Source organism: Acipenser ruthenus, chromosome 11, assembly GCF_902713425.1.
Source record: "Acipenser ruthenus chromosome 11, fAciRut3.2 maternal haplotype, whole genome shotgun sequence".
Taxonomy (NCBI): domain Eukaryota; kingdom Metazoa; phylum Chordata; class Actinopteri; order Acipenseriformes; family Acipenseridae; genus Acipenser; species Acipenser ruthenus.
The window spans coordinates 37,517,957-37,645,237 of NC_081199.1; the positions used below are offsets into that span (position 1 = coordinate 37,517,957).

At 37.1% G+C, this 127,281-nt stretch overlaps 3 protein-coding genes across 8 annotated transcripts; all 3 read left to right on the forward strand.

The window, feature by feature from the left end:
- The first annotated feature begins 7,871 nt into the window (after positions 1–7,871).
- Positions 7,872–25,513, forward strand: LOC117427178 (enhancer of polycomb homolog 2-like). 2 transcript variants are annotated; one of them, XM_034045608.3, is made up of 15 exons: positions 7,872–8,345; positions 11,134–11,293; positions 11,804–11,949; positions 13,662–13,868; positions 14,597–14,745; positions 14,835–14,967; positions 15,240–15,425; positions 15,566–15,655; positions 16,013–16,161; positions 16,453–16,781; positions 22,247–22,383; positions 23,021–23,177; positions 23,677–24,010; positions 24,389–24,470; positions 24,602–25,513. In XM_034045608.3, exons 1-15 carry the CDS (start codon positions 8,193–8,195, stop codon positions 24,611–24,613), a joined length of 2,424 nt encoding a protein of 807 aa, XP_033901499.3. In that variant the 5' UTR covers positions 7,872–8,192; the 3' UTR covers positions 24,614–25,513. The 2 variants fall into 2 exon arrangements, with proteins under 2 accessions (XP_033901499.3, XP_033901500.3); XM_034045609.3 differs by lacking the exon at positions 24,389–24,470.
- A 3,732-nt stretch (positions 25,514–29,245) lies between these two features.
- Positions 29,246–71,072, forward strand: LOC117426979 (kinesin heavy chain-like). Of its 2 annotated transcripts, none has more exons than XM_034045269.3 (26): positions 29,246–29,716; positions 39,274–39,361; positions 40,248–40,321; positions 42,095–42,199; positions 43,019–43,067; positions 43,260–43,315; positions 43,523–43,610; positions 44,090–44,214; positions 44,525–44,629; positions 45,207–45,355; positions 51,640–51,788; positions 55,078–55,250; positions 56,224–56,292; positions 57,613–57,819; positions 58,315–58,461; positions 59,504–59,692; positions 59,956–60,073; positions 60,408–60,487; positions 60,844–60,953; positions 61,202–61,303; positions 61,614–61,674; positions 61,934–62,005; positions 62,946–63,050; positions 64,225–64,441; positions 65,142–65,264; positions 68,025–71,072. In XM_034045269.3, exons 1-25 carry the CDS (start codon positions 29,591–29,593, stop codon positions 65,252–65,254), a joined length of 2,877 nt encoding a protein of 958 aa, XP_033901160.2. In that variant the 5' UTR covers positions 29,246–29,590; the 3' UTR covers positions 65,255–65,264; positions 68,025–71,072. The 2 variants fall into 2 exon arrangements, with proteins under 2 accessions (XP_033901160.2, XP_058889829.1); XM_059033846.1 differs by having other exon boundaries at positions 60,411–60,487.
- Positions 71,073–72,278: 1,206 nt separating this feature from the next.
- Positions 72,279–109,786, forward strand: lypd6b (LY6/PLAUR domain containing 6B). 4 transcript variants are annotated; one of them, XR_009330591.1, is made up of 8 exons: positions 72,279–72,524; positions 77,319–77,409; positions 87,984–88,156; positions 106,413–106,558; positions 106,825–106,923; positions 107,268–107,398; positions 107,727–109,514; positions 109,551–109,786. XR_009330591.1 is itself a non-coding variant. In XM_034043423.3 (7 exons), exons 3-7 carry the CDS (start codon positions 88,122–88,124, stop codon positions 107,895–107,897), a joined length of 582 nt encoding a protein of 193 aa, XP_033899314.2. In that variant the 5' UTR covers positions 72,279–72,524; positions 77,319–77,409; positions 87,984–88,121; the 3' UTR covers positions 107,898–109,786. The 4 variants fall into 4 exon arrangements, 3 of the variants coding, with proteins under 3 accessions (XP_033899314.2, XP_033899316.2, XP_058889830.1); XM_034043423.3 differs by having other exon boundaries at positions 107,727–109,786; XM_034043425.3 differs by lacking the exon at positions 77,319–77,409 and having other exon boundaries at positions 107,727–109,786.
- Positions 109,787–127,281: the final 17,495 nt, after the last annotated feature.

A 127,281-nucleotide genomic window follows, 5' to 3' on the forward strand; every position in this document is an offset into this window, starting at 1 on the left:
TAATTTGTGAAGTGAAACTAACTCTGGCATATTCTACTACACACTGTTCCTTTTTTAATATGTTTTTGTACTTGTTCCAAATTCTTACTGTGCATGTTTGTTGATGAGATCAGTGCAGACAACCAGAACTCAGTTCACACGAGTACACCAGGTCAAAGTGAATCCCATGTACCAGGGTTCAAAGGCAAGTGATCTAACTGCAACACCACCTACTCACACATGAGCCACAGTATCTGCTAAATAGTACAAGATAATATGTTTGTATTACTTATGCTGGTATCAACTTTAAAGTTCATCTGCCAATCACATCTCCTTGTCTTTTAAAGGAGATTTAACATTAGAAATGTAAAGTTTAGACCCCTAGAAGCATCATTTTGGAAGTGTTTATATCATTTGCCCTCTGAAAATTTGGGAGCTGGATCTGTATTTTGTTTTCAGAATTCATCACAAAGTATCGTTGAGGAATGTGTGATTGCTGTGCCCCAAATAATTTCACACAAGCCAGTTTACATAAGATTCTTAAAAAATAAATTTTAAAAAAAAAATAATAATTTATGGGATTGGAAGTTGTGGCCATAATACATTGACCAGGGTTATAGATTTTTTTGCTTTTTAAGTCCATTCAACTTTATTTTGTTGCCGATTAATCAAAAAAAGATAAAATACAGTCCTGTGATTACTTCAATTTACAGGAACTAGGCATAATCGTTGCTACATTTTATAAATAATGTGTAATCTACAGCAAGCTAGGTATTTTCATTATTGGTTTACTGCTGTACTCCATTGAAAAACCCACACAATAGCAGACTTGGATCATGGTACACTTACACATAGTAAAACTAAAAGTGCATTCCTTAAATGTGAAGTTTCTCCAAACAGACACATTGCATTTCTTTGTTTGATAGGAACACTTTACAAAGAAAAGTTCTAGGACACACAAGAAGAGCCATCTCAAATATCAAATAAGGAAGTTGTGCTGTGAAAAAAAAAATGTAGATGTTAAAAATACCTAAGGCTAGAATAAAAACAGCATTGAATTATTCCAAATCCAGCTCCCGCTACCTGTTCTGTCAGTGTTCTTCCTCATTTATACCAATAGATTTTAAATAACCTCTTTGTACTTTTCAAAATTTAAATAGCAAAAGTGAGGATTACACAGAGAATTGTGGGAGTCTAGGAACAAACTCCCCAGTAATGTTGTCGAAGCTGACACCATGGGTTCCTTCAAGAAGCTGCTTGATGAGATTCTGGGATCAATAAGCTACTACCAACCAAATGAGCAAGATGGGCCGAATGGCCTCCTCTCATTTGTAACCTTTCTTATGTTCTTATGTTCTTAAGTGACTTTCTTGCCAAAAATGTGCTTGCAACAAAACTTATTAACTGTGTCTGTGTGCTTTTTTTGTCAAAGTTACATTTCCACAGTTCTTCTTTAATTTACAACATGCAGGAATATTCATCTCATAATGCATAGAAAAGCAATCCCTCACTATATTTACCTCTAGAGTCATGTCCTACAGTAGAAAATGGTCACAACACAGTAACACTGTCCTCTTCCTGTATATTTCCCCAATGTTATTACAATTATTATTTCTCTATTCAATTCTTGAGACATTTTATGGAAAACTTTTTTTTTTGTCATAATGCAGAAAATGGCAACGAGTGACATTTAAACCATGACCTTTAAGAAGTATAACATTTTGATTGCAAAATGAATAATACTTATTTTATGGGTAACTCTAATAATTGCAAACAAGAAAAGAAATACTAGGACAAGAATCTTTACTACTGTACCAAAGGATTAATCTTGGTCTCGCCCACAAGGATTACATAAATGGGCAACTTGTAGACACCAATCTACACATGGTCATTATAAAGTAGGCCACTTAAGAATGGCATGTCATAATAAAGGAGCTGTTAATCCATCTGCTTCTACCACCATGTTGACCCAGAAGCAGCATATGGCCCAAGTGGAACACGTGGTGACGGCCAACAGATGGATCAACACGTGGTTTTCAAACAATCCTCCTGACCATGAGATGGGTTATTATTTTTATTATTTATTTCTTAGCAGATGCCCTTATCCAGTGAGACTTATAATTGTTACAAGATATCAGATTATTTTTACATACAGTTACCCATTTATACAGTTGGGTTTTTACTGGAGCAATCTAGGTAAAGTACCTTGCTCAAGGGTACAGCAGCAGTGTCCCCCACCTGGGATTGAACCCACGACCTTCCGGTCAAGAGTCCAGAGCCCTAACCACTACTCCACACTGTTGCCCCTAGGTTGGTAGCGCTCCCTATGGGCAAAGGCACCACCTACAGGATTTAACCTCCCATGCTGCCCTTGTATCCTGAAGGTTGTATGTTCATATGATCAATATAGCGTCTGTTGTGCAACACACATGTCTTCTATCAGCTCTGGGATAGTATGAAACAGTCCAATCAATTACTGGTATCAGGTCTTCCAAGCCAGTTTACCCAGCGCTGGTTTACAGTCCATTTCTCTGTCAGGATTGTAAAATGTTATAGTGAATAGGTTTAGGAGGGATAGACAAGACAGAAGAGGAGGAGGGGAGGCTCAGCATTTTAGACACAACATAAAGGTAAAACCAATGGATGCAAAACCTGTGTGAATCCATCTGGGTCAAGGTTACTGACTCAAGGAGTGTGCTACAGACTTCCAAACATGGATACCAACGACAGTATCCTTTCATACAACAACATTAGAGATGCATGCATGGATGGGTACACCATAATGATAGGGGACTTCAGCGTCCCAGGGATCAACTGGAACAACTCCCCAGATTGTGGAGCAACAGAGCTTGAAATGGTGAAAGTAGCAAATGTTTGCTTCTTAACACAATTTGTAAATGAGGGAAAGTATAGGCTAAAAAAAAATGAATCTATTTAGCCTAGAACAAACACAAATGTGAAAGGACGTGATTGAAGCCTTTAAAATGTTAAAAGGACATAGTTAACCATATCCAATACTTTAGCACAGTGCAGAAACCAGGATCAGAGGACACAGTTGGAAATTAAGTGGAGACATCCTCAGGATAGGTGGAAGGGACACTTCTTCACACAGTTAGTGAGCTACCTAGTCATGTTGTCAACACTTAATCACTGGGATCCTTTAAGACCCAACTTGACAAAGTTTTGAGATCAATCAGCTACTATGAACCAAACAAGCTCAGATTGCTGAATGGCCTCCTCCTGTTTCATATGTTTTCTTCTTCTTATTATTATTATTTATTTCTTAGCAGACGCCCTTTTCCAGGGCGACTTACAATTGTTACAAGATATCACATTATTTTTTACATACAATTACATTATTTATTTATTTTTTTTTTACATACAATTACCCATTTATACAGCTGGGTTTTTACTGGAGCAATCTAGGTAAAGTACCTTGCTTAAGGGTACAGCAGCAGTGTCCCCACCAGGGATTGAACCCACAACCCTCTGGTCAAGAGTCCAGAGCCCTAACCACTACTCCACACTGCCGGCCCTGTTATGTTCTTAAAATTTATTTTTTCATGAACCAATATCACCATCTCTTGAACCTGTATTACAATCATTCAACCCAGTGTACTATCCTGCAAACCTGCTCCACAGCTGGTAATAAGATAAGTACTATTATTTCTAATGGGGTATACTGTAGGTTTCCAAAAAAAAAAAAAAACTCCTGTGCTGACTCTTTAAAGATAGCTCTTATTATTTATAGAAAATCTTGAAATATTAGTAGGTCAACATGAAAGGATATGACAAAATGTAATAACAATGGAGTTTTATTTTCACAAAAAAAATGCAAATTGCATTGGAAGTGAAGACCTTGATTGTTGTATTAAAGTGTGTATTTTAATTAAGATGGGTAAACAAACCAGTAATGATTCCCTGATGGGTTTTAGAATTGAAAGTGGCAGACTCTGGACCTGGAATCCATATAGGCAATGGTGAAGATTTCAATATGAAGAGGAGGTACTCCACAACAATAGGCTTTTCTCAACGGCTGTGGCAGTCTTTTGTGTTTACAAGAAAGACAATGATCTACACCTGCCTCAAGCACCGTTTGTTAGAAGTTCCTTGATGCCTACTATGATGTGTAACATGTATCAATCTGTACAAAATACAAATAGTTGTACAATTCTTCTTTTGAGTAATGTCATAAAAAAGGTTTTATTTTACAAGAAGAAATCATTTAACTACATATGCTCTGATCTGTGGTTTATTATTTTGTCTTTTTTTAAAAAAAGCCAAAGTTAACTAATTATTTTGTTTTACAAATGCTGCCTTTAATAAAATATTTTTTTAGGCTCCTGCTCGGATTTTTATTTTTTTCTACATTCGTTTGGAATCTTGTTGAAACACAACAATGAAAGATATGTTGATTGGACACATTTGGAATTTTGACTCATTTAGCACTTTCGCTTTTTTTAAAACTGAACAAGAAACTGCTAATGTTTCAAAAGCAGAGGCTACTGTACAGGCTGTAACATTAACAGATATACTTAACTTTTAGAAATTAATAACTGTGCTATTATGTGGCCCACATGTAAAATGTTTGTGAAGCCTATGTAAGCTTTTACATTTAAGAGAGAGTATTACATTTCATCAACTGAACATTCATAATTAAATAAGATGATTAAAATTCTGTCTATGTAAATCATCTTATTTATGTTCACCAATTTCTCAATCCCTCTCTTTTAATCAATCAAACAGAAATGTTGGACATTCCAGCATTTATCACCCTGCTGAGTCTGGAGGTAATGTAAGATTTCTGCTGGTTCATTCCCGCAAGAAAATGCCCCTTCCCCAAGAGGATGCTCCAGGATGTGTCACAGTGACTCACTCAAAACTGCACTAGAAAATGGTCCAAATCAATACATCTAAATGCAAATGTGACATACAGCAACCCTCCATCCTGGATTAATATGCACAGCCTTCTGTTAGCTTGGTTTAACCATAGTGCTAGAAAGCAATGGACAATGTGTACCATTCCTGCTTACGCCTAAAACCTTCACTTTGGTTATGTCAGATTCTCGGTTTAATTAGTGTTTGACTTAAACATGTCCATTTTCACCACCATCTGCAGCATTCTTCAAAATAATCACAAGTAAAGGTCTCAGGAGGGCAGCAATTACCATATTGATAGGCACATTAAAGCTGTGTCTTTGCAGAAAACGTGTTTAATTACTAAGACAGACACTATGCTGCTTCACCAGATGCTACTGAAACTCACACTTTAGTTATTAATGTTTTTTTTTATATATATATATATTTAGGCATGTTTGTTAACTATCAGTAAGCTCAGTGAGTGTTTTGAAAATAACAAATCTTGTTAATTATTCACACATTATCTGGTTAGATACTGAACATAAGTCTAAATACAGTAAAACCTCCAGCACCTGAACCTCGATTTTAAGAAATCTGTTATATGAACAGTCCACCTGGTAACCTGTCCTGCTGTTTCACAGAAAGTCCTGTTATATATTTATATATTATATCAATTGTACAGTAATACTCTAATCCAAATAAATAGATTGTTACTTTACAAAACTCTCATGATCACAAACCATACGTAGATTATCTTTGTAGATCAGCTTTAAATATGTGTATAATATAGAGAGCTATATACTTCACATAATATATTTGATGTAATGCAATTGCAACTAATTTTCACAGGCATGCCACCAGTCTTTGATTTGTGAAAAAGAACAGCATCTGAAGTGAAAACGAGGTCTGGCCGAAGGTTACCAGGTTAGATTACACTGCCTAATGTGTGCTGTGTTACTTAATGCTATCACAAACCACACATCCAGTCTGAATTGTGGTCAATAACAGAAACAGCTATACTGTATATAGACTACACTATTCTTGTTAAACCCAATTCATTTCCAATCAACTTTTTTTTGGAACATGCAATATTTAAACTAGATACCATATGAAGAAAACACTTTGTGTCTGGATGATATTAATCATTACAAAAACAATTATTATTATTATTTATTTCTTAGCAGACGCCCTTATCCAGGGCGACTTACAATTGTTACAAGATATCACATTATACATTATTTCACATTATACAGATATCACATTATTTTTACATACAATTAACCATTTATACAGTTGGGTTTTTACTGGAGCAATCTAGGTAAAGTACCTTGCTCAAGGGTACAACAGCAGTGTCCCCCACTGGGGATTGAACCCACAACCCTCCGGTCAAGAGTCCAGAGCCCTGACCACTACTCCGCACATTCACTGGATATGAATGTAATTTACTGTGAAACACCCATATCAATAAGGGGGGTGGCATACAGGAATATCAGGAGCAGCGTTTATAGCATGTGTTATAGGAATGACAGTTTTACTCCGGTTTAACTCGCCTAACCCAGATTAAACGCCCCTAACTCATTGCACTGCACACATACTCCTTTTTAAATGTAACTATTGTGTATCAAAGGGTTAGTTAGCCAACATCATTTACTTAGGAGAAATGAGTGTATTCATTGAAAATAAAAATAAACATGTTGGTATACTTTCTAGTTTAGCCTTTTTAAAATTCAGTATCTGTAAAACAGAAACACATACACTGTATTAATTTGCCACATTTAAGCAGAATTTAAGTTGGTGTCTTCTGTAGTAATAATAACACTTATGTTTATATTCATGAATTAATTTATGTATGTATTGTTTATTCTATTTAAATGTGTACTAGATATCTGATATTTTAGTTGCATTTTCAGAAATATTTAAATTATGAAAGCAGACATAGATTTACACAGACACGTTGGAGATTCTCACAAGGGAATAATGGCCCCTGGATTCCTGTGGTGTTCACCTTTTGTTATTGGAGCTGTGGGGAAAGTGGTGTATGCAGACAGTATTGGTTTTGCAAGTATAATCTCAATATTTATTGTTTACTTGCAATTGAATAAAAAGAAAACTGAAGTTGGTTTCCTGAAACAATTATTACCTTTTTGTTTGTTTGTTTGTTTCTCTGCATTGCACTGACAGATTGTACTTAAAATATTAGCTGTTGGTTCCATTAAGGGAGCACTGGTTTATCTATCTATCTATCTATCTATTATTGCATTGTATTGCAAAATATATCAGTAGCATATACTGTACTAGACATAAAAACTAACACAATTATAAAAAATAAATATGAGAGAGACAGAGAGAATAGTTATATCCAATGAGAATCAAGATTCAGTACTATAAGAAAAGTTGTATGTGTACATAAAAAAATATATCAATTATTTTGCAGTCTCCATCAGCCAATTCATTGTTCTGTGGCAATGTATCTTTCCCACAGTAAGTAGCCAATGAACTTAACTTAAAGCTATCAATTAGACCTTTTCATTTGTTCAATTAGTGATAGCAGATCATTCTGTATTGTATGACTTTTTTTACTGTCATATTCATCACTGGTTTCTGACTCCTCCATATCTGGATCACATTATGATCATTGACACCAAGACCCTGTACAGAATGGTAACATATTTGGCGATGTTGAATAATCAGGACAAATGTATAAAAACACATTAAGTCCCAAATATTTCAATGTGACCCTAACCCTCCTCTTATCCCCTCTTCTCGAGCATATTCTAAAACTACACAGCAGCCACCCGGGGTTTACCTGGGCACTGCGTTTATACGGTTTGAAACTGCAAACAAAAGTTCATGTATCAACTGTGATAACACTGCACACCAACTCCGAACTTCTACGCATTTGTGGTGTATGTCAATGAAAAGCCTTTACAGTCTCTGTCTCCGGTATAGACCTCAAGCATTAATAAATAAACCTCATGCTCTGCGTGTTGCGTTTAATCATTTGTGGGGGTTTGTGTTGCATGTTCTATGTATGAGCTGCGCGCGCACCGCCACGGCCCATGTTCTCCGGGTGTCTCGCGCTGGCTGTCGGGATCGCTTTGCCGCTGTGTGGTAATGTCCGCCATGTTTGCCATGGCGCAGGGAGCGGATCGACCGAGCAAAAAAAGGCTTTAAATCCAATAAAACTCATCTGAAAACGGCTTCCCATACAGGATTCCGAGCCAAAGGGAGCCCATGAGTCCCCCAGTGGTGGAAAGAATCGGGTCCCTATTGGTTTTCAACCGAGTTTTTGAGTGAATTTCGGTGGATACATGTTTCCTTCACATTTTATGTTATTGTGATCGGAGACAACAATGAGTAAACTCTCGTTCCGAGCGCGGGCGCTAGACGCCGCCAAACCTCTCCCTATCTACCGCAGCAAAGACCTCCCGGACCTCAATGACTGCGTCTCTATCAACCGGGCAGTGCCGCAGATGCCGACGGGGATGGAAAAAGAAGAGGAATCGGTATGTCCATTTAAATATTTATTACATTTGTGTGTTATTATTAAGGGAGTACAGTGGGGTGTTGGTATTCTGGACTGCTTTACGTAAAATTTAGGACGTAGGCGCTGGTTGAACTAAGCACAGGCTACCTAACAAGTACGTAAAGTTCGTAGGAAACGAATCGCGAGACCGCCATTTTTACACCATACCCATACGCAAATATTTTGGAGTAAGCTGTTTTTTTTAATGATATGTGACGTACGAGCTTTGCGTATCTGTATCTGTGAATGGTTGAGTAATTGTTTTGTGAAGCGCTTTTTAGGCCTAGCTTGTTTCCCCTGCCTTTGTCCTTACGTAACGTAATTTGCGCAAGGAAGTTGCTAAAAATCAATGTGATCTTAAGTCACGTTAGAACATGTACGTACGTTGATTTTGAAAACATGGTTTGTGCGGAAATTTCCGCCATTTCTCATCATGTGCAGTTCTTTTAGAAATATCGATCTACTGTTTCTAAACTGTAAAACAAATAATAACAGCAAATAACAAATTATTATTAATAATAATAATAATAATAATAAAACAAATGTAAATCTCTTTCCTCAGTCGACAATGACAACATGGCTAGCAGATTTCACTTGCATTTTTATAATGCCTATTAGCAAGACACCGTTGAAAACCGACGGGTTGTCTTGATATTAGCTTGTTTGGCATGAAAGTAAAGTTTATGTAAAGCAACGCAAGTTGCGAAATGTGATTATTGTAAATGTGTGTGGTACTCGTTAGTCCAGGTTGCTAATATGGAGGTTGTACTATACATTTAGCATTTTAAGCTATATAGCTTATAAGAGCTTAAATACTGGACAATGTGAATATTTCCATGCTGATGAGGGATCATGTTAAACAGAAACATTTGTGTCTGTTGTTGTAAGTATGTTGTGAAAGCAAGAAATTATCAATGAAATTCCTCTTTCAACTGAAATCCCGCCCAGCTTTGTACGGATTGGACTATGGCTTTTTTGCAACATGCAGACACATAACTGATAGGCTTTTTATATAGAAGGAAACGCCCAGCATCACTGAGATTGGACTACGAAGAAAATGTTAAGGTGGGAAAATCTGACATGTTTGAAAGATCAGAAAGTGCACCCATATTTACACCAAGTGTAAACGATTGTGTTAGACCGTATTTTAAAACATTTTTTTTTTATTAAAGTAATTTATCCAAACATTTCAGCAAAATTAGTCTCTACCTGTTATATTCTACGTAGTAAAGGACTCTCTCAAATCTTAGAAATGATTGGAAGTCGCTACTGTGTAATGTTTTTTCATCAGATTTATATTCTATAGCATTCTTGTTTACTGAATTGAACAATACATACCTCTATTACAATACGAAAGAAAGTATCACGATTCATCGACAATGTTTCTGACAGGTACAGTTTACAGAAGGTTAAACTATGGGAAAATATTTTAGCATGCAAGTTGGAATTGGAATTGGAATTTTTCAGTGGCTTTCACAAGTTTAAAGAGGCGATACTGGCATTCAGAGCTGCGAAGTATCAAGTGAAATCCCAGCGAAGGGCATATAGTGGAGGCGGGTGTTCATAGTTATAATTTGAGAACGTGTACATATGTCCTTCTATGTAGCACTTATATTTTTGCTTATATCTGGAGAACCAGTTATCCAGTTATGAAGCTAGATTGAAATGTGTATCTGCTGCTGCATAACATGATTAATTTGTGTTCAACATTTGCTCACTGCAAATTAACTTAAAGCTGCAAAATGCAGCAAGATAATTGGGCATAAAGCTTGGTCCTATTCCAACCAATGGGCAAAATGCAATTATCAGTAAACTGTGGTATAAGTCATTGTTGTGGCAGGGAGAGAAAACATGGGAATGTACATTAAAATAAAAATCCCCCCCCCCCCCCCCCCCCACGAGCATTTTTGAAAATTATCCATGAAATGCTATCCTGTGCATTTTAAGTTAAATGAAGCGTCCAGACTATTACATTAAGAGAGTTTGTAAACCAGCTTGCTCTGCTATAGAGCGGCTTGTTGAAGCCATCAAAAAACCAAAAAGAAAGTGTCGATCACAAAATAATTTCTTGTGATCTCGAAATAACCATTCCGTTATCTCATGATCACAACATCATTTAACCCAGGATCCTGAGAAAACGGAAATGATTACTTCCGTTTTCTCAGGATCCTGGGTAAATGATGACACTTAATGATTTATCTGGAGCTGTTATACTTTGTAGGTTTCCCAGATTCATTTGATCATTAACCAGTGATTAATTCAGATAGGCTAGTTGTCCTTATTGTGTCTGAATTAATCCAAATGTTCATAAAAATCTGACAGATCTTTGGCATTGAAGATAATGTAAAACTAAAGCTTAATTTAGCAATTGTAGATATTTACAGGATGCTTTTGAAATTTACAAAGTTTTTTGGTTGTGCACAGCAACTGTGTGTGTGTGGGGGGGTCTAAATTTGAATGATTTCATCAGTGATGCATTGTTTGTTGTGTTCAGTTCAACTTATATTTCTTAAATTCAGTTATTACTACAGAAAGTTTTCAAACCCAGTGTGTCCCAAATAAGAAGAATGAAATGCATTTAAAATCAATAAATTTTAGCCCTGTCTGTTATTTCTACATTCCATGTAACAGTGTTTGTATTGAGAATTAATTAATACCACTGAGACGGGTATATGTATGAGCTATTTTACATTTCTTTGTCATATTCAAAGACATAATACTTACTTATTCCTTCCCTGAAATGAACATTTGATTCTTGCATTTCTCAGGAACACCATTTACAGCGAGCCATTTCAGCACAGCAGGTTTTCAGGGAGAAGAAAGAAAGCATGGTTATCCCAGTTCCAGAGGCAGAGAGTAACATCACCTACTACGATCGCCTCTACAAAGGAGAGTTTAAAGTCCCTAAACAGTACATTCATATTCAGCGTAAGTCTCCTTTGGATGTATTTCTTTTTCATTCTTGGTTTGCCAGCCAGCTTGTTTACTTACGACCGCCCCGTTATCTGATACCAGGGCCATGTATGACTATTCATGAGATACGCCAATTTTTTTTCTTTTTTTTTTTTTCTTTCCCCGACTTGTCTCGGCTCCTGTTGTTCCCACTCGGCCATTGAATGGTTTTCTTGACTTTTTCCGGAGAAAAACGACTAAAACCCGTTTTTTACGTTTCTATAATGATGTCGGACAGGGTCCGACAATGGACCTGATAGGAATAATTGCAATGTCGGACCAGGTCCGACAATGGACCTGATAGGAATAATTGCAATGTCGGACCAGGTCCGACAATGGACCGCAAAGGGTTAATAATTTAATTGCACTATTATTGATTTGAATGTGTAGAAACGATGCAGTGCTGGATATCAGCATTTCATTTTGTCTCCTTTTAAGGTCATGTGGTAGTACAAAGATGCATTTATTTTTACACTTTTCTTGCAGCATTCAGTCTCGATAATGAGCAACCAGATTATGACATGGACTCTGAAGATGAGACATTACTCAACAGGCTAAACAGGAAGATGGAGATTAAACCAGTTCAGTTTGAAACAATGATAGACAGGCTGGAGAAAGCCAGTGGAAACCAGGTATTATAACCTAAAATGTGTACTATTAAATACAGACGTGCTCAAATTTGTTGGTACCCCTCCACAAAAAACGAAGAATGCACAATTTTCTCTGAAATAACTTGAAACTGACAAAAGTAATTGGCATCCACCATTGTTTATTCCATATTTAATAGAAATCAGACTTTGCTTTTGATTTTTTATTCAACGTAATATTGTAAATAATAAAACAAATGAAAATGGCATGGACAAAAATGATGGGACCGCTAACCTAATATTTTGTTGCACAACCTTTAGAGGCAATCACTGCAATCAAACGTTTTCTGTAGCTCTCAGTGAGACTTCTGCATGTGTTAACAGGTAGTTTGGCCCACTCTTCCTGAGCAAACTGCTCCAGCTGTCTCAGGTTTGATGGGTGCCTTCTCCAGACTGCAAGTTTCAGCTCTTTCCATAGATGTTCGATAGGATTCAGATCAAGACTCATAGAAGGCCACTTCAGAATAGTCCAATGTTTTGTTCTTATTCATTCTTGGGTGATTTTAGCTGTGTGTTTTGGGTCATTATCCTGTTGGAGGACCCATGACCTGCGACTGAGACAGAGCTTTCTGACACTGGGCAGTACGTTTCGCTCCAGAATGCCTTGATAGTCTTGAGATTTCATTGTGCCCTGCACAGATTCAAGGCACCTTGTGCCAGGCGCAGCAAAGCAGCCCCAAAACATAACCGAGCCTCCTCCATGTTTCACTGTAGGTATGGTGTTCTTTTCTTTGAAAGCTTCATTTTTTCGTCTATGAACATAGAGCTGATGTGACTTGCCAAAAAGCTCCAGTTTTGACTCATCTGTCCAAAGGACATTCTCCCAGAAGGATTGTGGCTTGTCAATATGCATTTTAGCAAATTCCAGTCTGGCTTTTTTATGTTTTTCTGTCAAAAGTGGAGTCCTCCTGGGTCTTCTTCCATGGAGTCCACTTTCGCTCAAAAAGCAAACTGACGTACTTTCACCTTGGAGTTCAGCTTGTATCTCTTTGGCAGTTATCCTTGGTTCTTTTTCTACCATTCGCACTATCCTTCTGTTCAATCTGGGGTCGATTTTCCTCTTGCGGCCGCACCCAGGGAGGTTGGCTACAGTTCCATGGACCTTAAACTTCTTAATAATATTTGCAACTGTTGTCACAGGAACATCAAGCTGCTTGGAGATGGTCTTGTAGCCTTTACCTTTACCATGCTTGTCTATTATTTTCTTTCTGATCTCCTCAGACAACTCTCTCCTTTGCTTTCTCTGGCCCATGTTCAGTGTGGTGCACACAATGATACCAAACAGCACAGTGACTACTTTTCTCCATTTAAATAGGCTGAATGACTGATTACAAGATTGGAGACATGTGTGATACTAATTAAAGAAACTAATTAGTTTGAAATATCACTACAATCCAATTATTTATTATCTTTTCTAAGGGGTACCAACAAATGTGTCCAGGCCATTTTAGAATATCTTTGTAGAATAAGCAATAATTCATCTCTTTTCACAGCTTCTTTGCTTTATTCTATGACATACCAAAGGCATGCAAGTATACATGATAAAATAGCTTTTAATTTCATCACTTTTCAGGAGGAATGAAGCATTATTTCAATGAGCTGTAAGGGTACCAACAAATTTGAGCACGTCTGTATAACTGCTATATATTTAATTGAACCTATTATGATATGTCCTCATTTATGTAATTGTTTCCTAGCTTGTAACTATTCAAGAAGCAAAACTGCTGCTAAATGAGGATGATTATCTTCTAAAGTCTGTATATGACTACTGGGTGAGAAAAAGAAAGAACTGCAGAGGGCCCTCCCTCATTCCCCAAATTAAACAGGAGAAGAGAGATGGATCGACCAACAGTGACCCCTATGTGGCCTTTCGAAGGAGAACAGAGAAGATGCAGACAAGAAAAGTAAGGATCCTCTTTTTATCCTGCTCTTCAGATATTTGCAGAATCAATCCAATTATTTTTGTATTGATGTGTCCTTCTGGTTAAGGGAAGATGCCTTATTTTAATGAGCCTGGTACTGTTAAAACCAAATCAAAACTTGGTGCTGCAAAGAAATAATTAAACTTTTGCAACATACTAGTTGATTTGCTTTGTTAAAAGCTAGAGAAAGTTAAACAATCTTTTAAAAAGGCAATTGTGGTGCCTCGTCACCATCTCGGTTAATATTTACTGTCAGAGCTTTGTATACTGACTTGAAATTTGCAAGATTATACCGCATGCAAAATGTGTTTGTTACCTTGACATTATCCTCTGTCCAAATTAAGTTCCTTTTAATGTTTTTGTTCAGTAAAAAATAACTGTTTTACTGTCACTGTGCTTTAACCTCTGGCCATGTCAATGATACAGACCACACACTTTGGGATAGTGTATTCACATTTGACACATGTCTGTATTATATTAATTATTTTGTAAAATTCCATTACGATTAGCTGGGTATGATACTGACACACTTGATATCTGTAAGAAATTATTTTGTCAAAATTAATACTGAATATTTGCAAACCTGATTTTTATTTTTATATATGTATGTATGTGTGTATATATATATATATATATATATATATATATATATATATATATATATATATATAAAAATTTTACTTTTTCCATTTGTCTGTTTTCTCTTCTAGAATCGGAAAAACGATGAAGCTTCTTATGAGAAGATGTTAAAATTAAGGCGAGAGTTCAGTAGGACAGTAACCATTCTAGAAATGATAAAAAGACGAGAAAAATCTAAACGGGAATTGCTTCATCTTACATTGGAGGTTGTGGAGAAAAGGTAAATGGACTTAAACACTGTGTTTTAATATTCGATCGTTGCAAAAAGGCATGAAGAAAACTTAATTTGAATTTTTACTACTTGTGTAGATATCAGTTGGGTGACTTTGGTGGTGAAATTCTGAATGAAGTGAAGATTCCTCGACCAGAGAAATCTGTCTACAGCACTCCTATATCTCTTCATAATGGGAATCATCACAAAGTTCCAGAATTTAAAATTAAGGTAAACTAAGTAACTGAAGTCATGCAATGTTTTGTATTTATTTCTGTTCCTATATCACAGTGGCATTTTATATTGGCATTAAAAAATAAAAAGACAGCAATATCAAAAGTTTTGTTTAACTACAGCCGTTACTGTTATCTGTGGACATGCCAGATTATTAGGGATCTCTTCCAAATGTGAGAAACCATGTCAGGGTCTTGACACATTTTATAGCAGAAACTTGTGCTTATTAACCAAATGTTTCTAATTTTGTTCCATTCTTATTGTAACAGCATCCCCACCACATCTCAGTCAAGGAGGACGGTCGTGATTTTGTCCGACCAAAGAAGAAATACCTGAAGAAAACAAAACTGGACATTTCATACCAGCAGCCTCACACTGAGCCACTACCTGCCATTAATAAGAGTGACTTAAAACAATATGACTTCCACAGCTCAGATGATGAGGAGTACCTACAGGTAGGCTATCTTGGGGGGGCGGCGAGATGATAAACATTTCATTCAAATGATCCAAATGATTATAACCCTATTGTCTCTGTAATGTCCAACAAGATTAATGAAACTTCTGTTTTTTTAATGCTATTTTACATTTTTTTCAGGCTTTATCCCCTACATCAGAGCCAGATGAAGAAAATGACCCAGATGGTTCTTTTGTTTTCAGAAGGAAAGCTGTGTGCCAGTACCATGCTGTAAGTATAAATCATTATCAGTAGAAAGCTCCAATCTCATTCCTGGTCCCTTTTTATAAAACTGATGTTGGATAGAAGTAAGTATGGGAACCTAATTAAAAGTTGACCAGCTATATATATATATATATATATATATATATATATATATATATATAATATATATATATATATATATATATATATATATATATATATATATATATGAAATGCATGTATTTATGGGTTATTTATCCAGGGTCGTCTTGTAAAATTAGTAATCTTATACATACAGACTTGTTTAGCTATTTGCTGTAAATCCCTTCTTAATATGTCTATTTTCTTGATCCTCATAAATAATTTGTTGCCCTACATTTGCAGCCTCGTTTGGACCAAGCTAACAGTTTCCCCTGGGAGTACCCTGAACTTGCAGGGTTAGAAGAGTTAAAATACAGGCACTGCCTCACAGCCCTCTCAATACCCAGGAGATGTATAGGGTTTGCGAGGCGGCGGGTTGGGCGGGGAGGCAGGTATGGAAATCTAGTTGTGGTTTTTTGATCAGTAATGTTTAAAGTGTACCATCTGTTTTGCCTTCTCTGACTTATTCGTATCTCAAGTTTTTTAGTTGGATTATAATTGATGTTATTTTTTTATTTTATCAAGGTTATAAAACTATCTGTACTTGTGTGTGTATTTCTGACTATAAATAAATGTAAAATACCAGTAAGTCACTATTTTAATGATGTAAATGACAGTATTCAGGTTTAGCACATTTTGGGTGTATACATATATGTTTAAATGAAGCTGTATTTACCTTGCAGGCTTATTTTGGACCGAGCATCATCTGATCAAGACAACATTCTAAAGCAGTTGGACCCTGAAGTGTTTAACTCCATTCCCAGTAGTTCAACCTCAGACTGTTCCACATGGACCAATGCTTCCAAAACACATTCTGGGAATGCAACGTCCCTTAAGGAAATTTTAAGCAATATTAAAATGTGTCGGTTGCGGTGTTTTCGGCCACAGTCTATACAAAATCGGAACAGTGAAGATGGTAGTACTTCTAGGAAATTGGGACAGACTATGAATAACAGACGGGTAACTGGAGCCTCTGTTGCACTGTTGAACTCTAGCAGGAATGGAATTTCGGGTAAGTATCAAAATAAACCATTTTATGTCCTAAACTTGTGGCTGGCTTTCAGAAAGGAGAAAATAGACTGGTGATTTTGGTGCTACACATGCAGGACAAAACAACCAAACCTAAAAACCCTTGTTTGCCAATTTATGTATTTATATTTGTTTGTCTGTCTTTATAGTTTTACATTTATTTATACTGAGTTATTTAGAAAACTTCCCGCATTTTCTCCAAATGGAATCAGTTTATCACTAATTTCAGATTAAATGCAGTAAACTGTATATTGTCAGGGTATCCTTTTAAGACTGCCACACCAGACGCGATGTGATTTTTGTCTTTGGGCGACATGACCACACACCAGAAGCGACAGAGGCGATGCAACAGATTTGAAAACTGTCAGATCTGTACAACTATTCAAAATTGACAAATGATCAAGACTGGTACATATTCGACAACATTATGTGGCAATTGAGTGTCTTCTCTGACGGTATTTCAACATGTGTGGCAATAAATCGTACACACCAGGCTTATCCAGTTCCTTCGAAATGGACTCATATATTGTCTTTCAAATCTGTATCTTTACAATTGCGATGACCTTTGTCATAAAGCTCTAGGTATTTTTCCACAGCAAGTATTATTGGTTCCTCCGTCATTTTGGATACTGCTTCACACTGCTGGACCATGTGCATTTAAGCTTTTTTGGATGATAATAATAATACAACGATAATGCAATACAAATTTCAATTATATGGTGCTCTTCATGCAAGTATTCCAGGGTGCTTTTCGGTGTTTATTTTTTAGCTATTTTCAAGTTTTATGTAAATTGTTTTTTTTTTTTTTTGGGGGGGGGGGGGGGGGGCTTTTGTTTTTGATATACTGTATGAAATTAGTGTTTTCAGTTACTTTCCAAAAAGCTGGAGCAATTTTTTTTTCTTTGTCAAAATATGTATAGTAGTAACTCGACACTACTTGCACACTTAAGTTCCTTTTCTGTCTTCCACAACTAAATCCCTATGGTCACAGGCACATTCTTCTGGGGTTTTTGTGTGTAGGCATTTTTATTATTATTATTATTATTAACTTATGATTGTAAAGTGACCCCAGAGATTGGATGTGCCTCCGTGATGCATCAACAAACGCTTGCACTGTGTGCATTAATTATTTTTGGTCGTCTGAGCATTTAACTAAAAAATCCCAAACAGCAGAGGGGTTTCGAGACATTTCTTTCAATACAGCTTACACTATACAATGCTTTGCTGTCGAGATGGCGAATTACGCCTCTGGTGAACACGTGCTGGAGGGGGAGGGAGGAGGGGCGGATGGTGCTCAGTAAAATGATTAGTGTTAGCGTATATTTTGTATGTTTCAAACATACTCTACCATAGCAATACTCGCACTGTCTTGTACACAAGGTATTCGGTACATATTTTACTGAAGCACTACAACTGCTATAGGTACCCCCCCCCCCCCCCCCCCCGTGCTTTGGCATAATAATATACCCTGCTTCCTACATGGCAGCAGCGCCATAGAGTTGCTATGTATAACGATTTGGTATTTGAATTTAATACAACAGGTTTTACACAAATATGCATTACACAAATCCAAATATCGAATTTTGCATGAGGGACATTTAATGTGTGATTTATGCAATTCACATTGTCAAACGGTTTCTGTTAATAGAAGAAAAAAAAAGTATAGTGCGTGAATGGCGTCTGACAAACCTTCAAAGGTTTAGAACAATCTTCGAATTCCTGGCTAGCGAACAAACCTTCTAATACAGCCCAAGCAGATAATAAAGATAAGAAGGTCCAAGACCATGTAAGACTTAGGTAATAAGAACTTTAATAATAATAATAATAATAATAATAATAATAATAATAATAATAATAATAATAATAATAATAGCATCATTAGTAAAATGAATGAGATGGATGCAGTAATTGTATCAGTGAAATATGAGATTAAAGCCAAAATGAACCAAGATTATAATTAATTGCGAGATTAATAGTGATATATATATACACACAGTACTGTGCAAAAGTTTTAGGCAGGTGTGAAAAAATGCTGTAAAGTAAGAATGCTTTCAAAAATAGACATGTTAATAGTTTATATTTATCAATTAACAAAATGCAAAGTGAGTGAACAGAAGAAAAATCTACATCAAATCAATATTTGGTGTGACCACCCTTTGCCTTCAAAACAGCATCAATTCTTCTAGGTACACTTGCACACAGTTTTTGAAGGAACTCGGCAGGTAGGTTGGCCCAAACATCTTGGAGAACTAACCACAGTTCTTCTGTGGATTTAGGCAGCCTCAGTTGCTTCTCTCTCTTCATGTAATCCCAGACAGACTCGATGATGTTGAGATCAGGGCTCTGTGGGGGCCATACCATCACTTCCAGGACTCCTTGTTCTTCTTTATGCTGAAGATAGTTCTTAATGACTTTTGCTGTATGTTTGGGGTCGTTGTCATGCTGCAGAATAAATTTGGGGCCAATCAGATGCCTCCCTGATGGTATTGCATTATTGTTAAGTATCTGCCTGTACTTCTCAGCATTGAGGAGACCATTAATTCTGACCAAATCCCCAACTCCATTTGCAGAAATGCAGCCCCAAACTTGCAAGGAACCTCCACCATGCTTCACTGTTGCCTGCAGACACTCATTCGTGTACCGCTCTCCAGCCCTTCGGCATACAAACTGCCTTCTGCTACAGCCAAATATTTTACATTTTGACTAGTCAGTCCAGAGCATCTGCTGCCATTTTTCTGCACCCCAGTTCCTGTGTTTTCGTGCATAGTTGAGTCGCTTGGCCTTATTTCCACGTCGGAGGTATGGCTTTTTGGCCGCAAGTCTTCCATGAAGGCCACTTCTGACCAGACTTCTCCGGACAGTAGATGGGTGTACCAGGGTCCCACTGTTTTCTGCCAATTCTGAGCTGATGTGTCTTTCATCTGCTGCAGTAAGTTTCCTTGGCCGACCACTGCGTCTACGGTCCTCAACGATGCCCGTTTCTTTGTGCTTCTTCAAAAGAGCTTGGACAGCACGTCTGGAAACCCCTGTCTTCCTTGAAATTTCTGCCTGGGAGAGACCTTGCTGATGCAGTATAACTACCTCGTGTCTTGTTGCTGTGCTCAGTCTTGCCATGGTGTATGACTTTTGACAGTAAACTGTCTTCAGCAACCTCACCTTGTTAGCTGAGTTTGGCTGTTCCTCACCCAGTTTTATTCCTCCTACACAGCTGTTTCTGTTTCAGTTAATGATTGTGTTTCAACCTACATATTGAATTGATGATCATTAGCACCTGTTTGGTATAATTGTTTAATCATACACCTGACTATATGCCTACAAAATCCCTGACTTTGTGCAAGTGTACCTAGAAGAATTGCTGCTGTTTTGAAGGCAAAGGGTGGTCACACCAAATATGGATTTGATTTAGATTTTTCTTCTGTTCACTCACTTTGCATTTAGTTAATTTGATAAATATAATCTATTAACATGTCTATTTTTGAAAGCATTCTTGCTTTACAGCATTTTTTCACACCTGCCTAAAACTTTTGCACAGTACTGTATATACATAGATACACACAAAAAGAGTACAAAATGGCTAGTTTTATGTTCAAACCATTATCGAGTAGCAGAGTCATACTTTCATAGAAGATAAACAGTAGATTTGGCTGTGTGTACAGTCTTAATGGCCATGGCCATGTTCAAGTTTATAAGGAAAACAATGTTAAATTCCCCCTGAAAAGCATTAAAAAATTTGCCAAACTTACTGATTCTGGCTGTAATCTACAGATTTGGAAAGTTTCCCTGCTGCCTTCCTCCACATCTAATGCAGTGTTGCCAGATTTAAAAGCCAGTTTCCAGCCCAATCAAAGCTAAAAACCCACGCACAGCTCCCCAAAACAGCCCAATCACTAAGGGCATAGTAGAGTGACGAAGACGACGACCATTATTGTTTAAATAATAATAACAATAATACGAATTTCAATTTAAACAGACTATATAGGCTTATCTATATATATATATATATATATATATATATATATATATATATATATTGTAACGACCAAGCTGGGAAAGAGGGTAGGCAGAGACTTCAGTTACCGTTTCGAATTCACGGTTTATTGGGCACATCAAACAGCAGCTCTGGATGCGAGACTAAAGTGCAGCTTCAATGAGTCGTATTGCTCAACGATTCTTTCCACGCAATCAACAACGACTAGAGAAACTGCAGTATTGCATCTGCTATGTCGTCTGCATTGGCCTGTGGTAGTTCTACTATTCAGAGATCTGTGCTAATGAACTTGTTGTGAACGCTGCTTAAATATTAAATGTATACTCAAAGAATCATTCGAACTGAAATGTCAGTCAGTTCATCCAAATACAACGAAAATGGCGAAGTGCCCAAGTAATTAAGTAGCTGCTCTTCGAAGTGTGGCGCTAGAACTGAATTGATAACTGCCGTACACTTTGTTCTATGCATTTTAAAAGTCCCAAACTCATCATGTAGTATTTCCCCTAAATCATCATTGATGTGTTACAGGCTACATACGTTGCAATCCTTAGCTCCCTCCACTTCTGGTCGTCTGTAATGGCATTGGCATTTCCCGAAGCTGAAGCTGGTGTAGTAAAATGCGTACTAAGATCCCTCGTTGGTGTGCAGCGTGTCTTGTGCCTGTTTGTTGCAGTGTGGGCCTTCAGGTCTTTTAAGTGGGCCCGAATCTGTACATTGCAGTATTTGCAACGGGATTTTGTTTCGTCGCCGATTACAGAGGCAATACAGCGTTTCAGTTCGGGATTGGACTCCCATTCTTTTCGGTATGTTTTTTTTATTTTTTTATATTTTGGCCACTTTGACATCTTTAAGCATTTTTATTGAAAATACTCACACACTCGTCAGTCTTTGAATTCGTTAATATGCTGACAATGGCTGGGTCTGTTAATATCACATGACAGGTCTGCAAGGATTATCCCCTCCCCTTGTCCGTGCATGATTGGCTGTATTCGCTCAGTTTACACAAAACAGTAATACTGCTGGTTTCTGCTAATGTTAATCATTACTGCATGGTTGTGTTAAGGTGGTTTAAAAGTAGCCCAAAATATAATCGCCCGCACAATGCAAATTTTACCAGCACAATGAAAAAAAAAAAAGCCCAATTGGGCGGGAGCCCGCCCAATCTGGCAACACTGATCTTATGTCTAATTTTGAACCATCTGGTTCACTTCTCACACTTTGTATTTATTTATGTGTTTTATGTATTTTCACATTGTCAGTTTAATATTTTAGTGTTTCTGCAAATGAATGGGTATGCTTCAAGGTTCTAAAATAGAATCAGGTTGTTTTAAATTAAGGGCATGTTAAAGAGAAGCTTATTTCCCAAAGGATGTAATGTTGTAACCTGGGTGGAAGAATATTTTCCTACAGTACAAAATACTTTTGGTTTTCAGTTGTGGTCTGACTCTGTTGCTGTACAGTTACAGGTGGCATTACAGAAGAGCAATTTCAGACACATCGACAGCAGCTGGTTCAGATGCAGCAACAGCAGCTGGCACAACTCCAACAGAAACAGCAATCCCATCATTCCACATGCCCAGCACATCCAAACTCACAGGTAATTTTTTGATTTCTAGTGTTTATCCAGTTGTGTTTTGTAAGGGATAAACAACACGTGTTGAATCGGTAAAAAATAACTCCCTGTCTTGAGTACCATTAGTCATGAGTGATAATGACATTTCTGCTGTTCCTGAACCTATCCAGAAGAAATATAAAAAATAAAATTAGAAGGGTGATGTTTATATGGAAGTGAATTTGTGATTATGCTAACTTTTTTTTTTTTTTTTCTGCATCATGTTAATGTATAAATTTTCATCAACAATATGAAATGCCAAACTGAAATCCCAAGCCCTTTTCTAAGTGTGACATTTGAAATGTGTAATGTTATAACTGATTGTTGCATAATAAAATGGTATTCACTTTTCTGTTGAATTGTTCTGACTGGGGTTTTGTTAACGAATCAACTGTTTTCTGTGGATTTGTAGCATAAACTGTGGATTCTTTAATCAACAATATATCAGAGGGAATTTAAATGTAGTATTCAATGTTCTTCCCTGAAAATAATTTCCATATTTTACAAACATTTGGCAATTTGAAACTGTTACCCTTTTCACCAAGATTAAGCATATTTGAGTGTATGATATTACATTGTATAACCCATTTGCAGTATTTTAAGTGCTTGGTTTGTGTTTTAGGTATCTGGCACTTCAGACAGCATGTCAAAAACTCTGGATTCAGCAAGTGCCCATTTTGCTGCATCAGCTGTAGTCAGTGCCCCAGGTCCAGGACGCGTGGTGTCTAAGGACAACAGCGTTCACAGCAGCAACATCAATGGTGTCGTCCAGCCTTCAGGTGAGCGCAGATTCTGCTTTTTATTTATGATCAATTTGGGATATACTTTATCATTTTAGGCTAGTATAAAAAAAAGATAGTGATATTTATCTAGTTTTTACCTCCCTACTTCATAATCTGATCAAGTTTAGACGAATATATTTCATACCAAATGCCAGAAAGTAAACATATATTGTGTAAGTAAAAAAGCACTTTATAAACACATTTTATTACAGATCTATGCTGTTAGGTAAAGAATAATAACTTAGTTGGTTTGGATTGTGGTTTATATTAGTTTTAGCCACTTTAGTGAGCTGAAATGGATGCCTTAGAAAATTAGTTTCTACTGACATACATAGAGTAAGTGAAAACACACTAAGAAACAAAGTAGTGACCCATTTTTGTGTTACACTGAGATGGCATTTTTATGGACGCATACATATAATAAAGGAAAACATTTGATAGCCTAGAAGTTCAGCGGTAAAATGGTTATTTATTAAAAACATTTTATGTTGTACAGGTACCTCTAAAACTCTTCATTCCGCCAGCACAGCTTTGACGCCTACCCCAGCAATCTCTACAGTACAGCTTGTAAGGACTGTCAACCACATCACCACCAACCACCTCATCCCAGCAATGTGCACAAGTAGTCCCCAGTCTTTGCCGGGGAACAGTTCCTGCCTAGCAACTGCAGTTCACCTCAATAATGGTAGTGTTGTTTCCCCTATGAATGTGCATCTCAGCACAAGGACTTCATCACCCTTGCCATCTGCCTTAAAGCTTGCCACTGTGGCTACCAATCTGGACAGGGTGCCAAAGGTGACACCCAGTAGTGCCATCAGCAGCATAGCAAGGTGAGTAAACTGATAGAAATAGAAAAAATAGTAAAGTTGTAGCAATACGTATTTTATGATTATTTTTTCCTTGATGCATTGATGTAATGAAATATTGTAAGTAAAATGGCATAAACACAGAGAGAAGTGCATTATTTGGCAATCCAGGAATACAGTAGTTTTTTTGTCTGTTGCTATTTGAAAATACTTTGAAGAAAGCTGATTTTCTTGGGTTTTTGACTTATGCTTATTTGAAAATAACATCCCTTTTCAGAAATATGCAGGAATGTTTAAAAAATATACTGCCACATGAAGAGTTTTTAACTGTTTCGTGTGGCTATAATGTATGCTTTAAGTAAAGTTGCTAACTAGTATTATCCTACTGTGTAATCCCTTCAGAAACAATGATTTTAGGAATGATGTTTGTTTTGCAAAGCTCCAGCATGTTAAAAACATCCCTACCCTTTTGGACAAGAAAAAGGTAATTTATACAGATACACTTTAATATTTACCAGGGCTAACATTATAACAAATTATGTCTGCATTTCATAGATCACCTTAGAATGGAGGGATGAAATAAAAAAATAAAAAAATAGTGTTTCTTTCTTTTAGGGAGAGCCATGAACCAGAAAGACTTGCTTTAAATGGGATTTCAGAGACCACAGTGGCAATGGAAGTGACATAGCCCAAGCCATCTGGACTTCTACCTGTGAAAAACAGTTGTGGCAGGCTTAAATGTCCCAGAATGAATGCAAAATATGTGTCCCCTAGAATGTGCTCAACATGGACCTAATAAATCGCAGCATATCAAAATATTAAAGAGAATTTGTCATATATATATGTACATTTTGTAAAATTGGAAAGATCACTACCTTGTAAAATAGTATATTTGTATCATTAGTATGTTATTTCTGTTACTTGAATTCTAGATATTTGTCATCATGCTTTTGCACTTGAAATGCAACTGAATGGAGAGGAAATAAACGTGCAACAGTTTGTTTTGGGATCATGAGCATGAAAATGGATCCTATGTCACTTGTTTTAACTATTTATTTTGCCATGTTTACATTTTGTATCTTGTACAAATAAATCAGACTGTCTACAAAAATAGAGATTTGCATAGTTAGCATCTATAAAGTTCTTGGTTTTTTTTTTTTATATAAAAGAAATGTAAGTGTTCACTTGGTAATTGTTTCACAATTTGAATAGATGGTCTTTTGGTAAGAACTTTAGAGGCATATTTCATTAAGACAAAAGTATTTTCTATTACTTTGCAGGGGAAATGGGGATGGATCGATTTTATTTTTATGTTGTAGGCGTTACCGTAAAGTTTTTTTTTTTTAATGTAAAAACATGCCATTGAATCCATAGAACCCTTTTTTATGAAACAAAAAATGTATGCATCTGAAAGTCCAGTTCTACAAATGTTTAAAAAAAAAAAAAAAAGAAAAAAACTTTTTAATGAAATATTTGCATTTTAAAACATACGGGGGGTAAAGTCAATAAATCATCAGGTATGGATAATTTTATCTGTTGTGTCTTATATAATCTTACAAATTATTGGAGACTCATCAAACCATCCCTTCGGAGAGGGGAGGGTAAAACTACAAAAAACATCTCTTCAGATTTTTTTGTAATGTTTCCTGTGGCCACAAGGCAAATAACAGAAGGAAAAACCTGTCTGATAAGTGTTAGCCTACCTTTACGTAGTGGAGTAAGCTCGTGTTAGTTATCCAAACATTAGTTTACGCATTACTTCAGACAAACTTTCCCTGTTACATGTTCTTGGATAAATGAATATATATATATATATATATATATATATATATATATATATATATATATATATATATATATATATATATATATAATATATATATACACACACACATATACACACATATCAAAACTTTGGTTTTGATGTCTGAATTTTTTTTAACTGAAAAGAACATTTAAGATGGCTTCCAGTTTTTTTATTTTTTATTTTTGCCTTAATGTCAAAATATAAGTCTGCAGTATTAAATTATAGTATGCAAATGGAAGAAACTGCCAAATTCAGCCCCTATTAATACACAGATATGCAGTATCTTATGCACCACCTTCCTGCAATGTGGATTGATGGACCTCACAGCTGGGTAAGGAAATGGTTTTTCAACAACTGAAATTGCTGCCACCTAGTGGTTCTCAGGAAGTTTACAATTTTATGCTAAAGAAGCAACAACAGTATTATAATTTTTAGTTTGAAATACTGTCTCTTATTTGTACTTATTGCATTGCACCTAAACTGACATATCAAATGTCCCAAGTGCTAACAAATACCAGCTTTATTTGTTATTTGCATCTTATTTTGCATAATATTTCAAAAAATGCTTTCTCTAGGGATCCCCCAAGAATCTTGCATTCCCAATATGGGGATGAGGCCCCATTGTAATTAAGCATGTTCTTGTGCAGGGGTCCTTTTCTGTTGATGCTTTAAAGTATTGCTAAAAAACATTGCCCGTAATGCCACTTGCTACTACATGCAGTAGAGCTAATAAATGGTGGTTGTTTTTTTTGTTGTTGTTTTTTTGTGGTTCCTAGGATAGTTTCATAAGCATGTTAACAGCAGTATAAAATAAAATTGAGTAATATGCAATAATTTGGAGTTACTGGTTGAATTCCAAGTTTACAGAGATCTTATTTTTCAATATGAACCAATGAAATGTTGAGAATTTGGTGGTTTGTTTATGACATTTTTTTTGTCATAGATCACTATATGCATGTGTTATTCAGTATGAAGGAGAATACTGTATTGTATTATAGGACTGTTATAGCAAGAATGATCAAAGTATAATTAGAACTATAATTTCAGCGACTAATAGCATGAATACAAATAGAGTGGGTCTTCCTTACATTGTTGATATGTTTTAATAAAAAAAAAAATTATAAATTAAGTTCAACTGATTTTTCAAGAAAATAGACAGTAAGTATGGTAAAGTAATGTGATAGTTGCCTTTTAGGCCAAAGATGAAAATAAAGTAAGGTGAGTCATGTCCCATGCCTGTTTTTTGTCAATTATTTTTTTTTTATCCATTACTGTCTTCAGCAAATAATGCTTATGGGGCAACCAGCTTTCTGAGGTGCTTCACGCTGTAAACATTGACCCACAATAGCTGCATAACTATTTTCTTGATTGGAATACTCTGGAATATGTAACCACCCAGGATAATAGAACAAAAATGCCTACTTGCTGAAGTGTATCACTCATAATCTGATATGCAGTTTAGAATTGATTCTCAAGATCTCAATGTATTGTGTACTAGACAGTGAGAGCAAAGGTCACAGGGATGTATGTGGTTATGTGCTTTGCAAATTATTTGGATGTTTTATATCATATTGTAGAATTCTGATTGCGCCGTGTGCTGGCAGTTAAACTGATTGACATGTATTGCCTGTTACCCATTGTTCTACTGCTAGCAATACTTTCATTTGGTACTTGCAGCAGATACATAAAAAGGGGTGCTGAAACAGGAGCAGTAGTCTACCAGGTTCATTATATTAAAGGCACTGTATGCCCACAACTCCAGTCACTCTGTGACATTGGCAAGACAGTACCAGCCTGACATTGTACCAGCAATATCATTATATGCATTAGCTTGATAATCTATCCAAATGTGTCTTGGATATCACATGCCAAAACTGGATTTCTTTGCACAAGAAAGACCTGCACAATATCAGCACAGACCCAGGGCTGTACTATGACAGCTCAACAGCAGGTATAATTGGAATGGCAGTACTGGCCTATTTTATTCAACATTTCATAAAGAATCATTTAAATAAACTTAATAATATTGCAAAAAAATAAAGTTGTGTTACACATACTTAAGATTTATAATAAACAATATCCATAATCTAATAATTTTGTTTATTGCTCATGAGCAATAACTGTTAAACAAAAAAACAATTCAGCTCAAGCATTCAATAAATGAAACAAAAAAAACCCTCCACATTTATTTATAGATCCACAGCAAATTGCAGCTCTTGTTTAATTTTACAACCTCATGTTAAAACAGTAAATTTGCTGTTTCATGATATGCTGACACAGCAGTTCTATACATTGAATATGTGGAATGCATTTGACATGGAGCTGTAAAACTGAATTAATAGAACAGAGCTTTCAAGGCTATTTTCCCAAGCATGTGTCATTTCTTTCCCTTCTCCTAAAACATGTTGCTCAGAATGATTTGTAGCATTTTTTTTTTACCTAGAGATTTCTTTTTACTATTAGGTGCCCTTTGGGTTTAGGCCAAAAACAATTAAAACTAGCAGAGAATATTTGAAACACACAGCCAATATTACACCCAGCTCCAGATTTCATATTTTAGATTTTCAGTTATTAAACAGCTCTATGTACCTGAGAACATTATTCCAGTTTCATTAAACAAGCTACTCCTGGAAGGACCCCTGATGCATTATTTACCACCCCTAGGAATGTATGTGACCATGGGCATGTGCTTGGAAATCAGAAACAAGGACATACTGCAATCGTCCATAAAGATTCTGATCACTGTGGTAGTATAACCTGAAGTCATATGACAGAGCTCCAGCAGCTGGCGGTTATCTGAGATCAAGCTATTTTCAATGTATATCAAGCAATACAATTAAAAAAGCAGCACTGTTATTGTGTTTCAACAGCAACACTGCTTTATGTATTCAATTATTTGACATAAATTCAGTTTGGATGTGTCGGTGGTTTAGTTACTAAGCTTTAGTAGATAGATTTGCCCTTTGGCCAGGCAATCAGAATATTAAACACTGCTGAGAGACAACATTTCCAGGCCACATTGTGGTATCAAGGGCCAGTATGCCATTAAAGATTAAAGATGCAGCCTTTAGGGTGCTATGCAAAAATCTAAAGATATTATTTCTATGCCTACTAGCAGACCTCTGAGCTGATGCTGGAAATACATGAGTGGGTTCCACTCTTTTTCTACTGCAGGGTTAAAAGCAGCACATCTGGTCCGAATCAATCATCTTCTGGAAATCGTACCATCGCATGCATTCTAACTTTAAAGTTGCGATTAGTTGTTATTATCTCTGGTTTGTGATGCAGAGTGAAAATAGATTTTAGCTTTAATCACTGAATTTTAAATACTGTACCATGCAGATACGTGTTCGGATAGGAAGAACTACAATCCCCAGCATGCCCACGTCTTCTCGTGTGTTTGAGTGTTTTAAGAACGGGTGATGTAATGCAGCGAGATCAGAAAGCGCTGGGTGGGGGGTTAAAAGTGAATGATGCTGATGCTGATGCTGATGCTGATGCTGGATGGCAGAGCGTACAAGAGGATGTGATTTCTGAACTCCTATAGCGAAGATTGGCTTTTTGAACTCTGTTTCTGCACAACTGTAAAGAGTCGTTGCAATATTTCGTTTTAATTGTAAAATCCATTGTGAATGAACCGAACAAGGGCATCTCTCACCGAATGGAATGCTCTGTTGCAATTGACTGCAATGCTGCTGTGACAATGGTTTGCTGAGGTTCCTTCATTCTGCTGAATTGACTATAGAAGTGAATGTAGTATTTTGTTTTCTGTTTTTTTCTTGTTTGACTAGACTGAGATGGCGGATCAAGCTGAATGCAGCATAAAAGTAATGTGCCGTTTTAGGCCATTAAATGAATCTGAGATTGTAAGAGGAGACAAATACATTCCGAAATTTAAAGAAGATGACACAGTGGTTATTGCGGTAAGTTTTTTTTTTTGGGGGGGGGGGGGGGGGGGGTATTTTTATGTTGTATGAACGATCACAATTCTGGTTAATTTCGTTAAGAATCACGTGCTCGTGTTACTTGTTTTTCTGGCAATATCTTATAAAGAAAAAAAACAAAAACAGGTAAAAAAATAATTAAAATAATTCAGGCATTATTTCTGTTTTTTCTGCATCGGGTGTACAGTTACTGTATTGGTACCGTATACATTTTTTTAAAAACACATTTCACAAACAGTAAGCGGTTTTATTTTTTAAATACATTTAAAACTGTTCGCCTTAATTCTTTGCACCTCTGTGCAAATTGTACTGTTAAATAATGTGCTATCCTTATGGGCTCTCGGTGTCCACCATCAGTTGTGAACGGGTCTTTCCAGACGCCAATTACAGGTTATTATTTTATTTTTTTTGTTTGTTTTTTTGTTTAAAAAAAAAACCCAAAACGGTGTTATACAATATGTACATGATTGCACATATTTTGTAATATTGTAAAATAAATTAATAAATTAACGAAATCCCTAAGCAGTTTTATTGGGTAAATGAAAACATTATACAGTATATTTCACACTAGAGTGTAAGTAAATGTTATCATCAACTTGTTCGCTGTATTATGAAGGAAACACCCTTTTAAACTTCTGACATTGATTATTGAGATTTTACTTTATGTATTTCTAATCCGATCAGAAATACATAAAGGCTGGGGGTTATATTTTATTTTACAACAATACTGTTAGGTATAATAGGCTTATATAATAGGGTAAGTACTGTAGACAGGTTCTAGTTTATATTCGTTTTGCGGCTGCAGCGTCTTTAGCTCGCTGGTGAGAGTGATGTCATAGAGAACACTGGGCGTGCTTGTATTGGTGGGCGATACCACCACTCATCCTCGTATCGTATTGGTGGGCGATACCACCACTCATCCTCGTATCGATTCAATACCAAACGATATCTGAAAATGGAGAGTCTGGATCACCTACCACTGTTTAAAACGAAAGGCGGCCCATAATTATGTTTCTAGTTCTTGCAGATTCAGAAATACTACATTAAAGCATAATGTACAGTACTATAAATACGGTATTATTTATAGTACTGTATATTGACTCAACAGGATTGAGTCATGTGAGATAACTGGTTCAACTTAATTGTATCTCTATGGGGTTGTTTAGTATCATGCAAATGCTAGCTTTAACATGTTTGTAATGTAGCTCAAGTGGACCAAATACTGGGGAGGTGATTTATAGTTCCTCATGTGGACTAAACTTCCATAATATTCCATTTCAGTAGCAACTGACTCAAGGCGGAGGTGTACTCTTACTGTAAATGCAGCATTTTGGCATTGGGATTTAATGCACCGCTGTCCCAATGCTGAATAATCTTCGCATGCATATTGCTGAAGATGGATATGCCTGCCTATCCAAAAATTGATGGATTGCATTTCTAACATATTGCATTGAGATATTCAATAGTTTTTCTTCACATTTGTTTTGTTCGAGTGAAATGTTGTGGATCAAGCCTGTTAAAATCCCTACCCCCTCACTCCCCTTGGGTTGGCTTCTCTTTAAGAGTGGGTCTGTGTTATGGATGTTACATGTGAGGGCTTCACATTATTTTTATGGATGGCAAGGTCATCTGTTGAAATCTCTCATAGAATAAAGAGTAGCTTGTGCTGAAGCAACTGATGATTCCCTTACCTTGAATGAGGTGCTGACCTAGATTACTACCCCTTGGAAATGTACAGCTGGCGAGATGGGGAGACGGAGAGTGAGTAGAAAGGACATTCTGTAGAGAGAGAGTGAAGATGGAGGAAGAGAAGAGAGAATACCTGTTTACAAATGAATATGCTTTATTATTCAAAGGCTGTGTAGACATGGGCTCCCAAATGTTATACTGCACTGCCGGAATGCTGCTGGAATGAGGCTGCCACTCATTCATTGTGGTTATCAATGCAAATGTTTCTATAACAATGCGCACATTTTAACCATCTTCTTTTTTTAAGCCACATACTTGTTCCCTGGCATATCAATGAACAACACAAGTTTTGAACCTCCCAGTAGGAAAAAAAAAATGAATACAGTGATTTCTGGGGATGTGGGTCCTATTCATGGGTTTTAGGACTATTTTTTTTAAGCCTAGAATAGTATTGTTGTTGTTGCTATGAATAATAATAATAATAATACTAATACTACTACTACTACTACTACTAATAATAATAATAATAATAATAATAATAATAATAATAATAGCATCAACATCATCTTTGCTTTGGAAATCAATTCCTCTTAAGACTTTGTATATGGCTAAATTCTTCATACTTCAGTAATGGGAATATAGTATGTATTGCAAATAAAATATATATTGAGCCCAGCCTCATCTTGTGTAATTGTATTGCAAGTAAAATCTGTTGAATTTACACAGCTATCATAAACCAAAAAAAAAAACAGGGAAGGGACTATGGAAATTAGAAGCCTGTGCCCTTAAATTGGGTAGCATCTGATATGAGCAAGCAGAGTGCAAGTGAAGCTGGTGGGATGGATTCACACTCCCAGCAGTTTGTTTTTTTGGCCTGGCAAGATAACAGTGAGATGCTGCTCTTGTTATCAGAGACTCAGTAAATTCATCCCCTTGATTCCCCTGCCAGTTTTTCAGCAGGACGCTGCCAGACCCAGTTGTAGAAAGTCAAATTAAAAAGTATTTTTCATCACAATCAAAATAATTTTATCCTTCCAGGGGCAGTCGTTCCTGACACGTTTTAAAAGGACATCTGATTTCTTTTCCAGGAAGATGACTCTCACACAGTGTGTCGTCTTCCCTGTGGAATTTAGTAGTGGTGCAGTGTATGCCAGCTTGTTGGTACCATTCAACCAGCTCTGCATCAAAATACTCAGATGAGCTACATAGCAGCAGCAGCCTGTGTAGACCAAATGTGTGTGCAATGACATCCTGCTTTGACTTTGGGGAGGAGCTGTAACTCCAGTTTCTCCGTTGCACAATGTTAAGGATTTGTATTTCATTTCTTCTCTTTTTGATTTACAGGGTTTTAACAAAATTAACTACTGTTTCAAAATGTAATCCACAGATAATATTTAATTACATTTTATGTGTGAAAGTTTTTTTTTTTTTTTTTTTTTTTTTAGATGCATTAAGTATTAATTATGATTTGTAAAAAATAAAAAAAGGTTCTAATATGTGAAGCATTTTTAGGATGCTTTTAATGAGTGTTTGCAATGGGATCATCAGTTGTTTCACGATGGTTTGCAGTCTAACAAGCAATTGAATAAAATGACAACAGCTTGCTAATTAACCTAACAGTGAATCAAAATGTCATAACTCGGCTTTAATGACAAAAACTGTGTTTTTGTTTGTGGGGGAAGCTGAAGCAGATGAATTGTGTTAACTAAAATATTCCTAAGCAGGGGTTTGTAATTTACACTTGTATTTGGTAGTTTATTAAACATATTTGTTGGCAAACGTCCCACATGGAGATATAACTGCCTATCGTTGTTCACTGTTCCTTAACAAAGAACAGAAAAAATTATAGTCTGGCTTTCCCTTCCCTGGCTCTTGGGAATTGATACTGGCTTTGCAGAAATGGAAATTAAACAATTAAACCAAAACCAAATGAAAAGAACAGCTGGTGTAAATTGAGATGATAGAATGCATCAGGTCAGTCAGTCAGTCATGCATACCTTAATCTTTTGTCCTACACATGTAATTAAACAGGGAATTCAAGACCTAAAAATATGCTCAGCGTAATCCCTTTTCACCAAGAATATCACATTTATGATATTTACTGTAACAGAAATTGTGTGCTTCTAACAAGGTACGTTTGCCATCCTGGTTTGCTAGCATTTCTGAAAAGTCATTAAATATAATTATTTTTAAAATGTGTTTTTTTATAATAGATTCATTCCATTGAGCTTCTTGAATTCTCTAAAAAGGGAAGTTGTTTGTCACAGACAGAGAGAGTAGATTGCAAACCACATATTTCTGCAGGCGCTGCGTAATAACACCCTGCAGTGAACTGGTGTTGCTGTGAGCTGACAACATGCTGAAACGTTGCTTAAACATCCAGTTGTATCCATTAAACTAACAAGACCAATCTCTGGACCAATGGACCTTATTAGAATGATAGTGCTTTAAATGGTTTGAAGCACTATCCAACGTAACAAGATGCACTATTTTGGTACTCAAAGCTTTCGTAGTTGGTTCGCATACATCTTCATTATTCAGAACAATTGTCCTTGCTTTATGTACAGTACAGTAGCTGTTAAACTGTATGTTTTTAGTTGGCTAGTTAATTCGTATCGATGCTCTTGGTATCAGAAACAGTATTTCTCACATGTAGTCAGAAGCTGCTTCTCTGTCCTTCTGTCTTCTTCTCTATAACTGCTATAACGTGGTGTCCTGGGTTCAGTAGAGTTTAGTCAGTATTAAGAAGTGATAAATTGAACAGTTGTAACATCAGAATGTTGGGACATGCTGTGATGCAATCGCATTTTCTCCTCTGTTTAACAAGCTAGAGGCTATAACTACAAATAAACCCAATTGTCTACTGACAGCTGATTATTCCACTCTGTGTGTTGATTTGCAGTTGTGGTTTTGGGGTGTCACTGTGGTCTACACTGCTCTCTTCTCTCTTGAAACCTAATGTAACATAGCCCATATTACCATTATGTAGAAGGGTAAAATAGGGGGTGTGTTCATTCGCTGATTGAAAGGAGGCTGAGACCGAGGCTACAGTTGACACGCCCTGTAGCGATGGTAGCTCATGGAGGACATACAACAGATTGTACATCAAGCAAAATAAAACAGTTTTCACAAAACACTTAAAACCAAAGGTACCATTAATGCAGCTTGTGCTTACTAATAATGGTAGGTCCCGCTCCTATACCTTGGTGCTCTACTGAAGGGGGATCTACAATCCCAACCTAATCCTTGTGCTTTTCACATCCACCAGCACCCCAAACCCAGATATACACGCGGTCGCTGGCGGCGTTGGCTTCCTTTTTCCGGAACAAACCTGCCCCCGGTAAAACACTGTGGTCGGACGATTTCAGCTTTTACATCCTCTTTGAGCAGCGCAGACTGTCTGTTGGCTTGATGCCCTTGCAGCAGCCCTGAGGTGTATCTGCGGGACCCTTTAATACATGACGCCCTGTGACAGAGAATTAATCTTGGTTATAAATCTCCCTCCCGACTTGAAAGGTTGCTGCGTAAAGGGAACAGAGTGCCCCAGACTGGATGGTCGGACAGTTCATTCCAAGGGTTAGGTGGAAGTTGGCCATGTACAAAGGGGACGGAGCGACGGTACACCAAGTCATTGCTCCAGAGGGAAAGGGATGTGGCATGCGCAGATTTCAGGAGAAACGGTTGCACTCGCTAACCAAGGGGGCGTGACTGGCGGTACAAAAGGGGACGTGGCTAGGTGTTCTGTTCCTTTGTGTTTGTTTGTTTGTATCGTCTCATTGTACTGTTTGTTATTTATTAGAGGGCTAACACGATCCGGAGCTGTTGCTACAGGCCAGCACAAAACCGGACAACACTGCACCACTGTGCATGTGTAAATTGTATTTCACCACGAGCACTACTGACCGTGTCTGTGTTTTGTGTATGTGTTTAATATCGTGTATTGATAGCCCTCCATTTCTTTACTGTTGTCATCAGACTTTTGATCATAAATAAACCACCATTTCACCAGTACTTTGTTGTTTGTCACTGTCTTGAGCACTCCAAACCACTTTGCCACACGCCCCCTGCTGGTTAGGGATTGGCAACTGGCCACACCAGCTGCTTTTCCTCACAACCAAACAAATCAGGTAGGATGTCATAGACGGAGCGTTCGGTTCTTAAATAATTATTTACATAAATAGACACACAATTATTTAAATAAATAAACACAGAATTAAATAAACATAATAATATTTACAACAACAACTCAAAAAACAATTTTTCATGCGTAGGGCTATCGTGTTTGTAGGGATTTGTCTGAATTATCAACCTTTGTTTTGGACTTTGATCTTTTTATGTCAGGATTGAAACCCATTGTTTTACCAATGCACTCTGCCTGCTGTTTTGTAAAGATAGATGGAATTAGGGGGCATTTAGTCTTTCATACTGCATACTCTCGTATTTTTTTTTTTTAAACAAGTGTGTACCGAAATATTGTTATGTGCCTCATGTAGCCTATACAATTATAGTATATACAATCTTGTATTCAGAAGGCTTACAAAAACATGAATCTAAAGACTGCAGTTGAAATTACCACAGAGAAACAGAAGGCGGATGTAGTGGATAACACAAGGTTGCATGAACAGCTTGAGATATATATGCCTTCCGATTCTGTCTCAATAATGTCTCTTTGGGCCTTTAATTGCTTAGGGATAAGTGGGATGGATGCATTTTCTAATCACGTGTCATGGTTTCCATGGCAACTAGGGCCTAATGTATACAGCCTTTTCTCTTAACTGTGTCTTGACCTCCACCATCACAATTGGCATAAAAATGCAGTCTGCTCTTTATTATTGTGTGGAGATTGGGGACAAGTAGAACAGTGATTTTGTAGTTTTAAAAAAGCATTTATTTGATATCGGTTAATACTCTCCAAGAAAACTGTTCACCTTTTTCTTATTATTTAAAATAATTACTAAATATGACTAGCAAATGCGATTTATTAATTTGCATAACCAGCCAAAGCAGACAAAACAGAGGCTACCTAAATCCAAAAGCAGTCAACACTGGGCACTCTCAAAATGAAGCAAGGCATTTTAAAAAGAGCCCTCTGCAGTCGTCTCCTAAAAGTTTGATCTCTTGATCGGGATTTGTGTGTAGTGATCCCTGGATTCAGATGGAAAGCTACAGTACAGTCACCTTTGATAATTTCTGTTGACATGGAGCAGGTAGCGTTCACTCCGCTCAGCCTAAAAAGCAAAGTCTAAAAGAACTGCAATCAGCATTATCTTATTTTTTCACATCTACGTAATGGAAGAGAGGAGGCTCTAGCGGCAATACTCCAGGGGGTTTGCGTTACCTTTTACCTAAAATTGCTTAACCCTCAATTCTGGACCATCCTTTACTGAAATAAAAAGACTACTGTTTGAGTGGAACAAATGTGCAGGACTGCTCTGTCACTTCATGCTGCGGATTTAAACATTATCTTCTTTGTGCTTTTTCCCCACCCTTCTGACTAAATATGTTGTTACTGAAGTTTTGAAGATCGTACGGGCAGAGGCCTCTTCCCCTGTGAGCCCCTTGATTACATTTAAGTTTGGGTTTGTGGTAGAATTGTTTAGGTTCATGACCTCACAGGTCTTTGCAGATGGAGTCAAATTGTAGTAGTGTTATATTTTACATTTAACGGGAAAAAAATGCCCCCTGCTAGTATTGCTATACTAATAATGTATTCCCTCCAAGCCTTGGTGTTTAATATACTAATACTTTTCCATAAGAAAACATTATGCTTATTTGAACAAAATGAATCAGTAATTCACAAAAATCCATATTATTTGAAACTCCTTTATGCAGTAAACTATTTGTCTCAACACCATTTTTTGTAAACTTGAGCGGCCATATTAAAGATGTTTAACTATACATGTTTTCCTCAGTTCAAAAAATGTTTATTTAGTACACTGAAGAAGGCACAAGACAGACATTTGTCTACTTGAGTTTGTTATAGTATGATGTTAGAATTGTGATTGGGTGTTTTGAAGTTTTGAATGATTTATTGAGCATTAGCAGGGTCTGGAAGGCTACATAAACCTCTGTATATAAATGTATCTGATTGTTTGAGTTCAACATGTTTCTGTTCTCCTAGCTCAGGATTATTTCACTCATGGCTAAGTCCGGTCGCAGGCTTCTTCATACAGAAATGACAAGCGTTTCATTATGGTGACGTAATTGCACACTGGGAGTGGAGTGGATCTCTCTGCCTACCACAGCCTTGAGCTTTCTTACCAGTTAGCACACATCAGGTGCATACTAATTTCAGTATAATGTATAATGAGCACAAATTACGAGTTTATAAACTGTGAGGGGGTTATTGGTGTCACCCAAACCTGATCAAATGAATAGATTAGTATTCTGAGCATAAAAATGATAGACCCTCCGCGAATGTCATTAAAATAGATTTTATCTTAGTGCCACATGGGGTACTTATGGCAACGCATAACAAATATTGATTTCTGATCAAACTGTTTCAAAAACTTCCATAATGAAAATGTATGGAAATACCTGAAGATTACATTTATTTGTTATTACAATTATTATTATTATTATTATTATTATTATTATTATTATTATTATTATTATTATTATTAAATATTTAGTATTAAGCCCCTTGCAAATGTTCAGAGAACCATACGAGACAGGATTTAAACTGGAGTTTAATCCAGTGTGATGGGTTTGTGGGTATAGAGGGGAGCCAGTTACTAAAACTCATTTCATAGAGACGCAGTTAAAATGCTAGAAATGTGACTATACCCCCAACCTAAGAGTCCCAGCCAAGTGTATTGATTTTGTTTTTTGCTTTCCGTCAGCTGATCTGCGCTCTAATCAGATATTTCCCCTTCTCTTCACCTCTTGCCCCAGTACATTGTCTCTGTGCTGCGATGAAGCGAGGCTGCAGTGTCAGCTTTATTAGAAGTTGAAGCAGGTGACTGATGACTCACCTCACCAGAGACATTATTCACCTGCTGGCCGCTTGACATGTTGTTGATAAGGAACACTTATAGGAGCCTGCCATTGGGCTTGGCACTTCACTAACAAATTCATCAGACACTGAAGCATGGTGCTGGAAAAGGACACAGGGCAAAACTCAATATTAAAGGGACACTTCATACCATCAGCATTTACTCTATACAGTATTTCTTACCTGTCTAACATATAATATGTGTGTTCCCTTTCATTCTCAATAGTTTTTGCTTCGATTATTACCTATCATACTTGCTAACATTTTTAGAAGCAGACAGCTGGTGGTTTGAAAAATGACCAATAGAGGTGTGCAGCTGTAATATAATAATAATATCTTTATATAGTGCCTTTCATAGCGGACCACAATCACAAAGCCATTTACAGAGGTAGGCTGTGAACTGTGCATTATATGGACTTTAACCACTGGACCACACTGCCTCCTTAATGTCTCCTCTCCAACATAGAGATGTTCCATTTAAAACAACAACAAACCCCCAACCTGCATGTAATCTGTCAGTACTTTATGGCTTAGTTTCATTCTTTGTTAGAATTATTTGAGAATATTTTGTTTTTCAGCTCAAAAGCTACAATAAAGAGAACAGACTATAGGTTAATAGTTTTAATGTTTTTTTAACCCTTTTATTTCCCTGTGGACACTGTGGTAGAAAAAGGAGATTCCCTCAACTGTCATTGCGTTGTGTTTGAGGACACACTTCAGAAGGTACAGTATGTGTGTTGAAAGTCAACATGCATTGAATCGTTTTCAGGCTGATGGTTTCTCTGGTGTCAAGTAAACAGGGTTAAAAATGGGTGTATGATTTAATAATGATTTATCCCTTCTCATTTGACAGGGCAAGCCCTATATCTTTGACAAAGTGCTCCCACCTAACACTTCACAGGAAAACGTTTACAATGCCTGTGCAAAGCAGATTGTTAAAGGTAGGTCTACATTATAAATAAATGGTGATAGAACATTTAGTGCCAAATTCATGTTAACTTCTGGAGAAGGCACATTATCCTTCCAACTCTATCAGTGACCCGGTAATCATGAATGGATAACATCCATTTCAAACTCTTTGACTGTTACTTCATGTTTACTTTGATTTAACTTGGTTTTGGCCACTGGGCACTGCAAATTGAATCCCAACTATTCATGCTGGCACACAATTCTCAGATATATCACAGAATCTACTGAGATCAGAACTACATTCTAAAAATCAAATTTGACCAAAATCACAAATTATGTTTTTCAGTCCCGTCTTGCAATAGTTAGAAAGTTAACATGCAGTGGCAGCATTTGGGCTGGTGAGGCTATAGTGGACAAGCCTGTACAGTATGATGGAATATATGTAAGAAATAATACACAGCAATTATAGTACGAATGCTATCTAAATTCGTACTATAATTTACAAGTGCACTCAACTACCCAACAAGTGTGCATATTGGTATGTGTTATTACACTTAGAAAATGACTATATCAAGAAACTGTACAAAAACACAAATTGATTGTTGCTAGCCAATCAAGTTTGCCATCACTGGGAAGGAATCCTTTCTCCAGCTGAGCTACCATGAAGCCACTTCCTGTATCCCTGACGTTCCTTATTCATTAGTACTGGCCGGTATAAACCTTGCTTAGCTTCTGACATCTGACATCAGAATCCATGTTGACACAGTTTAGTAACATATCAGGTGTGCATACAGTAAGTACACGTGTTAGCCAGTGCACTTAGTGCTAACTGTATGTGCATTTTCAGCTTACTGCTCTAATGCTTGTATAGTAGTGTGGTAGATACCTTCTCTTACTAGTCATCATCTTTTCCCACAGATGTTCTTGGAGGTTACAATGGAACCATTTTTGCTTACGGTCAGACCTCCTCAGGAAAAACACACACCATGGAGGTAAGTGCAGTCTGGCAGCCTACATTTTTTTAGGTAACAACAAAAACAAACAAAATGGAAATAAAGTGAAGGTGTTTTTTTATAGTATGTGGAATATGTACAGGTGATCTAACAGTGACAGTCGTCTATAAAACACAAGGGCTCTAATAAGGGCTCTACATAATACCATATCATGTAGTTCGGGAAATAATCCTTAAACTTTTCAATATGTAATAGGAACCTTGCTTCTTTTGTTGCAATCGCTGATGAGCAGAATTGATGCATCTGTTGTGTGAAAGTCTCCAAATTTCTTCGTAAGATAGGCTTGGCTGCTACCAGCACTCCCTTGCATGGCAGTGCAAAGGGGTTTCCCAGGAGATCAATTATGATTAAAGCTGAACATCTGCAGGACTGTTTCTGGTGTGAACTGTACTGCACTGCACTGCACTGTACTGCACTGCACTGCACTGCACTTTACTACACTGTACTGCACTGTACTGTACTTTACTACACTGTACTGTACTGCTCTGTAATGTACTTTACTACACTGTACTGCACTGTACTGTACTTTACTACACTGTACTGTATTGCACTGTAATGTACTTTACTGTACTGCACTGTACTGTACTGTACTGTACTGTACTGCACTGTACTGTACTGTACTGTACTGTACTGCACTGTTCTGTACTACAGTGTACTGCACTGTACTGTACTGGCTTTTTAACCATTTTTTCAATTTCATTCCTGTGTCTCAGAAAGGAGATTTTATTTTTCTCTCTTGCATTGTGCAGTAAATTAGAAGTCTTCACACATGAGATGTAAGAGCATTAGAATTCTAAAATAAGGTTATGATGAGGCCTATGCATTGTGAGTGGGTATTATGATAAAGCAAGGATTTCACTTAGACATTTCCCACTTTTCGCATAGCTTAACATCCCTCAAAATCGAAAATGATCTGGTTGTCCTTATATTTAGCAGTGATTAGCGAAGTACAAGAAAGCTGGAACCTGGGATTATAGATGCATTTGTTTCTGCTGGAGGTACAATGTTGCAGGGTCTCGGCTCTTAAAACACTCCTGAAACTCCAGCATGCTTTGTGAAACCGAAGGAATATTTGCCTGACGTGTTATTTTTTGTGTGCATTTGCTGTGTTTACTGTAATTGCAAATGACCAGATTGATACAAAGCAAAGGACTGTGGGTTGTTGTGCTAATAGCTGGTGTTCCCAGCATGCATTTCAAGATGTAATTATCCCTTCAGGCGAAACTGCAGGGATCTCGATTTAATCACCATGAAGGGAGCGTCGGGTTTAATAGAACATATTTTTACCTTTGCTGAAAATTGAAAACCGCTTGAAATTATTTTTCAAACCCCATTTTTAAGTCTCCACGATGCCTTTTTTTCAGTGCTGCTTGTTGCATACCCATTCAGATGAAAAGATGGCCCCAGCTGAATGGGTTTTACATTTTAAAATGGGCTAGAATGAATCATGCCTTAACAGGTTGTAAAGCTTTATTGCATTGCTTAAAGTTAATGACATTTCACACAGCTTATAGACCAAGATACTCCATTCAGTATATGCAGTATTGTGCCATTGTATATTCTTTTAGGCATAGGTTATGAAACATAAACATATATGGAAGACACTTAACATGCCACTGTATCTTGGTTTGCATTGGTAATACACATTCTAAATTAAACGTAGTGTAATTGTCTATTAATCCCACAGACGCCTCTTTTTGAAGACGGTTCTTTTGCTTTAATAATGTAATATAAACCCCTTTTTCTTTCCAGGGGAAGCTGCACAACCCTCAGCTGATGGGAATTATTCCTAGAATCTCACACGACATCTTCGATCACATTTACTCCATGGATGAGAACCTAGAGTTCCACATCAAGGTAAATGCAGACTGATGGCTTATATAAAGTGTCTGGTCCAGCGAGGGGTGTGTGAGGGCTGAGGCAGTTATCAACAAACAGCAGGGCTAAATAGCTCTGACATAGCTGCCCGCTAAAGACTGTCACTTAGAATCATCCTTTGCTAAGTGACACTAGCAGTAGATTTTAGGAAAAGTTCAAATTCTCCAAATATTAACATTAACGTTACACACACCGGTTAGAACTAGGAATATCCAACTTAATTCTAGCATTAGTTAGTAGAATTTGTTGGATACTGTAATTCTATAATTATAAAATATTCAATAGTAGGATATGAAGAATATATTTAGTCTAAATGTTTGTCAAGGAATTTCTATTAAATCTAGCATTACAGTATGAAGTCATGTATTTTTGACAATAGGTCATCTATACTTTAATAATGTACCATATGCTCTTCTGCAGAAACAGAGAGATATGGATGCAGTTAATTGTACCTCTCTGCAGCAGTTTTAATCTAATTTGTTACACTATGGGACCATGCAACTGCTGATTTGCTTACGTTGCAGAAAGTCTAGACCAGACCACTATCTAGGTGAAGACTTTCAGATAATTCCGTTCTATGATAACTGCTGCTTATTTTTATCTTTAGTGGATGTTTTCAGATCTGTATCAAGGCCTTACTTACCTGTTATAATCCTTATTGAAGACATGTTTGATGCTCACAAAAATTAAATTGCTAAATGGGTTTGACTTGAAGGTGTTACTGTAGGTACCTTTGATAGGTCTGTTTTAAAAAAATAGCAACTGAATGATTAACCTCCCATTTCTCTCTCCCACTAGGTTTCTTATTTTGAGATCTACATGGACAAAATTAGAGATCTGCTAGATGGTAAGTAGTTCAGACCCCTAGCACAGTTATCTTATGATTCACAATATATACAAAGAGAGTAAACTGAACCCCTTTTCGTATAAACAGCTTATTTGATGTCTTTCGCATTCTTTCACAGTGTTGAAGTCTGGTTTAGGGGGGATATTGTAATCTTTCTCTGATCCCATTACTTATATCTGTGTGTTTTTGTAGTTTCCAAGACCAACCTAGCTGTACATGAAGACAAAAACAGAGTTCCATATGTGAAGGTGAGATGACAAAGGATGATTCTGTTACTGAACAAAAAATATTGTAACTAGCAAAAAACAAATCAATTTAACTCCAAGTAAAATAACAAACTTTATTTACATGATACAAATATAACGTGCTATACCATATTTTTTTGGTTTTAAATGCTGTGCACTGCCTAGATATCTTCAGTTTGTAAAACCTTTTCTCTGATGCTTGTTTGTTAGGGTTGCACAGAGAGGTTTGTCTCCAGTCCCGAGGAGGTGATGGATGTTATTGATGAAGGAAAAGCCAATCGCCACGTTGCTGTTACAAGTATGTAGCCCTCCCTTACATCTCTCTGCCGTTGAATTGAAAAAAAAAGAGTTAACACCATTCCTTTACAATTATGTATTTAGATATCTGCAAATAGGATGTTGTTTTGCCCATCATGCCACGATTAATAGTTATAGAAAATATAAGTTGTGTAATAAGTTAGCCACATGCTGTGAATTAAAGTAATGCATTGCTGTGTATGTAATGTGCGATTTAAATATGCAAGATATTGAAACAATGCTTGAGTTTCTAAACTGACTTCAGTCACTGCACGCTTATGGTGCAATAATTAGTGCTGCTACCTCACATGCTGTAAGAGGGTGATGTGGAAGTGCTGGTACATATAGGTTTTCTAGTGGTACACACTAGGTTAAAGTGATTTACATAATTGTGTTACATTTCTTTGTTTGGGCTTTACTCACTATACTGTAGAATGCTGTTGGACCCAAGTTTATACTCAGCCTACTGTCCCCACACAGATATGAATGAACACAGCTCCAGGAGCCACAGCATCTTCTTGATTAATATTAAACAAGAAAACGTGGAGACAGAGAAGAAGCTGTGTGGGAAGCTGTATCTGGTAGACTTGGCTGGTAGCGAGAAGGTAAGCGTTTATCTTCACCCGCTGTGTCTAGTGTAGCCATTGCCTGTGTTTTAAAAGTTTCAAAAGCTATCACGTAATGCTAAAGGGTCTATGTAAGCAATGGTAAGGGTCCTTATTCACAGTCTGTTCTGTTCATTTTTATGTGAGTGAGCTTGCATTTCTTTATTGTTCTAATACATCAAACACGTGGCAATGCACATACAAGGCCTATTGGCTTAATGGGATGTGGGTGTGGAGGAGGTGTATGTTCTTACAGAAGTAAGTTCTTTCTGACTAATCCTCTGCGCTCTCTATTGCTTGTGTTCTTCAGGTCAGCAAGACTGGAGCAGAAGGAGCTGTTCTAGATGAAGCTAAAAATATCAACAAGTCTCTGTCTGCTCTGGGCAATGTCATTTCTGCACTGGCAGAAGGGACTGTAAGTTATCTGACTATTCAGTGATCCACTTTAAAAGGACTTTCTGTTGCATCATTCGTTCTGAATCATAGTGAGGCAACCTTTGCAGCTTTTTGATGAGGTCACTTTTGCATGCTTTTTTGCACCTTTCTTGAGGGGTGGGTGATGTGTGTTTGTGTGTGACAGCAAAGGTGTACTAAGGACTTGATCTTGCCAGTAGTTTAATATTGAAGACTGGACTGTAAGTCTTTTTCAGTGTTTTCACTAAGCCACTTCAGTACCGATGCCTTTCTTCTCATATCTAACCCCTGCGTTTTCTGCACCACTGTTAAATAGAGGAAGCCTGACTTACAAGATAAATTCAGCCCAGTTATTACCCTCCTAAGATTATTCAAATAGAAAGTGGCAGGGGAATAATTTCCAGCTGAATGAGTAATTGCTTAAGTGATTTTATGTCTGTTCTAATTTTCTTTGTGGGGGGGGGGGGTGATATAAATATTTGTCAAGAGCTAAAACATATACATACGGAGTAGCTGGGGGGTTGAGGATGGTTCTATCATATTGTTATTTGTATTCACTGTGCTAATGTATTTCCTAGAAAACCCACGTACCATACAGAGACAGCAAGATGACCCGTATTCTCCAAGACTCTCTGGGGGGCAACTGCAGAACCACCATCGTCATCTGCTGCTCCCCTTCTGTCTACAATGAGGCTGAAACCAAGTCCACCCTGATGTTCGGACAGAGGTGGGAGCTGACCTTCTCTCTATGTTCAGCCACATTTATCATGTCTTGAGGAAATACTTCAAAACTAGATTTGTAACCCTTAGTGATTTTTTCTGTCATGACTGGACTTACCTGTTAAGCAGAGTGAACACAAAGCCACTGTGTAGCTTGGCATTTGGCTTCAGGAGACTAGGTTTCAGGCCCACTGCATGGCACAGCAGGGGAGACACACCCTCAAACTAGGTCTCCCGGACTCCTCGAACCAGGTTTCAAGTCACTGTTCATGAAAAAGTGGCTTTGTGCTCCCTCAGCATGAGTATGTTTATATAAATTGGAGCTATGCAGTTGATTGGTGTCTTGTCTATACTTGTTACTGGTAGGTGATTGCAATGCGTGGATGGATGGTAATCTACATTTGAGCTGGCTAAATCTAGTATTTTGTCCTCCAGCTCTTGTTTTTATAGCCACTCCACCCTTCCCTGAGGAGAATGATGCAGTTCTGGAAACTTATCATACATCTGAAAGTAGATGTTACTGCTCATAGCACTGCTTACCATTGGTTTAGAAATATAGTCCTGTGTAGCAACCCACTAGTGCATTGTCGAGACCAGATTTCATAACTCTTACGCTGCTGAATCAGGCAGTGGACTTTCCCATGTATGGTTTTGTGTCTAACTTGCACTAAATCTGCTGCTGTCAGAAGTCACAGTGGCGTTATTGTGTTCATAGCCTCTGTCAGCTTTCTTGCATGGTTACTGTATAAATTAATTAACTAGGATCCCTGGCTCGTTGTTGCTGTGGTGTGTCATGAAGCTTCACAAGTTTTTTAAGTTAGTCAGTCTATAGTATTACCGCAATGAACTGTGCTGTATTGTAATATTATGGACACTTTTTCCCAAGGGCAGAATCTTAATTCTAAATCGGTTGGTTGGGTAGTTAGTGTTTCACAAGTGAGATGCAGAACAGAGCATATCGAATTAGCATAACATAAAAATAGCATTCTCAGAAGGCTAAAACTATTCTCTCCAATATGAGTTTTAAAAAATGTATATTATTATATTTGTATTTGGTACACTATTAAGCCTACTGTTTGTAACCTGTCTTCATGACAGATCCATACATCCTTTTGTCATGTTGCATGCTCTGTGCAGTAACCCCTCTAGGGCAACAATAGCTTTTCTGTGGTGCAGTGACCAGTACTGTCTAGCCTTTAAGTATCATTACTTTTATTTATGTTTTCCTCCATCTACCAGCACAAAAACAGTTTTTTTTGCATAAGAAAAAAATATTTATGAAAATATTATTTATGGCAATATAATATTTTATAGGAACATACAGTATCATATGTAGTGTCATATATGTATTTATATAAATACATGTACAGTATGTACATAAACCACCTTTCAACAAGAATTGAGGCGATAATATTACATATAAATGAACATATCATTTATCAGTTTCCAGTGATTTGCTGTAGCAGCTTGGGAAATGTTCTTTTTTGACATACTGTACATAACATTCTGTAAAATGACAGGAGCTTTGATAAGATGCAAAATATAGAAAGTGGATTACTATTCAGTTGTAAACTACTTTTTTGTGTTCTATATTTAAAGCGCTGTGCAGTACAGTGTTAAGCAAGCCCTCAATGAGGTTCTGCGTGTGGATTCTTAGTAGTTAAATCATTCAGAAGCAGGCCTTACAAAACCAAGAATCTCCCCTGTGAGTGTAGAGCTTGCAGTTAAATACAGTTGCTGACATAGCTAACGTGGAGAGCTAATGAACCACCACGTTATGTATGTAACTCTCTAGATATTTAGTTTAATGCAGATTAATGGGATAAATGCAGGACATCTGGACCATTTATTATTTAGTAACCGAGGAGGACAAGAAAATTAATCTGCTACAGTTTGAAGAGAAAATTATTTTGATGATTTATTAAGCAGTAACAGCAAGGATCAACAAATACACTTTTTCAGCAGAAACACTGTCTAAACAACTAGATATTGCTATGTATACACCATGTGGTGTTTCATATAGATCCATAAAAAAATAGTTATTGGATATTGATATTGGAAGAAGAACCCACAGTATTATTGTTTCTGTGTCTTAGGGGCTTTTCACACCTAGTTCTTTTGGAGAGGATAATTCACACTAGAGTTCAGTTAACACCTAAGTTTGTTTAGTTTGTGCAGGTGTGAAACGTCAAAAAATATTAGTTTTGCATCAGAGTGCGCACCAAAGAAGAGGACTAGGATTTGAGCTCGATTTGAGGGGGAACTGTAATGCGTTTCCCCCTAGAATTCACAATGCAACAGAAACCGAAAAAACTCAGTGGTTTTTATTCCGTTGTATTACATTTAAGCTACTAAGTTATTAAAAGAAAGTAGGCATAATGTATATATGTGTACAGTCTTTATATATACAGTTGCAGAAGAAAGTGTTGGAACCCTTCATTTGAAACAATTATTCACTAATTTATTATTTATTTAGTTTAATCAGTACTGTTTATTAAACTACACTTATTTAGCAATAATATGTGTTTGAAGTTTGAAGTATTGGCACCCCCTGTCTTAACTCAAATAATTTACCTGCAATCTTTACAGTACTCGCTAGCATGAATGAGTGTTCAAGAAACTTCAAAAACATTGCTAAATAAGTAGAGTTTAATACACAATATTTATAAAACTAAATACATTAGAGAATAGCATTGTTTCCAATGCTCATTTTGCTCATTTTATTCTGCCAGGGCACTGTATATATTATAATTATTATTTTTACATTATTATTTTTACATTACTGTGGCAAAGTGGTTTGTAGTGTGCAGGTGTAGTTGGTGCAGTGCTCAGGAATAACACACACACAGTGAAAGTTCAATAAAACAGCTCCTTTATTTGGCTGGGTTGTGTGTCAACAACACTTAAATAATAAGCACGGGCGCTACACAGCCAAGGGTTTCAGTCCCGAAACAATAAGACGTTAATTAACACACAACACAGACACGGTCACTTCTCCCGATAGTGAGTGCTCTTGTGCAGATGTGGTGAAAGACAAACAGTTCGTGGAACAGTGCTGTAGTGTAGTCCGGGTTTAGTGCTGGCTTGTAGCGACAGCTCCCGGCTAGTGCTTAGCCGTCTGACAAAGACAAATGACAAACAGTTAGCACAACAAACAAACAAAACACAAAACACTCACGATAATTAATCACTTCTGTTTCCTTAACGGGTCCTTTCAGTAACCACATCAAAAGGAACAGATTACAGCGTCACGTCCCCTAAAATACCCTTAGTCAAGCCCCCTCCAGTAGCTAGTTCAATCACGTCTCCTCCAATCCATGACTGACACATCGCTTACCGTACTAGGGCTATGACTTCTGGTACCGTGACTCCGCCCCCTTCCTGGATGTCCGGCTTCCAACTGACCCTGGAATGAACTGCCCAACCATCCAGTACGAGCACACTGTTCCTGTTATACAGTGCCCTCACAGGTCGGGAGGGAGATTGTTGACTTGGATTCATTCGCTCTCTGTCACACTTATATATATAAATAGCTTGGTCTCTCGCATAATTGGTCTTTCCGCCTTGACACACTTTTTCTGAGTTTATGTGTCATTACAATACAATGATATTAATACGAGAAAGGCTGATCAGCGACTGATAGGGACTTCTTACACCTCACCGATGTCGGGGTAATGTCACTGGCAATGCAACAGCCGACAAAAATTGAAAAAATAAAGCGTTCCTCCTGATTTGTCGCCTTTGAAAACGTCTCCTCCTTGCACATAACGCAGCATGAAAACGTCAGTGTTGCTCAACAATTTTTATTATCTGGCTTTCGTGCTGACATTCTATCAGCAGATGTTGAATAACAGAATGTACGTACATGGTACTAATATCTCAAGCCTTGCATGGGCGGAACCCTCCATGTTTAGTAATGAACATCCGTCTGGGCATTAACAGGAAGATATAGTTTTGGTCACGTGCACAAATGCAGACGATCAGATTCACTTAAAAAATTGCAGTGTGAAACAAACGCATTCTGCTGCGATTACAGGCGAACTTGAACTCGCTTGGAGGAAAAATGCAGTTTGTTCGAAACAAAATTGCAACATTTTAGTTAGTTTACAAGTGAATTCTAAATCGGATCTTCATAAACTAATTAGGTATAAAAGGGCCCTTATGCTGAGGGAACACAAAGCCACTTTTTGACTTTGAACTTGGTTTCAGGAGACTAGGTTTGGTACACCAGGGGAGACTTGGGGTTTGATATAGCAAAGTTGCCTCCTGGAACCTGGTTTCATGCCACTGTTCTTGAAAAAGTGGCTTTGTGTTCCCTTAGCTTTACAGTGTAAAAGTAGACAAGCTAGAGGGCTTTTTTCAGCTTCTGACAATCCATTCCACAGGCCATTGCTCACTGAAGTGCTTTAGGTGAATGTAGACCTGAGGGAAATGCTGTTGGAATACATTACATTATTCTTACTCAGACGTTTCAAAGCAAGCTCTATGCTCCCCCAGTTATATTACAGACATGAGCACAATGGCATTGTAATTTGCTGCAATTTGGTACTGTGTTGTATGAATTTTGTTTAATTAACACCTCTGAACTATTGCTCTGACCCTGAGGGCAATGTAACTGTTCCCTTATTCTTGCATCCACCTGGTGTCCATCAAACCAAAAGCAAATGAGCTGTGGCATCTCAGTTATTCTGGAATAATTGTATCGGGTTATTGAGCTGTTTTCTGTGCATGTTACATAGCAGACTGTCTGACTGGCAAGTGTAAACACTGTCACGATTTTCAATGCTGCAGCATGAACCAAGAGACAGTTCTGGAACGATGTGTGGAGAGAATGAAATGGTTGTTCGGAGCAGTTGACAAACAGAGCTTTGTTAGGGGCACAGGAATAAATGTCTGCTGTTTTACGTTCTGTTTGTATTCCAATCGCTCAGACAGCCGTTCCCTATCTGTGAGCTCTTGTGCTTGCTGGTTTTCATTTGGTTTGTCTCGGGATTGTTATTTATATTTATTCTTACAGCCACATTTCCTTCTTTTCTATAAGAAAGGACATTGGTGACATGAAATCATTGTACTGAAATGAAAAATACATAAATGTGTACCTAGTAATTTGTCAATCATATGTTTCTTGTTCAGTTTATGCCTGTTCAGTTAATCCGCTGTGTTCAGTGGGCAGAAGACTGTGGCATATCAATTATTGAGCTTTTTTCTAAAACTTTAATTTATTCTGTCCTATTTTTCAGATTTTAGTTTTCATTTCTTCTTTTTTTTTTGTCTCCTTGAGCTTGTATAATGGGTACATATTATTCTTGTGAGTGTCATTTTTAAAAATGAACAAAATAAATATGAAACATGAGAACACATTTTAAAATTGTTTTTATGACCTACCTAAATATTTGAACTAATTCTGGAATGGCAACATTACTAATGTAGTGGTATGGTAGGTCCTGTTGATGCTGTTGACTTCATGCAATCCATAGATTTAGGCTGTGTGCATCTGTTTGGCTATAGTACAGCTGGTTACATATCATTCGTAACCATAGAAGTCCTAACACTGTTAAACCCAATTGTGTAAACTCAGGGATTAGGATTGGTTGATTTGATTTCAAGTACATTTACAAGACCCTTGTAAATGTTTTCAGTGGTTGAAGTTCATCATTTGTTTTCTTGTTACAAATCTGCTGTGGATCAGAGACTGTTGATGAAATAATTATACACAAACACACCCTACAAAACATGTGTGAATCAGGTGGGTGTGGTGACAAGGCAGATCGTCCGTAATGAATTGCTTTTAAATATTCCCTCCAGGTATGAAAATGAGCTGAACTGGTACAGCGGTTTGAACCCTGGGGGCTAAACAAGTACCATCCAGTTAGTGAGGCTTTACATTGAGGTCAGAGACAGACACTAACTACAGCATTTCAGATGGGCAATTATCACTGAAAGACTGTTTGTATCAGTTCTTCACAAGGAATTAATTTCTCTGAGTGGATTTTAAGTAGAAAGCGCTATAGATTTGATTTTGCTGAATAGCAACAGTATCCCCTAAAGCCATAAAAGATTTCTGATGCTAAGAGTAATAAAGACTGTCTTAATCATGTAATTAATCATATCAAAACTATTAATGAGATCTTAAATAATGAAAGTTTTTAATTAAGGAGCATAGACAGCCCCTACTCTTTTCATGCATACCATGGTGGTCCATTAACTCTCTAATATCTCAATGTGTATCTGTACTGTAAGTTCCCTCATTTCTAAGATCTATTTTGAGGAGTGTTTATTTTAATTAAACAGAGCCAAGACCATCAAAAACACAGTATCAGTGAACCTGGAGCTGACGGCAGAGGAGTGGAAGAAGAAGTATGAGAAGGAGAAGGAGAAGAGCAAGAGTCTGAAGAATGTCATCCAGCAGCTGGAGCTGGAGCTAAATCGCTGGAGGAACGGTAAGACGGGGAGCTTCTCTTGCTCGTGAATCTATCTAGGTTGAATTGATGTGAAATAAGCTGAGCCTGCTGCCTAATGGCTGCTTTTATTGGTCATTTTAGGATTGGATTGGATTGGCATTGGAACTCAGGGTTAAACTGAGAAATGCATCTCCTGAAGATTAAAATGGGTGTTCAGGAAGAATGTCACTGATCTCAAAAAAGAGCATCACATAGATTTTGTGTGTAATTTAATCCTGTGTAAGCGAGTATTGGAGAATTTTAATGTAAGGGATATGTTCAGCAATTTGTTGGTAGTGAAATGTCCATATTTATTTATTTATTTATAATGTTAAGGCAGTATCAGACTGTTGGTACGCATGCATGGTGTCTTAAATTGCCATGTGAGCGAGTGAAGCAGTACAGTAGTGCAGTTATTATGCAAATGTCTTTCAGTCTTCACTACAGATCGAGGCCCGCGGGGAATAGTAGCGCAGGTTATTGGCCATTAGGAAACTCTGAGCTGAGTATTGCTGATGTAATTGTTATAATGAAGTTTAGAACAGAACCACTGCTCCTTGTTTTGAATGAAAGCTACAGTAGTTTATAACGGTGGACAGAAAGAGTTGTAGAGTCGTATGCAGTCATAAATCAAATCAGTAGTTTATGCAGGAGAAAAAAAGTTGGACAGCTGTGCTTCACAGTCCAATATATTTCTCCCAACTGTAGGAGCTTGGATTAGTGATTACTATTGTCAGTTAATTGGTTCACACTGGCTTTAGACATCTGTTATGTATAGGAGATGAATCCTTAAGGAAAGACTCACGAGAGCTGTTTTTCTTAACTTGTTTAAATTATTGAATGCTTACCCAACCTCTTCAGACCTTGTTCTAACCCCTTTTGAAAGGGGCTGTGCAGTGATGTGCAACACAGATAGTAAATGAAATACCCATCTGTGACAGGGCTAGGAGCCCTGCACATGAAAAAGGGGCAGGGCGAAGTTCCCTTCCATAAAATGTGGTGTTTTGCTTTTGTATGGTTTATTTATTTATTTTAGAAAGACTATCCTTCCGCCCCTGTGTTTAGTGTGTATTATTTTGTATCTGTTTTGTTTTATTATAATTTAAGTAGTTATAAATATGAAGGCAAAGCCGTGTGTGTTTGTGTTATTGTTTGTTTGTAGTTTTAAATACCTCGTGGGAACGTGTGACTGTCGGCTAGTGATGGTTAGACTGGCCGGCAGTCGCACGTAATTAATAAAATCGTGCAGATTGTGGCTGAGGGGTAATAGAATAATTACTAGCTAGTTAAACCCCTCGGCCACGGTATAAAAGCCTGCAGCTCTCCATGTTCCGGGTGGGTTATAGGAAGGAGGAACAAGAGCGAGGTGAAAACGAAACGAATGAAACGAAACGAAACGAAAGTAAATATAGCATCAGTGACAGCGATTTGCCCAGCCTGATCTATATTTTTATATTATGTGTTCGTGATTATTCTTGTTTAAATGTTTTATTTTTGCGCTGTAAGCAGTGTGTTTATTTTTGTTAAATCATTTTTGTTTATTTTTGTGCAATAATAAACAGCCCTTTAACTGCCTTTGTGTTGTTCCTGCATAAAAAGTAATGACTGTTAGACGTATGGCCATTTAGTAATTACATTTAGATTATAGTTGGAAACATAAATACTACTGTATGTGGGAACTATAATATTATTAATGAAAGTGCTGTTTGCACTGTTTGTGGGGCCATCAGCTCTTCCTTTGAGTTACGGTAAAGATCTATTTATTTTGCTTAAATACTGATTTAAGGTTTATGGAGTACCTGCTATCCATTTCATGCTGTCGACTTCGTCTGTAGTTTATATTTTAATGCTGGCAGGCCATGACTCTTTCACTCGGCCCAGAAACACAGATCACTGCAGTACATTGATTTACATCTTGATTACAGTGCTGCAGGGTTACCGTAGAAACCAGAAGAATGTAGAAGCCTTAGGCCTAATATGACGCTGTTAATGAAGTGTTTGCTACCTGTGTCATTGCAAGGAACAGTAATGGCCCAAATGTATTTATTTTTTAATCACACATTTTTATAATTAAGTTTTTTGTTATATGTTATATATTAGATCACAATTATATAAAGTAAAATGCTTATTTACAGCATTTACACATTTTGTACACATGTTTTAGTTTATTTGTTATTAAGCTTGAAAGCTAGAGCAGTTTTTATAATTTTATATTTCTCCATCTAAGATCACACTTTTTAACCGGTTCTTCTAAAGGATAATTGCAATTTGAATCCCTGCATCAACAAAGCATGTCAGTAATAGCAACTTTATAAAAAACAGCATTACCTTTTGGTCTTGCCTGCTGCTCTTCCCTGATAAGAAGCAGACAGATCCACAAAGATCTTTGTTGTTTCTTCAATATAACCTCTATTACTCTGGGTCATTGCATCTTAACATCGAGTTGGAACAGGGGCGCAGTACTGTGCACAAAGAGATTATTTCTTGAAAGAGTGAAGTTTGGTCCAATGGTTTACTAAACAGACTGTGAACAGAGGAATCCTGGGTTTGAGTCGTTGCTGTACCGCTGCACATCTGTCATCTCAGTTATCATAGGTGCATCTCGTTTAGACTATTCCAGTCAAACTTATGTGTAAAAATGTGTTACACATTAGTTCTAATATTTCTTTCAGCAGCACAAACACACTGAGAATTTTGTATTGAATCCCTGGACAGGTCAGCTGATAAGGCTGTGATCTTTATTAACAGCAGTCCAGGTTGCTGCTTAGTGGTATAAAACAGAATTAGGGTTGAAGGTATCAACCACAATCCCAAACACAAAAGGAGAGAGGTTAGCTCTTGTCCTGGCACAACTGATACAGGGAATCGTTCCACGGTGTTTCTTCAGCAGTTTCGGGCCCCAGTCAGAGTGGCAGTCTCTGTAAGAGAAACTGAAACGTTCATTTGAGTGTTTTTCTTGAAAAACATTAAACCCCTTTGGGTGAGGATGAATAATCTTCTTGATGCCTCTGTAGGCTCTGCAAATATGCTTCATGTATCCATGCCCCTCTGGTATTTGAACCTTTACACGCCTCCACATAGTTCGACTGTACAGGCATTGGTTATCCCTTGGCAGGTCTGTATCCTGCATACTTACAGATGTATAGGGCTAGACTTTAGAAGCATTAATATCATTGCTCTTATCATGTCTTTTATTGCCCTAAATTTTGGGCGTTTTCTGTAAAATTACTATTGTTATTCATGTTGTGTTTCAATTGATGGTCTCAATTTAATTTTTTTCCCCTAATAGGTGAGGCAGTACCTGAAGATGAGCAGCTGAGTGAGGATCAGAAGAACCTGGAGCCTTGTGATAACACTCCCATCATCGACAACCTGGCCCCTCCCATCGCCTCAGTGTCAGCGGAGGAGAAGAGCAAGTACGAGGAGAACATCTCAGACCTGTACAAACAGCTTGACGACAAGGTCTGCATCTGGGTGGCAATGTGGCTTGTTGATCTTTAACTGTGTGTAACTCTGCTGGTGTGGTGATGTGTGGGTGCCTGGGCATTGACATCTTACTGGGGTGTTTGTTTAAAGATCTGTTATGAACAATTCGTAATGCATCTATGAATGTGTTATTAGTAGGGCTGTCACTCGATTTAAATTTTTGGGCATAGTAATACATTAAAAAATCAATAGAATCTAAAATATCATAAGCCCAATGGGAATTTGGTCATTTTAAAAGCGTTTTTATTTCATTAAATGTAACACATTTTCACATAACAACATCAATCCATGAAAGAGTTTAATAGCAAAATATAATGCACAAGCACTGAGAATGGATTTTGTTTGTCTTACCTTGTCAAACATACCGTATATAACACTTATGGCTACTTATGAACAATCTTTATTTTATTTATGTTTTACATTATATTTAGGGCTTCTGGGTTTTCGACAAAAAACAAAACAAAAAAAAAACACTTTTTAGGAACATGAAACAGAACTCTCCTACCCATGTTCCACAATGTAAACTAGTAATGTAATATTAACAGTACTAACATCAATACAACAAAACGTTATAGTCACAGCTTGTGACACTAATAAAAGACATTTACACGCCTGAAACCATGCCAGGCCAAATGAAGGAATCGTGAAAAATAAATGCTGCACTGCCCAGCCAACTCCGTTGAAATGAACTTTGTACATCCAACTTAAACATAAAAACTCCCTTTTCACCAGCACAGTTTTAAAATGAATAAATCTGCTTTGATTTTGTAAAAAAAAATTATCTGCAATTAATCAATCTGATTAATCTGTTAATCGGAGCAGCGCTAGTTATTAGTGATGTTTAAAAACGATATACAATTGCTAATAATGGAAGGTGTTTTGTGGGGGTGATGGAAGGTAGAGTCTTTGTTGGTGCTTTAATTTAAACTGAATTTCTCTTGTGCTGCAGGATGACGAGATTAACCAGCAGAGCCAATTGGCCGAGAAACTGAAACAGCAGATGCTAGACCAGGATGAGGTAAGATAACCAACATAGCTAATCTTGTTTCTGACCCAGGATTTGATTATTAATGATAACACGATTGTCTAAGAGCTTCTGGGATTTACTGTGCTAAATGATTAAGTTCCACCCAGATCCACAGTATAAAAACACAAGCAAATCATTTTAAAACACAGAGGTGCTCCCTCATTATAGAATATAGGAACAGTGTAAATATTCAGGGGTGGCTGCAAGTGAGACTGACCCCTGTGGAGCAAATGAGGTAGTACACAAGAAAGCAATACATCAGGTCAGTAACTGCTTGTCAAAGAGAGCCTGGCTATGTTGTATGTGGTTGAGCTCTGGGCTGGCATGCACATGGTACTGGGTTCCTGGTCACTCCCTTCCTGTGAATTCGGTGGTTCTGTCGCTCCCCACATCTGTGTTAGGATCTCTGGCACCTGCCAGAATGTTTTGCGTTAAAATAACAGCAAACAATTATATTTCCTGCTTATCAGAGAATCCTTGTTTTAAAGGAATAGTACGAGCTCAGGTGATGAAGGCTAAGCTACATGATGACCTTTATTCTTATGCTCTTAGGTTTGCTATTGACAGATATTTAGTGTGCTGGAATAATTACTTTGGCAAGTGACCACGTTTAAAAACTCCAACCTGATCTAAAAATAAATGCAAGGAACTATGAATCATGCCTTGAGCTGTAAACCTTTTACTGAGCCACTCCAGGCTATCATTTTACTCATCCAGCATTTCGCTCAGAGGAGCCAAACAAGGACACTGGTAAGTCAGGAAAATTGCATCATAAATAGTAAAGTTCATTACCGACTTTTGTCTATCCCTGCCCTAATGCACACATAAAAACACATGATATAGTAATACAGATATACAGTTAATACATAACTGCAGTGCCTATAATAGGAATGACGCTCTCCCTCATCTGACAGTAGCTCTTTAGCATTCTCTAGTGGTTGAGGTAAGCCAATTTGTGGCACATTTTATTCTCTAACATTAAGGTTTTAGTACAATTCATCAATTTGGTTATACTGCCCTTTAGTGTTTATATTTAGCCATTGTAGTAAACTATAAATTCTGAAGATTTTTTATTAAAAACTAAATTGAACTTGTTTGTTTATAAAAAGCAAACACTCACATTTTTGTTAAACATATTTGGAGGGATTGGAACTGCATGCTGTACTTTCCATTTGAGACTTTTAGGAACAGTTACTGGCGGGCGTTTTAGGATCTAGGTTCTAAGTGCTAACAGGCTCAGCAGGTTTAGAGCTGGGTGATTCTGGAGTGTATAACTTTCTTGACATCCCCGTTCTTGTGTGTGTGTTGCAGCTGCTGGCGTCGACTAGGCGGGACTATGAGAAGATCCAGGAGGACCTGACGAGGCTGCAGATGGAGAACGAGGCTGCGAAGGACGAGGTGAAGGAGGTGCTGCAGGCCCTGGAGGAGCTGGCTGTCAACTATGACCAGAAATCCCAGGAGGTGGAGGACAGGACCCAGGCCAACGAGCAGCTCGCCGATGAGCTCGCCCAGAAAACAGTGAGCAGCGGTGGGGGGTGATCTGGAAAACGCGGGGGCCACCAAAACCAAAACATCTGAATAAATTGTGTTTTGTAGTTGCTCCCTCTGTTTGAAATCCTGAAAATCAGGGACTTCCTTGTATGCACATACAAGTGACTATATTAGGGATAAAAAAAAAGTTGTTTCCTATTCTCACGGCAGTTTAATCTGATTCTAATGGAAACATATATGTAAACATTTTTGTTGTTTTAGACCTTTCTCAGTCTAGATACATTTCTGGTTCTATTTCTGTCATTTACACATTGATATCATACCTCAAATGCACCCATTGCTTAAACACTTAGTAACAATATATGAGAACATATCGGTGCTTGAGATTGCAGCCTTACATCAAAAATTCCCCAGGGTGAGTTATTGTATCTTCTTGCTTTCTGTCTACAGGTCAGACCAGCATTTTATCTGATATCGGTAATCAGTGTACAGTACACTGTGTTCTGCTTTTTTTTTTTGTAGATGTGCTTGTTGGCCGTCCAGCACGAGCTGAACCAGCTTCAAGAACTGAGTAAGCACCAGAAGAAGAGAGCGGCTGAGATCCTTAACCTCCTGCTGAAGGACCTGAATGAGATCGGGGGCATCATCGGCACCAACGACATCAAAGTGGTGAGGCCTGCCGTCTGCTCTCGAAACACAAGAGCTTTCCAGTGTCTGGAACCACAGGCTAATAATTCAGACCTTGCCAACTGGCCAGGCCTGGTACAAGTAATAGATTATAAAAGCAGCAACAGCCAAGTAAGAGAAATAGTGCCCTCTGCTGGTATCAAGTTAGACTCCAGCACTCACTTGCAGCTAAAAACTGCAGTGTTTAAGATGCCTATATATGGAAATAAGTTACAAAGATTTTAACAAAACTATTAGATGTATTAGATTCCAAATTTGTGTTTGCATATGCCTTTCTTTAGGATATAGTGATTTTTTTTTGTTTATTATGGCCACTCACCAATCAATGTCCATACACTCATCACTGTGTAGTTCATCTGCTGTCTGTTACCCCTTACCGCTATAACTTGTGTACATTTTCACAAAACAAACAGAATCTGGGAAGATAGAACCAAGGTCCAGAACCCTATTGAACAGCAGTTGGATCGCAAGTTTCTTAGTGTATGGAAGAGGAAGAGGCCCCCTCTGCAGTGAACAGAGACTAATAAAGTACCTGCTATTCATTGGTATAGAGTAATAATTATCACATTATTCCCTGTGAGTATGGTGTTGGGAGGAGGTTAGCAGTCTGACAGTTAATAAACCAAACTAATTTCCCTTGTTGCAAAATCCTCGCTAGTACTTAAGTCTAGATAAAGATGAACTATAGAGCTGAAGATGGGTAATGTATTCATTCATTTTAAAAGAATCATGGTGCCGCTGTTGGGAGCCATTCACTCTGCCCGTGTTAAACATTGTGCTTTTATCTTGGGGATTAGTACAAACCTGACAATTATCTCAGCCAGTCAAGCTGTCATTATCACATCAACATACAATAAAGAGCAAAAATTAAAAAAAAAAAAAAAACCCTTCATACCCAGAACAGTTTTCAGGTTCATTGAGGGAATAATTACCTGTCTGCTAACTGACCTTGCCAGTGCACTCTCAGGTATTCCTGGGTGCCAGGTCAGGAGTGAGTCATTGTGATGTCTCTCCTGGCATTTAGATGACTGAGGTGAACGGTGTCATTGAGGAGGAGTTCACCATGGCTCGTCTTTACATCAGCAAGATGAAGTCAGAGGTGAAGTCACTGGTTAACCGCAGCAAGCAGCTGGAGACCTCGCAGATCGACACCACCCGGAAGATGCAGGTCAACGAGAAGGAACTGGCTTCCTGTCAGCTCCTCATCTCCCAGGTGAGGCCAGCTGCACAGCCTGCAGAAATGCCAAGGGGAGGGTTTTCACTCCCTCTAGTGGCTGAGGAGGGGTACTGTGTGATATACCAGCATTAGTCTGCTCGGAGAACTGCCCCTTTGAAAACTCTAAAAAAAAGAAAGCGAGTGTGGTACTTAAAATGTTCACTTAGGTGGGACAGCTGTTTCCAGTTAGTCTGATGCATTGAAACCCCATTAGCTGCTGTGCTGTTAATCCGATTTTTGTATTGGTTTACTCATGACAGCACCAAGCTAAAATCAAGTCCCTGACAGATTACATGCAAAATGTGGAGCAGAAGAAGAGACAGCTTGAGGAGTCGCAGGACGCGCTCACAGAGGAGCTGGCCAAGCTCAATGCCCAAGGTAACAAAGGGGATCTGAGGGGATGTTGGCTGTTTGCATGTAGGTTAATAAACTAGGCTTTCACTCTGGAGCCCTGAATAAGGTCACATGTTAAATGAGTGTCATCAACAATTATCACTGGTGACCTTAGATCGGATAGGCATGGAGAATGAACTGCTCCTTCAGGAGAGGTCTAAAGTGTGCTCTTGGAGCAATGTGCTCATGCTTATGTCCCTTCTCTGAGGATAAAGAAGAAGCTTTGGTTGGATTGCTGTAGTGTTTAATTTAGTGGCATTAGAAATATAAATATAAAGCTATAAAGGGGTTAAAAGCTGAGATTATTGTTTTATTTTAGCAGATACAATGCACGAAGTGTCAGTTATGGACAAAGAGAAGGAACACATGACCTTGCTCCAGGATGCTGTAGAGATGAAGGTAATACGAAACTAAAAGGAAATCACTGAAACCAGAGATACTTAAGTAATAACAGTAGTGCTTCTGTTTTAAATAATTAAATGAAAAAGATTTCTATGACCATTAATAAAATGTTTACTTTGTATGCAATTCCATTGAGTTACATCAACCCCTCAAGTACCCCTTTCTAGGTTCAGGGTTAAAACATTAGTGACACTAAGGAGTGATGTACAATCACCTCATTACCTTATTTATTCCCATGGCCGAGAGGCTGAAAGTCTACTGTAATTCCTGAACATATTTCACTGCAGCTAGCTGGGTGGTGTCAGGTTTGACCCACTTCAGAGCTGACCTGCTCTCACTCTACTCCTCTTCAGGAGACCCTGGAGAAACAGATGGAGAGTCACAGAGAGATCCACCAGAAGCAGCTGTCCAGACTGCGCGATGAGATCGAGGATAAGCAGAAAATGATCGATGAGCTCAAAGAGTAAGAAACGGGATCTGCTTTACGGAAATGACTATCAGTTGAAAGTCAGGCCCCATTTATTCCAAATACTGATTAAAAAACTGTCATAACCCGTGTGCGCAGTGTATGTTTTGTTCTACAGAAAATGTCACAGTTTTCATTTTTTTATGAGTGTATATTATTCATTCAGCATATACATGAATCAAAATACCTATTGAACGGCTGTATCATATACACGATATCTGTTTTACTTTGTTTTTTTATTCCAGCTTGAATCAGAAACTGCAGTTGGAGCATAAAAAACTCATCTCTGATTATGATAAACTGAAGATTGAAGAGCAGGAGAAGGATATGAAGCTGCAGAAACTCATGTTCGTGTTTACAGATGCATTTTTGTCTATTGGGTGGATTTGATATCCTTTACATAACTTCTAAAAGGAGTAGAAAAAAAAGAACAATAATGTTTAATAATGTTCTCCGCCAACTCAATTCAATCACCTTAGTTCAATCACCAGATCAGCAGCTGCTAGAGTAGAAATGTTTTATTATGACCAGCTTGTGGGAAGAAAATCTGCACAGTCTTTGTGTTTCCCATGCTGAAGGATACTGCACGGTCCAGTAAGTGATAGTGAGGTGTAAAAATAACTTTTATCACATTAGAATTGTTTTTTTTTCTTTCAGTATCCTTAATGACAAAAGGGAGCTGGCGAAGCAGGACCTCAAAGGCCTAGAAGAGACTGTGGTAAGAAGGACACAAAATCCTAATAGTCTGGATTTCTTAAGATCACAGCTGTCTGGACAGGGATTAGCTTTGACATGAACTTGACAGGAGGAAAGGGCTTTCAGATTGAGGTTGCGATTTTAACCAGACCCATAATAGCAAGTTGGCAATCTAAATATTCTGTCTGCTAATGCAATTTTCACAAACATGAAGCTTGCTGAGAGGTAACCTTTGTTTCTCTACACCATGAAGCAGCTAACGCTCTGTCTTATTCTGTCAGGCCAAGGAGCTCCAGACACTCCACAACCTCCGTAGACTTTTTGTTCAAGACCTCACGACTCGCGTCAAGAAAGTAAGTCACTATTTTCTTATGGGTTTGAAATAGGATGCCAAACTTAGTAGTTACTGGCTAGCCGGCCAGTGGCTTTCACCACTGCTTTGACGAGATCCCTAAAATATGTAACAATTAAACCTTTTTTTTTTCATCACAAGCTCACCTGTAAGTAATTTAAAAAAATTCCTCAAAAGAAGACAATTCCTTGTTTTTTATAATAAAAAACACCCCTCTTTTATATGGAATTGTGACGGAGTACACCCCGCCCCTATGTTTATTTCTGTTGTTTTGGTATTATTGTTATTGTTTAATGTATTTGTGTTGTTATTTTAGTTAAATATAGTTGACAGGGACGATGTTTGCTTCTCGTCTCTGCCAAATGACATCCCGTAAGAATGGGTGGTCAGCAGCTAATAATTTATTGACAAATTGGCTGTCGACCACGAACCAGTTAATCCCTCGACCACGACATAAGCCAGCAGCTTTTGTTGAGTTGTTGTTCGGTGTTTAGGAGGAACGAGAGACAGAGTGAAAGATCACTGACAGAGAGATAGAGAATCTAAAAGACAATTGCTACGCATGCTGGCTTTAAACCCACACGATACTTGTGTTGCCTGAATTTCCTGGTCTGACATCACCCACCAAGCCATCCGTGACAGGAATACTGTTTGTTCATGAGTTCAGTGCCGAGATCCAGACTGTTGACAGTCAAGCCCCCACAACGTTGCTATTCACGGTGAGGCTTAGTAATTATTGGCTAGCTGGCCACTAAAATAAAACTATGGGAGTTTTATAAATCCACATAAAGTACATATCCCTGAGACTCAGTATGTCTCAGTATGTGCTGAGGAACATTTAAAGGAATCGGATATGCTAATACCAGAGGGTGCATCAATTTAGTCGACTTAGTTTTCTTTTCTTGTACCTCCTGCTTTGAAGTTCATACTTCTCTCCTCAGAGCGCTGAACTGGACTGCGATGATGGAGGGGGGAGCGCCGCACAAAAACAGAAAATTTCCTTTCTTGAGAACAACCTGGAGCAGCTTACAAAAGTTCACAAACAGGTATGAAGAACCAGTACAAGGGGAACTTTTTGATTCTAAGTACCTGTGGGTAGTTTTATCCAACATAAGGTTATAATAATTATGCTAACTGTACCATGTGGCATAAACATGTGATAAGGGACATGCAGCCAAGGTACCAGCTAGACAACAGTGATAACCTGGTGTAATTTGTTCCTGAGGAATTTTTCTAGATATTTTTTTTTACTGGTGAGTGCTATTTGTTAGGACAGGAGCTCTACAAAATAATTTTGACTTTTGCTACATCAAAGCTAGTGTTATTTTTAAACTGCATTATCTGGTTTACTCTAATCTATTCTTTTTACAAGCTGCTGCAGGACTGGGTGCTCAGAGTCGTGCCTGAAATAGCAATCAAAATGGTTAAAATCTAACCTAGAATCAATATGTTAAATGCTTTTTAATACGATGGTGGCAGGAAAGCCAAGCCAAGTGAATTAAAGGGTAATAAATCAGTTAACTAAAGCTTTGTTGATAAATAAGATAAACAATATGTGTGAAACTAGAAGATTTATTTGGATTTATTTAGATTTCGTAGATATTGAAAAAAAGCCAAGCCAAGTGAATTAAAGGGTAATAAATCAGTTAACTAAAGCTTTGTTGATAAATAAGATAAACAATTTGTGTGAAACTGGAAGATTTATTTGCATTTATTTAGATTTCGTAGATATTGAAAAAGTGATCAGTGTTCTCATTCAATTCTAGTAGTTTCAATCTCTGTTTGTAAACTGTGGTGTAATCAATGGAATGGATTAAGAGCTAAATTACGTTGGCACCATAGCAAACACTAAAAAGACCCACTTAGCTATACATTTACAAGGGGTTTAGCAAAATCCTTGCATAAAACTGTAGGACCGCTTTCGGCTAGTAGTTATAACTAGAAGAGGCAGTAACCATGCATATTGCATTTTGCTATATTTTTTGGTATCATGTATGCCAGTGTTTTAGAAAGGTGTGTATCTGTGCTTCAGCACAACAAGCAAAGGCATCAATTTCCACTTCAGTCAAGAGCTAAATCGCTTCTGGGAGGATCGTTTGCATTTCATGAACTCCCCAGATATTGAAAATCTGTCTTCACAGATAAGCTTGCTTTCCTGTGGCGTGGACCTTTTAGGAGTAACCATATCTTTTTTTTATTGTTGTTGTTGTTTTGTCGCAGCTGGTACGTGACAATGCAGATCTGCGTTGTGAGCTTCCTAAACTGGAAAAACGTCTCCGAGCTACAGCTGAGAGAGTCAAGGCCCTTGAGAGTGCACTGAAGGAGGCCAAAGAAAACACCATGAAGGACCGCAAGCGCTACCAGCAGGAGGTGGACCGGATCAAGGAAGCCGTGAGAGCCAAGAACATGGCCAGGAGAGGGTACTCCGCTCAGATCGGTAAGACTAGCCAGCACAGCTGCTAGCGCCCTCTATTGACTCCTACAGGTACTACCAGGGACAACATCTACAGTTTCTAGATAGGTTCCCAAATAAGAAACAAGCACCTCTTTGAACAGCTGTGTGGAGGACAGGCTTGTGTGTAAGTTTTTGGATCCACAAGCTTCCTGATGCATCCTGCCTCCTTTGGGTGCAAGTTGCTGTGTTTTCTCCAGTACATTCCATATGTGCAAGAGCAATAGCAATCCTAGGGCACAGACAAGTAAATTATGACAAGCTGCTGTAACCCTTAATCCATAGTAAAGTTGTTGAGTTTAGGTGGTTTGCTTTATTGTCTTATTCTGACTTTTAAATTTTTGTACTCTAGCAAGACCTAAAGCATGGATGCAAAACTTGAGTACAATGCTTAAGCCAATACACAGATTTCCATTTTCACTTAACACAGAATAATGGACCCCTCCAAACCAGGGCCCATAATGACGCCTCTACACTGCATCTTGAAATTCTAAATTCTTAATGAAGAAGAAACTCTTTTTATATGGTGATGGTTCAATCGTAGAAAAACCCAAGGAGTTGTATCATTTACTGAGAGCAGCAGGAAAGATTAACCTGATAGATCTACTGCTGGTGCTGCTCAGTACACAGTTTATTTTCCTACAGTGTTGAATTTGATAATGGCTGTTTTCCTTCTATCCTGTAGCCAAGCCTATTCGTCCTGGGCATTGCCCAGCATCCTCACCAACAGCTGCCCACACCGTCCGTGGTGGCGGAGGAGGATCGTCGATCTCCAGTTATCACCACAACATGAAGTAGAGGATGAATGGTTAGTACAACTCATCTTGCTCTGGGGGAGGGGGGCAGGGGATATAGATGTGTCAGTCTGCTTCTTGAGTGCAACATATTCCTGGCCTGTTCTCCATGTCACTCCATAGCAGAGAACATGTAATTGTATCTGTTATATGGGACAAAGCCCCACCTATACGAAGTGACTGAAGATGCTGGGCGATCTGTCTTCTCTCTCACCACTGCTATTGTAAGATCAAACAAGTACCCTATTTAAGGGTTTGGCGAACATTCCTTGCTCAAAGGAGATTCAGTAAGACTGAATGTGAAGAAGTGGAGGTTAAGCGGGATCAACACCATCCCTTTTCTGATCTTTCACAAGGGACCCTTGACTGGATTACATTGTACAAACAAGTCAGCATTCCCTGTAAACCTGAAAAAAGAGCATTCAATTTGTACCCAGATTGGGAGACCTGGAACTAAGTCTAATACAAACTGAGTTTCTAAAAATGAAATAAATAATAATAATGTATTAGACACCTTTTCCGCCTTGCTTTGTGGGTGATTTCTCACAGAAGTTCTCAGTAGCAATTGACTGGATTGTACTTATTCGCTGCCTGCGGCTGGCCCATGGAAATTCTCTGGCCTGGTGATGGCTGGCATGTTTGCTAAAGAGGAGCAGCTTTTAGAGCCATGTATATATGGCTCTCCCAGGCGCACACAGCAATCATCCAGGGTGCAATAACCTCCCGCTGCTCCTGCAGCTGCTGATAAGGCTTGTTTATGTGTCTGACTCCGAAGGCCCTTTATAAGCACTGATACTCAGGCACTATGCACTGCTGTTTAAACAGGAATTACAGCTGAAGGTCTGAACATGGGTAAAGTACAGATTGGAACAGGCCACCCCCCATTGATTGATTTGGGTGTTAAGTGAGTATAGGTACATTCTTAAGCTCTTATTGGGGGATCAGTGTGTTCACCAGCAGCTATGTTCAGTAGTAGTCCAATATGATTCTGTAGTTTGTTCAGATGGAAGATGCAGTAGGGTTTGCATTGTTCTTGCATGATTCTAGGCATGTCATTCTATAAATTACCACCAGTGGGCAGAATGTATCTGTGCTAAATCATCTAGAACTGCCAAATTGATATAAAGGGGTCAGGCAATCAAAGTTGATATTTATAAAAAAAGGGAGAGGTTACAAAAAAGAATCAGCCTTATAAAGATGCTATATTTAAATATTTAACACATGTTGGCTACTGCACTCGGTGAGATAATAAACTAGCAGTGAATGACTGGGCCTTTTAATTCACTTGTATGTGTGTAATTAACATGCTAGGAGATTGAACCTGTAAATCTGGCAGTACAACACTGAACCGTCTTATTTATGTAACCTTAATTTTGCTTTCTTGTTTTTACCAAGTCTTGTGAAGGTGATATGTTAACACAGATACATGTTACCTGTTGCTTGTAATTTCATCATAGTAATGTTATTCATTGATAGTTTTTGCTACCACTCAGATAGAACATTAATTAATATGTGCAGAAGTTTAATCCAGCTGGCCATGCCTTGAGAATGTAAGTAAAAATCCCATAGTCTTTAATGGAAGCACATTTATGTTTATATATTTAATACACTAGATGTGCTACAGTGTCCCAAATCACCAACATCTTAAACACTGGACAAGACACAGCTGTCTCTACTTGAACAATGTGCCACTTTATTATTATTATTATTTATTTCTTAGCAGACGCCCTTATCCAGGGCGACTTACAATTGTTACAAGATATCACATTATACATTATTTCACATTATACAGATATCACATTATTTTACATACAATTACCCATTTATACAGTTGGGTTTTTACTGGAGCAATCTATGTAAAGTACCTTGCTCAAGGGTACAACAGCAGTGTCCCCCACTGGGGATTGAACCCACAACCCTCCGGTCAAGAGTCCAGAGCCCTAACCACTACTCCACACTGCTGCCACTAGCTAGGACTTATTAGTGGACTCCAACAATAAAGGTGCTGCTTTCTTGCTCTTTGCCCTGGGCCTCAGCAACTTTCTAAAAAGCTAAACATGAATGCATTGATACTATCAGTATTGTAAACATCTTCCTAATCTAACAAAGTTCAGGTCTTATCCCAACAGTGGTAACTTGCCAGCTCATCTTCTGGTAGCACTGGGTCTTGGTCAAGCCACTGCAACACATATGTAGAGCTAGTCAAATTTGTATATTTGCTGACCTGAATGTTCTGGAAAGTGCTGCAACTACACAGCCTTGTCACTATTTGCATTGGGGTGCTCTGCATTTACTGGCTTGTTAATACTTTATGAATATGCCCCTTAATGTTGTGCAGGTACGCTACAAGATTTGAAACGGTGAAATATATGTGGTGGCAAAATGTTCTGAAAGAGGTTTAAGAGCAGGATTGTTGGTAGTTAAAGCTTACTGGTGTGCCAGGCGAGCACAGTTTGCTTGTGTGATCAGACTGGATCGTTATGTGAATACATTAGAACTGCAGTACCATTAAATGCCATTAGAATGGAATGCCATTTCATACACCAGAGAGGCATTCTTTGTGTTTTCTGCAAGAGCACTGAAGCTGTTCAGGGCAGGTTAAAGTCTGCCCAATTGTGCTGTCTGATTTTACTTGTGCCTTAAGTGGATTAAATAGAATTTTACAGCATACTACTATTAAGCAATGTACTGTATTTACAATAGCTTTTTAATGGGCTTTTTTAGATCTTAAAAAGATTGCTTAACTTAAATTGAATTACTTCTCTCCTCTACAGAGCCCAAAAAGCATGTACAGAACGTCTGAACATCTGATCACTATCCCTCCTACAGGACCTGCTATTCTTCCAGAGTTTTCACCTGCACGCTTTTCTGATCACTACCTCTACTACAGGACCTGCTATTCATCTTCCAGAGATTTCACCTGCACGCTTTTCTGATCACTACCTCTACTACAGGACCTGCTATTCATCTTCCAGAGCTTTTCACCTGCAGTGTGGACACACTTTGCATTTTCCTTCTTACTGTCTGAAAGAGACAATATGCTGGATAGGGAAAAGCCTTTAGTTGCTGAAACAGTGCTTTCTCTCAACTGACTTTACTAACTATGAAACAAGTAATGAAGTAACATCTTTAGGCAGGCTAATGTCTTCTATTGTGAGTCTATTTATTGTATAATACATTGTCAATGTATATGCATTTGGGTGGAGGGTGGAATGTGATGTCAGTAACACTGCTATATGATATAGTACTGTACTTCATACTGTTGTGTTATATAGGTTTGTGAAGGTAAAAACAAATTCACACAAACAGTCCTAATATAGCATGCTATCCTGATAACACGAAATTAAATGATTTGTTTGTTAGTATTATCAGCTTACCTGTGGCCAAATTGTCTTCATCAGATTTAGATCCAGTCAAAACCAGGTAGGCTGGTGAATTAAATCTGGTCAAGCAATGTATAAACAAAATGGGGTAAAAAGGTTGTGTTGCTTTAAGGTTTGTCATACAATTATTTTGTTGTTGCTGCTCCTGCCCGTTAACAATAAAACTTTAACAATAAAAATAATTAAAATAGCACTTCAGGTAAGAGTTTGTATTGAGTGTGTAGAGAAGACATCTCTGTCACCAAGAAGGGTTGTTTGCCTAATGAACTGTACAGGTAAACAACACTTAACCTTGTAACAGTTATCACTAGACCAGATAGTACTGCTGCTGGTAAACAGGCTCAGATCAAAACAACGATATCTAATTGTTGTTCACTATGTATTGGGTTTAATAAGGGTGCAATTTCATCTATAAAAAACACATTCATGTCAGATTCATTAAGTTCAACACAAAATGCTAAGATATTTTCTAGCACCTCATTTTTTGGCAGTTCATTTATTAAGTATATTGTTTGCATTATTTTTGTTATTGTATATTTGATTTAATAAAGATGTCATTTTTTTGGATGTATGCATTCCTACTTTTATTTCCTTTATACCTGCATCTTTGTGTTTTATTTTGTTTTATTGCTTCCTTCTTTACCATAATTTCCCATCATTTCCTGGTTAAGGTTAGAAACACCTTCAATAGTGGATTTCACTATAATAGTGAAACATTCTAAGAATTTATTTTTATGTTTTCAGTGGAAACAAGCACCATTCAGTTAAGGTATGCATTGATTTTGAGAAAGCTTTATTATTGAACACTATGAATGTATTTATGTGTACATTTATAGTTTCTGTTTATTTTTGGGGCATGATGAAGGCCTAATATTTAATCTTTGTAGTATATCTCATAGCACGTCTGGTAAGAGTTTGTACCGGGTATTTCAGACGTCTGGATGCATAGACTGATCCAGCATGCCAGCATACCTGGACTAATCTTTTACACATATGCCTTATGGTGGATGGACACATTTTGAAAATGTGTGAATTAATTGTAAATAACATACTGTTTTATTTGTATGTGGCTCTGGGTCCAGACTTCTGAAACATTCTATACAATTACCTTCATTATGTCTTCATTTTGACAACATTTTCCCAGTCTCCAGAAGTACCAGGTCTTTGGCTAACTGGAGACGTCAGTGATCTAGCAAGAACTTCCCTCAGAGCTGAGATGCTGATCAGCCAGTCAGTCCATCTAGCACTTAACCGAGGGGGGATTTTTACAGCTCACTTGGCAAATTCCTAAAAAGACGACTTTCCTGGACTGGTTTGCTGTAGAAGAAGACCTCAGCCATAATAATTTTGATTCAGCTGTTGCTGATATCCCTGCTGATTGATTCAAAGAAAGCTTACCTTTCAATGACCTCTCACAGTGTACCACTCCAGCTGTTCATACAGACCCGCTCCTCCAGGCAATTCTCATTTTGAGGAGGGGGGTTACGGGTTACAAGCCTGCCCTTGGTAAAATACAGGGGATCATAAGGCACAATAAAAGCAGGTGGTCACAAAGCTGGCAAATATTTTGCAGCAAATTGAACTGCTACAATTCTATATATAAAAGACAACTTCCAAGATTTTTTATTTATTTATTTATTTTTTAAATCATTTTTAAATGTTTTGGTAAACATTTAAACACTGGGTATGTTGTTACTGAAATTAATGTTGACAAATATCACATCTTTGCTGTTGCATTTCATTGTCCCAGTACTGCTATGTTAGTCCAGATATTGGTATTGTCTCATAACCTATATAAATGTCATGTTTTAAATGTTATTTTATGTATAAGAAAACAATCCAAGTTAATATTGCAAACTCTAGCTGCAGAGACTTATGTCACTGTTTGAAAGGGGGACTTCATGTGAACCCATCTCTTGTAATGCAGCTTTAGTGTGTTATGCATGTGGGGTATGAAGAAACCTGCAGCTTTCATGAATATCTGAACCACATCCCATGCTTAAAACAACTTTTTCACAAAAGGAGCTCCACTGTCCCTCTATAAATCAAAAATAAGAAAGAGCACAAACAAAAAGCTTGCCTACTGTCTGTTCTAGGAACTGTTTAGGAACTGCAGGACATGAAAATCAATGTGTAGTAACATATGTGTCTGTAAGATGTGTACCTGTGTATTGCAGATATGTCATCAGTGTATCTGTAGAATAACTTTTAAGGAGGAAACAAAAAAAGGCCAGTTAAAAGTGTTCTTTTGGTGTACAAAAAAAACATTGCTAGGCAAATGATGCTGAAAGTTATAGCTTCACAGCTGAACTATGTAATAGAAATACAAAACAATGGATGGCTCTTTATCTTAATTATAACCACGCTGTTTGACTGATGACTGCATGGTGTATAATTTATTTTAAAATGTCAAGAGTGGTAAATAAAGTTTAAAATAAACTTTATACTTATGTTTTCCTTCTGGTGTTTTCAATTGTAGAATATATATATATATATATATATATATATATATATATATATATATATATATATATATATATATATATATCAAAGTAATTTTTAAAGGTGTATGTTTCTTTATAAGCCTGTGATGAAAATGGATGATTCCTATAAAATGTTATCCACATTGGGAAAACAACTGTTTGGGAAAGTAAATAAATGTCTAACCTGATGGGAATTTACTCTCCACATCTTCCTCCAAACAGGAGATTAATTCCCAACACAGGGGGGCATGATAAGAGATTAATTTCTGCTTCAGTAAATAATGAGATTATCTGCATGGATTTCAATATAAGAACTTGGCTGCAAAATAGTTTTTAAAAATGTAGAAGTATAATGCACTGGGTTCTCCCTTACTATATTTCTGTAAATGGTACTTAGTTAACATTCATAAACCCCACAGAATGCTTCATTTCAAAGGGATCTGATTTAATGATCCAGTCTTTACCAGGTAGCAAAAACAAACAAAAAAATAAAAGATTATACATTACTGTTTCATGCCCTTAGCAATGTATCATTAATAACACAGGTTTTATAGTTGACTATGCGTATGTACAACTTGAAGGCAGCTAGCAGGTGCGCCTGGATTAAGCGACATCAACACGACCGTGTAATAGTATACAAATTATACAGCATATTGTCTGCAGTTATTGTGTGACTTGAAAACGTCTCCTCCAGTCTTGACTTTGCTGGGCTTCATCAACCCATATATGGTGTCATTCTATTGGGCATGACGCAGAAGCCTTGCTATTATATTGTTCATTTTAGTAAAGGCTCCGGGGTATTAGTTAGAGTGATTGTGGATAGAGTTCATAAAGCTGATCATTTTACCACTTCGGGTGTTTTGTTGTAAAACGGTTGGCATCTATCTACAATATTCTTCGTGCAAGAAAGATTGCGGCGTCACAAATCTTGTTATATAAACATATGGCATCCGTTGCAGATTAGAAGAGCAAACTAATTTACCGCCTGAACCTAACGTTTTAGTCGATAAAACCGTTGGGAATAAATTTGGTGCAGATGGTTGAATTGTTTGATCACAGCAAAATATTACTTTTATAGATATATATTATCTTTTCGAGCAATAATCAGAAGCATGCTTGTTACATGCTGATCCTTCATTTGTTACAATGTCAGAGTCTGCAAATGAAGCCTACACCTGCCACTTCACCACGCCCACAGAGTGTCAAACTCCGCCCTTTGTGGAGCCTGGTTTGAAGCGCCCTGACTGCTTGTGCTAAGGAGGGAGAGAAAAAGTTGTCTAAGTATTTAATAAGTTTTGTTTTTCTGGAATTCGTTGCCTTTACAGTTGATACGCCTGGGGATCTTTGTTTTATATGACTGATTAACAAAGCATCTGAAGAATTTATTTTGATTGCAACATAAAAGAAGGTAAGAATTACAGAACATTTCATATGTTATTATTATCTGTGCCATTAGAACTGTTCTGCAATATTTTACGAACTACACATTTCATTTTTTTTTTAGTAGCCTACATGTTCATTTTTTAACGCCTGTACTAATTAATTAGAACATAACTAAGAATGATAACGCATTCGTATGTTCCGCTTAATCATCTGTGGACATTATTTTAAACTGTTACCATATTTACAGATATATTACATCTTTTCCGCTCTAAAGATTGTCTCTTGCATACAAGTAGCGGTCAAATCAGAGACACCGTTGACACACAAAGCAAGGAATAAACCAGCATTTTTTAGACTTGTAATGAAGATTTTTTAAAATGTAGATGTGTGAAAAGCATTGGCTTTATTAATCTTTTAAACTGTATTATCAGCGGTAATAAACCACTTCGCCAGATAGCAAAACACGTTAATGTTTTTGGAATTCTGTGAGGTTCAACTCCAAATGTTACGGCGTTTTTTTTTTTTTTTTTTGTTTTTTTTAAAATGAATGTGTTTAATTATCCCCTTAATCCTGGTGGTCGCTGGAATATAGCTGGTGATCATAATAATAATAATAATAATAATAATAATAATAATTATTATTATCATTATTATTATTTATTTCTTAGCAGACGCCCTTATCCAGGGCGATTTACAATCGTAAGCAAATACATTTCAAGTATCACAGTACAAGTAATAATACAATTAAGAGCAAGATAAATACAATTACTTTGGTTCAAGCAAGTACAAGTGTGACAAAATACAATTCAATAATACAGCAGATAACAGTGTCAGTAATAGTTACATCAGGATATGATTAAATACAAAATACTACATATTAAACATTTGGCAGATTACAGTACTCTGAAGTACAGGATTAAATGCAGTAAAATTGGGGGCAGATAAGAGCAAGTAAAGCGCATTTAAGGAAGGGTGATAAGTGTCCCAGGGGAAAAACAGAGGAGTTCTACAGGTGATATATCTACAGAGTTCACATTTAGATATATCATGGCAATTGATCAGCCAATATGCATGTTTTGAGTATTGTTTTAAGATTTTAAACCTGTTTAGGCAATACTTAGTCAACATTCACAATGTTATTCAGTTGCCTGAGTCGGTATCCTCAGTAGGGTTTGTTTTATTGTAAAGCATTTCAAGGAATGCTGTTCTCTTGCTCTGTGCAACAGGCTTTCTTTAGAGGCCTGGCACGCATTCTGTTATTTATTTAGCATTGTGTGAATGGTCTGTTTCTCTGTGGTGCACTGTAGGTTCCTTCTCCAGTTGAAATGTTACAGTGTGTCCTGGCTGCTGGACAAAATAAACAACCATTGTCACTTGAAACATAAATATCTAAAGAATCTTAACAAATGATTGAATATCCATATGTTACTGTGAAAGACAGGACTGTGAGTTACTTTTATACAGTGCCTTTATTTATTTATTTATTTATGCCTCATCACCCATATACTGAATTGAAGAGCAGTACCACCGGCTGCTTTATCGACAGTAATTGCAGCCAATTAATTACATTGCGTTTTTTGTATTCCACACTTGGCAGCAGCTTTACATTGTTAACAGCATGAGCAGCATTTTAGTGTAAATTCAACATGTACATGTATGTTTTACCAGGATTTATTTTAAATGATGCAGTCTCATTTACAAAGGGGTCTGGAAGATAGTGCCAATAATAACAAAACAAAACAAAAAAAAAACAAAACAAAACAAAACAAAACAAAAAAACTAGTACACAAGAAGAATCCACAAAAAAATGTAGAACACACACGATACAGAAAAGGCCCTGTTGTGGTGAATGTAGTAGAAATATAAAATACTTACATTCTTCTTCTTCTATATTTGTACAGTACCAGAGACAGCTGGAAAGTTTTACAGAGGGCGCTACCATCTTGGAATAACTATAAAAACTACAGGCAATTCATTCACACACACACACACACACACACACACACACACAGATACATCCACATAGACTAAGATGGATCACATATCGTGGGAGGACAATAAGAAAAGGTTGATTTGGCTAGTATGCTACTGTTTAGTCCTGTAGCACACTAACAGTTTAGGATCTGGATTGGCAGAACAAATGTGTGAGGATCTGCTCTCTTTCATCCAAAGTACTCATTCTCAGTACTGTGCCAATTGAACAGCACTGGCACTGCACGTGCATTTAAGGTAGAAGCGATAATCTGGCTTTGGCAAATATACTGTATGCAACATTAAACCAAAAAAAAGACTTGGTTTGGATTAACTAGGTGAGTTTACTGTGTTTAAGAACGTGCACTTACTTTTTTTAGGGTAAGTGCATCTTACCCTGACATACCTTGAAAAGCTGACTTACAGGGTAGGGGACACTTAAGGGTACAAAGCGGAGACATGCCTTTGCATCTACATGTGACATTATTGGTGTTTTCTGCTCCAACTGCTAAGCTTGCCTGTGTGAAAGGTGGTTTTGCACTAGCTTTGATGGAACATCAGTTCCCTCCATTATGGGTGACCTACCTGTCCATGTGTGTGTAAGACTACACTTACTGAAGAGATTCCTGTCACTTATAGGAGACTTCAACCACTGAATTAAAAAGTCAGTCCAGGTGGCTGTTGGTAGAAAAGATGCCTTTGAAATGAGTATGATGATAATAGCAGGCTTCCGAGGTAAGTAACTCCTACTTCATTAGGGAATCAGTCACTGTAACGAGTGATTTAACTAATGGGACCCAAAGCAAACAGCATTCACTCAAAAGCGGATCTCTTATTACTGTATGCCCTCAAACACCAATCACTAATAAGCCATCTAATATTTGCCCTGCCTGTAGTGAAAATATTATCTTTATAAGAGAAAACATACATAATCCTGGACTGGACTGAAAGATACAAGGAATTTCCAACAATCAAGTGAACGAACAATATAATTATTCAGTTTCTGTATGTCATTAGAATGAACCTGTAGCAGAATCAATTTCATCAGAGGTTGAGGGAACTTTTTAACACCAAGGCTGTTAAGAGCCAACCGTCTGATGTTCTTGGTAACTCCGCAGTCTGTACCTTTATTTTGACAGAAGGTGCCTGACAGACATACCATTGTTTTTAGGTATTTGATCAATGAACCTTGGGTAACAGTGCCACAAGAGACCGGGATACCAGGTACCCTAACAGCCATTTTTGTGATCAGTCAAGACTAAAATGATCACTGCAATATATTGTTCAACCTGGAGACATACTGATAGAGTGATATTTAAAGAGCAGATTTCCAGATAGCTGGGATGAATTGCATGAAAAATAATTAACATTACCTTGTGTTGTTGACTAATTTAAAATTATTTTTCTGGCAAACTATCTTTGAATCAATGAATGGATTTTTATTGTGATTATTTGATCAAGTTATAGTAAAAATATTCGATTTCAATATAATGATAACAGACCAGACATTATGCATTAAGGGTCTATTTAATTGACTGGTCCAATTATCCATAATAAAACATAGGCCATTTACTGGCACATTATTGTCAAATATCTTCCATACTTTTACAAGAAATAATATACTACAGTATCTGCTGGCTTTCAATATAATTCTGCTCCAGAGCTGTCTCTGATCTTAATGTGTATTGGTGTACAGACATTTACTGCCATGTAACTTTTCTACCAGTATAAAGTTAAAAGGAGGGTGTGGCTGTGACTGTGTCGCTGTCATATTTATTAAGGACATCAGAAAACCCTGCACTGTAGTTATCCCCAGATTGCATCCAGCCCATTTCAAATGCTCCATGGACAGTACTTGTATTCAAAGTGAACATGTTAGGTTACTGAAGTAGTGGGTAATCTTGGGTGTTTGCGTCACTGAAGTGCAATTCATTGACTCCCCAATATTTCAAGGTGTAACCAGAAATCTAATAGAATCAAATAAAGTTACATGGCCAACTGTAGTTTGTGTCATAGCACAAGGAACTGTTGCTTTGTTACACTGAATTAGATCTAAGTTCCTAGTGCAACAATAGCAACAAGGTTTTAGTTTAGCGCTGATTCATTCTTAGGAAAGCTACCAGGTGTGACATATCAGATTTACAAAGCCTGAATGGACCCAGCAACAAATATTGATACTGGTTGCCTGCTTGATAAACTAGTCATGGCTTAAACGTACATTATTCATCTGACAGGAAAATATATTGACTGCACAGGAAGATATATATTGTGATCTGACCCAATAAACACCTTTTCCAGTCTGTTTTGAGCAAACACTACTGTACTGTACCTTTGTCCTGAATTCATTTACAGTGCTGCATGAACTTTGAATAATTGCTTAGAGGCAAGCAGAAATTGGCCCTTTATGAACAACAGCATTTAGGATTTACACTCAGCCTGTCTCATATGAGATGAAGTAATACCTATTCTATCTAGTTTTAGGAACTGAATCCTCATTATAAAGGCTATGTGAATGCTTAGCAATAACCGGCTCTACGTAAAACCTGATTACATAATTACAATTACTTTGTGTTGACAGACAATGCACATATACATTACAATTTAAATTGCATGATGTCAGTATTATGTTATGCACAATCAGGAAGCTGTGAATACACAATCTCAAGAAGTTTAAATGTGAAGAGTTGTAAATAGTTATAAATAGTTGTTTCTTTATATTTGCAGCAAAAGACAGAATCTATACGATTTAAATAGTTTAATAATATACACTGGAATCCCTGGATTATACTGTGCAATTACTGTTCCAACATTATTAATAAATATCTCTTACCCTTTTGCCCTTTTCCAGTTCTAATCTTGAAACGACTGCAGATACCCTGAAATTCACATTCCTTTGAGAAACACTGGCAGTTCTCTCTATAGCACTCGTCCATTGGAAGGTGAGGATAAACCTTTATATAATGCAGCCAAACTAGGTTCCTTGGTTTGAAGGATTACATGAGTAAGAGCATTTATGAAAAAAAAAAGTTCTCAGTGCAAAACAGCAGTCTCTTGGTACATGGCTAACTTTTAAAACAAAGACACATACTTTTAAAGGGTTTAGCCAAATAAAATAATCACAGTTATCTAAACAGTGGCCATATATTTTATGATAAAGAATTAGTAGGATTTCTTAGTTAGATATACTAAGTACTTCCCAGGGTTAATTAGATGGAAGAAACTCAAAATGTTTCAGATCTACTGTATATAAAACATGGTTCGGTATAGTTCTGTGTGGAATTTTGGAATTCAACTGGTAAACAAAAGGAATCATAGATTTAAACTGAAATCCTATCAAGTACGGACGTCAGACAGGACTTGTCCTGTTTAGTTGATTCACAGAGATGTCACGTCTAACTGTCAGTGGAATCCCTGCTTGTTTTGTGTCACCTGGACACCAGGAGATGATAGAGGCTCATTCAAAACTGATAACCAGGACATTCTGTTGCTGGAATAGCTCCATTACAATAGGCAAGGGTCACTCCCCTTTGTTCTGAGGCGAGGGGGTTGCCTGGAGGGAAGCGGGTTGTAGACTGTCATTCTTAAAGCCACCTGTATCTTTGATCAATCAAATATTATCTTGAATCCATACAACTTGCTGACTGAATGGGTGATGTGATGTTGAGAGGTCAACGGAGCTTTCCTGCGTTCCACCTCAGAAAACGACTGATCACCAGAAGCCCCAGCCTCCTCTGGATGCTTGGATAGAAAGATAATAATTCAAGCATGTTTGAAACACTCAGCTCTATTCACAATGCTCTAACTCCAGGAAAAAACAACAACTTTTAAACACCCACTGCCACATTTTGTTTTTATGGTGTATTATGTTTTGTTTAACATCTTGAATGGATTGGTAGATATGGTTAATATAAGTTAGTAAAAGGCGAATAGGCAAATAGGCAATGACTATACAGTGCTCTGCAATACAATATATCCTTACCATGTTATTTGTGGCAACTCTACAGTGTCTGTAATCTACTACTGTATAGTCAATTCAATTCAAAACCCTCTGTACTGCTGATAAATCACAAGACTATTCCCACATTGAGCGATGTGCAACTGTTTCCAATTCATTTGCACCAACTACTCACAGCAAAATAACAAAACATGGATTAGATCAGCGATGACAGATTTGACATCACCCGAGGAAGCTTACAACCATTTACTTGACAGAAACAGACAAAACCCCAGGTTACTTCACTGGGAGAAAGCAAGATTGGAGTCATGCATACGTTTGATGGATTAAATAGAAACAGAAGCATGCAGGAGGGGAGATGCTTGTGACTTTGAAATGCTGCTTTTTTTCATTTTGTGATCCAATGGTTTAGGGTTGAAGGTACTGACAGCATCTTTCTTTAAAAGTACTCACCGAGCAATCTATCAGATCTGCTTGTCATCGTTTGGAAGACAACATCAAACTGATTCTATCTGGTTGTTCAAAGAAAAATTGAACTTTGTTTCAAGTTTTTCCTCTTTGAGTGTTTTTAAAAGATAAAAATCAGAACATTTGTGAGTGACAGTTGTAGACATCTATACTGATAGACACTATGTTGGGCCAGGAGACATAGGTAGAAGTTAAAGAAAAAACCATTCAGTGTTGAAATAAAGCAGAGCAGAAACCTTGCACAGGCTCAGACATTTATAGGGTCGACATGTTGCGTTTCTCATTGCCAGAAACTCAGTTGTCTTCAAATTTTATCAGGGATAATGACATTTAAGCGATTTAAAACCATGCATAGGTTAAAACACATATAGGGTCATTTAGGAAACCATCCTGGGGGAAGTGATGTACTAAAAACATACAGGCCTTGAAGGGCCACATGACTTGTTTCTCTTCTCAATTAAGCATCCCCTATAGGGATATGGACTTCTTATTCACAAGAGTTCATGAGAGAGTTGTCAGAGTCCCAAATGGAACTGTATGATACTTTTATGCCATGTTATGTGCAAAACTACACTGAAAGTGACACTGCATATGTTCCATATTTCCATAAGTTTCTGTCTATATGCCCTTCAACAGCTTCACATACAAAAGCAAACGTGAACCTGGCATTATTGCGTTGCGGTTTGCAAGAAACACTCTTGTGGAGGGATAATGACATTTAAGGTATTTAAATTCAGAAACTATGAGCTGAAATTTAAGTCATTCTAATTTAGAGATAATAAGCATATTAATTCAGAGCTCTAAATGATAGCTTAATAGAGATAATTAAACCGTGGCACAGAATTAAAAAGCAGTTGAAATGATGTACAGCATTTTTACTTCATGTTATACTTCACACAGGTGTTTATCCCTTATTTTTCCTATTGCTGTTCAGCTTCCCTATTCATTTATTCATTGAATTGTTCCCTGCTGTTGTGAACTTGAATAGTCATTTTGTATTTTGCATAAGTTGTTAACGGTAGCTCACAGGAGAAACGGAACATCAAAACGTACTTGGAGGCAAGCAAAGGCAGCTGTGTAGCAATGTCAAATATTTGTTTATGGTGTGTCAAACTCACTTCAGATCACTGAAGTGTATGTGTCTGTAAAGCATTATGTTCGTTCATTTTTAAAGGACACATTGTTTTATCTCTCTGTTTTCAGGTCTAAGAAGTTTCTGCAACTATTAGCTGCTAAAGTGTTTGCAAATGTTAAGTACTTCTATAAAGGCCTGAAGAGGATGCTTTTGAAATTACTGACAGTTATACAATATTCATGTGACAGGCTTAAAGTAGTTGTGTTAGTGATAAAATGCAGTTCTTTGTGGTTTCTGCATATGCCTGGTCATGGTATTACCTCTGAATAGTAGAAAGTTTAGACAAGTGTCTTTTATTCTCTGCACAAACTTGTTGTTGCACAGTTCCCATACCCATAACTGAATAATCACATTACTTATCTTGAAGCCATCTTCAACGTCTGATTAGTAAATTGGTTTATGTTTAAAATAGTTTCTCTTACCTTAAACACGAAAGAAGTATTTTTGTTTTACATTGTGAGTGAAGCATGAAGGATTTTAGCGCACAAGTGGAAGTAGGATTTCGTACAGTAACAAAAAGAGCAGTAAATACACCAGCACTTAAACTTAGAGGAGAACTAATAAACTCTTGTGAGTTTTGTTTTTGTAAGTAATCCATGCGTTTGTCAAGAAACTATATCTGTACAAAGCAAGAAAAACAATGAAACACATTTTAACACTAAAAAATAAAAAATAAATACCAGTGTTCTGCTAAGGTTGTACCTTTAAAAAAGTACTATATCTAATTTAAAGTTTGTACCTTTGAGTGTAACAGTTGAAAGACTCCACCTGGATTCAGTATCAGCTCCAGGGATCACAGATAACAGAGGTACCTAAAGAAAGTCCGGAACAGGGCGTGAGCTCCTAAAACAAAGAGCAGTTAGACGAGGTTCATTAATCAGCTTCTGCAACCCCCAGCCATTGCATAGAAATGGGGCAAAATACTTTGACAAGAGGAACTTATAAAAGAATGTATAGCTTTGTGATGGAATACAAACAGATGAAATAAGAAATATTGTCCTAATGTCGTCCAATGGAACAGTAACATTGTTGTTCACCATTTATTTATTTGTTTGTGAAAGGAGTGATGGAAATACATATCCACGCACAGGTAAGGAAAGTGACACACATGTAAAATAGGCTGTTTGTTGAGTGTGAATACTCATGTAACCCATCACAAAGTGCATGTACTGTACCTGTACATGTCTTCCCTTCATTTTAGTTTGTGCTTATTGCTGGCTTGTTGGCTTATGAACCATTTGTATGCAATGCTGTGGTTTTGATAGACCATTCTTTTTAGATTGAAAACATGGCCCATGCTACAGTGATCCAAATGATATTATTAAGCAGGGTTTTGAATGTAATTATGTGCCTTATAATATCATGAGTCACTCGGTGTTTTAGACACAAGAGAAGTTTCCCATGCTGCTAACTCCTAATTGCTCACTTTTACCGAAGCACAGTAGGCTATTGTTAACTGGTTATGCTTGGCTTCTCCAGCAATTACTGCTGGTGACGGTGTTTCCAAGAGACCTCTCCGCATTTGTCACCATAAGCTATGGCTTTGAAAACCACTGGTTCAGAACACTTGCTGATTTCCTACTTTTTAATGGTTTTCAATCACGGTTTAATGAAGCTGACAGGAAATGGGACATAACTGAGGGAATATTAATCAATTGATTGTATCTGCTGTAAGGCAATTGAACGTTTCTAGTAAGCAAACTTTTAAAGCTATATTGGTAGTATACCTTTTGTAGATTATTTATTTCCAAATGTAGCTTACTGCGCTTAATGTTTTACATGTAATGTAAATACTAGAAAAGCTAACAGGAGAGAGGGGGAAGGGATATGTACAGGTTATGTTATTAGTCATTGCAGTCAGGGCTGGATTAACCTATATGCAAATCACGCTATAGTGTAGGGCCCCCAGCAGAATTGGGGCCCTCACGAGGTCGTCATTTGTTTGGAACGTTTTACAAAAACTGCATGCGGGCAGACGGGCCCACACACAGAGGAAGAGAAGTGCACAAGAGCTTGCTTTCAGTTAATTTTATGAAGGCTAGGCATTTCTTTCTCGATTACAGCATACCTGGTCACTGAGTCTCTCACGCAAGCAGCTTCCTGCTGCACACCAAATACCCCACGAGAGATCCGTCCCTAGTCCTACTACGCCAGAGGAATCAGTCTGCAGGATAAAATGTATCAATCGGCCTCAATTTACGTATTCATTTATTTCAGTTTTAGGGCCAATTTAAAAACCTGTCCTGTCTTAAATGTGCATAGTATGCTTCTTTAAATTTTAGAAACGTTCCTTTTTCATTTGGGAGTTGGAATTTTAGAAAAAGGGCAGGTAAAGGATTACGTGTACAATGCGGGAGGCTGAAGGTATTTACCATGTATTTACAGTGTAGTTAAACATAGTTACAATCAGTGGTGTAGTCGAGCCGGAACGCGCCAGAACAGAGTTCCAGTACTTTTTTCAATAGGCAGAACCTTGACTTAAGAGTTAACTTAAGAATCAATTTAAGAATAATTTCGATGCATGGGCACCAATGAAGCGTTCTCTTTTCGGTGTGGAAATCAAAATAGTCTTTCTGTACCATGCCATTGAATAGGCATTAGGAACCAGATTCCCTAAGTGCCACTACTGATGGTACATGAATCGGATCTGTCACCGATAACCGGCAGCAAAACATAAGTGCCTAATTTTGGTTTGAAACTGGAACATTTTTTTGGTTTGCCAAAGAAGTCAGTATAGATTGTATTACACTTGCACATGTTGAGTGTAGTATTTTTTAGCATGAAAGTCAGATTTATCAGTCTTAATTTAGATCACTGGCATTTCTACCTATGATTGGAAAGATATTATTGTTCAAACCCACTCATCTGTATAAGGCATATCGTTAGGTTACTTACCGTAACCCTGGTTCCCTGAAAGAGAAGACGACCACCAACAACATTGTGTATGGGATATGCCTGCCTATTGGTAGATGTTTTCTGAGTTTATGCCAGAGCTGCCGATAGGCCCCTTCCTGGGATGACGCCCTCAGTAATTAAACTGATTTATCAGATTTATTAATGTACAGCAATGAAAGAGGTGAGCATTATACAGCCCTGTTTAGTCATACCCATTCAAACACTTACTGTACTTGGCACAGCAGTTACTACACACTGAGAACCACTGGTAATTTAGAAGAGAATCTGATTCTATTGAATACCACAAGCAAGTTTTATATATTATAACGTGCAACTCACATGCCCTTACACATTTTGCTTTCAGCAAATGAATGCTCATGAGGCAGTAATCTAAAAGCAGAGTTTGACTCTCCTTAAAAAATTGCATTGTTTCTGAAATTATATCTGTGAGAGGCAGACCTTTTATATTCATGAATAATGTATCTTTTATTTAAATGCTCTCCTGAATCCATGCTCAGGTGTTCAAAAGACTGAATAGGCTAGTGTGTTCTCGGGGTGAAAGGCTGTTTTGTTCCACAGTCCTTTTACTTTCTTTTTTTCTTTCTTTTTTCCTCTCTCATCTGTCTATAAACAGTCTTTGTTTTGTTTTTTTCTGTTTTGTTTTCTGATAGCAATGAAACGTTATTGCTTGCTGTTCAATTCTAGCTCTGCCATCTGATATGCATTGAGGCTGTCTGTACCTGCCTGACCTGTGTTACAGGTAGCAGAATACAGTTATCCGTACTGGGGGAGGGGGAGGGGGGGAGTATTTTGTAAAACCTAATATTCTGTGTGCTTAAACCCTGATAAAACTGACCTGCCATCAACTGTTACATAAATAAAAAATAAAAATACCTCAATATTCCTATGCACATTCTGAGTGTGTTTTGGAAGTGCTGCACCACTATTAAACACAGGGGACTGCTGGCCCGTGATAAAGAAGCATTTGATCTTGTACAGTGTATAGGGAGTATATCTGCTGCTTCAGTTAGCACCAGGGTAGAGTGTGGTACTCAACTTGGCAGGCTTGTAAATGAGCCTTCATTTTCAGGTGAGAACTCTCTTGCCGTACCATAAACTTGGGCTGCTTTCAGGCTCTCTTTACTCTTCATTAAAATACTCTCTTTCTGTGGCAGGAAAATAAAACTGCTCCTAGCAATGCTTTTAAGATTGAGCTTGATAGCAAAAGGCAGGTGCCCAGTCTCTGGAGTTGGAGTGGTGCCACTGGGGCAAACAGAGCCCGGACTGACCTGTGGAATGCCAGGCCCTGGATACCTGAGCCATTCGTTTATTAGCAAATGAATGAAAGCGTCTCCATTTCCTGTCAGGCCCAGTACAAAGAGAAGCCTTGTGTGGAGTGAAACCTGCAATGCTGGTGACTTTCATGGTTCTCAGTTTTTTCAGTTTTAAGGCGACCTCGTTTCTACCTCTTCTTGTAATGATGGTGCTGGAGCAGTTGGTAAATTTATGCAGACGATGTAAAGTTGTGTTAGAAAGGGGAGTGGGGGTTAAGTGGTGCCAGGTGGTGAAGCCAGGACTTGGGTTTCCTTTTATCCAATGGGTATTAAGTCCAATTTGAAGAGGAAGAAGAATGTTACAGAGTGGAAGAACTATCTGTTTTTGGAGGAGCAGCTGGTGCTTATACCCAGGTCAGCTAATACGATATCAGAAAGGGTGTTACTGGTCTTATAGAGGTCACCTGTGCTTAAACGAACAACAGGTAAGCGTAGTTTTCAAATTATACTTTCCAAATTGCTGTTAGAAAAAGTTCCTTTGGTCCCTAGGGCTAAAAAACTACTGCCATCTTTGGTGTTTGTAAAATCTTCTTCAGAACTATCCAAGCTAAGAAGTTATTGGGCAGATGTCATCTGCTATTCAGATTGGAAGGTTGTCAGCAGCCCAAACCACTGTTTTTCAGCAGAGAAATATATTAAGATGCTCCAGCATTGGCTGTTTATTGCGTTCAGCACATTATATCAATGTATGGATCTACCCCTATCTTTGGCCACTCAGACAATGCACTGGCAGTTCTGCAAGTTTAGGATGATCCTAGGATAACTGGGGAAATGAAGCCTAATCCTAACATGTGTGATCTATAAGAGCTGAACACGTTAAACCTTTACTTGGGAAACAAGTAAAGCAGCTTTTGATTGTTAAATATTTGAATGTAGTTTCAACATCATATGCATTATTTGTTGTGACATGTCCTGAGAGTGAATTGTTAAAGAATTACATTTAAGAACTTAGTATGTGTTAAGTGTGAAGCTTTTGGGAGTTTGTTAAGTTGAAAGGGTAGTTGACACTCCTAGAGATTCTATCTCATAAACAATCTTGGGCAAGTCACTGACCTTCTTTTAAAAATTGAAAATTAGATTCTGCATCCAGATAAGTCCTGTCTCATCAAACACATAAGTAACTAGAACTGGAAATAAAGTGACCCAGAGAGCAACCTGTGCCACATGTGTCTGATGGGTTATCCTGCATGTTTCCATAGTGGTTAATGTTCGACCAGTATTGACAATAGGTATGTTAGATGGGGTCTCTTTCTCTGACCTTTTATCAAAGGTTAATGTGTTAGGTCATTGCTGACTTTATGTCAATTCCTGCCAATTGATGCATACATTAATTTAAAGTTACAGGTACAGGTGTGACATACATTAGACAAATACATTAGAATATGCTTTATGATTATAATACTTGGGTGGGGTGGTAGTGTTAGTACCAGTATCCTGTTGTGCACAGAAATAAAATATAGTATGCTGTTGAATAACTTGTGAAGCATCAGTACTGAATTGCTCTCAGCATTCAAAGCAGACAAGTGGCTTGTCCTGTTGTAGAATGTATAGGATGTTTTAAGAAGTTATATAAAAGGTATCTTGGCTATGTCAGGGTTGACAACCTTTGCCAGTGAGCCAGACTGTAGTTTACCTGGTTCTACCAATAGAGGTTCATCATGTGTGTCCCTACATTTTGCAGTTCTCTGAACCAACATTTGTTTTAAGTCTCAAGAGTGCTGTTAATAGCAGAGTCATTTGTCAGATTCCATGCAATTGGGTCAAATTGGAGACTGCCCTGAAATAACAGTTCTCTCATATGATATTTACTGTGTTAGCAATGACTGGAATAATTCCAGTCAAAATGGTTTAAGTATTATTTTAAAACAGTGACAGGGGGAATTAAACTGCAGTACGAAGTAGTAAAATGAGATCCTGTGGCTAAAAGCATGTTACTGTAGTGTAAGTCAGTGGCGTGTCTGCAGGTGTGTACAATGGGATGTTCTAGCGGCTTGCTTACAGTAAAAACATTCCCCTTTGTCCTAAGATGCAACTGAATAGAAAGCTACATACATGCATAGTAACATTAATTATACATACCTGCATTAGTATTTTTCTCAGTTTTTGAAATCCATACCAGTGTCATCAAAGTTTTTCATTAACATTTAAGTAAACATAAAAATAAATTTGATTTTATGTGCATTTTTTGTGCCAAATTCCACATTACAATAAAAAAATGTATATAAATATAAATCAAAGGTTTTAGGTTTGCACCATGTTATGCACCAAACTGCTTTGTGTCCATAACTGCCCATGGGGAAATACCAACATTAATTTTCAACACATATAAAATTCATGGCCCTACAGGTGGTTTGAAAAAGATGCAGAACACTTTCAAGACAAACGCCATTATTAAAATGACTTTAATAAAGCATTAAGTGGCTCGGCTGCATATGCAGATTGCTTTTCCGGACATTGTTGATCCAACAAAAGGAGCTCTTATTAAAATATGTCTCCTAAGTAACTAGCAATACAGATTGCCTGCAATGCTGGTGCAAGCCGTGCTATTTCTAAATTTCTCCTTCTTTGCCAGCACTAGGCCTACAGCAGTGACACGGAGAGTGGCCCTTACTTTACTGCATTGTTTATATTCCTGACTGTTCCTCAGCCTGGGTTCTGTGTAACATTGAACAGCCCAATGCATTTATTTCCTGTTTTTAGATTACTATGGCAACTTGATGATAATGAGATAATCCTATTTGAGGAAGAAAATAAAAAAAAGACAAGTTAGGCTATATAAAAAAGGTTGCTCTTTTGCATCCCATGATTTAAGTACAGTATCTTTGAGAAGCAAAGCAGTTAAGAAATGTAACACTGTTGTTTAAGTTATAATAATATTTCTTCTGTGCCATTCCCCAGGTACTTCGGTTGGGCAGAGCAGCAATTCAGCAATGCGTAATAATTAAGACTTATAGATCAAGGTGTTGAGAGATGTCCCCTAGAGCCAGAAACTGTTAATAGGGATGTGTACAATGATCACATATCACATTCCAGTGTTATGTATACAGTGCTCACCCTTTATAATGCTGCAGTCAGGAGCCACAGAGACTGTGCAGTTTGTGTTCAGTCATATAAAGAGAATACAAGTGCTAGTGTAATGGAATGGAAATTGGCCATGATCTCCTTAAAAGGAAGGAGCACTGTACTGTATTTACATACATTACTGTATAATAGGTGGTTATTAATAGGTTACTGTATAAAGGGGGGGCATTTATTGTTTGCATTTGTAACGATCCCTACTACATTTTCCTGGTGACTAAAATGTGATTAACACTATTTTATAAATATAAAGAACGTTTGCCTCACTTGTACCTGTTTAAAGATCTGTCCATTATTATACTATATTATTAAAACATTTGAAGTTCTCTGTCTTTGTTGGGAGTTTTATTGATTTATTATTTGCAAAATAATCAATATAACTTTTGTGATCCAGAAGTATAATTATTATTATTTTTTAAATGCATTCAAGTGTGCAGACTGCATCGTTCAGTAAGTAAATGCATTTTTCGTTATTCCAAACTCTTCGTTGTTTTCAAGCTTTCCTCCTTATCTAAGTATTTAAAAAATATTCAATGCATTAGCTGTTAAACATTACTGGATTATATGGCCTGTGTTATTTGCTCGAGTATAATTGAGGACAAGTTGATTTGTCTGTAACCCGTTCGGTATCTTTTTATCTCCTTCCAGTGACAGGCCTTCTCTGTTTACAAACAAGGGCAGTACTGTACTTCATTACCTATCGAGAGCAGTGTGAGGGTAAGGTGCAGTTAGTGGCTGGAGCTCATTGTGGAGCCGGGGTACGCTAATTCAAGGCAGAGCTGCTCGATGAGGAGAGGAACAGACTGGGACTCGTCACAAAGGTAGGTTATCACAGCTTAACATTTGATCTTGTCACAGTGTTAACAATGCAATAATGCAACGTGTATTTGGAAGCCATGTATACCGAAAGTGTATACCGAAAGTGTGTCCCAGTTGTACTATATATGTGTGTGTGTATATATATATATATATATATATATATATATATATATAGTATATGTAGTTACTGTGGTTCATAGGCAAACATTTCACCAAGCTCTTAATTACCTCTTTCATTTTGTGTTATATTGGTCAGTTGTTTTTTGTGCTTGCATACATTTTCCTGCTCCATTGAGATTTTCAAGTTTTCAATTATTTTTTTAAAAACTAAATCGCATTTTAACTGCTTTTGCACAATAGTCAGTGTTTGTAGCTATGTGCGCTGCACACAACATAGAGACTTCAACTAGAGACTTCCTTCCGTTGGTGAAGGTGACTAGAGTTTGAGAATATAAGAGCAGTGTAGTATCCAACTTCTATCCAAGCAGCATGTTCATACAGCCTACCTATAGGAAGTAGCTTATGCAAAGTGGGGGATCTCTTTTGACTAGAAATAAGAGCCCTTTTTAAATTTCACTTTACATTGAAAACTGTTGCTTGTTAGACTGATCCCTACCCCAAAAGAAAAAAAAGTAAAAAAAAAACAACAAAACAAATCTATGTGGTAATAATATAATACAAAAATCATCTGAAATATAAAACCTTTCATTGACAGATTTATTACGGGCAAGGCACAGCATATTTGAAATACCTGGATACCAGTAAAAAGCTACAGCATTTGCCAATTATCCATCTAAAACATGTCTGTGTGGTTAATTTATCTATTCATGTTCATTTAAAGAAGCGCTCTGAATTTTTATATGCTTATTCATGTCGATGCGGTGTGTCAGCCAGCCTGTTAACAAGGCTTCCTAGCAGCAACACCCACAACAGTGCTTCCAGTTAACACTCAAATCAACACTTGCTCTCAGCAGGGAAGCCTCTCATGACAATAGCAAAGGCAAGTGTTTTTTTCTTCCTTGTTGTATTGTTTGATTGTGGTATGTCCTTTATAGCAGGGCGTCTGATACGGAAGAGCTGTGGTTAACAAACAAGAATGAATGAGCTTGGGGACAAAAAAGTAATAAAACCTGAAGAGTTTTTTTTATCTTGCATAACCTCTCTCACTTCCTGTCGTAAGGAATTGCCATTATTGGTTGGCTGTGAGAAGGACTGCTTTGTCAAAAGTTTGTAAATGATAACTCCAGTGTTAATCAACAAATCGGTATGTAGCACTGATTTTGATTGAGGTTGTTATGCCTATCTTGTTATTAAATAATCCTGCTAACGTGATTTCCGAAATTGTTGAAATAATGTTAATATCTTAACGAGCAGTGCTTCTTGTGAATTTAAAAGCAAATCTGTGTTAATTGTCATAATTTATCAGGAGTTAATTTGCACTTGGAAAAGGAGGATTTTAATTAACAAAAGACTATAACTCTCACCTTGAAACAGAAATTTACCAGACCGTGGCTGTGATGCCGACGATACAGAGACTACCTAGATAATTCAGTATTTGTAGTGATGAAAATATTTTAGACTTTTATATACTTATAATATATACTTATGGTTATGAATGAGATTTGTTCACTTGCTTTAACAATTTGTAACCTTAAGCCCGGAACACACTGCCCGATTGCATCGTAGGAAGGGATGCATGGATGCATAAAGTACAGTGGCAATGGTGCGAATCAACAGGTAAAAAGATAAGACTATGGCATTAATAAATATCTACAATTTTGGCTAGAACTTAATGTGACGTGACAGTGAAAACCACATATGACTGGAGACATGCATGTTTCCTCTCTCTATTAAACACACACACACACACATACACACATACATACATACATACATACATACATACATACATACATACACACACAGTGTAACTATTAGACTAAGTATTTACAGAATACTTAAAAACTGCTGCTATAATCATGATTAATTTATTATTAATAGCGTTATCATTAAATTATACCAAATCACGTTTTTTATTTACAATGAAGGCAACCAATACTGTGTTGCTCAAATACTTATAAAGTCAGCAAAAACATGTTTTCCCTTCGCTGTAAATAAAAACATGATTTGGTATAGTTTAATTATAATGCTATTAATAATAAACAAATCATGCAGCTTGGTCCTAATAGCAGTTAAGTATTATGTAAACTATTTGTCTAATAGTTAAAAAGTGCAATATGGGGCTTGCTTTCAAAAGATATCGCTACGGACATGAGAGGAATACCTAATGTGATCGAGATCATTGACATGGATTTTCCAAACATATTTGTAATGTTGTCAGACTCCCCCCACACTGTTTGTACAGTGTACTCTCACCGTCACATGTCTGTACGCACATATTATAACATCTTCTTATAATACTGAAAGTGTTCGGTGGCTACTTCTATTCATGTTGAGTTTATTTATCATGGAGGCGAGCAAACAGTACCAGAGAAAATGCATGATTAGAGGAATTTACCGAACAATTAAAAGTTAAAAGTTACAATATATCCCAAGATGCATCTGTTAGTGTAGCTCTTAGAAAAGAAGTCAACATAAATAGGCCAATTGGCAGTGAACTTAAATGTAATTATTATTATTATTATTATTTATTTCTTAGCAGACGCCCTTATCCAGGGCGACTTACAATTGTTATTAATATGTACATTAATATTGTCATAAAGTATTTACAGTAGGTAACATGTGCTGTGTATTACCTTATACAAACAGTACAATTCTCTCTTTTTAGAAGCATTGACCTTCTTTGCTTTTAAGCAATACCCCTTCTCCACTGGCACATCCGACCCATAAGGGCTCGGTACTGTATGTGTACGGTTGGTTCTCAACTGGCTATTTGTCGAGCTGAGCGAGAACCACACCATGAAACTCCAGCCTCACAAGACATCCGAATCTGGCTGCAAGCCGAGCCGAGCCAGAGGCGGTTAAGGATTGTCATTACGTTGCATTAGTCAGTACACCAGAAAGAAAAACAACAAACATGGCGGGCAGCAAGTGTGATGAGAGAAAAGTACAGTCTTGGGATGCTGAGGAAGTGTAGGCTCTAGTTTCTCTGTGGGCAGATAGGAGTGTTACTTCAGGAATCATGTGTCAGAAATGAGAAATTTTATGCCTGAATTTCTGACGATTTTGAAGCAAATGGACATAAACCGTGGGTACGGTGCACTTAACTCACACTCAGAAACACAAAATTGTACCAAATGTCTCATCCTTGACCTTTATTATATTAATATAACAAAACTAAAACAATTCTGAACTTATTTACAAAAATATAGTCAAACAAAATACTGTACAGCTGTACCATACATACAACTACGGCTCTCGTTGCGTTCGCACAGATTCTTTTTTTAAGCACCCAAACAAAAAAACAACTAGAAAAAACAACAACTATCCTTAAATGAGATATCTTTGCCAAATCATATTTAAAACCTTCTTTTTTCCCCTTCAAAAGAACTAATTGAACTTTCGTAATCGATATAATCAGTCAAATTTGTTGATTATTCCTAAATATATTTACAAAATATAGCGATACAAGATTCAGCTGTACCGTTGGTCAGTTAATTTTTGAACACCATTTGGTTTGCGCATCTTTTGGCAAACCATAATAATTAATTAATAACAATAATTAATAACAACTATCTTTCGTTGCGTGTGACGTCAGTAGCACGGTTCGGCTCTGCAGTGGAAAAACAACCCAGGCTCCCCTTAACCACACCGTGAGGGCTCAGTATGGCCCCAGCGTGGCTTGGTTGTGCAGTGGAGAAAAGGCATAAGTTTGCAAACCTGCCTGCACAGATAAATTGGGGTCAGATTTCTTCTTGTGTAAATCGTGGGGCTGGATGAGTTCTGATTGGGGTAGGTTACAAACTCCCACTACTCTCTGTTGTTGCCACATGTGCTTGAACTTTATGAGAATGAATCCTCTAATTGCATAACTCTGCTTATAAATCAATGGACAATATCTAGACAAGAGGATTTCATTTTTACGGCAGGTTTGGCAACATCTGCAAAACATGATTAAGATTTTCTAATGGAAATGTGTAATATAACCCTACCCTTCCAAGCTAAATGAAGATCAAAAGAGTCTGTGCTTCGTGCAACATTTGCAGGTAGGTATTAATATTACCCAGCTATTTTGAGCAACTGCAAACTTTATCATATTGTTTTGTACATAAGCTGTACATCGTTTATGTAAACTTCTCAATTTCAAAGCAGCGGTGACACTGACAGCTTGTCTTCATAGCGTGCTTGGCATAGCTCTAGCTACAGCTACAATATTCATTTTCCAGGTGCTAGTTTTCTTAAATTGCCCTGTAAAACCAGGCAGTTAAGTGTTGTTTTTTAACTCAGTAGGCAGAAACACAATACCCCAGAGGTTAGGCTAAACTGAACCAAGAAAAAAATATAGGAGAGTGCCTCCATGTAAACAAAGAATTATGCCATCCAATTTGAGGATTTTACTGTTTTAAAAGCCCAAGCAATCGAACACAGCACAGTGCAATAGATGGCTTTTGAGCCATACAGTATATAGCTCATTGACCTAAAAAAAATATGTCTCTTTTTATTTCAAGGTACAGTATACATATTTTAGATTTAAGCACAATAGCATTAAAATGTTCAATACAAAAAAATGGTGCCTGAGTTACAAGCGCTTGCTGTGTCACAAAAAAAAAAAATGTTAAAAAAAATTAAAATATGGATTGTAGCACAACAACAGGAAAGCTTAATCAATCAGACTGCTGAGTCTGTATCCTCTGATCCTACACTGCCGAACTCCACATCTTCGTTATCTGAACCGAAGATAACCCTGAATCATTCAGTACACATAGCAAACTACTTCTAGGCAGTTTTTTTCTATGCACGTGAGCTGCAACATTTCCCCTCAAGCATTATTTGCGCATGTTAATTTAAAAACAGAAATGAATGGTGAAAATTTGACTTTCAACTAAAAGTTAGGGCTTGTTCGATCCAGGGCGTTGACTCAGCAGAATACGGTATAAAAAATTGTTATTTTTTAAATTGTTCAGAATATGAACATTCCAACACATTTTTACTGTAATGTAAATTCTTGTTTGAAAGGGTCAACAGAACAGTAACTTTAACAAAGAAAATGCTGGAACTTGAAGTATTTTAATGGGACCAAATAAAACCCTAACTATCGGAATAGTATTTTATTTCATTAGCCTTGTTAAATTAGTTGCATTTTTGTGCTGCTGAAAATATATGAGCTTTCCAACCCCAAACCTAAAGATAGCCGACCCAGAATTTCCTACTATTAATAGTTGCCACTATGGACAACAGTGCCTTATAAGCCTGGGGTAATGTACCAAGTGGCGCTCTTTCCTAAAAGACCAGACCAACCACAAATAAGACAAACCCTTGGTTGCTAAATAATATTTGATGTGATGAAATATTATTATTTTATTTTTTTTACTTACAAAGCTGTGGGTGTACAGAATTCAGTAAATATTATTATTGCTGCTGTCTTGGAATCAAGTGACTTTACCATTCCTTGTGAATTTGCTAGATGGTGAATGGCTAATTATTTCATGATCTGATAATTCACAAATGTGTTTAGTTCACGATTAGGCCATGTTGACAGTAAACTGTACTTCAATGTGTAAAGACCCTTCTCTGCTGAATTCACTTTCCTCAGTAGAATGAGAGCGCATTAGAATGAGAGACCATTAGAATGAGAGACCAGCTATTTTTAACTGCCACTTGAGACAAAGTTTGCCTCCAAATATTTTTCTTCTTTTTACAAGTGGACATGGATTTTTTAGTCAGAGGTTTGTATTTGGAGTATTTCAAAATGCTGTAGCACAAGTAACTACTTCACCAGCACACTTTTACTTTCCAGAAAAAAAGGTATAGTTTACAGTGTTTATTGTTCAATATTGTCAAACTTACTGTAGAGTGCCCGGATGCATGCTTGATGTGAACGGTTATGTGACTATGAGGAATATGTTTCATATTTGGCTAATGATCAACAGCTACACAGGTGTTTATGAACTGTACATTCTTTAGGTTATTTCTGGGGAGGTCATTTATAATAGTTTACTTTTCAGGATTGCAATAAAGAACCATAAGCTTGTATCGTATTGACAGTTACAGCATTCAAGTGGCTGGTCTGGGATTTTTCAGGTTAGATAAGAAAGTATTTGCTGGAATACACTTTTAGCTTGTAGGCTAAAATAATGTACCTTTCCAACCTCCGCACCTATCTCATACTCTTAGCTTTCAGGCTAAGGAAACATACCTTTCCAACCTCTGCACCTGTCTTCTAGAAAGAAAGCTTTAGAATCACTAAAACAGCTCAGCAAACAAGGTTTTCAGTCTTATTGACTAGGTAAGTAGAATAACATGATATTACTCAATGGGCAGATTACCTCCCTTCCCTTTAATGTACAGGTTATTTACAGTAACACAAAAGAAACAAACCCTCAAGGGAAGATATGTGCGTACTTAAAAAAATGCTATGGTAGTAATCTGTCCTGCCTGTCAAAAATCTTGAACTCCCCAATAAAATGTGAGTCGGGTGGTAATCATGTGACCAGAGGCCTGACTTAAGGTTGTGCCCTGCTTGCAGCAGTTGGTAGATGCAGTTCTGTCTCCAGTGTATTTTTTATCATTTATCTGATTTGGGCTGGGTAATTATTAAGATGGCTTTCAGTGCGTTTACATGGCCAGTAATATTCCACTAGTATTTGGAATACTGAATAAACCGAATATATGTTCCGCCATGTAAACAGCATATTCGGAATATTGGAGATGGCATATTCCTCTATGCGGAATACCAGCGGAATATAAATCCATGTAAACAGCATATTCCGACTATTAAAGCGTAACCCACAACAGACACGTGCAATAACAAATACTCACAGCAGTAAACGTGACGGCACGTGCGAGAAAACACAGCTACTTTTGGTCTGATGAGGAGACATCTCTTTCATTAAGGATTTCAAAGTCGTCAAACAGCCTGATGGAAAGAAACAGAGATGTGCAGAAGTGTTTAAAAGGATGGCGGAAAAAATCATGAAGGGGGATTTGAGAAAACTGTGGATCAAGTTCGTCATCGATGTAAAGTTTTAAAAGCACAGTAACAGAACAGAAGTGGGGCGAATCTATCAATTTTTGTTTACTTCAGCCTTATGAATGACATACTGGGTAATCGCCCTTTGTCTTCAACGACCCGATGTAGCACGCGAAAGTGCACCCCGTGAGAGATAGTGTGCCTTAACATGTGGGCGTCATGCGATGTAAGGGGAGACGATGGGAAAAACCTTGAGTTTAACATTTTAAAACTAGAAGAAGAAACAAGCACATATTGTACATTTTCCTCTTTGCAAGCTTTTCCTACATTTGTACTTTTGCTGAAGGTGTGTTTATTTACACAACTTTTTTACTCGTATTACAAAATTGACGATAAGTGCATAAAAAACTAGATGTTGTATTCAATGTTTTATTAACGGTAGCGCTGTATATAACTAGTGAGTAGCATTTGTGTGGACATCGGGTTTGAAGAAGAAAGTTACTCTGACCAGCTGACTGATGAGACTGAAGGAAAATAATTCTATCAGTATGTCATCACATTATAATATATTAGCTATCACATACATATTATCTATTTATTTATTTTTCAAAATTTCTAAAGTGCCACTCACAGTATCAGGGCACTGTACAGATACAGTATAAGATGCTCTTATAATTTAAGAACAAAAGAATATACAGAAAACAAATATCAGCATACATTTATTTATTTATTTATATACAGTTACAGCTCTCGATAACAGAAATGCACGTGACAGTGTGCTTGATTAAGGGGCAACACATCTTCAGTCTGTCTCCTTAGTATATTAATAAAGACATAAGCATGCACGTCTGCGTGAACACATTGCACTGAATTAAGACCCACAAGCATCTACACAATCTCAAAATATCAGATTCCAGCTCTGAAAAAACCAAAACAAATAACAGAAATATACATCCACACCACCAGCTCTACAATCAGCACTCTTTCGGTTTGCAGTGGGAAGCAAGGTGCGCATGCATTAATGGCATAAAGGAATATTCAGTTTACCATGTAAATGCAGAAAGGAATAAGAGAATTCCGCCTGCATGGATACAGAGCATTCAGAATATTCTAGCATTCCGAATACTTAATATTCTGAATACTTGTGCCATGTAAACGTACTGAATGTCCCTTCAGCATGGTTAAGTGTATTTTGTAGTTAGGGAACTGTTGTATTTGTGTTTTGGTAAAGTATACTAATAGGTACTAACTGAAAGAATACAGCAAAACAATTCTACACCTCCTAATCCCATTATTACATTCCACGGTCAACCATCCTATCAGCAGCACAACAGGATTTGCATTCCTAAACCCAATGGAAATGGACAAGAATGAACAATTGTTACTACTTATAATTTTGTCGTAATTTAAAAAAATTCAAATACTTAAAAAAAAAATCTTTCATCATCCACTCTTACTTTTTTGTTTTGTTGTGATGAGGGTTAAGTTGTGTAAAAAAAAATGTTTAAAAGGCTAAAAAGAAAATAGGATTGATTCGTGGATTGTTTAAGAGCTTGATGTGGGTTATTAAGTCATAACCAGGTGTATCAATAAGTGAAAACCGGCGTGAAAGGTTTTGATACAGATATCTATCCAGGTAACATGAGTCCACCCACAATCTCCAGTGCGGATGTTTAAAATGTTATGGGGGCTTTAGGACCTGGACTCCTACATTGCAGGTGATTTACTGTTTGTTTTGAAATGTTCAGAAATATGATCTCTTAAAAGGCATTTTCACTTGTCAAACACCCATGCATGCTGCTGCTATGTTTTTGAAGTCCAGTCAGGCCTTTTTGTTATAAAATATTTTGTATCTGATTGAAGTTAGATAACAGGGCCCCAGAGGCAAATTAAATTAAATGTGAACCGAGTTCAAGTTTTTAAGATGACTTACTGTTTTTTAGTACACAGTATAATTTGGCTAATTACTATTATTATTTATTATTAAGTTCAATTTATCATTTTATTTTACAAATGAAATTCCAAAGAGGCATGCTTGCAATACCTGTAATTTGGGATCAGTGTAAGTCTTTGGAATTAATTACTGTGGTGTGATTTGCTTTATTTAAAATGCTGGATTTGTCCTGGATTTGCAAATGAACAGATACAGGAAAGCAGTGATGATTTTTGAGTTGTGGGAATGTGAGAATTCCAGAGTGTGGTGGGAATGCCAAAGAAATTAAAATTACTGTAAAGTGCTTGGTTTATTACTGTATATGTACTAATTATATGGACATTCTTTAGCGCAATTTAATATCAGAGTCGTGGGGGGGGGTGGGGGTAGGTCTGTGAAGGAATGTATCTGTGGATGTAGGTCATGGTGATCTTTTTCATTTTATTGGTAGCTCTAATTTTCTATTTAAAAAATTTTAATTTAAAAAAAATAACCTTTCACTTATGATTTAAGCAAACAGTCCTTCAGCGATATTTTCATACACATGCATGCACAGCAATCCCATAGAAATCAACAGCTGCAGTGTCAATCACCCCAGTATCATTCACTGAATCCTGAGGAGTGCGGGTCTTGTTAGCAGGATTTATTATATGTCTTTTTTTTGTTGGCTCAAGGTTATACAGTACTATAATTTCACTTGGTGTTATGGGACTTTGTTAAAATAAACAAGAGGGTACCTGATAAAGCCAGGTGCTCTGTGCCTGCACGGCAAGGGGCCTTTGGTTCAGTGCAAGCTGATAGAAGAAGGACAGGCTTCTCTCTAGCCTACTCCGCTGTGATAACAGATGTGACACAGACTTCATGCCAAACTGTTTTAAAAGCTTCACAGATTCATATGTCCTTGTGTTCAATGTATTCTCTGCAATAACCTAAAGAAGGGGGTGAAGTTTAAATCCATGTAAACCCTTATATAGTTTTATATTTACCAATTCACTAATGGTTCTGAAATGAATATAGGCCCAATGCATTTCACCCCCAGACATCGCAATCTGCTTGAATTCCACAGAGCTTTAGAAGTTTCATCACCCACGGTGCAAATTCTCAACAACGTGTTTGCCTATTTTATTCTTATTATTTAAAGACTCGATCATTCATGACCTGCCCTCTTATTGTTTTATGACTGTTTGTCATATTTCAAACTGCAGGATCAGGGGCTGGAGGGTTTCCATTGCTATGTAGGTCTAAATAGGTCAAAAAATAAACAGCTGTCTTGGCACATGTTACCTAGACTGAAACTCAACTGAGGTGTTCAGATTGAGAGCTGGTTTTAAAGTGTACCATATCAAGGTAATTGCAGCCATCAAACACTGTATAAATAAAGCAAAATAAATTCTTTGTGCATATATTCATTTAGTGTATGTATATATGATCAGTTGGTGTTACATGTTTTAATTGTATACATTATATATATATATATATATAATAAACTGTAACTTTTTGTCATTAGCCTGCCGGTCGCTGTGCAGTCTTGTTAGGAGGTGGCGATCTGTGTCTGGGTCTCATTGTGGTTATCAGAAGCTCAGTCTCTTCCTGTGACTTCCCAGCAGGACTCTGTGCAATCGCACTAACTCTTAAAACCATTTTGAAGGGAATGAGTTGCATGATATGCCAACCAGTCCATTATTAGATTTCCCTTGAGGTTTTTATTACAGAGTTGTGTAACAAAAAAGGGGGCTGACTGTATAATTACTGTTCCTAATAGTGGCTAGAATTTCTTTAGGCTTGACCCCTAAGATCTAGGCAAAATGTTTGAGTTTTGATACAAGTTCATTCAATTGACAGGTTTTGTAAAATCTTTGTGAGTTGATATCTTAAAGAGGGAACTTGTTTTAAAATAGTTGACTCCTGTTGAGTATTCTGAGAACTAAATATCCCTAGCCAACTGTGTTAGTGATGTCATTTGATGTATACAATCATCTAAAAGGAGCACTTACAGAAGATTGTGATTCAGATTGAGTATAATCAGGCTGAGAAAAAGCATGAACATTTGTGTTTCTGATTATCCTGGGGGAATATGTAAGCGGTATTAATTTTCTTCAAATCTTCTCTGTTCTTTTCTTTTCCTCTATTGTCTTGAAATGAGCCCCCAGTCTGTGAAGTGATAGAAGCCAGGAATAAGTCAGCTTGTGGTGATAACTGATATCTTGGCTTTCTTAAGGAGGAGGGGCATCACCTGTATTGACATATACAGCTGATAAGTGTCTTTCCTCTAAAACCTTTCCCATGGCTACCTATAATGTAATCTGCTAGCAAGGAGAAAAGATTCTGCACTCATGATGGGCATCCAATTCGAGAGCAGTGGGAAGAACTTACGATTCCCGATGCACTGTGTGTCAGTAGAAGTTCATGTTGCACTTCTGAGTACCTATTATGTTATAAAAAGGAAAATGAAATTTCTGAAAAGAGATGACAAAAAAAATATTGTTCAAAAACAAATTTTATAGTCGTGAAAAAAGCAAACCTGGTCTCTGAAATTGACAGAAAAAAACCATATCAGCTTGTTGAGCTGTTTAGTAAAACAGAACAGCCAGGATCAAAATATCACTCTGCTACGTTGTGCTCGATACTGTGCTGGGTAGTTTTGGGTTGTTTTGTGAAAGGGTTATCTTATCAAAGAACATACTGTTTCCTATTCTCCATATGTACAGTAGGTTTGGTGTAATAATAAAACATCACAGCTTAAAAATCAGTTTTACTGTAGAAGGTTCAGGTTTAGGGGACACATTTCTCAAGGTCTTTACACCAAAATGCAATTTGCACAAACTTTTCAAAAAAGAAAAAATCTAACTATTAATACTACATAAGTAGTATCTTATAAAGTTGGCTCACTTGTGAGTAATTTTAAATAGACTTCAGAGTTATGTTACTCATTATGTAATAGTAACAGTTTCACAAAAAAAAAAAAATGCAAATTGCATTTTGATGTAAAGAACATGATACATCAGGCCGTAAGAGTCTAACTCATAAAAACACAAAACAAAAAATAATACATTACATTTCTTAGTCCAAGTTGTGTGTGTTTATTTGTTTGCACAGTAGCCTTGGGCTGAAAGGAAATTCTAATTGGGCTACTGTGCTGGGCATCCTGCCGTTTAGCTAATGCTCTGTCGCCCGTCACGAACTCCTCCCCAACAGGTAAAAAGATCTGTAAGCTGGGAGGTACAAGCCAATGCTAATTGCCTAGGCAGGGAAGGCTGCTTACAAACCATTGCTCACACAGCCTGGAGTTGTCTGAGTTATCACCTGTTGGCCAATAGCAGTGGTGTGCAAAGTGTCATAAGTGAGGTCACTGGCCAGGATCTGATAAGCGTGAGCAGCAGTTAGACAGTCCAGACTCCCAGAGCAGTGGTTTGCAAAAGAGCCAGGCAGCCTAAGCAAGTTTGAAACAAGGTAGGACTAAAGCTTCATGTCTGATTAACAGAGTCTACCTGTCTGTCTTGCATGTCTTTCTAACTGTACTTGCATGTGTATATGTATCTACAGTCTGTATATATGTACTGTGAACAGTATATGCACATATTACTGTAAAAAAACCTAAAACTACATAGACTTGTGGTGGGTATAAGGAGTAGACCGCTTGAATGTTTGGAACATCTTTTAGAAAAATTCAGCTGTCTTTTCTGTTTGTAAGCCATGTATTTGAAAGCTGTTTGTCCTTACACAGGAAGTGTCATCACATATAGCAGCAAATGGCAATTTACACATGGCTATTTCATGTCCATCTGGGGTCAAACCCTAACTCCATTTCAGGAGCATGAGTCTGTGAAATCACTTCTTATCACACTGTAACAGCCTAAAACTAATTGTTATTCTGCTGTAACTGAGGGGTCAGTGTTGGGGGTTTAACAGCCAAACTGTTTGGTAATGGGAAATAATCTACAGCTGTGGCCAAAAGTTTGCATCAACCTATGGAATTAACTAATTTTGCTTCATAGACTTGAATGAAACCTGCTGAATAATGTTACGTTAACATATTGAATTACATTCCGCTTTTGCAATTTTCCATGTTCTTAACGAAGAACTGAAATTGAAAAATGTGACATTTCGAAATCTAACATGAAATACTTTTGCAATATCATTTTGTAGCTTGTTTGATTACATGATGTTCAATAAAATATCTACATTATGTTCATATCGTTTTTATTTTTTTCAAAAATTTTTGTCTCGATCGTAAAATTCTAGGTGATGCAAAACTTTTGGCCATAGGCTGTAGTACTTTTGATGAGCACTATGAGGAGATATCCGACACAACATATAGTTGTTGGGTTTCTGTGCAAATGTATTTATCTTATACAGTTGTCCCCCGTTATACTGTCCCCCTTATAACGCCACCCTTGCATACCGCCAGCTATTCTCTCTGAACAAATGTCATCAATATAAAAACAGTGCTATTTTTACCTGTTATATCGCCACCCCGCTGTCCGCCACCCGCCAACTTCCCAAGCCATACAAACGTAAATATAAGCATTGTAGTTTCCCTCATTGTAGCGCTAGCGAAATAATCATGGGCAATTAAAACAACAAAGTTATGAAGTTAACCTTTGACTCGCTTTCCTAATTTTTTGTAAACTGAACGTTCATACCAATGTCATTAACAAAGCAAAACAGAAATGACAAAATGGTGAGTCAACCGTACATTTAACACCAGAGCAAAAGTAGCAAAGAAAGTTTGCAAGATATTGCAGATGTTTTCTTGCCTAAGTGAGGCACATACTGTTAATCGAAGGACAATTGGAGACATTCTAATGGATAAAAACAAATGGCTTACCTTGATGGAACGGGTTGATTTGTTTAACCTGAAAAGGGCTTGACGCAGTCTAAAATAAGAGACTTTTATAAACCACAGTAAATGTAAAAAAAAAAGTACGATAAGAGGTTTGTTTACGTGCAAGTTTTTCATAAATGAAGGCTGACTTAAACTAAAGCATCAGTTTTGTAAACAGCGGAATAGTTTTTTTTTTTACTCTTCGTTTAAGTGTTTGCATGTACATATTCAATGTTTTTTTTTAACTGCTTAAAAAAGAATGCTGTTGAGCTTAAATTGCTTTGTGAAATAAATAGATGGCATCATTCAATGGTGGATAGTATTCAGCGGGCTTACAGTCATGCCACAAACAATAACATTCAAATGAGCAGTACAGTAAAAAAACAAAAAAAAACAAAAAAACGCTTTTTTGTTTTAATTGTTGTTTGGGTGATTTGACACAAATGAGTGTTTATTTATTTATTTATTTATTTATTTATTTATTTATTTTTTAAGTATAAACCATTCTTCAAAAGTAAACGTGTGTTTCATACAGATGGGAAAAGATGATAAAACGTCACTAGTAGACCTACTGTTGTGTTAAGAACTAGTACTGTAGTTTTTAAAAAAAAAGATTGATGTTTTATTAAAATGGCCTGGAGATACAGTAATTGTATAACTAAAAAAAAAAGTTTTAATTTATTGCAAACATAGAAGGTTGTGCGTGTTTATTTTTTGACCCTCACTATAAAGCCACCCTCGCTTATTGCCCTTTTTTGCCCATGGCCCTTACCTGGCGGTATAAAGAGGGTTGACTGTGCATCGTTAGTAGAATTCACACAGGTGTGACATAATGCTTAATACAGCTTGTTGTATCAGGTTAAAAAGTCAATGATTAAGAACAATAGTTAACCATGTATGCCTTCGTGGTTAAAGTGGTGACAGAGTTTGTTATTTTATATCCCCTCATTCCCACAAAGAACTACAGTTTTAAACAGGGTCTAGCAGAAGGATGTGGAATGAGGTGTTTTATTTAATCATGGCTGCTGTAGTATCTGTTCCCACGTTGGCATTTATAAAGAGGGGTTAAATTGTAGGAAATTGCATTTAGGTAAGAAAAGTAATGGGAACATGTGAACTATTTTATTGGCCTTTCTCTGCAAGAAAACACTGGGCTCTGAACAAGGTCAAGGGGGTGTTCCTGCCCTGAAGACATCCTTCATGACTAAGGCTGGCTGCTCCGAGTAACTGTAGTAATATACTGTAATCGTTACTGTACAGCGGGTATAACTATGCACACTGCTTGAATGTTTAGTTTCCCTGTAGCCTTAAGAAGAGTATTAACAGAATCAAAAAGGTAGTCATCTGTATTATGTTTCTTTTCAGATGCTGTGAGTAGGTCTATAACAGATATATAGTATTTATTTCTGTTGTGCTTCTTGAGCTTTAACAAAGCATCAGGATGTCATTTATAACCTCATATAATACACCTGGAAGTACTTTAATAGCAGGAACTTGCCTAACTGGCTTCTAAAGTGATGTAGTTTTAAGCATCTTTTAAGATGGCAGGGAAGCGTATTCCCTGCAGCTAAAACTACGTTTGGGGAATGTAAACAGACTTGGCTGTCAACTAAGTATACTTTCACACAGAAGCCAAACAATGGAAGTAATTCATTATTATTATTATTATTATTATTATTATTATTAATAATAATAATAATAATAATAATAATAATAATAATAATAATAATAATAATATGAGTCATACAAAATATAAGACAGGCTTCCACATTAAATATGCTGTGCTTTTTTGTTTATTTATTTATGGAAACAAACTCCTAATCTAGATGCATATTACATGAGTTATCTTGGGTGCTTTTAATATGCAAATTTTAGTTAATAATGATATCCTTCATCAACCGATCAAACCTTTTTTCATTTTAAATTATTTCATTTTTTTTTTGTTTTCCTTCCCCCTTTCCTGGCCAACTTTGCTTGAAACTTGGTGTTGAATCTGGTGTGAGGTGTAGCACTTGCACAGCTCTTTCAACAACACACCTGAAATCTGCAGAGTGGCTTTCAGCACTCCCTCAAGAGCTAAATGAGGGCTTACCCATAATCTTTGTAGTCATCTGTTTTAAAGAATGCCTTTCCCAGGTGGAATTTATGACTTATTGACCGTTAGAGTCCCAAACAGCAGTTAGTCATTGAACACACCACTATTAAAGAAGACACTGGCGCCATGTGAGCTCCAGATAATTGTACATGTCAGTCTGTGAAAGGTGCGGACCAAGTCTCAAACTTACAGTATCTACCTCTGTGATATACTGAATTATGTTACAAGCTTCACAATGAATGTTAGTGTCCTGATTTACTTCATTTTAGATGATTCCCTTACTGGGTAAGGACAGAGTTCTGCTCATATCTACGCCGGTCTTATTCAGAAAAGCTTCTACTGGTACATGTATTGGTTGAGACAGAACAATATCTATGGTTTTGGTCTTAGAGCTTCTGGTGTTGAGAGTAGCAGATGTGAAACTTAGACTAGCAATTGCAGGCTTTGTCCGGGGCAGATCGGCTACAGAGGGTCTCTGTGCCTGCAGAGGTAGAATATTTTCCCCCAGGCCAATAGGTTGTGGATGAAAAAGTAGCTTGGGGGGGGGGGGGGGGGGGACTGGACATTGTCTGTTTACTAACAAACTTGTTTTAGAATAATGTAAAAGCCTGCCTAATCTCCTGTCTGCCTTGCAGGCTTTTGAAGTGAAGCGCTCATTTCTTCCCTTCTTTGTGCCTGTGGCTCATTTGAAAACCAGCATGCATGCTTGAAGGGTAACGTTGCACAAATACCTATACGTGGAACAGCTCTCCATTCCAAGCTGGAACTGCCCATAATAGTCAGGACAGGTTTCAAAATGCTTGAATGCATTCTTTTAAATGTCCTATTGTTAAATACAAAGAGTAAAAGGGATTTGCTGTATTTTGTAAACAGTGGATGAATCTTGCGTATAGAGTTGATAGTGTCTGTCAAGCACAGTATTGAAGAAGACACAGCAAGTAAAAAGCTTGTACAATTCTTTTGTACAAGATTTTCAATAGAGTTTTTATTTTTTTAAATCAATGCTGAGCTGTCAGAATTGTAAGCTGATGGTAATACACTGTATTATCTGGCACTGACTCTGCTTGGGTCTGAGTTTACTTTCCCATGCTGGGAGGTAGCAGTGTGTCAGATATACTGTACTGAGGTAACCTTTGGATCTCAGCCAGGGATCACATCATACAACTGTTTCTTTAAGATAAAATGTATTGCCATGCAAATAAAGAGGACACCTCTCTCAAAACTACCTAATGGCAGGGCGAGTGCATCCCAAGTTCCATCCCCCCAAAAAATGACATTTTATAAGTTTACATTAAGCTGAACTTGCACCAAAAAAACAACTTATTTTTTAAAATATTCAAGGAAAAAATATTGTCTAACTGTCTCCATTACTTTAAACCTACAGTATAACTAGAAACCACTTCAGTGCGTTATTATTATTATTATTTTTTGCTCAATTACTGCTCTGTTGATTTGTGTCCAGAAGACCCAGATTAGGGGAAAAGTGCGTAGTCATTTTCAGCTGTTATTAAATACTGCACTTTGGAGGACCTTAGCAAATTGTTCCTTCTGTTGTCTGTCAGTGCTATTTCCTACTCTATCACGCCCTTGTTTCTGGCATTGTATTCTTACCTGCTGTTACCTGTCAGAGGATTGAGGAGTTTATGGAAGGCATGTAAAGTGAGGCTACAGACCCTTTTCCATTGTGACCTGAAGGATACAGAGTATGTAACCACTCAAGGGTTATCCTGCTTTTGACAACAATCCTACCTTTAGGGTTCCAATTAACCATAATAAAGGGTTGGATGCAGTAGATCTCAATCAACCAAACTCCTCAGGAGACTTGTATACATTTTGTTCTGATAACCGAGTGCTTTAGATAATCAAGTGGTTGGCTTAAAAATAATTGAGGACAATTCTTTAGATAGTCAAGTGGAAGCTGTAATAGTTTATTTGGATTCAAAAGGTAATTAAATATTTACAGTACAATAACTTTAGTGAAAAAAACATAATATGCTCTTTTAATAAAAATATATATATATATTTATTATTATTCTTGGGGGGGGGGGGGGGGAGGTCGTTGAAGCATACAGTATTAAACATGGGTCTGTTTTTGAATTTACCAAATATGTTTAGGCATTGTAAAGCAAGATCAAATGCAATAGATCCATTCATCCTTTTGCAAATGTATATTGTAAGATCACTGTAGACAGTATTTATTGTTTGTATTAGCAGAATGCTGTGACAAATTAGATCATTAAAGCATTACTTAAATGCAGTCAGAGCTTGAATCAGCAATAGCTGCTAGACATAACCATACCACTCTACTGTTCCAGACGTGGGGAATTGTGTACCACCAGAATGGAGCTCTCTTGCTTCCCTTGTTGGGCCGTTCTCCTTCAGGTCCTCCTAATCATTATCATGGCAGACTCTGGAATGGCCAGAAATATCAACTTTAACAACTTTTCCCCACCAGTCGATCGTAAGTAATGTTTTTTTTTTCTCTCGTTTGAAGAACTATCATGATATTGAAACAACATTATAGATATCAGTATCATGAAACAGTAGATCACAGTACAAACCAATACAAATGTAAGTGTGACATACAGAAGAATTGACAGGTGCCTCCATATCTCTGCAGGATCATGATACTCTCATTGGACCCAATAGAACAAACCAATTAAACACCTGAACTCTGGCAGTAAAGTTGAGACAACCAATAACATCCACTCTTTCTCTCTTTGGCAGCAACCCCTTTCCCAAACAGCTTCAAGTGTTTCACCTGTGACCACGCAACAGACAATTACAATTGCAACCGATGGGCTGAGGATAAATGGTGCCCCCAACGTGAGTGTCAGAAACAACAGGTTTTCATTGCTGACAAAATAATTGTGTAGCTTGAAACTACATTACAACTGTTTAATATCCACTTTGTGCATTGCTTGCAAATGAATCACATTTAATATGTAAACATAATGTGCAAAAAGATAATAAGGGTTCAAGAATACTTCTAGGTGTGGAAATATTATAATTATTTTGTTGTTGTTGTCACCCGTAACATATATTGACTACTCTGTTCCAGTGGCCGTTATTGACAGCATAGTGAAAAGTTATCCACCATTGCATTTAAAAATGTATCTGAGACCTTAAACCCCATACCTTCAATGAACCTTTTTTATTATATTGTACAGATACAAATTACTGCATGACGGTGCATCACTTTACCAGCCAGGGGAGGAGCAAGTCTGTCACTAAGAGATGTGCCGTGAAGGCAGACTGCCACGCTGTGGGTTGCCGCCACCACAGGGACACGGGGCACATAGTGAGTGGAAGCTTTTAATCTTTTATTATTTAAAAAAAATACAGGGTGCTTGTAACATGATTCTAGCAACATGCTGTACTCAACAGCTCTATAATATAGTATTTTCAAAGCAACCTCTTGATTGTATAGATTGGAACATGAATTAATTGATCACCAAAGGGTCTGAAAATGTGTGGCACCTTATTTGGGGCACTTAAGTTGATAACTGTAGCACATATATTTATAAACTCTGAGGTAAGAGTTTAACTTATCACAATGATAGAGCTAAACAAGGGAACTGGGCATGATATGTGATGAGGCTACAAGCATTCCCTTATCTGTATTTCAGGAATGTATCTCTTGCTGTGAGGGGATGGTGTGCAATGTGGAGGTCCCTACAAATCACACCAACGCAGTGTTTGTCATCAAGCAGTCTCGTAGCTCATCGGGGGCCATGGCCAGGACATTGAGCTCTGCTGCTTTCTCACTAACATTTCTTACTGCTTTGCTGCTGTCATGACATTGTATGTGATGTCTTGAGTCCATAAGAACAAAGGGAATAATCTTCAGTGCACGCAAAACTCTCTACTGCATGAAGGAAAACGTTTGGCATGGTATGTGATTTAAGGACTGCTGGATCATTACATGCTTCTACAGAGCCTTATCAGGGCGGCATCCAGGAAAAATGACCGCTGAAGGATACAATGAACTGGCTATTAAGCAAGGAATTACAAATACCCAAGTGATTGAAGTTGAAAATGTCAACCAGTCATATTTGGCCTCACGGTGGGTCTTAAATTTGTTTTTCAGCGTGTTAACAATGCATGGATGCTATTTTAGAAAATTATATTCATTTTGTATGTCTTCTTGAAACCTTGGGTGCCAGGAGTTTATTACCAACATACAGTAACATAAGAGACACTGGATTACTCATCCAGCAATGGGAAGCTGAGTCCAGCAAAATGTAGCACATGAAGAGGACTTCTGGACTTGATGCACATTTCTTCAAATTACTTTTTCTGCACTTTCCTCAAAGTTATTTGTTTACTATCTGAGGAATCAACGACTCCATCCATTATGAAAACTGTAATTGACAATTGCTTTTTCTAAGCCTATATATATATATATATATATATATATATATATATATATATATATTAGGGATGGGACCAATACAGCGGTTTCAAATAATTTTCCTTTAAGGTCTCACTGAACCGACACATTTCAATTGAAAGGTTAATCTTAAATCACACAATTAGGTTGTGCTGTGTGTATAATCTGCAAAGTGTTTTCAATTAAAAACAAATTGTGAATTCCGCGTGGCCGATGCAGATCCACATTATAAACACATAAGCATAACAATAGTGTGCAATGTCTTCAGGTAGGGTTTTTAAAAAAATCCCTCTTGTTACAATTCTTTGATCTTTTGATATTGAGGTTTAAAAGTTTTATATTGAGATGAGGCTAAACATACATGATGATAATTGGTCAGTTAAAAGCCGACAATTCCCTTTGAATGGAAAGCACTCTGCAGAACCTAATGACATCATTTAAGAGCGTCACCATGTTCAAATTAAATGTCGGTTCCGTTTTTTTTTTTAAACCCTACATGAAGACGCTACACACTACTGTTATGCTTATGTGTTTATAGTGTGGATCTGCATCGGCCACGTGAAACTCACCTGTCAACAGATTAAAAGGCGACAATTTTTTTTTAATTGAAAGCACTTTGGAGATTATACACACAACACAACCTAATTGTGTGATTTAAAAGTTTAACCGTCTTTCAGTTGAAATGTGTTGGTTCAGTGAGACCTTAAAAGAAAATTATTTATGGGTCTAAAGGGGAAGAGTCAAGTGGCATTTAGCACTTCCTTTATTTCAAAGAAACTATGTAATTATGGCACTGTTACGTGCAGTGTTATATGTTTAAATATAATCTTTTTTAAATATATAAAATCAGAACTTTTGTAATATTTGTATATTGATCTAGTATTTTCAGTTCTTCCAAGTTCCCAAAATAGCACAAGATAGCATGCATAGTATTTAGAAAGCTTTAAATGTTTGGGAGTAGGGTATGTATTATAGGTGAAACACACAAGGGGATCAATGTAAAAATATTAAATCTCTACTACAGGTATTATAATGCACAGAGTGGGGGGCACTTTCACAGCCCAAACCAGGTTATGACGATTGGCGCCTTATCCACTCAAAAGTAAATGCTGTACATTTTGTATCTCTATATTAGTTACATTCGTAATACATATCGTCATCAGGTAAAGTAAAAATGGACTGGTAACAGAAACAATTCTTCATTTGTTGACAAGCTTACTGTAACGCAAACCCGTTTCCCTTTGTACATATTTTATATAAAAAAAATAAAAAATAAATGTGTTTATTTTCTTCTGATGACTAAACATTGTTCATTTTCTATGCTTCTTCTGAAAACTAGTGTAGTCCCTAAATGTAATTCAAATGTTAATGTTTAAAGACCAGTTTGGGAAAACTATCCAGTTGTATACAATCAATAGGCTTTACCACACTTGTGTACCGTTGTATTTGAAGATTACTAGATTTAGTAATATTTTGAAAAGCACTGCTTGCTTGTGGTTTAATGGCAGACCACCCCTACCTTATTTCTGCCCTGGAGACAAGGACATGTAACAGGTAATTATATAGGTATTTATCAGTACAAGATGAAAACTATTCATTTAGTACAGCATTACATAATTTTCCAAACTAACTTGCCTAACTGCTTTTTTTCAGTCTGTAGCTCTGTAGATTAGGTAAGCCAGCTGTACTCTTCAAACCAGTCCCATCATTGTAATTAGAGGCGCTCAAACATTTGGGAGGCCCCTTTTCTTTGGAAATTGAACAAGTCTTTAAAATATTCTGTAAGATTATATTTCTAGTAGAAAGTATAATATGCTAGTGTACAATATTTAGTCTACATTTTTGTTGTGCCTGTGCATGTGTCCCTTGAATGGTACTGACTGTACAAATAATTCATTTATTATAATTATGTATTTAGTCTTATGGGTGTGCTGCGAGCAGTGAAATCATCTGGAGTTATCGGATATCTCATTAGTCTTCCTGCGATTTCAGTCGGGCAGTGTGTGATGCCGCTCTCAGAGGTGTTTTTTGCGAACCGACCTCCGCCAGAGAGATGCGACAATCGCATCGGGCAGTGTGTCCCCGGCTTAAGATGACGCAAATAATATTTAAATTAGTATATTGCAGCTCTCTTCATGATCATATTTTTTCTTAGTACATACGACAAAATCTGCACTTTGCAAATTGTCTTAACGAAAATGCAAACTGCGGTATGTTTGCACTGCGACTGGCCCATCTTGGTACATCTACCCCCTAGTCACACTGATAAATAACCAATCAGTTTTAACAGTGCAAATCCAACTTCATTGACTAAAACTGGCGTCTACAAAATGGATCCAGTCAGACTCTCAGATGTTTAAAGATTGTAGATGATGAGGGTGTTATTAAGAGTTAGGCCTACTTATAATTTTCTTATGACTGTCCCAGGATTCATGTTAACACCTGTTGATGTAAAGTGGATTTCAAAAGAAATACAAATAATAAGCACAATTGTCTTCAGTATTAATACTATTTTATATCTAACTGAAGTGAGACTTGTGAAATACACCCAAAATATTTAAATTACTTTTAGAATATTGAATCATAATTAATAGCTGTGTTCTGAAATCTGAACTATAAAAAGCCTGTGGGGGAAAAGAAAAGTGTGCCAATTTGTTTCCTAAATTCAGAGGCACTGAAGCAGAGTACAAAACAGTTGTTGTTGCTATTGTCACATTAATCTGTCAGAAGTAAAACTATTCTTACAGCAGTATTTATGCTGTTAGGATTCAAATACTGTGCAGAATGACCCTGGGGCATCAGCACAGTCCTGAACCAACATTGTTAATGGACCTCTTTTCCTCTGCAATGCAGAGTCGAGGAGTCAAATAAAAAGATGTTTTTACAACAAATCTATTTTCAAAATAACTACCACTGTTTCATCTCTTTACCTCTGAGCTGAGCTTTTGTGCTAAAGATTACTTCAAGACAGCGCATCAAACACATACGATACCAACATATAGATGAAAAACAAACAAAAAGACTTTCCTAACTGCAGTTTTGAATGGAGTTAGAAATCCCCAAAACTAAACAAACAAAAAGGTTAAATGGTTGAAAAATATATGAAATGTTCCAGTGCTATGCAATGCTATGTTATGATATCATTTAAAGGTCAAGCAGGTGAGTAAGAAGCCTTTCACCACATTTTGGTGCAATACAGATTGACAACTATGTGTTATGTCAAATACAATGTTCTATATAACCTTCTGTATCAGGTGCCATTCATCGTCAAAGCAAGTTGGGCAGTAGTTTCATTGTAGGTTTTTGCCAAGAATGTCATTTTCAAAGTAGTATTAGAATGTTTGCTAATCAATTGAAGTAATGCTCACTTTAAAAGATAATGTTGGCAGCCGTTTAACTTGTTTGATTTGGCATAATCTGAATTGTGAGACTGCAGTGTGGTCATGTGAGACCATTAATCTGTGCTCAATGTAGACTATAATTTCTCTTTCTGTTCAAACAATTTTTACTTTGCTATATCCCTGTAAAACAACACAGGCCTTATTTCACCTGTAATACACAATCCAAATTACCTGGATCAAATGTTTTATCCTTAAGACATACAGTACACTTAAAAAATAAAACGTCACATACTCAACCTAATTACTTGAGCTGAAACATTTTTTTAGCTAAAATAAGTTTTCTTTTTCAAAATCTGTCTTTTAATCTACAGACTGTCCAGCCCTTATCAGTTGCATTTAGAAACAGCAAGTAAAACATGGCTATACAACACCTTGTCGTGAAGTTTAAGTTCTATTAGGTGTGGAGCTTGAGCTGTCACTAGAACATGCACGCACATGAAGAATGTGTCATTGTTGAAACAAACTAATGCTTTTTTAGAGCCTACTAAAATGCCTCTCCTGAAAAAACAAAAGCTTGTCCATTAAATTTGTCATCGTCAATGCATCTCGTGGAATTGTGTTTTATTAAGTTTCCTGTAACTACTCAATTCTCCTTTGCTTGGAGCCCACTGATGTTCTCAGTCTTTGAAAGAATTACATTCTCAGACTTCCTCTTGCTGTTGGCCTCAGCCATTTCCATGTGGGATATGTAGGTTATAATCTGTGTTAATCCTCAATAAAGATGTCCCTTTTGTTCAAGTAATGTTAAAGGTCATGATGAACATTGAAAAACACAGGTATTGACCCCTAGATCTTGCCCAATACCCACTACAAATGTTCTGTTTCAAGGCCCCAGCATAGGCTAAAATCCCCTATCACTTTTTTTTTCTTTAATTAAGCACCAAGCATACACACTTCCTGTTTTTGTTCTTTTTAAACTGGTATCTGTATATTTAAATTCTGTGACTTTAAATTAAGGGGATCCCTTCACTTCTATGCATACACAAGAATAGACTTTCTGTTATTTGTTATTATGACATAAAACATGTTCTTTTGAAATTGATATACCAATAATTTGTTGTATTAGTATCACAATATATTTTGGGTAAGTTTGTAAAATGTTCACACCTTTCTGTATGAGAGATTGACTTTCTTTGGTGGCATTGTGTTTACTTAACACCCATCTGAAAGCTATGCTTTCTGCACCTGGCTTTCATTTCAAGATGTTAAACTGCATTGTCACATACGATTAAAATTCCTATGAGTGCAGCACAGCTTTGTAAAAATGTAAACATTTGAACGTGGTGACATTTGGCTTTCTAAATAATGTTATAATCACAGCCTTGAAGGCAGTCTTAAAGGGTACATAAGGACCTTTTTATTTTATTGTGTTACATGTCCCGCATGGACCTCTCAGAACTACATTTCCCATTATCCTCCTGCTCACATATGTAACTGAGATGGATTTACCAGTGAGCTGGAGGATGATGGGAAATGTAGTTCTGAGAGGTCCTTGTGGGTACATGGGAAGCCAACATGAGGCAGGGAATGCAATTTAAAAGTTTAAAAAAGTGGTCAAAATGTAAAAAAATAAATAAATAAATAAATAAAACAATACACACACCTTACGTAAACAGTTGTAGCAATACATGGGAACATGTAACACAATAAAATAAAAAGGTCCTTATGTGCCCTTTAACATCTCCAGCACAATTTATACAACACAACATATTATGGGGTTAGATTAAGTGTCAGAGCCCATGGATAGATTGAGAGGTGTCTTCTTGACATGTAAATGTTTCTGTTGAAATTCCCAGAGATCACAGGATTAAGTGCTGTCGTCACAATAAATTAAAATTGTTGTCTAGGCATTCTTAGTTTCTTTAAAATTGCCTATTGGGCAAAATCACTCAATTACCCAACCTCAAGTACTGAGAACTTGTGTAGAAACAAGCATTCAGAGTAAAAGAAAGAAAGTTATTTAATACTTGGTTACAGTTCAAAACAACCAGTGCACTCTTCAGCACTATCTAATTCAATTTCATCTCAAATATGTGCTTGTTGTACCTCTATTACTCATGTCCTCTAGCCATGTTTGATTCTCGAAAAGAGAATTCAAAGCTTTGAAGCATCATATTTGTTTGCCTGGAAAGCTGTTTATTACAGTACTGCCCTTTATTCAGGAGATTGTTCTGTGTTAGTAAATGGCCAGGAGGGCTGTAACCAAATACTGATCTTCCAACAATCTCGATCAAGTGAATGGACTGGGGCTTGGTGATCTCAGTTTAGTCTTTAAGAACCATTGTCCCTTACTGTCAAAATACACACACATTTCTGAAAAAAAAGGATTACACAAAATTAACAAAGATCAGCCTATGTTTTGCAGATAACCTCACATTCACCCCAGCCACAAGGTCTGGAAAACCCATAACCTGTCATGTTCACTCATCTGCAAATTGAAAAAGGCACGTCAGATAGCCTGGGGAACGGCTCTTGGTCAGGACAATTATGTGACTAGAAAGACAGGTGCTGAAAGATTTATTGACAAGCAATATTTGACAGCTGAGGAATTTATATAATGTTAATTGTGTTTCTTAAAAGTGTATGTTCCAATAGTTTTTATTCACCCTTTATAATTAGTTGATTTATTTGTGATGGGAATTATTATTTTGCCAAGGTAACATAAGGTAGTTCAAAATTAGTGCTAATCGGGGTCTGTCAAACCAGCCATGAATTACATTAGACAGGATTTTATCCTCACCATTTTCATAACTGAGATGGTTATACTGAGAGATCCTGAATTCCTGCAGAAGAGCAGGACTTAGTTTAATGTCCTGTCTGAAAGATGACTCTTCCAACCGCACAATACCCCTCCGACACCACCATGCTTGGCCATGGGATTGAGTTTTTGTCCTGAGAGTGACCCCCTACTGAGCCACCCATGTACTGACCCTGCCCAAGCCTGCTGCTAAACTCCCAATTGATGTATTTCAGATATAGATTACTTCAATCTCACATAAACTATTTATAATGTAGTTAAGTAATTATGTAGCTACAGTTATGTTAAATGTGGGCTGCCACATGCTGTACTGTATTCATCTGACCTAATACTCAGCCTTCAAATTGCATTCTTTGCTGCTTCAAGTGGCAGTCAGTGCCAACTGTTGAAGGTCTTTAATAATGAAGAGCACTGTCCCATACAAATGGAATTCAGAACATTTCCTGTTTTACACTTATCCTGGTTTGACCTTATTTGACCTACAGCTTGAAACACATGTCCCACACATTTTCAGAGCAGCCCATTCTTCTTGCATTAAGTTCCTTATGATTAAGTTATTGGATAGCAAGTAAAACACAGGGCATTAATAACTTACCTGCCACCAACCATGTCTCAGACTACCGGATTTAAAATTAGAGGCAAACTAACTACTGTCAGGATGCTTGTGACTAATAATCTTTCAGACAGTAATGGGTACAGAGAGAATAGACATTCAGCTGGTGTAAATAAGGAAGTGAAGATAAAGTTTACAACAGTGGTAAACGGGGGCGTCCATCTTTTCCAGAATAAGATGCTATTTTTATGTTTGAGCCACAGCATTAAAGGTTTATGACAAATCTTTTATTTATTTTGAAGATAGCCTAATGTAAACTTAGAAGTAATACATTAACAGAATGCTCTTAGTGATGTGTTTTATGAGCTAACTGCACTATAATAATTACACCTAGCTTGTTGTCTGTGGTTTTACCATTAAAATGATCTTGTGCTCTTCATTATATTTTGATCTTGCTTGCAGTTGTTGAGATGTAATTTGATATATACGTTTATTTGTTACTGTGCATTGCCTAGTTTCTGGTTTGTGTTTATTGTGCAAAAGTTCAGCATTAAATAGCTGGTATCCAAGGTTTTAAAATCCACACTGTAAAAGTTGCTTCCTGGTACACCATTATTTCCTGTGATCTAGCTTAGTTTCACTCTAATTCTCCAAGGTTACCACTCTTACAAAAAAATATAAAATAATTGTATATTATTACTATGTATTAATCCAACTTATCTGGAAGTAATTTGAAGCCTGTTTGACTGATTAATATTGAAGTATGAAATAATATTTTACAGAGGAAGCCTATGACATCTCATTTGAGAATATGAAACAGCTTTTATAAGCTCTGTTGAATACTATAGGTGTGCTTCTCATAGTCAAAACCATGTATGTAGGTATAAACACTTAAGAGTAAAAGTTCCATCTAACTTTTAAAAAGAGAGAAGGATTTTAATGTGTGTCTTTTTTAATGCTGTGTTTATGGGACATTTGAGAGAGAAAAGTCACCAGATATTATATTGTCAGTCTTATCTTCAGAGCTAAAGTAGCAAGCCTCTTCTGTGGTCTCTGATATTTCCATGACGATTAAACCTTGAAGCTTTATTTGACACTTCAAGCTATCAGAGCGAGCTGGATAGTAAATGTAGGTTGTTATCAAAGTAAAGGTCAGGTCTTGCTGTGGAAGGATGCTGAAATCCAGAAAGGGGAGCCTGCTGGCTGCAGACTGCTAATTGGTGCCGTCTGGAGTTCGATACTCAATCTGGGGTTTTTGGTTTCCCCTCACTGTGGGGTTCACCTCAGCTGAGCAGGCCATCTCCTCCCTTACCACCCCAGTTTTGAGGAACTTGGTGTGAAATGTACCATGGCTTCCACCCCTCTACAGCATGGCTGTCTTTTTTTTCATAGAACCTGTGTTCAGCTTTACTGATTCATATACCATATGTGAAGGACCTAAGCTGATTAAATACTGTAGATGCTATTCAAATGAAGATGTGTCTTGGATGTTTGGGCTTTTTATGTATGTATGTATGTATGTATGTATGTATGTATGTATGTATGTATGTATGAATGTATGTATGTAGCTTCCTACATTAAACTTCTGAAGAATTAACTCTTACCAGCCACAGTTAACTTGGACATATATACATACGCAGGTATACATCAGAGTGATCATTAAAACCAGGTGCCGAGTGCAGCCTTGAAAGCTGTACAATTGGAATGAGAGCATGAATGAGAAGATAGGAATTCTGTAGGCTTACTGGTTATGCATTATGATATTTATTATAGTTTCTTGTTTCAGAAATGTATCCAATAAAAGTGTCTAAACCTATTTCTTGTAATGTTATTCCAAGCATCTGAAATAAGCAAAGCTGTTATGCCTGGAGTGTGTTCTTTGCTTGCCAACAAAGTGTTATATAAAAAGCAAACTAATCTAAATAATGTTACAATTAATGCTGAACTTCAGTTCATCCCATACACTATACACCAGCAGTAACTTAAAACATTACTAGCAAGACTTCAGCCACAATCTAGCAATGCCTTCATAATTCACCTTGGCGTCCACATCCAATGCCACTCTATAAATGTCTTATTTTTAATACTTTTCTTTTTGTTTTATGATGATTTATTTTGCATTATGATCACCACATATGTAATGTATTACTAAGTACAAACAGGGGTAATATAGAAGGATTACTTACTAAGATATTTTTAAACCATGTTCTGCAGCCATAAAAAAGAAAAGAAAGAAAAAAGTCCCAGATGTTTTCTATAAGGTGCTCATGGTGCTCTGTGTTAGTGAAAGCTTGGAGGCTTCTTTGAAGCAGCTTTGCTGATGGATTGACGGATGTTATAAACCTACCTATGAGATCAGAGCCCAGGCTTGTTTAGTTAATTCAAAGGCATCTCTTTTAGTGCCATTAAATTGCCAGAAACCTTTTACCTTCTGTGCAAATGGGTTTCTTGGATTTGGACAGTGATGACATAAATATAATTTTTTTTTTAAATTGCAATTTTCAGAATAACTTTCCATTATCTTCAAAGACAATACTTTGGTCACATATGTAGCTGCTGTCTGCCTGGCACAGTAATGTTTGTCAAAAAAATATAAATAAAAAGTCAAGATATGTTAAAGGGGTATTATAACCTAGCCTTTATTTTCTTACTTTAATTATGTTTCAGTTTAACTGCAAATTCCCACTTGTTATTGCACTTCAAGCATCATTCAAATATAAATGGTTTACTTATTGGAAGATGTATATCTTGGTGTTAATATTTTCTCAGCTGCAACAGCATTGAACTGAGGGGAGGCATACATATGTATATATTTTATAATGGGGCAACTTTAAGCTAATATATATATATATATATATATATATATATATATATATATATATATATATATATATGTGTGTGTGTGTGTGTGTGTGTGTGTGTGTGTGTAAATGAATGTGAGAGTTCAAAAACTCTCCTGCATCATAATTAGACCTGCTTTGGAACAGTTATTGTAAATCTTTGGAACTGCTGTAATCTTTAGCCAGTGATATATTCATGTTTTTTTTTTAGTATTCAAAGTGCTGCACTGACAAGTTGGCCCAGTGAGAATGTGTTTAATTGTAGCTCCCAGGACTTTAATGTATGGAAAATGGCAGGGGAAGTTGGCTTTTAAAAAAAAAAATGCAACAGGGTGATTAAGTCCTTAAAACCCTCTTCGACCTCTTAGACGCAGCAAGTTGTATTAGTTTGGTCGTTAATCCATCAGCTTTATCCATCAGCATAAGCCTATGAATAGAATTTGAGAGACTTGAATTCCTTGAAAGGTGGGTCAAGTCACATTAGTAGCAATAACTTTATCCCCAAAGTCTGTTTTAGATGGAATTGCACGGTTTGTTCAACGAAAGGAGGCATGCAATAGATTACAGCAGCTTACAAGTTAATTTCTGAAAATCACTGCCGGATCGTAGAGCTTCTTCTTGGGCAGGGTCTGTACTATACTTTCTTTTCCTCTCATCTGAATTTCAAACTATGTCCGACACCTGTCTTTTCCTGCTAAATCTATATTTAACAGATGGAGCTTATTAAAGCATGAATGGTCTTTCCTAATGCTGCTATAGGGTAGGAGCCATTTATTTAAACATTTCTCAAAATCATTTAAAAATTAGACATAATTGAAGGTAGTTCTGAACGCCAACTTTTTAACTTGAAAATGAAGCAAGAACATTAAGAATATTGTTTATTGTGCGTGTATAGGATATTGGTAATTGTGCACTAGCTTATGCATCATTAAGACATTTTAGGCATTTTCTGGCCTGGGTCATTTCTCACTTGCCAAAGATTAACCCTTGATCATCACATGCTACTTGTGTTTATCTCCTGGCTACTTAGCACATGTGGATGATCTTAGCTGGGATTTAGGATTTCAGAATTAGAGAGGAGTCAGAGTTTAGGCAGATTTTGAGAGACAAGGTCAAAGGCCTCCCAGCCATAGCTTACTGCAGTAAGACTTGATAGAAACAGTTATCAGAGAAATGTTGGCACCTGCAGCAGTAAAAAATATAATTAAAGAGGGAGGACAGGTTTCAAAGTTCACTTTCTGTTTAGCAAATGTCAAAAGGGAAAAGCAAATCCCCCATGAAATTCATGCAGGCCTAAACTTTCCTTGACCAGTATTATTGAGTTGCAGGACGGTCTTGTTTCTATTGTGCGGATTTCTATTTTTAACCCATTGTTATTTTAGTATTAATGACATTGTATACTGCTGGGTACTGGCAACCTTTCTCGCAGCATTAAAATGAATGTTTAGGGAGGCTGTCATGTAATAAATGACCCGTGGTGCTCTACAGAAGGGAGAGTCTGAATGAAGTCTCGGCTTTCTTCCAAAAAGATGCATTACATCCTCTTGATCTGTGTGTGTGGGGCCAGTTGAAAGATGTGTAGACGATGTGGGAGAATGAAATAAGTTGTGTAATTTGAGATCTGAACAAATCTAAAAACAAGAACAAATTGGAGGTAGGTGTAGTATAAACCTGCAAATACTGAACACTGTTTGTTCCAGTGGATTTTATAAATGATAAACGTGGAAAATATATTGATCCCTATTCCTGCACAATGACATATTTCCATCAGACCCAAACTGATATTTAGGGAATTATGAAGTTATTTAAATTTGGATTGTATTAGTAAATGCATTTTTAACCAAAAAGGGAATTGTTAACTCTAGCCTTGTACAATAATAGACTAAGAGCTTGGTTGGCACTGGCAGGTCAGTCTTTATCTAAAGCCCTTTCACAATGGCATGCTCTACCCAGGTTGGAACATACCCGAGTCAGGACCCGGTGGCATGTGGGTCGGCTACTCGATTTCACACTGCTTTTGATAAAGCAGGGTTGACCTGGGTGACAGACGCAAGTACACAATGTGTGTATCAATGCCCCGGAAGCTGCTTGTTACGGATGCTTCCATCCAAGCTTCTCTGGATTGAACCATTGGCCCAAATGTTGATTAGAGCAAAGGTTTCTTCATCCCTGCTGCAATCTGGCTCATGGTGTCTCAAGCAACACAAATATGGCTAAACAGAAACATTCCTTGCTGAAGTGAAACCTTCAGGCAGGTGCGGCTGTTTGTTAATTTGTCGGCTTACAAATGGCCGTCATGCATTTTGTCTCGTTCAACCCAGGCCAAAGTGTGTCAACCCAAATCCTGAGCTGGGTCACTGGGACCCGAGTCAACCCAGGTATGACCCAGGTATGTAGTTTCACACTACGCAGGATTGTGACCCGGGTAGTCAGAACCCAGGTCGGGACCTGGGTAGGAGTGCCAGTGTGAAAGGGGCTTAAGACAGAAATCATATTTCACATGAACAACTTGAAAATGGATAACTCACAATTCTGGTCAACAGAACAGACTTTACAGGTCATTTTTCCACCTCAAACAACTCACTTAAATATAACACCCAAAAAAACTCTTACTGCCAGGTGACACCATCTGAGTTACAACTACTGATGACAATCCGAATAAAGTTCCTCACAGTCACCATTTCTGACAGCTATACAAGGATGTCTGCCAAGACACCACCTGTTTGCTCTGTGCTGTTATGAAACCTACTAATTAGCACATGCCTAGTATAAAACACCTCTATAACATAAAACTGTAAATATAGCAATGGTGTTAGTGGGGTAATTGTCGCTAACTCTTGAAGGTGCCAATTAGAAGATGATATATGACAATTTTAACCTTTAAGGGATGAACACAATAGGAAAACATTACAAGTACAATCTACCATTTTCAAATAAACCTACTGAACCTGGTAAAGCTAGTTTTACAATGCATTGGCATGCAAGTGCTTACAGAGATAGATATACAGTGGTATTATAGTCAAAGAGTCATTGGATGAATGTATTTAGAACACAGTACATGGGACTGGCCTTGCCTGAATGTCTCCTAAACACGTTTGAATTTTTGTTTTTAAAGAATCATTTAGGGAAAAAAGATCCCTTTGATAGCGACTGAATTATGTAGAAGTAACATGGAGACTGCGTTCTTTGAGTAAATAAAATCTTTGCAGTTTTCTGCCCAGCTCCACAAACACGTGTGTTGTGCCATACACTAGAGTATCACTCACTAACACAAATATCCTATCTATAGGATAAACACTAAGGATTATCTGTTTCAAAACATGGTGTTAAATTTGCACTATTTTAGGTTTGTTATGTAGCAATTAGCCAGAAAGACCTGAATTGGTATAGAGACAGGGTGCAATTATGGCACTGCAGGGATTCTGTTATCAGACATCCAGACAGTATCATTTTTCAATGCTTAACAGGATTATACTGTATGAGCACCACACTCTTCTGAACCATTTGAGCATCCACGACACAGCTAAAGTTGACTTTTTCCATGTCTTTAGTTGGTAGGGTAACAGGTACGGTAACGCTTCATGTGAAATAATGACCAGTAGTTACGATTGCTGGTAGACAAATAATTGTTACAAGATATCACATTATTTTTACATACAATTACCCATTTATACAGTTGGTTTTTTACTGGAGCAATCTAGGTAAAGTACCTTGCTCAAGGGTACAGCAGCAATGTCCACCACCTTGGATTGAACCAACGACCCTCCGGTCAGGAGTCCAGAGTCCTAACCACTACTCCACACTGCTGCCCACTGCTGTCTGTAATTCCTGTTAATTGCCCAGTTAATATAAAAGATGACCACAGGTATATGTGATACATGCCTGACACTGATGAGCCACACTTTAAAAAGTGTTCAGAGCCCCTGGATTGACTTTTCTATTCTTTTGAAAAGTTTTCCTACAGTAGAGCATTAAGCCTGTTTAAATGCTAGATTAACATATAGGTATATTCACAGCTAGAATCAAGGATAATACCATGATAAACACCCTAAACACATTTTTAAAATGCACTTATCATTTGGTTTTTTTTGTTGCAATCTAAGAAAAAAAGAAGAATACAGCTGAAGACATACTCTTGATTCCAGCAGAGATATTCCATTGAGAAATTAATAGCTTACTGTCTGCGCTAGTAAGCTCTTCAATATTGCCATTGTCTCTCTCAGTGTGGAGCACATACAGAAAATGCAAATGGGGGCGGGGGGGGGGGGGGGGGGGGGGTGCTGTGTTTGCTGCACACAAAACATTAATGGGTCTGAAAGCTTATTGCAGCCTCATAACCTAAGGTTTTAATCTAACTTCAGTTCTATATTCTGTATCAGAATATCCGCTGTAATAATACTAAACTATAACTATAATGCAAATAAACCTGATCTGTGTCTTGTCTTTTCGTTTAGAAGCTGTACTGCACAGATAGCCAGATCAAACATTGTGATATGGTACAATACCTCTATTCATAATGCAAGCACTGGGGGCAGGCAGTCCTTACGGAGTGCTTGATAATCAGCAATAAAAATATGGGTCTGTGTGTTCAACTGAAGAATATGACAGCACTGGGGGCTCCTCTGTTTGTTGAACTCATTTTCCATTCAAGAGGTAGTAATGCAATTGATAGCCAGAGGACATCTAGTAATGTATTTCTTCCCACCTGAATACTCTTCATATTGCATTCAATTGCTATGTGTAATAGTGTAAAAGCTTCCCCTCTGAACTGCAGCATATTTGAATAAGTACCTTGTCCAGAATGAATATTACTTCAGTATTAATATATACTATTTATAACTGTGTGTCTCTGAAAATGCTAATGACAAGGCTTTTATTTACTGTCTAATACAGTTGCTTTGAGTCAAGGTACTCGGCAGCAATGTAACAAATGATCCCTTCACATAAATATGGCATGTTTCCCTGTTACCTCAGGTTAACACACCAAACATACATGTATTTTGATTATTGTTAATAAGCTGGAAATATAGGGAATCATTATTTTTATTGAGGAACATTTTGAAACAATACATATTGATTCAAAATAAATCAGGAGAGTTGGATATATACTTCCATAGTCAAACGAGTTTGTGTTGCTGGTATTGTGTGCCAGACAAGAGTTTCCACAGCACCAACTTAAAGGCAATCAGTCCTTATATGACGTAATTCAATTTTTTGCTTCCGCCAAAATGAAAAGCCAAGTGTGGTTTCTGCTAAGCTGCAAATCTTTTGGCTGGTAGTTAACCCTACACCTTTCAACCATTCCAAATTAGTATTCAACCATTAACCATTAAACCAGGTTGGCCTGCCCCTGGTTCTGCCTTATCATGTTGGTTTTCCATTATACCACGCCTACATGTTGTCCTGTGTTTCATTATCTTTTTAACAACGTTGTTTGTATTTTGACAATATCAGTATATTGTGGTTGTGACAAGAACAATCTTAAATGATTGTTTAAGATTTTTACATTAGCGCAATGATTGATTATAATTTGGCATACCAGTAAGATGTACGAGGACTATGGTCATTGTTTTTATCAATATCTATATACTAACAGTAAATGGCAAGGTTGTGACTAACTCACTGCAATATAATTAATTGGGGAAAAAAAGTATTGCTGGGTGTTTGTTTTTCACTGATAGAGAATATATATATACTGTATATATATATAAAACACAGGCTCCCTTGAGAAAGATATGTACAACATATCGAAACGTACTGTATATATATATATATATATATATATATATATATATATATATATATATATATATATATATAAATCGCTTTTTACTGTGTGCGTTCCCATGTAAATGGATGAAGTCACCAGTTTGCAATGTTAATAGGTACTGCATGTTACACAATTGATGACAAACCCATAACACTAAACACTGTGATTAGATGTGTTGACATTGAATATCAATTAAAATGTTCATCCAGCACAACAATAAAAAACAACAGTACATTGTTTGACATGCATATTACCTTCCCTGAAAAGGATATTCCCAACTTGGTATGATAAGCTGCGGTGTGTATACATTATATTCAGGTCGAGGACAGCAGCCATTGACTGACTGGACTAGTTATTCTGCTCTGACTTGTTTATGACTCTCCACATATGCACCTAATACAAGACTCTCAGCCTTTCAAAGTTTTGTTTGTTTTAAAATCAATTCTGTATTTAACTGGAGACCAGACCTGGTGTAATATGCTGGCAATGTCTGTAAAAAAAAAAAAAGCGCTGTTTATGTTGCGGTAGTCAAACACATTGATCAGTAGACCAATGTCTAGTAATGTACTTAATAGCAAGTCTTGTTGGTGACAAGGATTCAAGATAAAATAAATAACCTCAAGGTTCTCAGCTGTGAATTTGGTTTGAATTGATGGTCATCAAAGAGTAATGTTAAGAAGGCAGACGTTTTTTTCTGAAGATAGCATGCAGACAGACAGGAATTGTGTTTGTAATATATGGAAATAGTATGGCGTCGCTGTACTTTTGCCATACCTTACCTTACCTGTTTATCTGGTGTTATGTTACAGTTCAGCTGAGAAAACCAAGAAAGGCAAAACTGTGGTTATTAAAATATATATCACAGATGTTATAGAAAACACTTGCTATGCCTTAATGTGTATGTGCTGACCCATGGCAAACTGATCACCAAAAAGTCCAAAGTGGAACCAGGATTTGGTTTTCATGATTAACCTTTGAATGATTATATCTTTCCTTGGTGTTTTAAGGCCCATACAGGGACACAGTTGCTCTGCTGTTTAAGGAATACCAGCTGGAGTATTGTGGCAAACTCTTAAGAGTGCTTGTAGTTTGCTGGTTTTGTTAAGAGCCCTTTTTCCCAAATTAGGATCAAGTTTCCTTTAATGCTACTTTCAAATGTTCTATTAGGAACACAAAGCTCTTTGGGTTGCTAATTGAAATATCAAAAAAAAAATTAACTACATGAAGAACTGAGGGTCATTTGTGGTACAGCGTTTTTAATATGTCTTTGCCCTAAACTCTGGTACCCTCATTAGTCTGTTCTTCCACCCTTTAAGAGAAATAGCCCCCCTTTATCAATTGCAGATGTCTTTCAATTAAATAGGTAATTACTTCATTGGACTTAAAAATGTCTTTCATCGGTTCTTTTTTTGTTCCTATTCTTAAATAGCATCTCGACCAATATGAAGTCTTTTTTTATTACTTTGTAAATCTTTTAATCCTTTTTTTCCTTGTGGTATGGCTTGCTCATTGCTTGATAATTATCCAATAATTCCTATTGGCTCACTGGAGGAACAGGGTTTGAATCATAAAAAGATTTGGGGCTTCGGTATCCCCTTAAAGGGGGTACTAGCCCATTGGTTAGTGTAGAGGTTCTAATACTGAATACCAGACTCAAACTTCAGAGGTATAATATGTCACTGTCACAGCCCCTTGGGTGGGGAATTGATTGTAGCAAAACAGTAAGCAAGTTTATGGTAACAAGGTGGTACTGTAGCTAATGATTGTGTGTGGGCTTGGCTGTTTCCAGCAGATGGTTCATCATATTTGTCTGACTTAAATTTCCTACAATCCCTGTGCGAAAGGGCCGGAAAGGTGGAGGGTCTGTTACTCTTATTGACATTTTTCACCAACTTCACTGTCCGCACAGAAATGTGTGACGTGATGCATTTACCAATTATTGCTCCTACATTTCTCTCCAGCTACAATGTTAGTGGTCCATGATTTCCTGGTAGAAGTTGCAGTTCCAAGTACTCAGGCACACATCAACCCTCACCAATACACAGCTTGTCTTGATCTGACAACAGAAAAGACAATACTGTAAACACTGATAAGAGGGGCCTGTCATTTAAACCACTTAAAAAACTAGATTATATAGGTTCTTCAAATGATGGCTTTAACTGTTCAGTTAAGCCCTAAGATGATTACATCTTAACATGTGATGTTGATCTATAACAAAAACCACAAACTTCAATAGACAGTTCTGAGGAGCAGGTAGGCTTAATTTACAGTAGGTACTGTATATTTGAGTTAATTTTTACTGTCTATTAGTTAAAAGAAAAATATTTTGTATGCAAGTTGTTTGTTATTAAAACACTTCAAATGATATACTATACTAAATGTATCCATCTGCTGGGTACAGTTTTGAATCTGCTTGTTTTATTAATGCATGTAACAAAATAAGCTCATTTATTATTAAACTGAATAAGATGTTGTCATTTCAAATTATGTCTTTATGTAAAGAAAAAGGAATTTCAATAACTAACTACAGAGGAAGTAGAATATATTCCAAACATACATAATCATACATTCAAACTCAATAGCCATTTGCAGTCTAAAGGAAGATAGCTTACATTTTGAATGTGGGTGATTATTTGTTTATTAAAATGTATTACTGCTATAAAGGGGAATGAGCTGTCTGTTGTGGTGATTTTAGAGATGGAGATTAGAGAACACAAGCTTTACAGACCTTACCTAATTTCCCCTTCCTGTTTTTCCTGAAATCAGCTATAGGCTAGCCTCATAGTGACCCCTCTGCCTTTTAAAATGTTTAAGACTGATATTTTTAAGGTTTAGTGTAAGTTTGCTCCAGATCTGAAGTAATACTGCTAAAACAGCTTGACCTCATCAAGGCCTTCGACACTCTTTGAAAGTCTGCAGGGCTTTCCTCTTTCAAAACAAACCATTCCCAGCTCGAGGGAGGACCGCAAGCAAGGCTTACCTCATTCCTTCGTGACAAGAAATTATACTGTAAAGAAGCCATACACAAGGGTCACGCGATACATTCTGTAAACAGGACAAGTTAACACTTATTATGTACTTATCATCTGTAACATGCTTTTGCAAACTATGCAATTTGACAGATACTTGGGTCTAAACCAGTCTACCATTTTCATAAAACTGTCCACATTTAAATTAGACTCATTTTTCAAAATTATTTCTATTCAAACGAAGCAAATGAGCAAAAAAATAAAAAAAATAAAAAAATAAATTCAAATGGTACCGTTACTTTATTTTTGCCAATGTATTACAGTCGGTGTAGAGACTATGGGGGTCCATTTTAATGTTGAGTTACTATCTCTCGCCAGTAGAGTGCGGTGTCTAGGTCTTGTTTCTGTCCAGTGGCTGTCATATAATAGTACTATCATCTGAAATTAAACACCCACGCAAACAAACGGACAAGGAGAAATACTCACTATGTTCAGAGCTT

Bases quoted from the DNA above. Each gene is read 5' to 3' on its own strand.
- LOC117427178 (XM_034045608.3), top strand. From the start codon at position 8,193: ATGAGTAAACTCTCGTTCCGAGCGCGGGCGCTAGACGCCGCCAAACCT. The intron at 13,869-14,596 runs GTAAGGATCCTC...TTTCTCTTCTAG, and splicing joins AGAAGATGCAGACAAGAAAA to AATCGGAAAAACGATGAAGC. The intron at 14,968-15,239 runs GTAAACTAAGTA...TTATTGTAACAG, and splicing joins TTCCAGAATTTAAAATTAAG to CATCCCCACCACATCTCAGT.
- LOC117426979 (XM_034045269.3), top strand. From the start codon at position 29,591: ATGGCGGATCAAGCTGAATGCAGCATAAAAGTAATGTGCCGTTTTAGG. The intron at 43,316-43,522 runs GTGAGATGACAA...CTTGTTTGTTAG, and splicing joins ACAGAGTTCCATATGTGAAG to GGTTGCACAGAGAGGTTTGT. The intron at 61,304-61,613 runs GTTCGTGTTTAC...TTTTTCTTTCAG, and splicing joins ATGAAGCTGCAGAAACTCAT to TATCCTTAATGACAAAAGGG.
- lypd6b (XM_034043423.3), top strand. From the start codon at position 88,122: ATGAGGAGAGGAACAGACTGGGACTCGTCACAAAG. The intron at 106,559-106,824 runs GTAAGTAATGTT...TCTCTTTGGCAG, and splicing joins CTTTTCCCCACCAGTCGATC to CAACCCCTTTCCCAAACAGC. The intron at 107,399-107,726 runs GTGAGTGGAAGC...TCTGTATTTCAG, and splicing joins ACAGGGACACGGGGCACATA to GAATGTATCTCTTGCTGTGA.